General features: G+C 40.6%; 16 protein-coding genes, 1 long non-coding RNA gene and 1 other non-coding gene across 18 annotated transcripts; 7 read left to right on the top strand and 11 right to left on the bottom strand.

Moving 5' to 3' along the window:
* Positions 1–5,506: 5,506 nt before the first annotated feature.
* On the bottom strand, positions 5,507–13,290 carry LOC112167807 (tyrosine-sulfated glycopeptide receptor 1). The gene is made up of 5 exons (XM_040506062.1): positions 13,143–13,290; positions 12,745–12,825; positions 10,645–10,768; positions 6,766–8,371; positions 5,507–5,692 (listed from the first exon to the last, which is right to left on the bottom strand). The coding sequence occupies exons 1-5, from the start codon at positions 13,288–13,290 to the stop codon at positions 5,507–5,509; spliced, it is 2,145 nt and encodes a 714-aa protein (XP_040361996.1).
* Positions 13,291–27,552: 14,262 nt separating this feature from the next.
* Positions 27,553–28,071, top strand: LOC112164427. Its single transcript, XM_024300619.1, has one exon. It carries the CDS (start codon positions 27,553–27,555, stop codon positions 28,069–28,071), a length of 519 nt encoding a protein of 172 aa, XP_024156387.1.
* A 1,805-nt stretch (positions 28,072–29,876) lies between these two features.
* Positions 29,877–32,123, bottom strand: LOC112164428 (receptor-like protein 2). Its single transcript, XM_024300620.1, has one exon. It carries the CDS (start codon positions 32,121–32,123, stop codon positions 29,877–29,879), a length of 2,247 nt encoding a protein of 748 aa, XP_024156388.1.
* Positions 32,124–39,196: 7,073 nt separating this feature from the next.
* LOC112164430 (receptor-like protein EIX2) lies at positions 39,197–39,646 on the bottom strand. The gene has a single exon (XM_024300621.1). The coding sequence runs from the start codon at positions 39,644–39,646 to the stop codon at positions 39,197–39,199; it is 450 nt and encodes a 149-aa protein (XP_024156389.1).
* Positions 39,647–41,899: 2,253 nt separating this feature from the next.
* On the bottom strand, positions 41,900–43,708 carry LOC112164431 (tyrosine-sulfated glycopeptide receptor 1). Its single transcript, XM_024300622.1, has one exon. The coding sequence runs from the start codon at positions 43,706–43,708 to the stop codon at positions 41,900–41,902; it is 1,809 nt and encodes a 602-aa protein (XP_024156390.1).
* Positions 43,709–52,091: 8,383 nt separating this feature from the next.
* On the top strand, positions 52,092–56,296 carry LOC112164432. The gene is made up of 4 exons (XM_024300623.1): positions 52,092–52,515; positions 52,720–54,638; positions 54,759–55,002; positions 56,100–56,296. The coding sequence occupies exons 1-4, from the start codon at positions 52,092–52,094 to the stop codon at positions 56,294–56,296; spliced, it is 2,784 nt and encodes a 927-aa protein (XP_024156391.1).
* Positions 56,297–63,473: 7,177 nt separating this feature from the next.
* LOC112166716 (F-box/kelch-repeat protein At1g55270) lies at positions 63,474–67,494 on the bottom strand. Its single transcript, XM_024303603.2, has 2 exons — positions 67,026–67,494; positions 63,474–65,120 (listed from the first exon to the last, which is right to left on the bottom strand). Exons 1-2 carry the CDS (start codon positions 67,077–67,079, stop codon positions 63,870–63,872), a joined length of 1,305 nt encoding a protein of 434 aa, XP_024159371.1. The 5' UTR covers positions 67,080–67,494; the 3' UTR covers positions 63,474–63,869.
* A 1,885-nt stretch (positions 67,495–69,379) lies between these two features.
* LOC112166715 (DEAD-box ATP-dependent RNA helicase 37) lies at positions 69,380–74,854 on the bottom strand. The gene is made up of 7 exons (XM_024303602.2): positions 74,697–74,854; positions 73,434–74,325; positions 73,266–73,349; positions 71,855–72,097; positions 71,275–71,442; positions 71,050–71,163; positions 69,380–70,412 (listed from the first exon to the last, which is right to left on the bottom strand). Exons 2-7 carry the CDS (start codon positions 74,190–74,192, stop codon positions 69,909–69,911), a joined length of 1,872 nt encoding a protein of 623 aa, XP_024159370.1. The 5' UTR covers positions 74,193–74,325; positions 74,697–74,854; the 3' UTR covers positions 69,380–69,908.
* Positions 74,855–80,737: 5,883 nt separating this feature from the next.
* Positions 80,738–85,662, top strand: LOC112202760 (serine/threonine-protein phosphatase PP2A catalytic subunit). Its single transcript, XM_024343764.2, has 11 exons — positions 80,738–81,045; positions 81,910–81,966; positions 82,236–82,319; positions 82,614–82,685; positions 83,108–83,179; positions 83,277–83,317; positions 83,796–83,862; positions 84,334–84,525; positions 84,664–84,753; positions 84,842–84,949; positions 85,163–85,662. The coding sequence occupies exons 1-11, from the start codon at positions 80,959–80,961 to the stop codon at positions 85,226–85,228; spliced, it is 936 nt and encodes a 311-aa protein (XP_024199532.1). The 5' UTR covers positions 80,738–80,958; the 3' UTR covers positions 85,229–85,662.
* LOC112202759 (phytoene synthase 2, chloroplastic) lies at positions 85,507–88,234 on the bottom strand. The gene is made up of 6 exons (XM_024343763.2): positions 87,871–88,234; positions 87,633–87,683; positions 87,238–87,410; positions 86,889–87,124; positions 86,610–86,802; positions 85,507–86,454 (listed from the first exon to the last, which is right to left on the bottom strand). The coding sequence occupies exons 1-6, from the start codon at positions 88,199–88,201 to the stop codon at positions 86,293–86,295; spliced, it is 1,146 nt and encodes a 381-aa protein (XP_024199531.1). The 5' UTR covers positions 88,202–88,234; the 3' UTR covers positions 85,507–86,292.
* Positions 88,235–89,814: 1,580 nt separating this feature from the next.
* Positions 89,815–92,163, bottom strand: LOC112202758. The gene is made up of 3 exons (XM_024343762.2): positions 91,936–92,163; positions 90,929–91,291; positions 89,815–90,730 (listed from the first exon to the last, which is right to left on the bottom strand). The coding sequence occupies exons 1-3, from the start codon at positions 92,093–92,095 to the stop codon at positions 90,024–90,026; spliced, it is 1,230 nt and encodes a 409-aa protein (XP_024199530.1). The 5' UTR covers positions 92,096–92,163; the 3' UTR covers positions 89,815–90,023.
* Positions 92,164–92,239: 76 nt separating this feature from the next.
* TRNAG-UCC lies at positions 92,240–92,311 on the top strand. Its single transcript has one exon. It is a non-coding gene; the product is annotated as a tRNA-Gly (tRNA).
* A 777-nt stretch (positions 92,312–93,088) lies between these two features.
* LOC112201767 (probable polyamine transporter At3g13620) lies at positions 93,089–95,015 on the top strand. Its single transcript, XM_024342686.2, has one exon. The coding sequence runs from the start codon at positions 93,372–93,374 to the stop codon at positions 94,764–94,766; it is 1,395 nt and encodes a 464-aa protein (XP_024198454.1). The 5' UTR covers positions 93,089–93,371; the 3' UTR covers positions 94,767–95,015.
* A 93-nt stretch (positions 95,016–95,108) lies between these two features.
* On the top strand, positions 95,109–96,676 carry LOC112201768 (B3 domain-containing transcription factor ABI3). The gene has a single exon (XM_024342687.2). It carries the CDS (start codon positions 95,738–95,740, stop codon positions 96,674–96,676), a length of 939 nt encoding a protein of 312 aa, XP_024198455.1. The 5' UTR covers positions 95,109–95,737.
* A 2,224-nt stretch (positions 96,677–98,900) lies between these two features.
* On the top strand, positions 98,901–100,746 carry LOC112201566. The gene is made up of 2 exons (XM_024342474.2): positions 98,901–99,037; positions 99,307–100,746. Exon 2 carries the CDS (start codon positions 99,308–99,310, stop codon positions 100,199–100,201), a length of 894 nt encoding a protein of 297 aa, XP_024198242.1. The 5' UTR covers positions 98,901–99,037; position 99,307; the 3' UTR covers positions 100,202–100,746.
* Positions 100,248–101,900, bottom strand: LOC121049591. Its single transcript, XR_005800835.1, has 3 exons — positions 101,156–101,900; positions 100,524–100,660; positions 100,248–100,423 (listed from the first exon to the last, which is right to left on the bottom strand). It is a non-coding gene; the product is annotated as an uncharacterized LOC121049591 (long non-coding RNA).
* Positions 101,901–109,657: 7,757 nt separating this feature from the next.
* On the bottom strand, positions 109,658–110,065 carry LOC112164433 (E3 ubiquitin-protein ligase RING1-like). Its single transcript, XM_024300625.1, has one exon. The coding sequence runs from the start codon at positions 110,063–110,065 to the stop codon at positions 109,658–109,660; it is 408 nt and encodes a 135-aa protein (XP_024156393.1).
* A 3,072-nt stretch (positions 110,066–113,137) lies between these two features.
* On the bottom strand, positions 113,138–117,944 carry LOC112164435 (receptor-like protein 2). The gene is made up of 2 exons (XM_024300627.1): positions 117,807–117,944; positions 113,138–114,736 (listed from the first exon to the last, which is right to left on the bottom strand). The coding sequence occupies exons 1-2, from the start codon at positions 117,942–117,944 to the stop codon at positions 113,138–113,140; spliced, it is 1,737 nt and encodes a 578-aa protein (XP_024156395.1).
* Positions 117,945–121,896: the final 3,952 nt, after the last annotated feature.

Genomic DNA, 121,896 nt, shown 5'->3' on the forward strand with positions numbered 1-121,896 from the left:
AACAAAGTGATAATCTAACTCGATGTGCTTGGTGCGAGCGTGAAAGACCGGATTAGAAGCCATGTATGTGGCACTGAGGTTATCACAGTAAAGCCGAATGGGGTACGGAATATGGACACCAAGTTCATATAGTAAGAAGCCTAACCAAGTTGTCTCGGCACTGGAATGAGCAAGGGATCGATATTCAGATTCGGCACTGGAGCGAGCAATGGTAGGTTGCTTTTTGGAACACCAAGAGACAAGGGTATTGCCAAGGTAAATGAGATAGCCGGAAGTGGAGCGGCGAGATTCTGGGCAGCCGGCCCAATCCGCATCAGAGTAAGCAGAAAGGTGGGCACGTTGGCGTTGAGGACTAAAATGGAGACCATGGCCTAGTGTGCCTTTGACATAGCGGAGAATACGTTTGGCTGCAATGAGATGTGGAGCACGAGGTTGACTCATGAATTGTGACACAGAATTGACCGCAAAGGCGATGTCAGGGCGTGTAATGGTTAGGTACTGCAAGGAGCCAACCATCTCACGAAAGGCAGTTGGATTTTCAAGAAGATCACCATCATGTGTGGTGAGGACAGCCTTTGCCGACATTGGGGTGCTCACTGGTTGACCGAGTAATAGATCATGCTTCTTTAAAATATCATGAGCATACTTGAGTTGATTGATGTGAAGGCCGTTGGAATGAGGCTGGACCTGTAAACCAAGGAAATAGTGAAGGGGACCAAGATCCTTAATGTCAAATCCACGGCCCAAGGCATCAATAAAAGTTTGAAGAAGCTGATCACTGCTGCCCGTAATGACAATGTCATCAACATAGAGTAAAAAGAAAATTGTATGCAATCCATGTTGATAGATGAATAAAGATGAGTCAGCTTTACTATGTCGAAAGCCAACAGAAAGTAGAAAAGAGCTCATGCGTTGAAACCAAGCACGGGGTGCTTGTTTGAGGCCATAAAGTGCCTTGTGAAGCTTACAGACATAGGAGGGCCGAGAGGAATCGACGAAGCCAGGAGGCTGAGTCATGTAAACGTCTTCCTGAAGATAGCCATGGAGGAATGCATTTTTGACATCCAGCTGACGGAGAGGCCAACCCCTAGACACAGCAACACAGAGAACGGTTCGAATGGTAGCGGGCTTGATAACAGGACTATAGGTTTCACCATAGTCGATCCCGTGCTGTTGATGGAATCCTTTGGCAACAAGGCGGGCCTTGTAACGCTCAACTGAGCCATCCGGGTTCCGCTTAATGCGGAACACCCATTTGCAACCCACAATATGCTGAGATGGAGAGGGAGCAACAAGGGACCAAGTATGGTTTTTCAACAAAGCATTAATCTCCTCGGCCATGGCAGCTCTCCAATTCACATCTTTGGAAGCCTGAGTATAACAAGTGGGTTCCATGGAATTAATAACAGATAAAAGAGCTTTTGGAATGGGATACTTGACAATGCCATCCGTACGAATTCTGGGCTGGATGATTCCATCTCGGAGTCGAGTCCGCATGGGGTGTGTTGGGGGCGGCGCCTCATCCGCCGGGATCGGTGGAGGAGCTGGTGCCGGAATTGGTAGAGGAGGGGGAGGTACAACGACCGGCGATGGAGGGTCAGAGGCGATCGGAGGTTCTGCAACGATAGGAGAATCGGTGATGACCGGAGGAGCATCATCATTTGGTTGCTGATCGATGGTGGACTGAGCAGGCGGCTCGGGTGCAGCCACCGGTCGGTGACGGCGGCGGTAAGTCAAGACTGGAGGAGCACGACCAGTGGGCGGCGATGAGGGCAGCTGGGCTGGCGATGAAGGAAGCGGAAGCACGAGATTGATGGAGTGCATGTCTGATTCTAGAGACGCCAAGGGTGGATTTTCACCAGAGTGTGAACTTGGGTCATTGGACTGCAGCCTTGGACTTAGGTCATTGGGTTGGTCTGCGCGAAAAGGAAGGGCAGATTGCTCAATTTGGTGATCAGGTGGGCTTGGGCCAGATGACACTGAGCTAGGCAGGATGGCCTGCGGAGGTGCAATGTTAGCTCGATTGGAGAGAAGAGTGAACTCGAAGTGATCTGAAGCTGAATTAGTGTGTACCTGCAAATTTTTGTAGGGAAAATTGATTTCGTTAAATAAAACATGACGCGAGATATAGACACGACCGGTGTTTGGATTGAGACAACGATAACCTTTGTGTTGGGGACTATAACCAAGGAAGACACACTCGACACTACGACTAGACAATTTGTTGGGAACATTTGTACCTAGGTAAGGAAAACATGAGCAACCAAAAACACGAAGGGATGAATAAGAAGGAGGATGACCATAGAGACGTGTGTGAGGAGTATCCCAATTGAGAGTAGAAGTGGGAAGAATGTTAATGAGATATACAGAGGTGAGAACAGCCTCAGCCCAAAGAGTTTGAGGAGCACCCGAGGTGAGAAGTAGAGTGCGAGCCATAGTGGCAATATGTCTATGTTTTCTTTCAGCAAGCCCATTTTGTTGTGGAGTGTATGGACAAGAAAATCGTTGTTGGATGCCCAAAGAGTCACAAAACTGGGAGAAGGCATTGTTGACATATTCTGTACCATTATCACTTTGAAGGTATTGTATAGAACTGTGGAATATAGTGCGAATCATAGCAACCAATTTTCGAAAGTGAGTAAGGACCTCATTTTTCTGACGCATAGGATAAAGCCATGTATAACGAGAGTATTCATCTGTGAAAAGAACATAATATTTGAAGCCAGTGACAGACAAGGTAGGAGACATCCATACATCACTATGAATGATAGAAAATAGAGAAGAGGCGGAAATATGGTTGGAAGGAAAAGGAAGTTGATGGGACTTGGTAAGTGCGCAATTATGACAAAAAGAATTAAAAGAAAGGGTGGAGCCAAGAGTAGATCCTAAACGAGCTAAAACAGAAGAGGAGGGATGACCTAAGCGATTGTGCCAAAGAGACGAGTGAACAGAGGAGAGGGCATGGGGGACCGTGGACATGGAAGACAGGCTAAGCGGATAGAGACCATCTTTGCATGGGCCCTGAAATAACAAACGACCAGTACGTAAACAATAGATTTGATAGAAATCTGGAGCAAATAGGAAGAAAACAAGATTATCCTTGGTGAAACGAGCCACAGAGAGAAGATTTTTACGAATTGACGGAATGCGAAAGACATTTTGTAAAGAAAAATTGGAAGAACCTAAAGACAAGGGGAGGTTACCAGTATGGGAAACGGGCATTGAGTCCCCATTACCCATATATACATTATGAGGCCCACCATAAGGTTGTGGATTGCTGACAGACATAGATGTCATGTGATGAGTGGCACCGGTGTCCGGGTACCAATTTGGATCAGCAGCATAGTGGACTCCAGCGAAAGGGGGAGCAGTACTTGGGCTGGAAAAACCTTGTTGGCATGGAGAAGAAGAGGAAGCCCAAGTAGGAGAAGGGAATAACCCAGGTAGGTTGTGGTGGTGCTGCATCACGTACTGAGGATTCCTGCCGCTGGAAAAGTATTGCTGCTGGAATATTGCTGGAAACAGTATTGCTGCTGGAACAGTATTGCTGCTATTGCTGGAAAAGTATTGCTACTAGCAAAATATGGCTGCTGGAAAATAGTGCTGCTGGAATATTGCTGAGACACAAGATAAAGGAGAGACGCAGGAGGACAAGATTAAAGAACACGATGTGAGAAGAAGAGGGGACACAGGTAAGGATCCTAGACCTAGGCTGATACCATGTTGAAATTGATTTTCCTTAATCTGTATGTCTACAATTGTACAATTATATAGCTAAGATCTGCTCTACTGTTACCAACAGAATTCAATGCTATAAATACAAATATTCAAAACTAATCTACAGTTACACAATCAGTTTTGATTGTGGAGAGGTTACACAATCAGTTTTGATTGTGGAGGAAATCAATGTAGGAGAGTGATTTGCTCTAACATAAATTAAACCATATGTGCTGTGTTGCTTATTGTCACTCTAGATTTGTTTATCTCCATGAAGATGGTGTGGTACTGGTGAAATCTTGTGAAGTGTTCAATTTGGCTTCATGGGACATTCAAAAGCAATTTTGACCAGATATATGCAAACTATTTTAATGTCATTGATTCTGTACAATTAACACATTCCTTGGAGGAACATATCTACAGGTAGATAAAAGGCCTTCCAGGTATTGAAATGAAAAACCAACACCAGATTTGCATACTGAAGTCTAACCCTTTTATGTCGTATCTATGTTTTCTGTGTACAAGCTTCTGTATGAACAATGTGCAGATTCCCTAGGTGTATATTTTCTGTTTGAAAGAAAACTCTTTAATCCAAAGTAAAAGTGACAATTGCAGGAGAGGTGTATACCCAGTAAAAGTTAAAATATTCCATTTAATTCCAATTGTAGTCATTTGTAAGGCCACTGCATAGAGGTATTGCTTTAAAGTTGTTCAATTGACCTGAGCTTGACTGTAGTAGTTGCCAATTCAACTGCCGAGAAGGAAAAGTGAGAGCAAAGGACAGCAGCGAGCTGCGTTCGCTTTGGTTGCAAGCATGAATGTTTTCAAATATGATATTGGAAGAGAATATCAAGAGCAGAAAGAAAAGGAATGCATTAGCCATTTGATGATAAAGATGCACTCGCAGGTTTGTTATCAGATTTCACTCATTTGTATTTTTTTTTTTTTATACGGCTGCCCTTAAGCCTTGATCATTAATGAAACCGCAGAATACATGGGGGGGGGGGGGGGGGTGGGAGGGGGGGGGACATTGTGCCTAAACCCCAAACCCCAAAAGACAATGAGCATCGAGCGAACATCCTGATATAATAATAGGAGTCTCAGCTAAACATATGTATTCTAACAAACACCAATTAGCGAATAGTACACTACTGGCTACTATATTCACTTTACATTTGTGGTGACACACTAGAAAGATATTGCTCACCCGGAGCCATAATTTGTTATTACTTTCAGCTTTCCCATTATGTTGCCACCGGAAAAACAATCCGGTAGCACTTAGTTTCATTATGCTACTGGGAGGTTGCGACCATTTGACGAAGCAAGGAACTCGCCGCCTAGTCAGAGCAGAAAAGACATACAAGGTGCGCAGTCCGGGACAAAGTCCATGTCGCCCAACCACAATAGGGTAAGGATTTATTGTCGGCATAAAGCCACATCTTACAAACAAATAACAATAAACTAAAATATGAAAATTAAAAACTGACCCAAGGCCCAATCTCAAAGCCTAGGCCCAATCACTCCTAAGGAATTGGCCAGCCCAACATCCAACCCAAATCTTAGTAAGAAAACACTAGCCCACCACCAAGGCCCAACGTAGCATTAACACTGCCGCCCCCTGCACAATGATGCCGTCGCCGCCTCCGCTGCACCCCCTACACCAGCACGCCACCATCGTGTCAAGGCCTCGATCGCCATCACACCACCCTAGCAACCAAACCATACCAAATCTGGGTTGAAAATCCCAGATTGCAACTCTTAGATATCGGGGTTGAAGCAAAAGGACCGATTAATCCCATCTCTGCCACCCAAGTTGCCCATCCCCAACCAGTCCTGCAACGCAATCTTGACCTGCCTCTGATGCACTAACGCCTTGAGGTGCAACAGCTCCTTGAGGTATCACCACCGATGCGGCGCCGCCCAGGTATGGTATCTCACTAAATATGTCGTCTTCTGCCAATAGCCGGATCCAATCCTGCGACAAACCATCATCACAACAACAGACAACCCGTCCGGCTGCACTCACCACCCTCCGACGAGGCCAGAAGCCTGCCTCGACCCAGTGAGGGGCCGGACGAGCATAGAGGAAAATACGAAAACCCTAGGTTTTTCTAGAAACTCATGGAGCGCGTTCTGTGAAAGAATTAGATTTTCCTCATGTTTGTATTTATATTGAACTAAAATAAGGACCTTCAAATTAATTGATGACCACATCCATAAGTCCCCAGAAGGATCAGCAAGTCCATAACCCAGTATGACCAACATTAAGAAAGATAGTTATCATTGTCATATAGACAAATTATGGAAGATATTTTGTCATTCTCTATATACTAAACGTGAGTTGTACTGTTTTACTGTTCGTAAGAGCTACAGTGCCTTGGTGTTAAAAGACGGTTCTGCCCTCATTTGAGATTTTTTCTTTTTTTCTTTTTTGGTTTTGTTGTGCATCGGTCTTATCTTCTTCTCTCTTCTAGAGCCATCTAATGTAAATTGAGAGAGTGGGTAGCTTTGTCTCTTTTCTACAGTCGTCTAATCTAAATTGCGAGTGTGATCTGGATTTCTATAATCAGTGGATTGCTTCTTTTTTCTATAGTCATATAAGGAGGATTGAGAGGTTTAGGGTCGAAGAGATAGAGAGAGAGAGAGAGACAGACAGACAGACAGATAGAAATCGGGTGTGTTTCTTTGCTTTGCACGAAGAGATAGAGAGAGATCGGAGGCAAGTGGAATCTATAGCCAAGTTTTGCGACATAGACCTTTCTTTTCCTGATTCTGTGTACAATTGCACATGTCAGCTTGTCTTCCTTTGCTCGTATAATTATCTACTGGTCACTGTTAAGTGTTAACTTAGAGAGTACATATATAGCCTCAAAATTGTAAAAAATAAAAAAATAAAGAAAAGAATTAAAAAAAAGGTATAATTATTTTGAGAACCAACTGTTCCTTGATCAGCCAAACAAATCAAAACACCAAAGTAGGTGCAATTATGTAGCTAGCTAGCTTCTAATTTTTGTGTTTCGTCCAGTTCATATGCACTCTTATCATCACAATAATGAACTTATTTTTAGCATTGTCTAGGTATTGAAAATATGCATTTCTCCATGTCTTCTTGAGCATCAAAGGACCACAAACTCCCCAAAATCCTGTAATGAACCCAAGCACAATGGAAATATAAGACCATGGATTTTGATTTTGAGACGCATTCTCGACATCTTGGTTTTTGCCCTTTTCATCACCATCGATGACCCCATCGATGACCTTTCTTGGTTGACACTCTTTTTGAAGCAGGGCGCCACAAAGCTTTGGATTGCCTTCAAATGCATACGCACCGAAGCTTTGAAACTGAATGCTTGTTGTAATTGGTCCTTCCAGATTATTGTATGAGACATTAAAAATTCCCAGCAAGTTAAGGAATGTCAATGAGGCTGGAATCTTCCCAGACAAATGATTGTTGGAGAGATCCAATACCTTTAAATTTTTAAGATTAGATATTTGGTGTGGAATGTCACCAGAAAAGTTGTTGAAGCTAAGATGCAACTCACTGAGAAACTGCATTTGGCTGATCTCGGAAGGTATACTTCCACTCATGTTGTTGTTTGATAGATCAATCATTGGAGAAAAGAGAGACAAAGAACTGTACTGTATAGTGTCTCCATCTTCCGGTTTGTCAAATATAGGCAGCTCAAGATGATTACGATCTACTTGAGCTGCAGCTCGCCCATGTACCAACATCGGCAGCCTACAAAGTTCTTTTGGAAAACCACCTGAAATTTGGTTGGATGCCAAGAGTATAGAATGCAGCCGTGGTAAAGTCCCGAGCCAACTAGGAATTGACCCTGTGATTCTATTAGAATTCAGATTCAGGATCTCCAGCTTCTTCAGCTTAGATAACCATCCAGGTATTTCACCAGTGAGTCCACAAGAACTCAAATCCAAAAGTCGAACACTTTGGAATCCATCAAATTCAACAATCCCGTCATCACCTGGCATTTCACCACCTAGAAAACTAGATGAAATGGTGAGGAATACTAAACTTTTGCAACCCATTAATACCTTCACTGCCCCTGTGACATTGGTCAATTGTCGTTTGTTGAAACTAAAGGATAAAAAGGACAAGGATGACAACGATATAATCTCAGGTTGTATTAGTCCCTCTAGATCATTTTCGCCTAGGCGAATTGCTTTCAAGGATTTGCACGAGTAAAGACTCCTTGGCACAGTACCGGTGAGGAGATTCACCGCTAGATCAAGTTTACTAAGTTGACTCAGTTTGGAGAAATTAAACGTGGAGATATCTCCTTCCAAGCTGTTGGCTCCTATACGTAGTTCTACGAGCTTCGTGCAATTCATTAAAGAAGGGGGCAAGGGACCTTCTAGATTGTTCGAATCAAGGACTAGGAATTTCAACTTCGAGAGCTTCCCAAGACTTGGAGGGAGAACACCACTGAAATGGTTATAAGAGAGATCAAAAGTGTTGAGGGCAGTGAGGTTGACAATTTTATCACTAATGGCTCCATATAGGGAATTACTAGGCAACTCAATCTCTTCGAGTGTGGTAGCATTATAGATATCTTCCGGAAGTAACCCTGTTAGATTATTGTAGCCTGCACGAAAAATTCGTAGTTTGGAGCACTTGCCTAGTCCGGGAGAAATACTGCCATTAAAATTATTGAAGGAAAAATCTAATAGCCATATCAAGGGAGAAGAATGAAGACAAATATAGGACGGGATGGAACCTGAAAATGCGTTATAGCTCAAGTCAAGAACCTCTAGACGATTCAATGACAAGGGTAATTGAATGTGATCTAGTGAACCATAAAGCGAATTGTGGGAGAGATTGAGGTGGGTGAGATGTGTGAGATTTCCGAGTGAAGGGAAGGTATTACCTCCTTCGATTCTGAACCCTTTGGAAGGTAACTCCAGATGGGTGACAAAACCATACTGATCACAAGTGATGCCCTCCCAATAGCAACAATTGGAGGAGTTCCAAGTTATGAGGGAAGAAGAGAGAGTGAGAGCAAAGGAGAGGAGAAAGCTGCGTTCATTTTGGTTGCATGCATGAATATGAGAAGATATGAAAGAAGAGAATAAGAATAGGGTGCCAAGGAAGCCTCGAGCCATTTGGTGATTATGGTTTTCTCTGTTTTAGTATATAACGATGCATAATCTATTTATATACTAAAACAGAGCAGGAGTTACTGTAGCTCATGAACAGTAACTCCCTTAGTAACAATGCGCTACCGTTTTTGCCCCTCTGTTTTCTGGACTTGTGCATTGTTGCCCCTGATAGGTGTCGCAGCCTGCCACTGTTGGGGTGTTTCGTTTACATCTGCGTGTTTGCTCTGGAGAAGGACATCTGCTTCTTTGTTCTACACAGAGAGAATGAGAGAGGGGTGGAGAAAGGGAATGGGTTCTGCTTCTGCCTTCTGCATCTAGGCCAATTGAGGGTTAAAGGACTCATCCAATTCGCAATAGCATCATGTTGACAAAATGAACATGAACTAACGAGTGTGGAAGAGGAGCTAAAGTAAGCGAAACCCTCACTCTCCAAAACTTAATTGGCACCCAAAAGCACTATTTTTCTTTTTCTTTTTTCGTTCTTTTTCTGTTGTTGGATTGATTGGGAATTGGGTTCCTTAATTTCATTGCAAAGTATTCGTCTGTTTGTTGGAGTGATTGATTGGGAATTGGGTATTGCAGAGAGGGAGAGAGTAGAGGAAGAAGGGAGAGAAGAAGAAGAAGAAGAGATTCAGAAGTAAGCAACTAAACTATCGAAAGAGGGAATAACTTCCTGTGGAATGTTCCTATGCCAAACCAAATCCAATTCAAGAACTTCCTGTTCTATTTAATCGGTATTGGATCAATAATTAAAGAAACCTTTGTAATTTCAATTGATTGTTAGATTTTGATAAAGTTTGCATCTTTTGTTTGAGTTGGATTCATAATGTATTAAAATTGAAACCATGAATCATGCTTATACAGAATATGAAGTGTAGTCTAAGAAACAGAATGTCTCAAAAAGGCAGATATTCACACCATGAATATTTGAAACTTTAGATGATTCTGTCATTACTACATGTTTGCCTTGGTGTTTGGGTAGCGCAGTAGCTGGTCATCTCTTACTACGTAGCATCGTGCCAGCTTCATGTCTACTACCAAGTAAAAGTCTGGGAAAGACAACCATAATCCCTTCCACACAATACAATTTTCTCCAACACAACCATAACAGTAAAGACGTCGAATTAGACCAAATGTGAATGGAGATATAAAAATTATTCGATCCAAATATCTAGGTATCTGTGGATTTTGAGTTTTGATTGGATTAAATATGATTATTCGTTTAGACTATGTCTTACCTCATATGGAAGCAAGATTGACAATGTCAATGTGACCCTCACAGTACAATTTTTTCCAACACAATCATACTTCACTGTCGAATTAGACCAAATGTGACAATGTCAATGTGACCCCGTAATCCCTTCCAATTTTCTCCAACACGACCATAACAGTCAAGACGTTGAATTAGACCAAATGTGACAATGTAAATGTGACCCCATAATCCCTTCCACACAAAACAATTTTCTCCAACATAACCATAATTTTCTCCAACACAACCATAAAAGTCATGACGACGAATTAGACCAAATGTGACAAACCATAATTTTCTCCAACACAACCATAAACAATCAAGACGACAAATTAGACCAAATGTGACAATTTCAATATGACCCCATAATCCCTTCCACACAATACAATTTTCTCCAACACAACCATAACAGTCAAGAGACTCAAGGCGTCGAATTAAAGCAAATGTGAAATGGAGATATAAAAATTATTCATTCCAAATTTCTAAGTATTTGTTGATTTCTTGTTGATTTTGAGTTTTGATTGAATTAAATACAATTATTTGTTCAGACTAGGTCTTACCCCATGACAAGGCCCACCCCAAATTTCATCCTGAAACCCGAAGAAGCCCTGCGGGACCCACCTTTAAAGAAGATTTTACCGAAAAATTTCGGCAGAACCTCCCCTAAAAGTAGGCAACCCAAACCTGTAAGAAACCAAAAACACTCCTAATAACCCAACCGTATCCTCCTGGAGCCACCCTACTCCCATATTCCAAATACTACACCAATTTTTCAATCAGACGACAGTTTTTCACTGTCGTCTGATAATAGGCGCTGATGTTGTCTATCTCAATGCTGTCTGATACATGAATCAGACAATACCACAAAACTGTCGTCTGACAAAGTTAACTACAACAGCAACTACTACACCGTCTGTTGTCTGAATACCACGAAGAACAACAACAATTGGTACCGGAACTCTTGTGCAAAGTAATTTCATATGGTAGACCCTGGAAGAATGTTGACATGTAATGAATATTTAGAGAACATTGATTTGTACAAAAACTATTGTCTGAATGAAGCTTATAGATCAGCAATGTAATTGAATACTATTGACTGACTTTGAACAAGACAACATGAAAACTATTAAAGCTATTGTGTGTCATTGCTTCAGACAATAGTTTTTTCTTTATGTTTGTTTGTTAGACAATGGTTTGCGATTGGTATTGAATTGTCTGAGACAGAAAAGAAGATATACAGTCTATACAATTGAACAACATATCCTTGATTCCAAAAACCATTTCATTCCATCAGCAGTATTCATCCTAACATTTACACAGGAATTAAGCTTGCCCAAGTGCCTATATCTATTTCATTACCTTAACAAGCTTTCAAGTTTCATGAGCTTTACATGATAATAAAAAAGAATACAATTTGCTCGATCTCCCAAGATAGTTGTAAGCAAAATCACTGCAAGGAAAGTAAAGTAGATGCAATTAATAAACTGTCAAGACAAGTTACAAATGTAGATCATAATCAATTTCCACCTCTTGCCAACTGTTATCATGTAGAAGAGATGTAATAGTTGCAAATATGCACTAGTTTAATTATAACAGTTCTAAGCGTACAAATGCAGCAGGTCACCAATTCTCTTGTTCTCCAGCTAGAGTTCTCACATCCAAAAATCCTACACATAATAAATTGCAGCTTATAAATGATATATAATCTTAACAGGAAATTGAGACAGCTAAATTATGTGCCTGAACCAATATATAAAAGTCAATGAAACTAGGATAAAAAATAGAATCCACACACACAAATTTGTTTTAGTTTCAGTAGTTTCGTAAAATCCCTCAACAAAAACATAAACACAGAGCCCAAGCAAAGCCTTAAAAAAATCAGAAGCATACCAGTATCAAAACTAGGAAAAAAAGAGGGAGTAGCACAAGTGCGAGTGGGAGCAGCCAAAAGGTGCTTCTGCCTTGATATCTACATTGATAATTACAAGAAAAAAAAAAAAAGGTGCTGATGTCAGAACCCAATAAGACTATTGAAAAATAACAAATATATGAACAGAAAGTCATAACAACAAAAATGCATCTTTGGTTTAATGTATAAATGAATTTACGAATGCAATGAAATTAATCTATGATCTCATCAACAATATCTAGTTTGGTCAGAGAAGGTATCTATATAACAATTATTATGCAATGCATCATGCACTAACAAAGAATGGCTTCCTCATAAACCTCCTAAAACCAAAGTCAAGAGCATACTAGGAGCACACACTCCTGATAAGAATTTATCAAAACAGAAAGGTTCACTAGGAGCAGCCTTTGGTTCTTCAGTCTTGCTACCCGTTTGCTAACAGTCCTACATACTTCAAGTTATAGCTAACAATTCAATTCAATTATAGCTTGTTCAACTACAACCAGTGTTCAATGCGTAAAGAATAACCATAGGGGGGAAAACAAAGTCAAAAGCATGCCATGAGCTAGGGAAAAGCAGGAGTAGAATTAGTGCCCGCCATTGTTTCTGGAGCCTTCACCGTTTCTATTTGCAGTAGACAATTACATTCATATTAGCTTTCGTCATGCAACTAGCCTCATGCTTCAATCATTTGACTCAGACAAAACCCAAGAATAAACAGAAACAATGAAACTTCATAGTCTAAGCTAACAATCAGCCAAGTATCTATTGTCAACTAAGCAATCAACAAAATCAAATCGAGCCATAAACCCTAACCAAAATCCAATAAAATCTACAATTAACAACAAAATAAAATGACAAAATCAAGTAAAACTACCTTGGTGGTTACTCGGTAGGAGAAGTAGGCCTGCACGCCATTGCCCAATTACACAGAAACAGTAACAGAGACTAACAGGAACGGTTGCGATGACAGCGATCCAAGGGCTCCCCAATATACTTGTCTGCTACTCCATTCAACCCAATTGCAATTAAGATCAGCCCAAACTCAAATTTACAAACAAATTCATAAAATCAAGGCCAAATTGGGGAAGGGAGAGTGGTAGATTGTAATTACCGTGACAATCGCGAGCTTCGGGTTCTAGGCCAAACCTTTGAAAGGGTTCGATGATGAACTGCTTCTTGTCGGGCTGAGGGGGCTGGGTCTTTTTGCGGGACAAATTGTTGGGTTGGCACGGCGGCTGTCGTCGTAAATGTCAGAGTGGTTGTGGTAGCGTTGGGAGAGCCAGAGGCTGTCCATATCAGCCAGAGAGATTGGATCTGAGAGAGGTTTACGATGATGGGCCGTTCCCCCTTCCTTGTGCGGCCGCCCTCCCGAACACCTGACGCTCAGATCTAATCTTGTTCAGCATAAGAGAGAGAGATTAGAGGCAGATGACTGGCAATTTGGGCGAGGATAAAGAGAAGAAGAGAAAGAGAGATATAGAGGTATATGAATTCGTGAGAGGGAAATTAGAATTCGTGGTCTGGTCATCTCGATTGACGGAGGGGTGGCTGGGTTTTGTTCTCCATTGCCTAGGCTATCTTTTGGTGGTGGCAGTGTCAAAAGACGACATACGGAAGTCGAGCTTTTCGGCGTGACAGAGAGAAGATGAGAGAGAGAGAGAGAGAGAGAGAGAGAGAGAGAGAGAGAGAGAGAGAGAGAGAGAGAGAGGGGTTTGCCGCCTGAGCGAGGAAGAAGGAGCAAAGGAGGAAAGGCTAGGTTTACATTTCCCTTATATACTACTCAAACATTTCACCAAAATTTGGTCGAACGGAGGGAAGTGAAATTTGAAAATTTAATAAAGTGTTAAAATCCAATTTTTGGGCGCCAACATATATATTGAACCCTAAAACTCACACAACATAAACTCAAGTGCATTGTCTGAAAAAGAGTGGCACAACAGAAAACTAAAAACTGTTGTGTGAATCAAAACAATCACACAACATCTTTCAGCAGGCATTGACTTAAAAGATATCGGACAACAGACACCTAATAACAGTTGTGTGATTCAAAATAATCCGACAACAGCAAAAATTAACCATTGTATAAATGAACCTTGGACAACATCACATAATAACTGTTGTCTGAATTAATTCATTCAGACAACATCAAAAAATTCAAACATTGTCTGAAATGCTATTGCACAAGAGCCAAGAAAAAACTGTTGTTGGATTCGAAAACTTATACGACAGAATATTTCTTGTTGTCGTCTGATTATTTCAGACGACAGTTAAAATGTTTGCTGTCATCTGATATGTGTTGTCTGATTCCGAAATTGGTGTAGTGCCACCTCACAATCAAAAAGAAATAAAATAGTATTTCAAATACTTAAAGTCCAACGAAGCTCCATAATTAAAATACAACAATTCACCAAAGTTAGGTCATAGACCTCAAATATAATTCATTACAAGTCTGGGTCACAATTCCCATAGTAATCAGAGCAGTCTAAAAACAGAAATTGATATAAAGTATAACAGGTTAAACAGGTAACCTACTATATGAGATAATGGAATCAGGTGCGGTCACTATGGCTCACTCCTAATACGCCGAGCAGCAACGCTGTAAACTGGGCATTTGAAACCGAAGGGCCCAGGGGGAAAGCATTTAAAAACGATGTTAGAGTGAGTGGACAAAAAGTTAATAATTATAACAAAAGGAAAAAAGGAAATGGTTTTATACTAATTTCCCACAATTTAACTTTGGAAAATAAATTTCCGATGCATACAAGATTTAGAAAATTTATTTCCTTAACTTCAAAGAGAGCGTAAAGAACATAATCCAACCCCGCTGGCTAAAATAAATAAATAAATAATATGGGGAAGAGATTTCACCATACGGGTAAAGGAGCCCTTAGGCTCTACCCTCGACTGCCACTCACACATAGATTGTGTGAGGAGGAGTACTAATAACCTTGACTACCACTCACGTGAGGAGGAGAATAAATCACCTCGACTGCCACTCACAAACACAAAGTAAGCGAGGAGGAGACACTAACAGAAAGACCCGAGTATGGTGAGGAAAAAACATTCGAAATCAATAAATCCATAAGACTTCCCCAATTCTCGCAAGAAAAAAGATATATTTCGATGACGTGGCCCCGCACGCCAAAATATTCTCAGATTCACAATAATTAGCCCAACGATAATAAATAACTGTAAATCGGCAATAATCATATAAATCAATATTTAAACTCCCGAAATCCAAATCATGTTACCGAAAACGATTCAAAAATCCAAATCCAAGCATAACAATTTCATATTTGAAATCCATACAGAAATAATGCCAAAATTATGATTCAAGGTAAAATATTATGCTCGATAAGAAATATGATAAATAAATACAGCAATCACTCATCATTACGGGAACAATAATTGCATGCATCAATATTTAAAACAAAAGTCCACTCACAGTATTAGGCTAGTCCTGTCGTCGATCGGTATTCTCCTCGTATGGAGACTCCTTCCGTCCTGTGCGAATAGCACTCGTAAAAAATATAATTACATGACGGGAATTTAAATTTACGATAATTAGATATTGAAATTTCTAAACATCTCCTTAAACCCAACTCCATCAATCCCTCTCGGATTCCATCCAAACTACACCAATAAAGCTTATTCGTCAATTTATAATTTCTAGGCAAAATTCAAGAGAAATCAGACAGTCGGATTCTCGAAATTCGATAACCAAAACTTTTAACTTTTCAAAAATTCATAATCTATTCACAACTTCTTCAATCTTCACCAAAATCACAATTACAGCTTCTACAACTCAAATACCATTTAATTAGCTAAAATTAGAACCCAAATCTCCGCCCTACGGACCACCACGCGCCATCTACATTGGCGGCACATGGGCCCCACGCGCCGCCAGCAACCACTTCTGATGGCCACTAAAATTTGGCTACACCACCTACTCAACAAACCTAACATTTTTCTCAAGTACAACAAGTTCCAATTTTACCTTGAAGAGCTCCAATTTGGCCAGTGAACACAAGCCTAGACAAGCCTAGAAATTTCAAAACCCTAGTTTCGAAATTTCTTCGATTCACTCTCCACTCCGCGAATTGAAGCTAGAAGCTTGAGGGGAAATTATCCATGGCTCGAGGCGCTTCTGATATACCTGGTTTTGTGGCCGGAGATGGCAGGAATTGGAAGAAATTGACGATTGACACCAATTGTTAGAGTAAAGTTTGGAAGCTTGATTTGTGAATTTCAAGCCAAATTTCGTGAACCACCACCATAGGCATGTCAAGGAGGAGGAGGAGCGTCTTCCAATGCCCAGAGTTCGTCGGTGGGTGGACGAAAAGAGCCGATTTGGCCGGAAAATGGAAAGAGGCCGGAGGGGAAGAGGAGAGAGAAAGTCAAGGTAGGTTTCCATTTCCGGAAACCTACCACCGTAACTTTCTATATAAAAAGTTGCCGTGAACAGTAACTTTCACATTTTAGCCCATAACTTCCACATACAAACTCTAATTTAAGCATCCCACATGTCCACAGACTCAATTTAACGTCCCCTACAACTTTTGTGAAGGAAATTTTCTCAAATTGTTAACCCATAAAAATTCAACTTCTAGCACCCCCCCTAAATGATAAAAACTGAAACCGAGGACAATAAAGTGTATAGTAATTCACTTATACACAGTAAAATGGTAAATCAGATATGGGGCGTAACAATTCACCCCCCCAAAAAAAAATTCGTCCTCGAAATTTACATACCTGTCAGAAAAGATGGGGGTACTGCTGTCTCATCTGGTCCTCTGGTTCCCACGTAGCTTCTTCTACCAAATGATTACTCCAAAGTACCTTAACCAAAGGTATGGTCTTGTTCCTGAGTACCTGCTCCCTTCTATCAAGTATCTAGATCGGTTTCTCCTCATAAATTAGATCTTCCTTCAACCGAATAGGCTGTTCTTCTAAGACATGAGAAGGATTAGCAATATACTTGCGGAGCATGGACACGTGGAAGACATCATGAATTTTTGATAACCTTGGAGGTAGTATTAACTGATAAGCAACTTGGCCAACTCGCTCTTTTATCTTAAAAGGTCCAATATATTGAGGACTGAGCTTCCCTAGTTTTCCAAATCTTACAACGCCCTTCCAAGGGGATAATTTCAAGAATACCCAATCACCTTTTTGAAATTCCAAGTCTTTTCTGCGATTATCCGCATAACTCTTCTGTCTACTCTGAGCTGCCCTGAGTTTCTCCTTGATCAATGTACATACATAACACAAAATCACATGCATCTCTCTAAGATACATACGAAACACATGCATTCACAACACAAACATAACAAAACCAAAACACAAATCGCAGAGGCAACAAGAACATACTCCAAATTCACCGAAGCAAACCAACCACGAAATGAGTTCGATTACCTTCGCTCCCCTCTAAATTCTTCTCTTCCTTCTTCCCTCCACTCAATCAATGATATTTTCATATCCTTTCTCTCTGGTTCTCTCTCTCACTCGGCGAAGAAGACGAAGAATAGGGCAAAGTGGGGGAAACTCGATTTCCTTTCCCCCTTAAATGCAAATTCCTGTGGAAAATCATAACCGTTGCCATTAAATGATCACCCCTCAAGATCACAACACGTACACCCATTAACCGAGACGACGCCTTGGTTAAACCGACTCGCTCATAAATGCAGCATTTATGATGAAGCGACAACGACTGCGCAGTGACATTTTCGCGCATACCACCCCTATCAACAATCCCCACGTGTCACCCACCGGTCCCACCCTGTTAGAAGATCATGCAAAATCTGGCCAAATAACCCAAAATTTCAAAAAATCACCGCCATAGCTGATTCTCTCTCGTTAAGTAGCCTCATTCTCTGCTAAGTAACTTCATTCTCCGCTACAAATCCCCAACTAACGAGTCAATTATCAGCCAAAAAATCGGTGTTACCACCAACAAAGTAATTTCACCAATAACAACTCTATTTCACCGATAACAACTTTGTTTCACCGATAACAACTATTTTGTCTCCAACAAACACGCAAGATAAGTGCACCGTCAACTAATCAACCGACAAATACTAACCAACATGTCTTCCAACATCATTACTTCCGACACAATGTACACTTAACGGGACACACCTCACTAGGGATATCCCACTTGTATCATCAGTACGCTAGCCTCAACGAGGCGGTGCAGTCAAGTTTCCTCCTCCGGGAAAGAGTAAGGGAACCGTTAACACAACCTACGACAGCCACTGATCAGGTCGTCAACTTCCTGGCACTAAGGCACCGAAAGAGTGGGATCGCTACCCACCGCCTCATGCTGTCAAACAATCGTCCGACCAAACGGAGGTCTTTCTTAACCAGGGAGTGGGGGACTCCCTGGAGGGCCTAGCAGGGGCCCACCCGAAAGGGCAAAAGCTCTCGCTCAGACAAAGTCCATGGTTGACTACCGCACTCGCACTGATTATGCCTGACATGTAACTAAAGGTTCCGCCTTAGTTGTGGTAACTCCCCAACCAAGAAATCCCTCATTGACTGGGGACTTGGGGGACTTGTACATACATAATACCTGCCGACCATAATCAGCACTCATACTTAACCATATTACCTTGTCGGAATGACTTCAATGGTGTGACCCCTGGAAACACAGCAAGACAACCTTCACCAGCAAGCCAACTCAAGCCGAAATATGCCTCGACCCGCCGACACGCGCCACCCAAAGTCGTCTCTGCAGAAAGGGCCGAAACTTAGCAAACTGGAGCATATCAGTCCCACATCGAAAACAAGAGTGAGGTAACTCACTATTTCACCTATAAAAGGTCTACTTCTCTCTCTTCATTCATTACGCATTAATAGTTATCTACCGCTACATTTGTCAATACAAATACATCGTCTAACTTTAGCATCGGAGGAGTGAAGACCGCCAACCGCGGTCTCCCCTCTTGATGCCATTGTATTTCTCTTGACAAATTGGCGGGACTTCACGAACTCTCAACATATCGGAAGATTGGACCCTCATCCACCTTACCTGAAGCCGACATCACATGGCTGTATTCTAAGCATTAACAATCAACTTAACTTTTTCAGTAGTAATCTGTAAGATCTCTGGACCTGTGACCTTTCTTTCTCCTACTTCGTCCCACCACAGCGGAGTACGACACTGTTTCCCATAGAGAGCTTCATAAGGAGCCATGTCAATACTGGAATGGTAACTGTTATTGTAAGCGAACTCTATCAATGCCAAATGGCTATCCCAGCTTCCTTTGAACTGCATAACACAGGATCTCAACATGTCCTCCAAAGTTTGGATAGTTCTCTCTGATTGTCCATCAGTTTTCTCTGATTGTCCATCAGTTTGAGGATGAAATGCAGTGCTAAAACTCAGTCCAGTACCCAAAGCTTCATGTAGACTCTTCCAAAATTTTGAAGTGAAACGGGGATCTCAATCAGAGACAATAGAAACAGGTGGCCCATGAAGTTTTACTATTTCATTCACATAAAATTCCGCCAACTTGTCCATCCCGTAAGTCTTGTTGACTGGTAAGAAATGAGCAGACTTAGTGAGTCGATCCACAATCACTCAAATACTATCATGACCATTACGAGTTCGCAGAAGGCCAAAGACAAAATCCATGGTGACATGCTCCCACTTCCACTCCGGAATTGACAATGGCTGCAGCAATCCTGAAGGCTTCTATCTTTCGGCTTTTACCTGTTGGCACACCAAGGCTTCTGTCTTTCGGCTTTTACCTATTGGCACACCAAGCATGTACTCACATATGCAGCAATTTTCCTCTTCATATTTGGCCACCAATAGTATTCCCTTAATGTTTGGTACATTTTAGTCCCGCTGGGATGCATGGCATAAGCAGAACTATGAGCCTCATCTAAAATTTCTCGCTTAATATCATCACGATCAGGAACACAAATTCTATTCCCAAACATTAAGGCTCCATCCCTTCTGATAGTAAAGTCTGCTCTAGTGCCGATACTCACTGCTTCTTTTAACTGTTTCAGGTATTCATCATCATCTTGCATTGTGTCTCCCACACTCTATCAATGAGAATTGGTCTCACATGGAAGCTAGCTATCAACGCTCCAGATTCTTTCTCAAATGCCAAGTTAACCCCCGTAGCTCGCAATTCATAAAGTAGGGGAACTCGAACTGCCCTCAAATGGGCTAAAGACTAACTGCATTAGCCACCATATTGGCCCTTCCAGGATGATACTCAATAGTACAATCATAATCCTTAATCAACTCCAACCACCTCCTCTGCCTCAAATTTAAATCCCTTTGAATAAGTAAATGTTGGAGACTTTTATGATCTGTGAAAATTTGGCATCGAGCCCCATAAAGATAGTGTCTCCATAACTTAAGTGCAAGTACCACGGCAGCAAGCTCAAGGTCATGTGTCGGATACTTCATTTCATGAGGTTTCAGCTGCCTAGATGCATAGGCAATCACATTTCCATGCTGCATTAACACACAATGCAAGCCTTGTCTTGAGGCGTCACTATAAATTACATACTCCCCGCTATCATCAGGTAACGCCAGAACTAGGGCACTAGTTAAACGTCTTTTGAGCTCTTGAAAACTTTGTTCACATTCCTATGACAAACAAATTTAGCACCCTTTCTGGTTAATTTGGTAAGAGGAGCTGCAAGCCTAGAAAAGTCCTGAACAAACAGTCGATAGTAGCCTGCCAAATGCAAGAAACTACGAATCTCTATCATAGTGGTAGGTCTTCCCCAGTTCAAAACCGCTTCCACCTTTTGAGGGTCCACACTAATACCTTTAGCTGAAACCACATGACCTAAGAATCCTATGCTGTTAAGCCAGAATTCACACTTGCTCAACTTAGCATATAGTTTAGCCCCCCTCAAAGTCCAAAGCACCAGCTTCAAGTGCTTAACATGAAGTTCATCACTCTCAGAGTAGACCAAAATGTCATCAATAAACACGATCACGAAATGGTCTAGGTATAGGCGGAATACCCGATTCATGAGATCCATAAAAGCCGCAGAAGCATTGGTTAATCCGAACGACATTACCTCAAACTCATAGTGACCATAACGTGATCAGAAAGCGGTTTTGGGTATGTCGGACACTCTTATCCGTAACTGGTGATAGCCTGACCTCAAGTCAATTTTAGAAAAGACCTTGGCACCCTGCAACTGATCAAACAAATCATCAATTTGTGGTAAAGGATACATGTTCTTCACTGTGACTTTATTCAATTTTCTGTAATCAATACACAATCTTAAGGTGCCACAAGGAGATACACTTAGCCGAATGAAACCTTTATCCAATAGCTCTTGTAACTGAGTCTTTAACTCCTTTAATTCAGCTAGGGCCATCCGGTAAGGTGCCTGAGATATAGGTGTTGTACCAGAGAGCATATCAATAGTGAAATCTATCTCTCTTACTGGAGGTAAGCCAGGTAGTTCATCAGGAAACACATCCAGAAACTTCCTGACCACAGGAATATCCTCAATACTCAACACCTCCCTCTTTAAATACACAATGTGTGCCAAGTAAGCCTGACAGCCCTTACTCAAAAGCTTTTCAGCTGTTAGGGCAGAAACTAGGCAAGAGGAGAGAATATTCCATTCACCCCAGAAAGTAATTTTCGATTTTCCTGGACTTCAAAATACTACTTCCTTATGGAAACAATCAACCAATGCACAATGTGTCCATAGAAAATCCATCCCCAGAATTACATCAAACTCAACAAGATCTAAAAGGATTAGGTTGGCCTCCAAGCAAAAACCATCAACCATTACACCACAATTATTGAAAACCCTTCTATCTTAAGGGCTTCTCCCGCAGGTAAAGAAACATACCACTCGCCTATAAGAGGTGATGATGGCACATTTGCAAAACATGCGAATCTACTTGACATAAATGAGTGCGTAGCACCGGGATCAATTAAGGTTAAAGCAGGCTGATTAAAAATAAACAACGTACCAACGATAACCTTCGTGAATCACGGCCCTCCTGCTGGGTCATGGCGTGCAGTCTAGCATGCGTCACAGGATGACCCCACTGACCCCTGCCCTGCTGAGAACGAGCTCAGCCTACCGAGCTAGTGCGGGCACCACTAGTAGAACCGCCAGTAGAGGACTAACCAACAGTCTGAGTGGGGGTAGATCTGGCTCCTTGAGTCAAAAGAGGGCAGTCCTTCCTGAAATGATCCCGCTGACCACACATGAAACACCCTGTTGTCTGATACTGCCCAAACTGAGCTGACTGGCTAGTAAAAGCCCCACTCGAACCACCATGATAACTCTTGAACCTCTCAAGCTGTCCAAACTTTCGTCTACTAAACTGACCTCGAGAGAATCTCCTGTAACATGCCCTGAATCTAGTACGAGACCTTGAACTGGAACCACTGCTCTTTCCACTACCAACTGAAGATCCAGAATCAGATGTGGAAGTAGCCCTCTTAGATGGACCCTGGCTAGGGCCACCAGGATCCCTAGGATGAAAACCGACAGGTGAGTCCGACTCAATGACCATGGCATAAGATACTGCCGTACCAAAACTCTGGTACAGTGTGCCTAACATCTTATCCTTAAACTTTCCTTCAAGTCCCTGGACAAATCTACGAATCTTACTTTGCTCAGTACGGAACCAAATCCGGCACATGGTGAGCCAAGGAGACAAACTCCTGCTCAAACTCCAACACTGACTGATCATCTCTCTTCTGCAAACTCAAGAACTGGTCCTGCATCCGATTAAGGTGGGCATCACTAAAGTACCGTCCATAAAAATGAGCCTCGAACATATCCCATGTCATCAGGCCAGCATTTGCAGGGTCATTGACAACACCAGTCTACCAATGCCAGGCAGTATCCTCAAGGAACTGTACCGCCAAATTCACTTTCCTATCCTCTGGAAGCTCCATCTGGGAGAAAATTCTCTCCATCCTATCAAGCCACCGCTGAGCCTTTATAGGTGTACGTGGTGGTGGAAGCAAAAGTCTGAGTCCCGTGCCTCCTAGCACGCTCCACAGTATAGTCGGTACGTGAACAGGGGAAAGCTGCGGCAAACTGCCGAAAGAACTGCCCAAAAGTATCTGCAAACCTCCTAGTTTTCTGTTCATCATCCTCAACAGGAGGAGTTCCCCCACGTGCTCGACGATTACGAGCCATAGAACCTGAAGAAAGAGTATTAAGAAGTTCAAGGATCAGTACAACAACATATCTACTTTACATGCATAAAAACACATTAGCACCGAAAAGCACACGATGGGGATCTGCCGCGGTAGAGCCATCACTCTGGAGGTACTAGGCGTCATTAGGCATATAAACTAGCAAGGAAACAAGGAAGTCTACAAAACCTAGTAACCTAATGCTCTGATACCAACTGACAGGGCGCGCCCCAAATTTCACCCTGAAACCCGAAAATGCCCTGCGACACCCACCTTTATAGAAGATTTTACCGAAAAATTTCGGCAGAACCTCCCCTAAAAGTAGGCAACCCAAACCTGTAAGAAACCAAAAACACTCCTAATAACCCAACCGTATCCTCCTGGAGCCACCCTGCTCCCATATTCCAAACCACCTCACAATCAGAAAGAAATAAAATAGTATTTCAAATACTTAAAGTCCAACTAAGCTCCATAATTAAAATACAACAATTCACCAAAGTTAGGTCATAGACCTCAAATATAATTCATTACAAGTCTGGGTCACAATTCCCATAGTAATCAGAGCAGTCTAAAAACAGAAATTGATATAAAGTATAATAGGTTAAACAGGTAACCTACTATATGAGATAATGGAATCAGGTGCGGTCACTATGGCTCACTCCTAATACGCCGAGCAGCAACGCTGTAAACTGGGCATTTGAAACCGAAGGGCCCAGGGGGAAAGCATTTAAAAACGATGTTAGAGTGAGTGGACAAAAAGTTAATAATTATAACAAAAGGAAAAAAGGAAATGGTTTTATACTTTCCCACAATTTAACTTTGGAGAATAAATTTCCGATGCATGCAAGATTAGAAAATTTATTTCCTTAACTTCAAAGAGAGCGTAAAGAACATAATCCAACCCCGCTGGCTAAAATAAATAAATAAATAATATGGGGAAGAGATTTCACCATATGGGTAAAGGAGCCCTTAGGCTCTACCCTCGACTGCCACTCACACATAGATTGTGTGAGGAGGAGAACTAATAACCTCGACTACCACTCACGTGAGGAGGAGAATAAATCACCTCGACTGCCACTTACAAACACAAAGTAAGTGAGGAGGAGACACTAACAGAAAGACCCGAGTATGGTGAGGAAAAACATTCGAAATCAATAAATCCATAAGGCTTCCCCAATTCTCGCGAGAAAAAAGATATATTTCGATGACGTGGCCCCGCACGCCAATATATTCTCAGATTCACAATAATTAGCCCAGCGATAATAAATAACTGTAAATTGGCGATAATCATATAAATCAATGTTTAAACTCCCGAAATCCAAATCATGTTACCAAAAACAATTCAAAAATCCAAATCCAAGCATAACAATTTCATATTTGAAATCCATACGGAAATAATGCCAAAATTATGATCTAAGGTAAAATATTATGCTCGATAAGAAATATAATAAATAAATAAAGCAATCACTCATCATTACGGGAACAATAATTGCATGCATCAATATTTAAAACAAAAGTCCACTCACAGTATTAGGCTAGTCCTGTCGTCGATCGGTATTCTCCTCGTATGGAGACTCCTTCCGTCCTGTGCGAATAGCACTCGTAAAAAATATAATTACATGACGGGAATTTAAATTTACGATAATTAGATATTGAAATTTCTAAACATCTCCTTAAACCCAACTCCTTCAATCCCCTCGGATTCGATCCAAACTACACCAATAAAGCTTATTCGTCAATTTATAATTTCTAGGCAAAATTCAAGAGAAATCAGACAGTCGGATTCTCGAAATTCGATAACCAAAACTTTTAACTTTTCGAAAATTCATAATCTATTCACAACTTCTCCAATCTTCACCAAAATCACAATTACAGCTTCTACAACTCAAATACCATTTAATTAGCTAAAATTAGAACCCAAATCTCCGCCTTACGCAGTACCACACGCCATCTACAGTGGCGGCACATGGGCCCCACGCGCCGCCGGCAACCACCTCCGATGGCCACCAAAATTTGACTGCACCACCCACTCAACAAACCCAACATTTTTCTCAACTACAACAAGTTCCAATTTTACCTTAAAGAACTCCAATTTGGCCAGTGAACACATGCCTAGACAAGCCTAGAAATTTCAAAACCCTAGTTTCGAAATTTCTTTGATTTACTCTCCACACCGCGAATTGAAGCTAGAAGCTTGAGGGGAAATGATCCATGGCTTGAGGCACTTCTAATATACTTGGTTTTGTGGCCGGAAATGGCTGGAATTGGAAGAAATCGACGAATGAGACTGATTGCTACAGTAAAGTTTGGAAGCTTGATTTGTGAATTTCCGGTCAAATTGTCGTGAACCACCACTGTAGGCGTGTCAAGGAGGAGGAGGAGCATCTTCCAATGCTCGGAGTTCATCGTTGGGTGGCCGGAAAGAGCCAATTTGGCCGGAAAACGAAAAGAGGCCGGAGGGGAAGAGAGAGCTCGGGGAAGAGGAGAGAGAAAGTCGAGGTAGGTTTCCGAAAATGGAAACCTACCACAGTAACTTTCTATATATATAGAAAGTTACCATGAACAGTAACTTTCACATTTTAGGTCATAACTTCCACATACGAACTCCGATTCCAGCATACCACATGTCCACAGACTCGGTTTAATGTCTCCTACAACTTTCGTGAAGGAAATTTTCTCAAATTGTTAACCCATAAAAAATCAACTTCTATCACCCCCCTAAATGATAAAAACTAAAACTGAGGATGATAAAATGTGTAGTAATTCACTTATACACAGTAAAAGGGTAAATTAGATATAGGGCGTAACACCCCATATGGAAGCAAGATTTACAATGTCAATGTGACCCTCACAAAAAGTGATACATACATGTTGTAGTAGGGCTGGCCATTTAGGCCGAATGGGCAGAGCCAACCAATTTTCAGAACGAGCCAAACTGATTTGGGCCGAATTATTGACCTATCGAAATTTCGACTTGGCTATGGTATGAGAATTTTCACACCTTCGACATACGGTATATCAACCGAGTTGTACATATACGTATGTGTTTACATAATTGTGTGCAAAATAGAATAATTTTGTAAGAGGCAAGATTCAACGTCTTTCCTCTTACAAAGCAACTCAAGTCCTTACCACCAGACCACGAATTGCTCTTATTATAATATACACAAAGTTTATATTTATACATTCATATACAGTTTAAATAAAACAAAACAAACACAGAGGATTCATTAATCATCAGATTCATCCTCGTCTCTCCTCGAGTCCTCCTCTCTTTCGTCCTTATCTCTTTCTTCCAGCTTTCATCTTCTTCTTTCTTCTATTCCCTCTATTATTTTTCTCCTTCACCATCACCATCATCATCATATCACCGTCACCATCATCAAATCCTTATCCAGCGGCGTCAACAAATCCTCCTTAGATATCCATACCCTCAATCTCTGCCTCCATTATCAGAAGGAACAATCTCAGTTTCCACTTCACTCCCATCAACCCACCTCGAATCACTCCCACTTCTCGACGCCACTTTATCACTCCCACAACAATTGGGTGTCTGCAAACCGATTGATCATCCTTGTTTTTTCATCAGATTTCTTCTCTAGGTTTCGATGCGGTTTCCGACTGATAGTAGACCGTGATCTCAGTTATCGACTAGTCGGTATACCGATTATATTTGAACGGTAACGATTTGAAAAATTAGCTACCGACGAAGGTCGGTTCGGTAGGCGGTTGACGAGAAATAGCCTCGGTTTAGTACCAAATCCAGCCCTAGTTAATCTTGTAGACATGTAAAAGAGACCCATATCTCAAAAATAAAATTCTTTAGATTTTTTACTTGAGGTTAATTTTTTCATTTGAGGATTGTATGTATTTGAGATCTTTTATGTAATTTTATTTTTATTATCTTATATATATATATATATATATATATATCAACTGAATCGGTACTCTATCTCTTCAAAAAATGAAGTAATGAAATCAAAAAAAAAAAAATGAAGTAATGAGAGTTTAGCTAGACTTGAATCCAAAAGAGGAATTGAATTTGGATGGTGTATTATTTAGCTAGACTTCAAACTTTCAAATTAAATCCTCCAATACAAATGATTTGAATCTTTCTATGTATCATTTGAATTTTGGATGGCCAAGAAAGAACCAAATTTTAATTCGGTGCAATATAATTGACTAAAACAATCAAAAAACAAAACAAAAGTTTTATATCATAATATGCTCTCTACTGGAAATTTCCCTCCAAGAAGTACCACCGTCCCTCCCTACCAATAACGAAACAATTTTCTTCCCATCTTTACCCTTCCCTACTCATCTAAATTACTTCGCTTCTGTTCCTCTGTTCTTCCCAAAGTCAATTCCGACCTCTCTTCTTCTCCTATAGCTCATCATCAATGGCCTCATCCATCGCCCAAATCTCTCTCTACCTTGTACTCCTAACCCTCTTCTCAGAAACCCAATTATCTCTATCCCTCAGAGACCTCAAACCCAACCCCAACCGTCCATCCACCTCGCTCCAATCAATCACAGACGTCCATGACCTCCTCCCCAAGTACGGCCTCCCAAGGGGTCTGTTACCCGACAACGTAAGGTCCTACACTCTCTCCGACGATGAAACCTTCGAGATCTATCTCGAGAACCCATGTTATGTTCACTTTGATCAGTTGGTGTACTACAACAAGAACATTAAAGGGAAGCTGAGTTTCGGCTCTGTTTCCGATGTGTCGGGGATTCAAGCCAAGAAGCTATTTATTTGGGTTACCGTGACGGGGATGCATATGGAACAAGGGTCTGATTCGGTTGAGTTTTACGTTGGGGCTCTGTCCGAGAAATTGCCTGCTAAACAGTTCGAGGATATTCCTGTATGTAAGAGCAAGGCTTGCAGGGGAGGAACTAGTGTTGAGTCAATGTGAGGTAAATTTGGATTTTTTTACTTCGACAGAAAAATAATGCCTTTGCTGTTTTAGTGTGAATTATATGGGAAAGACAGGATTTTGTGTTTCTGAGATTTCTAATTTTACTTTGAATAGTGGGGCAAAATAAGCAAAGAAACCACAGCCAACATTTACTTCTACTTCAAGTTAAAGACCTAGTTTCTTTTTGTAGAAAATTTGTTATTGTACATTAAGAATGAGCTTGGGTTTTAATTATGTCCATATTCTGTTAGTTAAGAACTTTGAAAGTTTGAAAAATTCTGGTTTTCTGAGTGATTGAACTTGAATGTGGGAAATGTTTATGCCATTTGTGTTGATAACCAAATCAAGGTATCAAACATAGGAAAAGGAAGATAATGTTTTTGAAATTTTTTTTTAGGTTATTTAGAGCAACAATTGCAGGATCAAGAGATTCTTGTAGTCATTTAAAAATTTTAATAGGAGAATTCTGATGAACTATTTGCTAATATCATCTTGTTGAACCTATGTTATGTCTTTCCTTTCCATATTTCTGAGGTTATGATGAAAAGAAGTTTTTCCATTTTCCTTTCCAATCAAAAACTTGCTTGCTTTGAAAAAGACAATGTCTGTGAGAAGTTTGTAGTGTCTTACTCCAACCCTGCATTTCTGAAGGTTTGGAATCTCAAGTTTGGTACTTGCATCATGTATGTCTGTGTGCAATTTTTTATGAAGGCTATAGAAAGGCACTTCACCTATGTATTGCAATGGTTGCTCAAATAGTCGAATCCTATTTCACTTGGTATCACCTATCACTCCCATCTATGATCTAATTCTTAAGGCCAATGCTCATATGGTGGGTTCAGGGTTAGGAGGATAGTTATCAGCCCCATTTTTACCCTCCAAAAGGTAAGAAAGTTATCGGCCCCATCTCTCCCCCTGTCTAGGAAGTTTAGGTGATTAGTGAAATCATATCTGGTGTGTCATTATGCTCTTTGTACTGTTGGTCATTGTTTCCCTGAATTAATTGTTCATTTAGTAAAGAATGAAATTGCAACGTCCTTTGTCCTTTTTAAGAAAGATATAGTATAGTTTTTTGAAGTTGTTATTTTTGTCATTGATCCTTTAATAAACACTGAGCAGTCAATTCTGAGTTAATAAACTTTGGCGGCATGCATAATCAGCAAATTCTTCAAGGGTTCATATTCATATGTAGATAGGAATGCCTGTGCAGTGAAATCAAGACCAAATTTGCAATTTTTAAGCTCTAAACCTTCTATATCGTGTTGCTATTTGCTGTGAGTAGAAGGCTCTTGCATGAACACCCTGCTTCTTAGCCTAGTGTTTTCTGTTTGAAGAAAATTGTTTAACCCTAATTTACACCGGAGAATGTGTTCCCATTTAAAAGTGCTTTTTTTTTTTTTTGCTCCTATCATCTTCCTTTGTGTGATTAGGCTTGAATGAATTATGCTAATCTTTGGTGGACTAATGTAGTTTCCTTAATGGTGTTGCAGGTAGAAATAAAGTGTGCATATGTTTCTATCTGTTGCAGGAATTTTATGCTTGTTGCTCTCAAGTTCTCTCCACACAAGTGGCCAACAGAAGCAAATATATGTGAATATGAATTTCTTGTTAGTTGCCACAAAAAGAAATAATGTGTTGTTATTTCTTGTGTGTGCCAACTACAGGCACTGATCTACACCGTATGAATTATATGTAAATATATGTGAAAATTTCATGCTTGTCAGTGAAAATTTGTGGGAATGTTTTATTATGATTATTACAGTAAGAGTAGTAGAGTACTATATATGTCTACTATCTAACTTCTAAACAAACTTTCTCCTCATGCTTGCCATACACTTTGCTATCGTCACATGGAACCTGTCTTGTACATTGTCTAAGAAATGGAAATATGCATACCTCCACTTTCTCATAAGCACCAAGGGACCACAGACTCCCCAAAATCCTGTAATGAATCCAAGTGCAACAGAAACAAAAAACCATGGAATTTGATGCTCCTTGGTGTCTGCATCTTGGGTGCTCATATCCGGTGCATTAGCTCCCTCTGTTGTCTGACACTTATTTGGAAGTGGGGCACCACAAAGTTGATTCCCCTCAAATGCAGAAGCATTGAAACTTTGTAGTTGAGTGCCTGATGGTATTGGTCCTCCAAGATTATTGTACGAGACATTGAAACTTGATAAGAAATTAAGACCTGTGAATGATGCCGGGATTTTTCCAGACAAATGGTTCATGGAGAGATCCAGTCTCTCCATGTACTTTAGGTTAGATATCTGGTCTGGAATGTTGCCGGAGAAGTTGTTAGCACTAAGATCCAGCTCTTGGAGAAGCTGCAATTGGCCAATCTCAATAGGCATATTCCCATTAAGGCAATTGTGACTTAGGTATATAACTGGGACAAAAAATAAATAATTGTACTGTTTTGTTATGGCATCAGCACTAGGTTGGTAGTAGATAGGCAGTTCAAGATAAAAACGACCCAATTGACCTGCAGCTTGTCCAGATACTAACATAGGTAGTGTGCACAATTCCCTTGGAAATTCTCCAGAAAGTTGGTTGAAGTCCATTAGTAAAGTTTGCAGCATTGGAAGAGTCCCCAGCCAACTTGGAATTGAGCCTGTGATTCTGTTGCGACTCAGATCCAAGACCTGTAACATTTTCAGCTTCGATAGCCATGAGGGAATTATACCACTAAGGTTACATGAACTCAAATCTAAATGTCGAAGATTTTGAAATCCATTAAAATCCTCCATTTCAACACCGTTCGGCATTTCCTCACCTGAAAAACCAGATCCCAAGGAAAGGAGTACGAGGCGTTTGCAACCCATCAGTATCTTCATTGCCCCTGTCACATTGGTCAAACCTTTGTTCCAACCAAGTGAGAGTTGGGACAGGGATTTCAATGAAAGAATTTCAGGTTGTATTTGAACCTCTAGATTATTGTAGCTCACTTGAATTGCTTTCAAGAACTTGCACGAGTAGATGCTTCTCGGCCAGATACCAAAGAAGTTATTTTTCCGCAAGTCAAGTTTACTAAGTTGGCTAAGTTTGGAAAAATTGAGCATGGAGATATCACCTCCCAAGTTGTTGGTTCCCATACGTAGTTCAACGAGATTTGTGCAATTCATCAGAGATAGGGGCAATGAACCTTCGAGATAGTTGAAATCAAGGAGTATGTGTTTCAACTTTGAGAGCTTCCCAAGATGGAGTGGGAGCACTCCGCTCAATTGGTTATGGGAGAGGTCAAGGGTTGTGAGGTTGGCGAGGTTGGCAATTCCATCAGTCATTGCTCCATTCAATGAATTCAGAGGTAGTGAAATCTCTTCAAGAGTGGTAGAATTAAACATATCTTCTGGAAGCGATCCTGACAGGTAATTGTGACCAGCACGGAAGACCTGCAGTTTGGAACACTTCCCCAATCCAGAAGATATACTACCATTGAAATTATTTAAGGAAAAATCAAGGTGTCGTAACGAGGAAGAAGAAGGACGACAAATAGAGGATGGGATAGGACCTGAAAAGGTGTTGTTACTGACATTGAAACTAGTCAAATTCCAAGCTTGTTGGAAAAAAGAAGATGAAACTGCACCATGCAAACGATTACTGGAAAGATCCACCGTCCGAATATGACTGGATGGTAGAGAAGATGGTAACACTCCAAAAAGAAGGTTATAGCTCAAATCTAGGATTTCGAGATCATTCAAGGACAAGAAGAATTCAGTTTGATCTAGAGAACCAGAGAGTGAGTTGTGGGAGAGATTCAAGTGAGTGAGATGTGTGAGATTTGCAAGTGATGATGAGGGGAAAATACCTCCTTTTAGTTTGAGCCCTTTGGAGGGTAACTGCAAATGGGTGACCCAACCATCTCGATTACAAGTAATGCCTTGCCAATTGCAACAATCAGCGGAAGTCCAATTCAATAGAGGAGAAGACAGAGTGAGAGCCAAGAACAGCAGAGAGCTGCGTTCGCTTTGGTTGCAAGCATGAATGTTTTCAAATATGATATTGGAAGAGAATATCAAGAGTAAGAAGAAAAGGAATGCATTAGCCATTTGGTGATAAAGCTGAACTGGCAAGTCTGTTCGTTGGTTAGATCATATTTCACTCACGTTTGTATTTATATTGAACTAAAATGAGGTCGATCAGAATTGCCAAATTAATTGATGATTACTTTAGTTACTAGAAAAATAGTAACCCAGTCTGACCGGCACTAAGAAAGATAAGTATCATTGTGATATAGCTAGACAAATTATTGAATATATTTTGTCATGGAATCCATCTCTAAGAAGATATTTTGTCAATATTATACAATATACTAAAGCTGGGTTGGCATTGTATACCGTTCATGAAGAAATTGTACATCAATGTTCATCTTGCCCCGAAATGGAGCGACGGTTTTGCCCTTACTACTTGCCACAACTACGATTTTGCCATTGTTTTACGATAAGACGCTGGAGGCTTTGAGAGAGAGAGAGAGAGAGAGAGAGAGAGAGAGAGAGAGAGAGAGAGAGAGAGAGAGAGACGGTGATCGAGATAGACACACAGCAACTTTGAGAGCGAAGAAACAATCGAGGGTTGGGTTTGTTTTGGAAGATGTTCCGTTTCACCTGTACAGGTTAGTTTGCACCGTAAGTAAATATATATGAAAATTTCATGCTTGTCAATGAAAATTTGTGGGATGTTGAAGGAATATCGATTTAGTGTGCCTTATCAAACTAGGAGTAGCAATAGGAGAGAAGGTTCTAGATTTCCCAATCCTACACGGATTGGTATTCCTTGTAACATTAGAACTAGCACTTTGTAATCCCTATATATAGGGCTCCTATTCTCAATAATAAGAACACATCTCTCTCATCAATCTCTCTCAAATACATTATACTTAAACACGTTATCAGCACGACTCTAACCACAAAACAGAAAACCAAAACTCATTCACAAATCAGCCCCTAGCCTGAGCTAGCCGAGCCTTCGCTGCAGCCCGAGCGCCCGTGCGCTTGCAACCTTGCACAGCAGCCCCTGCTGCCCCCTCCCTGCAGCCCTGCGTTCCAGCCTGCTGCCACCGAAGCATCCCTGCTGCGCAAACAAGCCAACGCACACCCACTGCATCTTTTTCCCGTTCCTGTGCACATCCGTCTTCTTGCAAGCCTCGAAACGTCTAGTTCGGAAGCTCAGATCGAAAAACTTTCTTCATCAAAGTTGTTCGTCTCTGTCTCTTCCATCTAACCTCCGAATTTCAACCTTATCGGAGTCATATTGAGATCTGTACACCAATCGAGGTACAAGCTGTTCAGAACAGAATCTACTCGGATTGCTTCGCTCCATCACGCCTGCATCGACACGCGCGTGATCCAAATACAAGTAAGTATTCAAAAGAGTAAGTTTTGAAGTTCCTATAATTTCAGAATTTATATTTCTTCTTCTTTTCTCGGGGACTTGAAAACCTCCCTTCTTCTACATCCCACCTTTCTTATAACGTGGGTTCGATTTTTGAGAAAAGCGGAATCGTGGGGATTCACGCAATTAACGAACTAAGAGCGTTCGTAAGACTTTGGACTAAGAGCGTCCGTAAGCATCGATTTAACGAACTAAGAGCGTTCGTAAGCTACGGACTAAGAGCGTTCGTGAGCATAGATTTTGACCATTTAAACATCATTGTTTCGGTCTAATCCAATTATTCTTGGAAATCGATTTCTTGGTAGCATAGCTCGGAAATCTTATTTAGTTTTCGTGGAAGCATTGACTCCGAAACTAACTTGTTTTTGTTTCATCTTTCAGGATGTCAAACACAAACAAACTCGATTTTGTTCCATTGGATTATGCAGGCAAAAGGTACTTAATTTGGGTCACTGATGTCGAGATCCACCTCATTGCCCGTGATTTATTGCATACAATCCAAGAGCTTTGTCCTATAGAAACAGCTCCAGACCCTCAAACTGAGAAAGATAATTCCAAGGCACTTGCCTTCATGAAACGTCACATGGATAGTGACCTACAGTTTGAGTTCATAAATGAGGATAGCGCCATAAAGCTTTGGCATGCGCTTCGCGAACGATATGGCAATGTTCGTGACTCCATACTTCCGAATACAGAAGCAGAATGGAAACATCTTCGCTTTTCTGAATTTGACACTGTCATGCAATTTTATTCGGAAGCTCTCAGCATCAGAGCAATGATGCGTCTCTGTGGAAAAACAATCACAGAAGACCAATTGATTGAGAAAACCCTCAAATACCTTCCCCATCTATGCTATGAGGTCCTCTGACTTATTCCGGACTCATGTAAATGCAAGGCGGATCACAAGTTTTCAACAGCTTATTGAAGCTATGGTCACTACTGAAAGACATGGCAATGAACTTGTGAAAAGAGAAATTGATAGGCTTCAAGATAGCTATCAAGAGCATCGTCCTATGGCTAGAGAAAGTCGCCATCGACGTCATGATCCATACGATCGAAATGCTCAAGAAGGTAATCGCTCAAGGCGACAATCCCACGACCGTAGGAGGCGTGATTTTGAGGGAAATAGGGTTGGAAACCATGGAGCCAACGTTGGCCATGGGCACCACTTTCCAACGCCACCAGTCCTAGGGACTATGCATATTGCGCCAATGCGCCTCAATCAAGGGAGAATCCTCTTTATGGTGTCTATTTCTGATATGGAACGTCTGATCAATGGACCTGAATTTGCAATGTACCTACGAAGGTAGTCGCATCATGGTGATCAAGACTTCGAGTTCACAAAGACTTTAAATCTGGCGATGAAGACAAAATACCGCAGATTTTTATTTATAGTCTTTTATTTTTCCAAGAATTATGTCATGGCAATTATGCCTTAAATCAATTTGATTTTTATATTGGATTAGATTATGGTCACGAAACTTTGGTGTCATCATTGGATATTATTAATAAAGTATCGATTTATTTTATCTCATGTCGTAGACATGTTTTTCGAACTTTATTATTTCAAAGATATAAGAGCCAATGGTTTTCATGTGGAAACACATTGTGAGAATGGACAAGAGTTCCTTTGCATCACCTCTAATGACTACGGACATAAACGAGTATTAGAGAAACTTATGTGTCGCTCTAGTGGGTTGTATGCAACCACTATTCGAGTCATTGAATCCAACCATGTCATGAGAGATGATTTATGGGATTCCGACACGTATAGGCTTTGGCACGACCGTTTGGGACACCCAGGTCGTGACATGATGATCCGTATATTAAAGACTTCACACGGACATCCCTTTTTCAGAACGAAAGGAAGTAAAACTTGAAATTTGGATCAAGGAGGAGCACCTGCGCCTCACGGCGCCTTTCCCCCTCAAGTCCGGCCATCCCCGGTCGGCGCCGCCATCCCCCTGCGGCCCAAGGGTGGCTTTGACGCCACCCCTGCTCCCTTGACTCCCATTTTTACTTCTAAGGTCCATTGTGACTTCATGGCTCAGCCAAAATCCTCATTGGTTGTTTCCAAAGCCCATCATTCGTTCTGCAAAGCCTGCTCTTTAGCAAAGTTAGGATCGAGACCATCCTATGCAAAGGACACCAAAGAAAATATACCATTCTTGCAAAGAATCCAAGGTGATATTTGTGGACCTATTCAACCACCATGCGGACCATTTAGATATTTTATGGTGTTGGTTGATGCATCGACACGCTGGTCACATGTCATGCTATTGTCCACAAGGAACGCTGCATTTGCTAAACTCCTAGCACAAATAATTAAGTTACGGGCTCACCACCCTGATCATCCCATTAAGTCTATAAGATTAGACAATGCTGGGGAGTTTACATCAAAGACTTTTGATGATTATTGCATGTCCATTGGGATTGATGTTGAACATCCTGTTCCTCATGTTCATACCCAAAATAGTCTCGCAGAAGCCACCATTAAACGACTACAAATGGTTGCTCGAGCATTGGTGATGCGCACCAATCTCCCTATTTCTGCTTGGGGCTATGCAATATTGCATGCAGCTGTGCTTATTCGTCTGAGGCCCACTGCCACTCAACCCTTCTCTGCGTCCCAGATGGTTACTGGGTATGAGCCTGATGTCTCACACTTACGCATATTTGGGTGTGCAGTCTATGTGCCTATTGCGCCGCCACAGCGCACCAAAATGGGTCCTCAAAGACGATTAGGCCTTTATGTTGGATATGATTCTCCAACGATTATCCGCTACATAGAACCCTTGACAGGCGATCTCTTTACCGCTAGATTTGCGGATTGTCACTTCGATGAGACAGTCTTCCGGTCGTTAGGGGGAGATAAGAACATCAATGTTCAACAGGAACGACAGGAATTGTCGTGGTCTGTCCCCACTCTGTCTCATCTTGATCCCCGAACCGCACAGTCAGAAATTGAAGTGCGGAGAATTCTCGATCTTCATAACGTAGCAGATTCGATGCCTGATGCGTTTTCTGATATCGCTAAAGTGACGAGATCACACATACCTGCTGCAAACGTGCCTGCAAGGATTGATGTCCCTAAAAGTAGAGGACATGACGCCAACTCAAGAATGCATGAGCATGGCGCCAACGTCCCATCTCTCAATGATGGTGACGTTGTGGCTAGGCCCACGGCTCCCGCCAAGAAGCGCGGGAGGCCCATAGGTTCGATGGATTCTCGCCCAAGAAAGAAAGCGAGTTCGGCACAAAATAATCCATTAATCATCGATGTAAATAATCCATCTCATGAGAATATTCCGGATTATGGTTATGTCCAAGAGACATCATTGGGGGACGCTCCAATGTCAGAACCAACTCCAGAGAATAGAGAGATCTCCATAAATTACACTAGTGTACATGAGATGATGGATAGAAATTCTATGGCGATTGATGATGCATTTGCATATCATATTGCAAAAGGAATTATAGAATATGATGATATCGAACCTCGCTCTGTTGAAGAATGTCAACAAAGAGCGGATTGGCCTAAATGGAAAGATGCAATCCAGGTTGAATTGGATTCACTAACAAAGAGACAGGTATTTGGGCCTGTAACGCAGACACCCCCAAGTGTAAAGCCTGTTGGCCATAAATGGGTCTTTGTTAGAAAGCGTAATGAGAAAAACGAGGTTGTTAGATACAAAGCCCGCCTTGTGGCGCAAGGTTTCTCACAACGCCCTGGAATTGACTACGAGGAGACATATTCTCCCGTAATGGACGTCATAACGTTCCGCTACCTTGTCAGTTTGGTAGTTTCCGAAAAACTTGACATGCAGCTTATGGATGTGGTTACAGCATATCTCTATGGGGATCTAGATTCAGAGATATATATGAAGGTTCCAGATGGACTTCAATTACCCAAATCAAGTGGCTCTAAACCACGGAGCGCGTTTTCAATAAGATTAAAACGCTCACTATATGGATTAAAACAATCCGGACGGATGTGGTATAACCGTCTAAGTGACTACTTGATTGGGAAGGGATATATTAACAATGAAATATGCCCATGCGTGTTCATTAAAAGAACAAGTTCCGGATTTGCAATCGTAGCAGTTTATGTCGATGACATGAACCTAATTGGAACTCTAGATGAGTTGAAGGTAACTGCTAAATACTTGAAATCCGAATTTGAGATGAAAGATCTTGGGAAAACACGGTTTTGTCTCGGTTGAGAACTCGAGCACCGTAGTGATGGAATCTTGATCCATCAGTCTGCATATACTCAGAAAATCCTAAAGCGCTTTAATGAAGATAAAGCAAAGCCTACGAGTACTCCCATGATCGGCCGTAATCTTGAGCCCGGAAAAGATCCGTTTCGTCCAAGGGATGAGGACGAAGAACCATTAGAGGCCGAGGTGCCCTATTTGAGTGCAATAGGCGCATTATTGTACTTAGCTCAATGCACAAGACCGGATATCTCATTCGCAGTGAACTTGTTAGCTCGACATAGCTCTGCGCCAACACGCCGCCATTGGATTGGTATAAAGACAATCTTTCGATACCTAAGAGGTACGATTGATATGGGCCTATTCTATCCCTACAGAGAGAAAAGGAATGACGGAAAATTGGGATTGGACCCCAAGAGGCAAAACGCCCCCGTCCATGGAATGGCCGCCGGCCATGTTGCCGCCGCCGGCGCCGCCACCGCTCATGGTGGCCGGCATTCTCCTATCTCCCTCCATCAAAACGACAATGATGTCTTGATGGGTTTTGCTGATGCAGGGTACCTCTCTGACCCTCACAAAGGTCGCTCCCAAACTGGTTATGTCTTTACCATGGGAAGCACTGCGATATCTTGGAGGTCTATAAAACAGACCCTTGTTGCTACTTCCTCAAATCATGCAGAGATTATTGCTCTACATGAAGCTGTACGTGAATGTATATGGCTAAGGTCCGTAATTCGACACATTCAAGGAAGTTGTGGTTTGAAGTCTACCACAAATGAACCTACATGCATTTATGAGGATAATGCAGCTTGTATTGAACAAATGAAGTTAGGTTTCATCAAGGGCGACAACACCAAGCATATATCGCCTAAGTTCTTTTATAATCAGCAACAACAATCACTCCTAAAGATTGAAGTGAATCAAATCCGATCAGAGGATAATGTAGCGGACTTATTCACTAAGTCGTTACCTAAATCCACCTTCGAGAAACGTGTGAAGAGCATCGGATTGAGAAAGTTATCCGAACTCCCACGATTATAGCAATCAGGGGGAGATATCGACATCAGGGGGAGTTATGATGTCTACATGTTCGATCTCGAAGAGTGAAGGACGTGTTGTGCTCTTTTTGTCCTTCGACCAGGGTTATTTTTATCCCACAGGGTTTTTGTTACCTGGCAAGGTTTTTAACGAGGCAACAGATGAAGCGTCACCACCAAGTTTGAAGCGGCACAAGGGGGAGTGTTGAAGGAATATCGATTTAGTGTGCCTTATCAAACTAGGAGTAGCAATAGGAGAGAAGGTTCTAGATTTCCCAATCCTACACGGATTGGTATTCCTTGTAACATTAGAACTAGCACTTTGTAATCCCTATATATAGGGCTCCTATTCTCAATAATAAGAACACATCTCTCTCATCAATCTCTCTCAAATACATTATACTTAAACATGGGAATGTTTTTTATGATTATTACAATAAGAGTAGTAGAGTACTATATATGTCTACTATCTAACTTCTAAACAAACTTTCTCCTCATGCTTGCCATACACTCTGCTATCATCACATGGAAGCTGTCTTGTACTTTGTCTAGGAAATGGTAATATGCACACCTCCACTTTCTCATAAGCACCAAGGGACCACAGACTCCCCAAAATCCTGTAATGTACCCAAGTGCAACAGAAACATAAAACCATGGAATTTGATGCTCCTTGTTGTCTGCATCTGGGGTGCTCATATCAGGTGCATCAGCACCCTCTGTTGTCTGACACTTATTTGGAAGTGGGGCACCACAAAGTTGATTCCCCTCAAATGCAGAAGCATTGAAACTTTGGAGTTGAGTGCCTGATGGTATTCGTCCTCCAAGATTATTGTACGAGACATTGAAACTTGATAAGAAATTAAGACCTGTAAATGATGCCGGGATTTTTCCAGACAAATGGTTCATGGAGAGATCCAGTCTCTCCATGTACTTTAAGTAAGATATCTGGTCTGGAATGTTGCCGGAGAAGTTGTTAGCACTAAAATCCAGCCCTTGGAGAAGCTGCAATTGGCCAATCTCCGACGATGGAACCTACACTCTCTCCGACGATGGAACCTTCGAGATCTATCTCGAAAACCCATGTTATGTTCACTTTGATCAGTTGGTGTACTACAGCAAGAACATCAAAGGGAAGCTGAGTTTCGGCTCTGTTTCCGATGTGTCGGGGATTCAAGCCAAGAAGCTATTTATTTGGGTTACCGTGACGGGGATGCATATGGAACTAGGGTCTGATTCAGTTGAGTTTTACGTTGGGGCTCTGTCCGAGAAATTGCCTGCTAAACAGTTCGAGGATATTCCTGTATGTAAGAGCAAGGCTTGCCGAGGAGGAGCTAGTGTTGAGTCAATGTGAGGTAAATTATATGGGAAAGACTGGATTTTGTGTTTCTGAGATTTCTAATTTTACTTTGAAGAGTTGGGCAAAATAAGCAAAGAAACCACAGCCAACATTTACTTCTACTTCAAGTTAAAGACTGGGTTCCTTTTTGTAAAAAATTTGTTATTGTACATGAAGAATTAGATTAGGTTTTAATTATGTCCATATTCTGTTAGTTAAGAAGTTTAAAAGTTTGAAAAATTCTGGTCTTCTGAGTGATTGAACTTGAATGTGTGAAATGTTTATCCCATTTGTGTTGATAACCAAATCAAAGTATCAAATGAAGGAAAAGGAAGATATGTTTTCGATTGGTTTTTTTGGTTATTTAGAGCAACAATTGCAGGATCAAGAGATTCTTGTTGTCATTTTAAATTTTAAAAAGGAGAATTCTGATGAATTACTTGCTAAAATCATCTTGTTGAACCTATGTTATGTCTTTCCTTTCCATATTTCTGAGGTTATGATGAAAATAAGTTTCTCCATTTTCCTTTCCAATCAAAAACTTGCTTGCTTTGATAAAGATAATGTCTGTGAGAAGTTTGTACTCCAACCCTGCACTTCTGAAGGTTTGGAATCTCAAGTTTTGTACTTGCATCATGTATGTCTGTGCGCATTTTTTTATGAAGGCCATAGAAAAGGCACTTGACCTTTGTATTGTAACGGTTGCTTGGATAGTCGAATCCTATTTCACTTGGTATCACACTATCACTCCATCTATGATCTAATTCTTGAGGCCAATGCTCATATGGGTGGGTTCAGGGTTAGGAGGATAGTTATCAGCCCCATTTTTACCCTCCAAAAGGTAAAAAAATTATCGTCCCCATCTCGTGCCCTGTCTAGGAAGTTTAGGTGATTAGTGAAATCATATCTGGTGTGTCGTTATGCTCTTTGTACTATTGGTCATTGTTTCCCTGAATTAATTGTTCATTTAGTAAAGAATGAAATTGCAACGGCCTTTGTCCTTTTTAAGCAAGATGTAGTGGAGCAGATATTCTTATTAAAAAAAAAAAAAATGAAGCCAATAGTTCTTGAAATTGTTATTTTGTCATTGATCCTTTAATAAACACTGAGCAGACAATTCTGAGTTAATAAACTTTAGCAGCATGCATAATCAGCAAATTCTTCAAGGGAACATATTCATATGTAGATACGATTGCCTTTGAAGTGAAACCAAGACCAAATTTGCAATTCTTAAGCTCTAAACCTTCGATATCGTGTTGCTGTTTGCTGTGAGTAGAAGGCTCTTGCATGAATACCAGCTTCTTACCCGAGTATTTCCTGTTTGAAGAAAATTCTTTAACCCAAATTTACACTGGAGAATATTTTCCCATTTAAAAGTTAAAAGTGCTTTCTTTTGGCTCCTATCATCTTCCGTTGTCTGATTAGGCTTGAATGAATTACTCCATTGGAGACTCTATCAGTCTGTTGTATGCTAGACCTTATTTAAGTGCCAGTCGATATTATGCTAGTCTTTGGTGGACTAATGTAGTTTCCTTAATGGTATTGCAGGTGTGCATATGTTTCTCTCTGTTGCAAGAATTTTATGCTGGTTGCTCTCAAGATGTCTCCACACAAGTGGCCTACAGAAGCAAGCATATGTGCATATGAATTTCTTGTTAGTTGCCACAAAAAGAAGTAATGTATGGTTATTTCCTCTGTTTGCCAACTACAGGCACATCTACACCGTATGAAGTATAAGTAAATATATGTGAAAATTTCATGCTTGTCGATGGAAATTTGTGGGAATGGTTTATTATGATTATTACAATAAGAGTTTTTGGAGTACCATGACTACTATCTAACTTCTAAACAAACCTTCTCTTCATGCTTGCCATACGCTTTGCTATCATCACATGGAACCTGTCTTGTACATTGTCTAGGAAATGGTAATATGCATACCTCCACTTCGTCATAAGCACTAAAGGACCACAGGCTCCCCAAAATCCTGTAATGTACCCAAGTGCAACAGAAACATAAAACCATGGAATTTGATGCTCCTTGGTGTCTGCATCTTGGGTGCTCATATCAGGTGCATCAGCACCCTCTGTTGTCTGACACTTATTTGGAAGTGGGGCACCACAAAGTTGATTCCCCTCAAATGCAGAAGCATTGAAACTTTGGAGTTGAGTGCTTGATGGTATTGGTCCTCCTAGATTATTGTACGAGACATTGAAACTTGATAAGAAATTAAGACCTGTGAATGATGCCGGGATTTTTCCAGACAAATGGTTCATGGAGAGATCCAGTCTCTCCATATGCTTTAGGTTAGATATCTGGTCCGGAATGTTGCCGGAGAAGTTGTTAGCACTAAGATCCAGCAGTTGGAGAAGCTGCAATTGGCCAATCTCAATAGGTATATTCCCACTAAGGCAATTGTCACGTAGGTATATTGATGGAGCGTAAAATAAATAATTGTACTGTAAAGGTTTTGCATGAACACTGGGTATGTATATAGGCAATTCAATATCAGTACGATGTAGTTGAGCTGCAGCTTGTTCAGACACCAACATCGGTAGCCTGCAGAATTGCTTTGGAAGTTGTCCTGAAAGTAGGTTGGATTCCATGGATAGAGTATACAGCCTAGGAAGATTCCCCATCCAACTTGGAATTGAGCCTGTGATTCTATTCTGATTCAGGTCCAAGATCTCCAGCATTTTGAGTTTTGATATCCACAAAGGGATTTGACCAGTAAGGTTACAGGAACTCAAATCCAGAAGTCGAAGATTTTGGAATCCATCAAAATCAACTGTCCCAAGATCAGCCGGAAGTTCCTCGCCTACAAAACTAGATGCTAATGATAGGACTACAAGGCGTTTGCAACCCATCAGTATCTTCAATGCCTCTTTGACATTAGTCAAACGTTTGTTCCCTCCGAGTGAGAGGAAGGACAGGGATTTCAATGAAACAATATCAGACTGTATTTGAACCTCTAGATTATTATAGTTCACTCGAATTGCTTTCAAAAACTTGCACGAGTAGAGGCTTCTTGGCAAGATACCAAAGAAGTTATTTTTCCGCAAGTCGAGTTTACTAAGTTGGCTAAATTTTGAAAAATTGAGCATGGAGATATCACCTCCCAAGTTGTTGGCTCCCATACGTAGTTCAACGAGGTTTGTGCAATTCATCAGAGATAGGGGAAATGAACCTTCCAGATAGTTGAAATCAAGGATTATGTGTTTCAACTTGGAGAGCTTCCCAAGATGGAGAGGGATCACACCACTCAATTGGTTATAGGAGAGGTCAAGAGTGGTAAGGTTGGTGAGGTTGGAAATTCTATCACTCACTGCTCCATACAATGAATTTAGAGGTAGTGAAATCTCTTCAAGTGTGGTAGAATTAAAGATATCTTCTGGAAGCGATCCTGACAGGTAATTGTAACCACCACGGAAGACCTGCAGTTTGGAACACTTCCCCAGTCCAGAAGATATACTACCATTGAAATTATTGAAGGAAAAATCAAGGTGTCGTAATGAGGAAGAAGGATGACAAATAGAGGATGGGATAGGACCTGAAAAGGTGTTGTTACTGACATTGAAACTAGTTAAATTCCAAGCTTGTTGGAAAAACGAAGATGGAATGGCACCATGTAAGCGATTGCTGGAAAAATCCACCATCCGAATATGACTGGATGGTAGAGAAGATGGTAACACTCCAAAGAGAAGGTTATAGCTCAAATCTAGGATTTCGAGATAATTCAAGGACAAGAAGAATTCAGTTTGGTCTAGAGAACCAGAAAGGGAGTTGTGTGAGAGATTCAAGTGAGTGAGATGTGTGAGATTTGCAAGTGATGATGATGAAAAAATACCTCCTTTTAGTTTGAGCCCTTTGGAGGGTAACTGCAAATGGGTGACCCAACCATCTCGATTACAAGTAATGCCTTCCCAATAGCAACAACTACTAGAAGTCCAGTTTAAGGAAGGAGAAGACAGAGTGAAGGCAAAGGACAAGAGAGAAATACGTTGAGTTTGGATGCATGCATGAATATTATGCGTAAACAATAACAGGAAAATGAGAAGGAAGCAGCTTAAGGATGAAACCATTGCGTGGTTTGCAGGCTGAACTAGCATTTCTTTCTTAGAGGTAGATTTAGATCGATTGCTCACAGGTTTGTGTATTTATATAGCGGGAGCAAAGTAATGCAAGAATAAAAGTAAAAGCAAAACCAAAGAAAATTATTTCACTAGGTGAAACCTTCGTCCCTTGGTTCCTAGTCTTTGCGTGGACTAGGGATCGATGGTGATCCCTTTGTTGTTTGTTGTTGTCAGCTAGTGAAGATAAAGCCTTATTTTCAAGTCTACAATTATGCCAAAGAACTAGATCAGCCCTGCGCACTAACAAGTAGTGGAGAACCAGCAAGTCCAAACCCTGTCTGACCGGCATTCCAATGATCGATTGCATATATACTGTTAAAAATTTCATGGCAGCCGGAAAATTAGTACGTCGCTCACTCATTTTTGTTTTTACTTCAATGAAAATACAAAATTTTATTCCTAGATTCTAGAAAGGAAATGACGACTAACTTTTTTAGTAAAATAATGGTCAAAATGATGTAGGACGAGATTTCAGCCAATTTCAACAAAGAATCTCGAAAAGAAAGAAGCGTCTCTACATTAAGAAGAATGATTTGAATATTGGAAATTAGTATTCAAATAGGCTTCTTAATGATGAAATTAATCATAAATTGCTCTTTTGGATATATCGGGATTTTCGAGCAAAATCTTAGTTGGGATTCCAAATACTTATTTGCGTAATATTATTTAGTATCTAGGATTCTATTTCCGATTTTAATTTAATGAGGTGTAATTAGGTTTCCTAGTTTTAGTCTATAATAAATTGTTCTTTTTGTTTTCTAGTTGCATTAGGTTTATGCTATGTGTCCTATAAAAGGCACTTCTTAGATTGTAATTTTCATTCACGTTATCAATAAAAAAAACCAAATATTAGATAAGTTTATCTATGTTTCTTACGGCTGTGTCCATAATTGCTAGTGGATTATAGCTCATCTCATATGGCTTTCGACGCTTAACAGAGCCTCTTACTATCGTGTTCACGCTTCCCGCATCATTTGGTATCAGAGCGGGTATCTCCCGCTCCTTAGCAGACGACAATCCAAGGGAGAAGTTCACTACCACCAACCTCAATGACGCTGGTCGTAGAGTATCTATCAAAGAAACTTTTGTTGAAGAGGAACATGCCAAGGGATTCGCCCTAGGACAACCTCATCAATCCAAAAAAAAGAGAGAAAAAAAGAAGAAACATGGAACGTTGGATATTCACAACACCGGATTACGACGACTTCCGAACTATATGTATCACCAAAGACAAGGTATGCTCTGTAATAATTGACAGTGGTCTACGAGAGAACTTTGTAGCAAACAAAGTTGTGGATTATTTTCAATTACTGACAGTGAAGCTGAGTGATCCATACTGGATTCCATTTGGAGAGGATGAATATGCACAAGTAACAGAGGTTTGTAAAGTTCCTGTCTCTATGGGAAAATTTTATAAAGAAGAGGTTACTTGTCATGTGATTGACATGGATGACACTAATGTGCTTTTTGGAAGACCATGGCATGAAAGCATCAAAGGTGGTTATTGCAAAGACAACACATATTTATTTAGGTAGGAGTCGCACAAAATTAAAATCAAGCCTGGAAGGAAGAACATCAAGAATGACCATCCTGAGGTATGTGAAAATGAACATGAAGAAGTTACTTTGAAGATTGAAGAGAAACTCATTAAAGACAAGGAAGCTGATTCATTCATCACATCGATACCCATGTCTTGCATGCCTAATTGTGTTCAAGATCAACCCAAGGAGAAGTCAATGGCCATTCCTTTTCAAGTGGAGGAGTTTAAGTTTCAAGATACTTATTCTAAACTTATCTACGGTATTGGATTCATGGTGATACCTTTTAATTTCAAGAATATTGAAGTTGATGGCTTATCATGTTTTATTCCTACTAATGATCGAGCTGTATTCAAGAAGAACTCGAGGTCGAGTTCTTTTCAAGTCGAGGAGACTGATGTAGGACGAAATTTCAGCCAATTTCAACAAAGAATCTAGAAAAGAAAGAAGCGTCTCTACATTAAGAATAATGATTTGAATATTGGAAATTGGTATTCAAATAGGCTTCTTAATAATGAAATTAATCATAAATTACTCTTTTGGATATATCGGGATTTTCGAGAAAAATCTTGGTTGGGATTCCAAATACTTATTTGTGTAATATTATTTAGTATTTAGGATTCTATTTCTGATTTTAATTTAATGAGGTGTAATTAGGTTTCCTAGTTTTAGTCTATAATAAATTGTTCTTTTTGTTTTCTAGTTGCATTAAGTTTATGCTATGTTTGTTACGGCTGTGCCCATAATTGCTAGTGGATTCTAGCTCATCTCATATGGTTTTCGACGCTTGACGGAGCCTCTTGCTATCGTGTTCACGCTTCCCGCATCACAAAATCTCGTATTCTGATAAGAATACGTACAATTGACAGCATGAGGATATGTTTATGTACCGTGTCAAAGTTGAAGTTGGTTTTGATGGCTCCAATGATTTTCATTTGTATGGAATATGGTGGCCTAATAAGGCAATGAAATTACTCCAATGAATGCCTTGATGCATACTGTAAATGCTTCCTTAGGCCTTAGCACAGTGTTCCAGAAACTTTCGTTATTGGGTTAGCCATACAGTTCACATGTTTCTAGCGGTTCACAACTTCACATGACATAACCTAAATTAATTGCTACGTGGAAATGGACGCTGGTCTTTTGAGGACTTGTTTGAGCCCAAAAGTAATTCTGGCAGAATCCTTTAGTGGGTCTGGACCAGCGGGCTGATACCTGCGGCCCAAAAATAAGGCTACATGGGTTTGGTTTATGGTTTCGCTCATCCCGTGTTTCGTAAGGAGATGAAGTCTTATTGAAATCGAGTAGTAGAGACTAAACAGGAAACTTCAATTGAGAATCCTTCTAGGGCAAGGAGCAATCGAAAGCCCTAAGGTATAAATACAGGGTTAAGCGGCGAAATCAAAAGACCGCTCTCGAATCAATCAATCCCAGCGATTACAAAGCCTCCTCGGAGCAAACCTTCAACCTCGTTGAAACCCGGTGACCGCGCGCCAGTCCTAGTCTCTTCACGAGCCGGCTGTCAGCATCACCAGATCAACCCGGCGACCGTACTTCCAGTCCCAGTCTCCTCGCGAGCTGACTGCTAGAACAACCGCCACTGTTACTTCCAGCGAAGCAAGGGTAACGCCCTCGCACCCAGCGAAGCTAAAGTCACGCTTTAGCAAACCCGTGCTTCTCTCAAACTTCCCAGTGATTGCTCTGCTTAGCCTTCCAACGTTGAGTATCGATACGGTGAACGTAAAGAGACCACAACCAAAGCCCTTACCCGCGTAAGGCAAGAAGTCCTTTTCCGAAAGGCAAGAAAAGAACCCTGTGACGAGGTTGGTGCTCTCCTCGTCCACAGCGCTTGAAGAAGAAGTCAGGTCACGGGACTACCCCAACGACTGCACCCCGCGGTGCTGGCACGCCTGCGCAATCACTCGCTCAAAAGAGACTGTTTGCACACCAGCTGGTTTTGGAGCCAAACATTTTGGCACGCCCAGTGGGACAACAAACTAGTGTTTCTTTTTTAACGCAACCATTGGGAAGTCTAGCGATAACCCCTACCAAAAGGGCTACGCTAACTGCTCAAAGCATAAGACCTCCAGATACATATCGCATTCTCGTGCGGACTGTCGTGGTCTCTCTGAAGAACAAGTGACGCGACGATTCTCTCTTCCGACCCAATCAACCGGTATGTCAACTTCACAAGGTGAGAATCGCTCGACCGCGACTGAAGGTCAGAGCGTCAATGTTAATCAGGCCAACGAGCCTGTTAACACCGCCACTGTCGACACTGTAGTGGAAGGTGGTGAAGAGGAGGCTTTTGTTTCGAAGCCTATCCCGGAAGGAGCAACCTTTGAGGAGACACTCGCGATCCTTATGGAGAATGTCGACAACCATCGCAAGAAGATGGACGCTGATTTGGCCAGAGAAACTACAAAATCAGAAAGGCTCCTTCGCGAAATTGAGCAGCGTATGACTCTATACGCGGAGAATACCAGGCAGCAGGTTACACAAACAGAGAGTGCCTTGAAGGCGCAAGCTATAACCATCGCTGCCGAATAGAATGAGCGTCATAAGACAATTTTGAACGCCATAGCGGACCATTCCAAGCAAACCGCGTCGAACATAGCAGATCTTCGCAAGGATAGGGCCAACTTGGCAACTGAAGTGGCTATGCAGAGGGCCGAATTGAACCATGCGAAAGATGTGATGAACAAGGCCTTAGGGGATCCTAATGCTATCCTTGGCTCTCTTGGCCAGCCATCCGGTTCAGGCAAGTACGTGCCACCAAATCAGCGCGAGAAGGCTAACCAAAATGCTGTTTCTTCCTCAGCTACTGTTGCTGCTACTCCATCGAAGAACAAGGAGCAAGCCTTGGTTATCAATGGCAGCAAAGAAAAGACTGCGTCGTCAAGCTGACAGGCCACTAAGAAGCACCAAGTCTCAAAGGGTGCAGGAACTGCATCAGAGTCTGTGACTTTCGTCCAGTACGACAGCGACGGAGCAGAAGTGATATACCAAGAATTGCCGGGAAGTTATTATGCGCTCGACCAGACTGGCGCCCCGATCAAAATAACCGCTTTGTCGAAGGAAGAGGTTACCCCTGCAGTAACTCTCCAGCAACAAGCTACTACCCGCACTGTGCGTGTTGGGGAAGGATCAACGATGGTGAACCAGGCAACCCCTGGACAAACTGCTCACCGAGCTGCGGTGATTCATCCTCCGCCTCCAGCCCCAGAGTATGTGAGACGTGATGAGGTGGACGAGATGATCAGATTGGCAAACCCTAGAGCCCAGCCGGATGGGGTTTATGAGGGGCCTTTTCCCCTACACATCATGCTCGCGCCTTTCCCTCGAGGTTATAAGAATATCATCTTTACTACTTTTTCAGGGGAGGACACGGAAGATGCGGCAACACACTTGGCCCGATTTAAGGTGCAATGTGGCAAATACCAGAATGATGATGTCCTCAAGTGCAGGATCTTTGGCACTTCGCTGTCTGGCGCTGCCTTCAGATGGTTTTCTAAACTCAGACCGGGGACAGTGGAGGATTGGCCGGCAATGGAGCTACTTTTCTGTGCGACATTTGGAAATATTGAGCCGGAAGTAGGCCTGGCCTCTCTCACTCAGATGGCCCAACAGCCTACAGAATCGGCAGTCACTTATCTTCAGCGCTTTCAAATCCAGAAAGCCAAACTAAATGTCATCCTGCCCGAGAAGGAGCTAGTCAAGTTGGCGGTCAAAGGATTGGAGCCTCGACAAAGAAAGAAGCAGCATGGCAGCATGATTCAGTCGATGGGAGAACTCATCACGGAGGTGGGCAGTTTTGAGCATCTCCTCAGAGAAACAGATGCAAGGAAGAATGCTTCCAGAGGAACGTATGTGCCTGGTAAACACCGTACTGTAGCGGCCCTGAGCTACCAGCCGACCACTTACGACCCTTATTACCATCATAACACTGGAGAGGTGGTCCAAGATGACGAAGAGGATGAGGATAATGATATAGCAGCCTATGAACTGACCGGGAAGAAAAACTCGTCCTTGAAGCAGTTGAAGATTTCCAAGGAACCTATTAAGCTCAAGTCAATGGCCTTCACCAAACCGGAGTTCGCGGCATATACCTATGATGCCAACAAAGCTCATGAGATCCTCGACGAGATGATTGCTGCGAAGATGGTGAAAACCGATTTTGGGCCTTTTCCACGGCCAGAACAGTTGAAGGGAAAGAAATACTGCAAGTTCCATAATCTGTGGAACCACAACACCGCGGACTGTGTGAAGCTCAAAGACCAGATTCAAGTTTGGCTTAATAACGGCAGCTTGCAGGTAGAAGCTCCGGTCACCGCAGCAGCACTAGTTGATGTGGACCCCTTCCCCGACACCGGAATCAATATGGTCAATGTGGACTGGAACAAAAAGCAGCAACGGAAACCAACGCTGGATTTGGCCACGAGCAAAGAGGGTCATAGGTCCACCGCAGATGAAGTGTCAGTTAAGGGTAGAATTGCGGCGACCAACCAGGCTTCACCTGTGATTCTGTGCTCGCAATGTAAAGAGGAGTGTGGTATCCAAATACCGTACGAAGAAGTCGAGCAGACGTTTCACTTTGGTTCCCTACCTCCAGTCAAGTGGGCCTCATCGTCGCGGAACTATCAGCCTACCAGCCCAAGAGAACGGGAGAGCATATCATCGCCATCATCCCCCAGAGACTCCAATCTATTCCTGAAATTAAAAGCAGCCGCCAGCGAGCCGAAGCAGGAAAAGACCAGAGGCGGTTGCAATGATATTCTGACCAAGCCCTATATACCGCCCGCTTCAGCTAATCCTATCAAAGAGGGTCGATGGTACACCAGGGAAAAGGGCAAGGCAGTGGAGATTAGCCCGTCCCGGAAGAGGAAGCTGCAGCGCAGGTTCGGTGAAGCCAAGCGCGCTCTAGAGGCCTTAGACCAGGGCCTGATCAAACCTTCCCAATTGGTCAAGTCACCCGAGCAATACCAGAAAGAAATGGAAGCGTTGGCTGCCAAACCGTTGAGACCTCCCCGTGGTCTTAACAAACAAACAGATTCGCTAACGGGGGCTTCAAAGCCCAGTGTGTTTTGCAGGATTACTAAAGAGCGTTCACCACCTCTTACCCGGATGGAAAACTCGCCAACTCGACTTTCGTATGTTCGGCGCAAGCTCTCCCAAGAAGCATCAGTGGTCAAGGCTTCGGTCTTTGACAGGCTGGGGGGCAAGGACAGAGCTAGTAACACTTTGCAATGGCGACCCAAGAAAATCCAAAGTGTGGTCATCTCTGCCTCAGAGGAGCACGGGGAACCAGAGAACCCTAAGCCGGTTGTAGTGGCGCAAGAGCTCGAGCCACAAGGGCTTGAACATTGCCAGGTAAAAGGCCTCACGGAAGGGTCGTTAGTAGATTGCTTGGCTCAGCAGCTCCAAACTGATATCCCGCTGGAAGAACCCAAGATAGATTTGGATGACGACATGGAAGGGACTGAGACTGCTGACGTTTCTTGCAACATGGTTTATGTACTCCCCGCAAAATATGCATTGCCAGTCGCTGCTCAGGATTGCGTGGGGACAGAAGGAGAGGGTGTGCAACCATTGCAGGTCACTTCAGCAACCGCGACACCTGTAGAAGATAGCGCCTCGTCAGACCCCGAAGAGGTTTCAAACAATGGGTCATTGATGAACTTCTCCAAGCCAACGCCAGCCATGGTCCAGCACATGCGACCGCTATATATTACGGCAGACATCGGCGGTATTAAAGTCAGCAAAATCATGATTGACACCGGAGTAGCTGTCAATGTCGTCACCACCAGGACCATGCACTTACTGGGAATCAAGCGGGAGAAAATCCAGTCCACGTCTCTTACACTAAAAAATTTCGCGGGCACAGTAACAAAAACCTTAGGGTTATTATTCCTGCGTATTAAGGTCGGACCAGCAGAGGGGGTTTACGCCTTCTTTGTGACGGATTGTTATGCGGCTTACAGTGCCATTTTGGGCAGAGACTGGATCCACCGGAGTTACTGCGTGCCCTCGACACTTCATCAAGAGCTGGTTATGTGGAATAGGGAAACGGACACAGCAGAGGTGGTCCAAGCAGATCCCCGTCCTTTCCCGGTCTCCGCAAATTATGTAGATGCCAGATACTATTTGGAGCCTATCATCCCATTACAGGTTAGTGGCATCGATAATAAGGGCCGCCCCACAGGGGTGACGGCCTCTGAACTAGCGCAGTGGGGGCTCACGCTCGCCAAAGAAGGCTTGGAAAGGCCTAGCCACGCTGTGCCCAAACCTTTAACAGATTAATGGATTACGACCTCTCGGAAGAAGGAATAGAGGCCTTCCACTCGATACATGAACGATTGTCATCATACATGGTGGAAAAAGAAGCTTATGATCGCATCGCAACCTTAGAGGTTGTTAATGAAGAACTTTCTGACCCGGAGGATGAAGGTGAAGTTAATATTCAACTCGCCCCAGCGGTGTTGGACGACACACCTCCCAAAGTTAAAGACCCTACTGAGAAGGTTAACCTGGGCACAGTGGACGAGCCTATGGAGGTATCTATCAGCGCTTACCTAGAGCTTAGCGAGAAGCAGAGGCTCATAGACTTACTGCAAGAATTCAAGGATTGCTTCGCGGAGAAGTATGAGGACATGCCCGGCCTGTCGCCAGATTTGGTTTGTCATCAACTACCAACTCTTCCTGACAAGAGGCCCGTTAAGCAGGAACCTCGACGAATGAATTCGGAGACCCAGATTCTTGTAAAGGAAGAGGTAGAGAAAATGCACAAATCAGGTATTATCAGGGTTGCCAAGTATAATCAGTGGCTATCTAATATAGTGCCTGTCCGAAAAAAGAATGGCAAGATGAGAGTTTGCGTTGATTATAGAGACTTGAATCTCGCTACACCTAAAGACGTTTACCCCATGCCGGTCGCGGATATGTTGGTAGATGCGGTGGCAGGCCATGAGCTGTTGTCCTTCATGGACGGTACTGCAGGATATCATCAGATTCCGGTCGCTGAAGAAGACAGACACAAGACTGCTTTCCGCTGCCCTGGCTTCACAGGAGTTTTCGAATATGTGGTCATGCCGTTTGGCCTGAAGAACGCAGGTGCGACGTATCAGAGAGCCATGAATTTGATCTTCCACGACATACTGGGAAAGGTTCTAGAGGTATACATTGATGATGTAGTCGTCAAGTCTCAGAAGAGAGGGGATCACATCGTGGATCTCAGAAAAGTATTTGAGCGCATGCGCAGACATAGACTTAAGATGAACCCGGCCAAGTGTGTGTTTGGGGTTCAGGCAGGAGACTTTCTGGGGTTTATAGTCCATCAGCGAGGAATTGAAGTCCCCGAGGACAAGGCAAGCGCAGTCATTAATGCATCTCCCCCGCGGACGAAGAAGGAATTACAACGTCTGTTGGGTAAGATTAATTTTCTAAGGCGTTTCATCTCTAACTCTGCAGGAAAAATCCAACCGTTCTCACCTTTGCTGAGATTACAAGGGCAGAACGAGTTTGTGTGGGAACCCAAACACCAAGAGGCTTTCGACAGCATCAAGGCCTATTTGGCAAACCCACCAGTCTTGGTTCCACCTAGAACCGGGATCCCATTAAAGTTGTACATTTCAGCAGCCGAGGCTTCCATTGGCAGCCTGCTCGCTCAGGACGATGAGGGAGGTGTCGAGCATGCTATATTTTATCTCAGCCGCACACTGACAGACTGCGAGACAAGGTACACCCCTATGGAGAAGCTGTGCCTAACCCTGTACTTTTCAGCGTGCAAGTTGCGACACTACATGCTATCCTTTACCACTTGCATCATCGCTCAGACCGATTTGGTCAAATACATGTTGTCCAGGCCTATCTTGAGGGGCCGCATTGGCAAATGGGTATTGGCGCTTTCAGAGTTTTCACTCCAGTATGTACCCCAGAAAGCTGTCAAAGGGCAGGCCATCGCAGACTTTCTCGCACATCATCCTACGTTAGAAGTACCTACACTGAAGGAGTTAGAGATTGCCTGCACCACTACGACTCGACCAGATAAAGCGTGCATCCCTGAGTACGCGGTTTGGTATCAAGCCACAATCTCTCTACAGCCCTGGGTATTATTCTTTGATGGTTCACGAACGGATACGCTGGCTGGCGCGGGGATTGTTTTGGAAAACCCGGCTGGTGACCGCTTCTCTTATTCATTCCAGCTAACATTCCAATGTACCAATAATCAGGCTGAGTATGAAGCTCTTATCATTGGACTCAAAGTCTTACTGGAAATGGGCATAAGAGACGTTCAGATCCGCGGCGATTCTCAGCTCGTTATTAACCAGCTCCAGGAAAAATATCGCTGTGCGAGTTGGTTGCCCATACCTTATCTGAACCGCGCCATCGAGCTTCTGGATCAATTTACCGATGTTGATATGGAATATATACCACGCGAGCGCAACTTTGCAGCTAATGAGCTCGCTCAGTTGGCTACTGGCATCACATTGAAGTATGGAGTGCGTGAGCGCATTTTGAAAGTTGAACGTCGCACACTGCCTTCGTGGTTTGCTCGCCCTGATCCACCAGACGAGCCCGTCATCGCGGTACTGGAACCTATTGATGTTGATTGGCGGATTCCATTGGTTGAATACCTCAAACACCCAGGCCCCAGCGCTGACAGGAGGATGCATTTCCTCGCATTGAATTACTTCCTTCGAGGCGATGAGTTGCGCCGACGGGGGGAGGATGGCGTCGATTTTCGGTGTGTCTATGGTCGCGAGGCTAAGAGATTAATGCGCGAGGTGCACACGGGGATATGTGGATCCCATCAAGCTGGACCTAAGATGCGCTGGCTCCTGCGACGTCATGGCTATTATTGGCCCAGCATTTTGAAGGATTGTATCGCATTTGCCAAAGGATGTGAGGACTGTCAGGCACACGGTCCAGTCCAGCATGTTCCTAACATTCCTATGCAACCTGTTATTAAGCCTTGGCCTGCGCGAGGCTGGGCACTGGACTTGATTGGGATGATCCATCCTCATTCTTCCATGCAGCACAAGTTTATCATCGTCGCCACTGACTACTTCACTAAATGGGTTGAAGCAGAGCCTTTGAAGGAGGCCTCAGGCGCTACCATTCGCCAGTTTATTTTCCGTAACATTCTTTGCAGGTTTGGTATCCCTGAGGTGCTGGTTTCGAACAGGGGGGCAGCGTTCATGGGAGGCCCCGTTGAGGAGTTGGTCAATGATTTTGGCATTCAATTCATACATAGTACTCCGTATTATGCTCAATCTAATGGTCAGGCGGAGGCTAGCAACAAAACAATCATCACCTTACTAAAGAAGATGTTGGTAGAGAACCCTCGACAATGGCATGACACTTTGTATGAGACACTTTGGGCCTATCGCACTTCTAAACGCAACCCCACCGCCACGACGCCGTATGCGCTTATGTTCGGCCACGACGCTGTCTTACCATTAGAAATTAATGTTCATTCTCTGCGTGTGCAAGAACAGCATCATTTGATTGGCGAGGATTATGTTCAAGCAATGTGGCAGGAGCACGAAGATTTAAGCGAGCAGCGCTTGGCCGCTTTGGACAATTTGGTGATGGAAAAACAACGTATCGCCCGCGCCTACGATAAGAGGACGCGTGGTCGTAGTTACAAAGAAGGCGACCTCGTCTGGAAGGCCATTTTACCCTTGGGTGAAAAGTTCACCGGTCGCGGTAAATGGACGCCGCGATGGGAGGGACCCTTTGTTATCCACCGGATATTGGAACGAGGCGCTTTTCACCTCAAAGACGTTGATGGCGACATCCATCGCAACCCTATTAACGGCCGCTACTTGAAGAAATATTATCCAAGTGTTTAGGAGTTCGAAGATCCTCCTGATCCTGTTCCTGCCCAGACTGGGGGGCAACCTTAATCTTCATTGGCTCGCTTCATTTCTCTATGTTGGTTCGGCCTTTAATCTGTGGCCTATTGTTTTTGTATCTGCTACCCGCTGAACATTGGGGGGCAACTCCATATCTAGTGGGGCCTTTTCGAGGCTTTATTTTGTAGCACCTAATCTATTTTGTAACAGCCTATACAAGAGGCTTTGTTTATACTCATAATCCAGTTACCTTAGTCACTTCTTTGTTTTATTCACTATCTTGACAAAGTGTGTGAAGGATAGATATGAGAGCCTATACAAGAGGCTTTGTTTTAGACTAACAAATTTTTGCAGAGTTTTGCAGATTTCTGGTTAAAGCGAGAATCTTATTCATAAAGTAGCTTTGCGGCCAGAAGCATACAACAGAATAGAGCAATACAGTTTCACATGCAATTACAAAAGTGGCTCTGACAGAAGCATAAAAGTTTAAAAGTGACTTATTGTGGTTGCGGGGGTAAGGATCTGGGCGCTACCACCTCAGAGCATTCTTCCTCTCTACACTTAGATCCTCCTCCTCAGTCGCCTCCTCTGTCATCATTACCGGAGGAAGAGGGAAAGAAGAGATCCTTCATACCCTTTCCTTGAGCCGTTCCTCCGGGCAGGAGTTGGGGTCCGGAGCAGGCGTGACTCACAACCACATCTACCTCCTGGGGTAAATCAGAAAGTGCGTACCCAGGCCCCAGAGGTAGACAGCGGAGGCAGGACGGTAGACCTCAAAGTGGCCTTCCTTCCTACCTCCACTCGCTCCTCGCAGGCAGTCTGAAAAGTTGGACTCCTCAGAATGTCGTTCTGCCGCGTTAGGAGCGCGGCATGTTCTTCAGTTTAACTGAGACTGGCAAGTTCATCCAGATTTTCAGAAACCGAAGACATGCCACTGGACCTGAGATTAGGCCATGAGGCCTACCCAGGTCTTGAGATTAAGCCATGAAGCCTAAGGGTTTGTGGCTAAAGTTGGAATCATAGGGGGAAGATTTCAGAAATTGAAGAAAAAGCAACAAGTCTTGCGAGGTTATCCTTGGAAGAGACATGGTGGTTTGGGTATCGCTCTTCTTTGGATACCGGTATTTATAGGGCCAATCCCACACCGTGCGATAAGCTGTTGAGGCCTTTTCAACGCCATCAATAAGGGAATCAATGCGGTTAAATGCTATGATCTCGGAAATGGAAGATATTAGAAACGCGTGGGAAGCAGGACGGTCTCCAAGGAAGTAACCGCCCAAAATAGGGCTATCTTATCAGCGGTTTTGCTTTTCATTAATTGACAGACTCGCTCTTAAATGATATTTGGGCCGAGCAAAGCGGGCTAAATGTTAAATATATTAAATTAAAAAATAAAATGGGCCTGAGGTAAGAGGCCTAAAGTTTACGACCCGCATGGGTCAAACGAAGCAAGTGTTCATCTAGACGAAAGCTAGCGTCAGCTGCAGCTCGCTCCGCTTGTCGAACCGCTTCGCATGCTTGAGCCAAGTCCTGGGACATCGCTTCGAGGGCGGCTAAGGGTTGCTCTATCTGAGGTTCCTCTTGCTCAAGTTGGGCCGTCACCACCACCAACTGGGCCTAGGCTTCGATTAGTTGGGTTTGGAGGTCCTGAATATGGGTTCGAAGGTGGGTCTGCGAGATCCGTAGGTCCCTAACACGGATCGCTCGATCACCTAAGGAGTCGCGAGATGCCTCTGCTTGTTGTGCAAGGTCGCGATAATGAGCCTGGACCTGCCTGGCTTGCGCAATCGCGGCCGTTCTCTCATTAATCTGCGCCGGGAGGTTTTGTATAAGCTCATATATCTCAACGAATTCAGCTTCAGTGATAGTGCGTTCGCGGCGAAGCACCATCAGATACTCTTGAGCTCTGGCAGGTGCGCCTGGCAACAAAATGTCTGGACCCAGAAGTCGCTGCAAGCTGTCCCTCGCTTCATCTGTGACTCCTGGGGGAGCCACTTCGAGTGCAAGAACAAGCCTTTCCAGCCTATTAGGAGGCTCGGGAGGAGGGACGTTGGCAATAGCATCAGCATCATCAGCAGCAACAGGGACTTCCTGAGGCTCGACGACGAGGGCCGCGACCGGTTCCGGTGCTGCATTCATATCAGCTCCTACTTCTAGAACCTGGGGGGCAGGTTCTTGAGCCGCCATGCCCTCATCAGCGGGCCTAGCAGGGTCAGCAACAGCGGTTTCCTCAGCAGGAGCGTTACTCTGTAATGGAGAAGGATTGTCAGATATACAAAGATGAACAAGAACTCAGGCATTAATTTTAGACTTAGAGTACCTCTGCGATAGGAGCTTCGTCTGAGATGCCTATCGGCGCGGGCTCTTGAACTGCCTCACCAGGAGTGGGACTGGGCGATACAGGCGCTGACGGTTGTGCGGCGATCGGTTCCTTAGATGTTGCATCCGGAAGGAGTGCATTTTCTTCCGGTTCAAGTGAACTATCCTCTATAATTTGCACAGGAATAGAGGCTGAGTCACCAGCGGCGCTGGCAGGAGGTGGAAGATTTTCAGGGACTGCGGGTGCCGGCACTTGTGAGGCGATTGTTCTTTGACTAGCAGCTGAAGAGCCTTCTCCAGCATGTTCAGATAGTCTGCGACGAACCTGTGAAGGAAAAGGTTATGAAGTATAGACAGAAATATAGATAATTTCTAACATGAGCTCCTTGCTTCTTACCAATCGGTCAGCCAGTGGTTCATCTCCTTCCCAGGGGTCAGCATGAGTGTCCGAGCGACTGCGCTTGCGAGCTATAGCGACCGCGACCTGTTAAAAACAGGAGGTTAGAATTTAACTCACAGAGTATGATCCGGAAGATAGAGGGTTCTTACAGTTTGAGGGTCGTCGTCATCAGAAGAAGAAGAAGAGTGTTCGGCTGCAAATTCAGCGAGTACTGCCTTTTGTTTTCCAGATTGTTCGGTAGCCGGGGAAGCACTGGTTGTGCGGCGGCCAGGGCGTGGCGTACTCCCCTAGTGCAAATAAGTATAAGTAAAAGGGGAAGCAACGAAGGAATTTGCAGAGGTTAAGGTTATAGTACTTACTTCTGAAGGGGGTTCACGAATTACAATGCCAGCCTGGGCCGGACGAGGGGCCCGCGCAGGACGGACCACTTGAAGGTGCCGGGTCCTGTTAGTGTCTTCAGAGAAACGAGCGAGCGTTTCAATATCGGCAGGATATGGATTCCTGAGCTCGCCAAAGAGGGTAGCGAAGAGTTCGTCATCTGGTTGGGTCCAGCAATTGACGGAAACTTCTTTCCACCAAATCTCATATCCTTCTTCAGTTCTGTCTACAGCGTTGAGGGTCTGGGCCCAGTCAGGGAGATCAACTAGCACGAGCATGCTCTGTGCCGGCGGGGATCCGGAGGGGGGCCCGAATCTTCGCCAGGAAGTGTTGTAGTTCCAGGCATCGTACAGAGGGACTGGTACCAACTGGACAAGGCCGAATTGGCGGGCAAAATGATTGGGAGCATAGAGCTCATAGCTGAGTTCCTCAGCGGCAATCCGGATGTCTGAACAGGAGACTGCGCGGCGAAACGCCAGGCGAGCGCAGTTGGAATAGCGAGGATCGCCAGGAAGGAAGCCATATTGGAGCACAGAGGGGAATCTTCTTCCCAGAATTAAATCACAGTATGGCATGTCGTCTAGCAAATACAGATAAGAAAAGCATTCGGAATAAGGGGGAGATGAGTACTTGTCCTCGCGGCAAAACCATCGACCTAACAGTTGATCGGCCGGTGGAAGTAGCGGGATATCTTCACGGCGGAAGAATTGAAAGTATGTCTGGATCCAGAAATCCAAAATCCAGAAAGGACCAGAAATGCTGGTCTCAAAGGGATGCATCGTCGCTTGGTACAGCATGCGATAGAGGGCCCCTAACACCGGTTGTCCGAGCCCGACGTTGCTGCCGTTGTAGAGGGCTGTTGCTAAATAGGTCCAAGTGCCAGTGGGCTTACAGGAGGAGGTACAGAATATGAATTTACAGAGCCAATACTCAAGGAAAGCGATTCCTCCGGTCGCATTGTGTTCTCGGCTGTAATATGCCAACCATCTCGGGTAGGAACCACTATGAGCGCTGCGACCTTGCTGGGCCATGGTCAAAGTAAAGTCGACAGAGTCAAATTGTCCATGCACATAGGGCTCGCCATCGATGGATAGGCCAGTGATGGCAAGGATATCCAACAGAGTGATGCTCATTTGACCAAATCTAAAGTCAAATGTGTTGGTGGCGGTATTCCAGAAACAGAGGAAAGCAGCGATTGGCGAGCGATTACCACCGCGAGGAAGATGCAAACATAAATCAATAGCGTGGGTGATACCTGCAGCATTCCAGCGACCTAGATCCCGCGCCCGCGTCTCACGGTACCAAGAAAGCTCTTGTGCACTAATGGAGGATGGCCAATTCCCTATCTTGGCTCGGTGGTTTTGGGCCCCCCAACCGCTAAAGTCTCCAGGAGTCCTTCGGAGGACTGGAATGGGTCTGCGAACAGGAAGACCGTAAAAGGCAAGGGCATCGTCCGGGATAACGCCTTGTGGTGCTGGGCCCAACCCGGTGTGGTGGTCGGAGAGACGAAGGAGTAGGGGTCGGTGAATAGTGGTTTCTAGATGAATGCGAGCACCAATGCTGGTGCCCCAAGTCCGAGCAGCCGTTTCGTTTAATTCTTCTTCCTGATCGATGATGATTTTCTTAGGGGGAGCCATTTCTGGATCGTTTACACGGAAGATGCGAGCAGAAATGGGTTTTTCTGGGTTTAAGAGACTGAAGGGGTTTCTGATGTGACAGGGTTGCGGCTGTGAGTTTAAATAGAGGATTTTGTGAGGGAAACGATGCGACAGAAAGCGTTTCACAAACGAAAGGACACGACCTTCATTAATGGCATCGTTTCCAGCGACCGACACGTCTTTCTAAAAGTCCCCTTCAATCAGTTACATTCTAACGGGCCTGATTTCGGGGCCTGGGGGGCAATGTTTGAGCCCAAAAGTAATTCTGGCAGAATCCTTTAGTGGGTCTGGACCAGCGGGCTGATACCTGCGGCCCAAAAATAAGGCTACATGGGTTTGGTTTATGGTTTCGCTCATCCCGTGTTTCGTAAGGAGATGAAGTCTTATTGAAATCGAGTAGTAGAGACTAAACAGGAAACTTCAATTGAGAATCCTTCTAGGGCAAGGAGCAATCGAAAGCCCTAAGGTATAAATACAGGGTTAAGCGGCGAAATCAAAAGACCGCTCTCGAATCAATCAATCCCAGCGATTACAAAGCCTCCCCGGAGCAAACCTTCAACCTCGTTGAAACCCGGTGACCGCGCGCCAGTCCTAGTCTCTTCACGAGCCGGCTGTCAGCATCACCAGATCAACCCGGCGACCGTACTTCCAGTCCCAGTCTCCTCGCGAGCTGACTGCTAGAACAACCGCCACTGTTACTTCCAGCGAAGCAAGGGTAACGCCCTCGCACCCAGCGCAGCTAAAGTCACGCTTTAGCAAACCCGTGCTTCTCTCAAACTTCCCAGTGATTGCTCTGTCCAGCCTTTCAACGTTGAGTATCGATACGGTGAACGTAAAGAGACCACAACCAAAGCCCTTACCCGGGTAAGGCAAGAAGTCCTTTTCCGAAAGGCAAGAAAAGAACCCTGTGACGAGGTTGGTGCTCTCCTCGTCCACAGCGCTTGAAGAAGAAGTCAGGTCACGGGACTACCCCAACGACTGCACCCCGCGGTGCTGGCACGCCTGCGCAATCACTCGCTCAAAAGAGACTGTTTGCACACCAGCTGGTTTTGGAGCCAAACAGGACTAATTAAGTTGCCTAGCTGATTTGATGTTGTTGCCTAGCAATGATGGTTTGACAGCCTCTGTATTGACTATTATTATTTATTATGTAAACATATGAGATTACGAGATGAGGAAACTAATTAAGATCTAGTTTTTTTTTATAAGAAAAGAAAAAATAATTTAAAGAAGGAAGCCTCTTGGGCAACCAAAGTTTACAACGTCAAAAATTAAGGCTCTAGAAGCCTCACTTGGGACCCTATCACTCCAAGATATAGGAGAAGCAGCATTATGTCCTAAATTTGCAATAGCATCAGCTACAAAGTTTGCTTCCCTATAGATATGCTTAAAGGTAATTTGAGAAAAGGAAGTTGCAATGGTTCTAATGTCTTCAATCAATTTGAGTAGCCTCCACGGTGGAATCACCCTTCCGATAACTACATCAATAACCAGCTTTGAGTCTCCTTCAACTTCAACTCTTGTAAAACCTTTGTCTTTGGCCGCAATTAGACTATCCCTGAGTGCAGTAGCTTCTGCAACAGGAGTAGAAGAATTGCCAACACACTTGGTTGTAGCAATAACTGGTCTTCCATTATGGTCTCTGATAACGAAACCACTAGCAGCTGAATCTCTTCTAACTGAGCCATCAAAATTGATTTTAACAAAAGAACTAGGAGGTGCAGACCACTTAATTGTGGTTGAAAGGTTTGAAGTTTTTGCTCCACTTGTACTAGTGTTAAGATCAGCAAAGCTTTTCATTATTGCTTCAACTGACATAACAATTGACATAGGATTGACAGAAGCTGTTCTGAAAATAACATCATTTCTAGTCTTCCAAACCTGATAATCTTTGCAAACAGGTCTTCCATTAGTAATAATCCTAATTAAGATCTAGTTGATTGAATACTATATACTTAATGATGGACTCGGACACATCAATGTTCTAAAAGACTCGTTCATTTTTTGGATGGTTGAACCTTGCGGTCAATAATGGCTGGTCGAAAGTTGAAACTGATAAAACTATCATCATAAACCCGAACGTTCACATTAGCATGCACTAATTAACAATAGTTTTTTCGATGCTGTCCAATTTAACAATAGTTAACACTAAGACCAGGGTCCGATTTGCACAAGTAGACCAACTAGTTAATCATAAAGTCTCCATCATCCATCTTCATCCACGGGGAGAATCAACATATATTAAATATTGATACATAATAACATAAAGCAATTGTTAATGGCATTTGACCAAAGAGATGCCTTGAAAATTAAAGAGCTAATTTCTTTCACCCAGTAGGCAATAGAATAGCAAATCTAATTAGCCTTGATTGGCCTCAGAAAGCATAAAACGCTCATCACTATTTGACAAAGCATAGCTTGTTTCTCTTTTGTAACTTCTTTGCACTTTCTTTCCTTTGCTTCAACCCATAATAAACTCATGCTTCTAAGTTAAGAGGTACTGGTGCTATAAATAAATCATTGAGAACGTTGTAGACAACTCAGGGATTTCGAGGCACATTTCTCTCCAACCCCCTCATTCAATCCAACATCAAGAAATCTTTGAGCTATCTTACCAAAGTGGCTGTCATGGATGCTCGTCGAGAGGTTGCTGCGAGTGGAAGCCAACGAGTGCAGAAGGAAAAGGATATCGATAATACAAAGAAACAGGCAATGAGCAGAAGGATGATGGCAGCGGATGAGCAAGGCGACATTAATGATATGGCTGATGCCTTCATCAAGAAGTTCAGGAACCAGCTAAAGATTCAAAGGGAAGAATCATTCAAAAGGTTTCAGGAAATGATTGCTCGTGGGGTTTAAAATCTGAGTCTTGTATGAACAAAATAACTAGGAATGTTTCAGATATTGAGATTTTTGTTTAAGGGTTATAGCCTTAAAGGTCAATAAGATGGGGCAATGGAGATCGATTGATTTGTTCTTTGCTGGTGTACATTGATATTTCATACTTGAGCAAAATAAAGACGAATTGATAAGTTGAACCCCTGATCTTACATGACTTTTCCAGTAATTCACCGTTTCAATTTTTGGCTGGTCTATCAAGAACACTGATTTATACAAGAGTAAATAGAAGACTACAGCTATTGGAAAGCTAATAATTTCCAGAGATGAACACGTATATATTGAATGATCTCTAATCACCCATGTATATTCACAAAGCATCTCTAAGATACATACCACTAATACATAAATCCCCATAGCACAAGACAAAAAGGCCTAGACCAATATAACAAGATTTACAGATGTGAATGCTCCCTATCTCTCTCTTCATGAATGTAAAGAAATGACCACATAATTCTATTGCCGAGACCAACAACAACCTGGTAATTCTACTACTGAAACCAGCATCACCAGTCCCATACCAGATAGCTCGCAGGAGATGAATGCCTTGGGTTTACAGATACAATAACAGTGCTCCACATCTCAAGTCTTGCCTCCCACATTGCCACACAGCAGAAGCAACATGAATGCCAGTTGTCATGCTTGGAGCACTTGACAGTGTACAATGTGACTCTTCAAACCAGTTCGGCCTGCTATACTTGACCATAAATTCGAGACTAGAGTTCTGAAATGGCCTTTACCAGCAATATTCTCCCAAAGGCTAGGGTTGCTTTCAACCTGTTTATCCGGACTTGAAACATCAACTAAACTGATGCTCATGTTATTACGAATAATGCAAAGCTTCCCATTGAGGGGAACAAGTGCAGCAGCCTCCAAAGCACGAGAACTGCCCAGATGAAGCTTGCTATCAATAAATTTGTTCCATGAATCTGTCACTCTATCATAAACCCTAACCTTGCACCCATCACGGCAATCCAGAGCATAGAGTTGCCCATTTAAAGAAATACTTGGGTTGCGCCAACCAGCAACCATCCCATCACTAATGGGGTTCCAAGTGTTAGCTTCAGGAGAATAGGCTTCACTCATTACTTCACGGTGCGATCCAAGTCCTTTTAGGAACCACATTCCATCGTGAACAACCCCAATAAAGGGAACCATAGCTGTGCTCATATCTGAAATAAAGCTCCACCGGTTCTTGTTAGGGTCATAAATTTCAGCAGAACGGAGAGTCCTTTGAATTCCTTCACACTCTCCACCAGCTACATAAAGGCAGTTATTAATAACACAAGCACCAAAGAAATGCCGCTTTCGAAGCATATCTGGTGCCCTGTGCCATTTATTTGTCCGAGCACTGTAAAAAATAACCCGTCTCATAGATCCCTTCAATGGATCTTTTCCTCCAAATAAGTACAGGTGGCAACCACTAAGGACAGCACAGCCAAAACCAAGTGCTGCAGAATATTCACCAGGAACGGGCGGAAGTGGCTGCCAGAGCTGGTACGTGGGATCAAAAGCATGCCAAGAGATTCTTCCATCACGGTCTCTTTTGATGACATAAACCCACTCTTCTGCCATTCCAAGACTTTTCCTAAGAGAATAAAAGAAGTTTCCAGCCAGAAGGCGATACCATCTTTTGCAAACTAGACGGAGTTTTCTATGCTCCACCCGAGGAACTCTGATTAAACAAGCAATTGCAAGATCATCAGGTAGGCCAGGCAGAAGGGGTGGCTGGATTCTGGTCCTTTCCCTACGTGAACTTTTTCCCCTGTGTGCGTTTGGATTGATATCAGGCTGGATACAAAGTTTTGATCCTGGGACAAACTTTCTTGCCCCTGCAACTGTTTTTAAGCCTGCATCTACTTTGCAATAACATGATACGGAGTCAACCTGCAAAACTAGCCATGTCAGGATGCTTGACATAACAAGATTTACCAAATTACAAGTATAGATGTAAGCAAGAACCACCAATGGCCATTATACATGCTCTTTAGATGTGATAATAACGATACAAAAGTTTTGGCAAGGATTCAGATCTGTTCTATGGATAAGCTTAGTTAAAACTCCATGATTTACACCACTAGAAATCAAATCTAATCAGGCATTGTAACCTTCTTAAGCTCTAGATACCTTCATGATGGCAGATTTCATATTACAATCTATGTAGAAGGGGAGTAGATTTCATGTGATTTGTATGTGTATTATTTATTAGAAAGAGAAGTGATAGTTAAGACGATTTACAAATTCCAGGAATTGTTAAATTCAACACACCTCTTTCTGAAGCCCAAGAATGATGATGACCTCGTTAACAACACAATTAAATCTTCATACAGACTATGCAGACATGAATTGAACAATAACATTTAAACCAGAAATGTATGAAACCCAATATGAATAACTTAAACTTGCATTAGGTCAGATAATGTTTTCATAAAAGTGATCCTACATGGACTTCAAAGAGGCTCCTAAACCTCAAAGAGGCTCCTAAACCACTTTCTCTTGATCTCACGAAAGTCTCAAATGCTCTGAAAATGCACATGTCTTTTACCTTTTACTATTGATCATTTAAATAACCAGCATTGTTGTTCTACTCCTTCTTATATTACATGTGCTAATCTATATCCTCAGCTTCAGAAACCTTTTTTTACAGTCCCGGTCTCTCGGCCCTCAAGATTTGCTCCATCATCTAGATTGATAACAAATATGATAAAAAAAACATAGCTATTTGGCCTTTTGCAGCACTTTTAAACTTGAGATATTTCGATAGTCCTAACAGGGAAGTGAAACCAATGATATTCTACAAGTTCATCCAAAGACTTTGAGCCAATTTTTTAATCTAATCTTCTATTAATACAAGAAGATGCCAGTAGCATTTGAATCAACTTTTACAGCACCAAAGAGGGACTTTTACAGCACCAAAGAGGGTTGATGGGGCTAAGGCAGCCCATAATTATTCAATCTAATTTTTATGAGGCATAGAGAACAATAAAGAAAACAAGATAAAAAGCTCATGAACAACTTTCAGGGTTTTGAAATTTTTGGAGAATAAACCATATCCAAAGCGGTAATTGGACCCAAAGTGCATACGAGAACATAAATGAACTCAAACGCAGCTAGCCATCCAAACCTCACTGCTAACCTCCTATATTCACCAAAGTAAAAGGAACACTAATTGCTTAACAACAAAATTTTATGATGAGAAAACAAACAAAAGCCTCATAGGATCTTTATCTTAAAGAACAACCACATTAGGAGGAAAATACCTTTTTATTAAATCAATTTATGTGGAATATGGATGCAAAGCAGCTAAAACGGATGCCATATGCTCAAATTCCCAACACACGCACACGAAATCAAGCCAAAAAAGAATGGCTTGGGGGAGTTCCTACATCACCAAAAACTTCTCTTCCCTACTAAACAACTAGGATTTGATCCTGAGATCACATTAACCCCATGAATTACACTACTAAAGAATCGAGTCAAACTTAAACATTTTCCCAACCCCCAAGCTATTAGCTTATCCCAAAGTTTTCCCGATAAGAATCGCACATTTAACCAAACACAAGCCAAGCACCCTAAAAATTTCATGAAAACAAGAAAGCAAAAGCACAATGCATAACACTAAACATCAAACACACAGCAAAATCAACCAAATTCCTCGAAAATCTTACACCATTCCACTAAATTCTCAACTGGGTATCTCCAAAACGTCGTGAATTCATAGAAAACACAAGCAAAACTATCAGAAAAACCCAAAATGCAAAAGGGTGCTCAGAGATCAGTAACAAGACTAACCAGTGGAGCTTGAACTCTGTATCCCCTCGAAGACTGCACAGCGTTTGGGTCCATCAGAGAAGCACAATCTCATAGAAAAGATGGCACCTTTGAGTCCCCAAATTCAAAAAGCTCAAAGCAAATCCTGGAGACCCAGATCGAGACCCACTTCAAGCTTCAACTTCAATTCCTTGAATCTGATCCAAAATTGACCAAAGCTTGTGTCTTTGGCTTGTGGGTTTGGTTTCCCTCTTCACTTCTGCAAATGCAAACAAAGAAGAGCAAGAAAGAGAGAGTCTTGATGTACCGAAGTAGACCCAGAACAACAACAAGAGCAAAACTTGAGGGTACACATCTTACACTCTCTCTCTTTCTCACTCTAAAAGACTTATTTACACTCTCTCTCTCTCTCTAACCCGAGTGTACAGCTGGACCCGTTCGGCTTCACCAACTTCCGATTTTGTATTGTAATTTCTAAGTGGGTATAGGCTGAAAAAAAATTAAAAAGCAGGTAGGCTTCATTAGTTTAATGCACTTTTTAGATGGAATCCGGATCCCCACCTTTCCACAACTCTTTTATGGGAGTTTAATTTCCACTCAGATTTAAGGCGAGTGGAGAGATGGTTTTATTTTGTGGCAATTCAATTTCTAGCCAAGTTAGTAATGAGCTTCACCTTGATCTTTAGGAAAATTTTGTCCTTTGATCTTTTATTCACCTACTCCATTAGTTATTTGTTCAGTTGTAATTATAGGATAATGAAAAAAAATTTGAATTAAAATGCAATTTTATTTTTTTTACTTTTCACGCTTGAAGCCTAGACATCTTGTTCATGTTGTATTTCATTGTTTCAATAAATTTAGTCGTATATTTAGGAATTAAAAGTAACAATAGAAAATTAAGCACATTAGAAATTAAGGTATAGTTAGAGTAACAATAATTTATTGCTTAAAAACCTACAATAGAAACTATTTTTTGATTGGAATTAATCTCCCATAATATAAATGTTAACTAATTATTTTATATCAGTTCAGTTCGGTTCGGTTTATCATACACTAATTGAAAATCGCACCACAAGTATCGGTTCAATTTGATTTTAGTTAGTTTTTGTCAGTTCAATTTAATTCGGTGCTATTTTGTCTGTTTCTGATTCCAAAAAGGCCACCCCTAACATCATCGACGGCAGCCATAAACATGGTTTGGATATAAAGGAGAAGATGGAGAAGGAAAGATGAGAACTAAGAGAAGATGAAGATGGGTAGAAGAGCTGTCGGGGACTCGGGGGCTAGGGAAAAACTCGAAAGAGGGATGAAAACCCCGAATTAATGTAACTAAACACGTCAGAATAATGGTGGATGATAGATTCAAGACAAAAATGATATTATGATCTCTTAGATCTAAATAGTAGACATTTTCCTAAACGAATTTGTGGAATCATGGCGTGCAGCAAAGGCAAATAATCAATCTTCTTTGCATTTTATCTAAAGCATGTCTTCAACGTAAAAGAAATGAGGAATAGGAGTAGATTCAACATTTTGGATCTCTCATGTTACCAAGATTAGTGTGTACCAACCCTTTTGGAGTCGCATATGCTCATGTCAAAGGAGACTACCTATTGAAAACTACCATTGTACATGCATATCATTTGTCAACATTCTACTTGATTAGTTCCACCAACTGAGGGGCTGCCCATTTCTTCTCGTTTCAACTAACAAATCCATCTAGAAACTTTGCATTTCAGGTTTTTGGGTGCAAGGAGTTTTCTTTAACTTTAGTGTGACTTTGCGAGACCTAGAGAGGCAGACTTGATTCTGCTATCAGACCGACCAAGAAAATAAGAATTCCTATTTCTCTAGGTTCTTTCAAGTCAAGGTCTTAGGCCATGTTTGTTTCCCGGAAAATTGGCATTGGGAAAGGAAACACTTTCCTTTCCTGTGTTTGGGACAGCCATTGGAAGGGAAAGTGTTTCCCAAATGAAGGGAAAAAGTGGAGGAAATTCATTCCCTCCCCTCCCCTCCGGATTCACTTTCCCATGGGAAAGGAAATTGATTCCTTTCCTTTCCACCAACCAAACATAGCCTAATGTCGAGTATGGAGAAAAATAATTAAAGATTACAAAGTTCTGAGCGTCACCAACAAATGCCGATCAGAATTTGGCTCTCTTAGAAATTAAGCACTCATTACACAACCTGCTCTACATGAGAATCATCCACACAACCATCTGTGCATCCCATCCACGTTTGGGTTTCTTGCACCAACAATTAGTATTCAAAAGAGAAGCATAACCATATAAGAATGCTTCAACCTTTCAACCTTTCAAACTAAGGTAGTCTTAGGGTAGTCTTCATAAAAATAACAATTTTATCACACCAGACAATGAATGGCAGTTCTACTTATTTCATCATTCCAACTTCCAAAAAGAGCTCACAGTCACCACCAAAATATTACAAAAGCCCTATAACTGATAACTCAAACAAAGGATGAAGGAAATGGCAGGACTAGAACCTCACCAATATAACCCCACAAGCTGGGTTGAAAAGAACATGCCTATGAGATAACAAAGATGCAGCCGAAAAGAAACCCTCCCTCTCTCACTACATACTCTACAACCCATCCAAAATAACAAGCCAGAGTATCGTACAGAAAAATAAGAAGCCAAAGGAATCCCTACTCCGTTAGTACTTTTAATCAACACCTACCAACATTACAGACCTATTCCTGTGGCACCAATACCAAACATATGCCCCCCCTCCCTCAAAACATTGTCAGAGTATTCTAACAGTATAAAACATTCATGGTTTAAACCACTATGAAATGACATTACAAAAACAAAAATATGACATTGTAGAGAAGGAATGTCTGCAATCATTACCTAGACACTGTAACTGCTCTCAAGAGTTAAGTGGTTAGTCCCATGCACTGGTCACCCCAGCACCATAACCTCCTCCTCCACTAAACCCACCAGAACCCCCATATCCTCCTCCACCATACCCACCAGAACCGCCATATCCGCCGCCGCCGCTGCCACCACCACTATAGGAATCCCTTCGAAAGTCACGGCCACCAAATCGACCTCCCCCAGAACGGCGGTTCCTCCCACCACCGTAAGAGGATCGAGCTGCATACCGTGACAACCAAGCAGGTACTTCTTGATTTGATTCTTGCATCAAATCTGCTAGAGACTTGGCCAGTGATGAATTGTTCTCATTAAAGAAGGCAGTAGCCAAACCAGATTTCCCAGCTCGTCCAGTACGACCAATGCGGTGAACATAATCATCAATGTCATTTGGAAGATCAAAGTTGACAACATGTGCAACGTGAGGAATATCAAGCCCACGTGCAGCAACATCAGTAGCCACCAAAATTGGAGTATTGCCGCTCTTAAATGACCTCAATGCTTGTTCTCTTTCCTGTAGACAAGTACAAACAAATAAGTACATTGCCAAAAGGTAGATGTATACAGTAACACAGCACAACACTCATCTAAAAACACTCCAGCACTTCTTAATTACTACATGGCCTTGTGCACATGGTGTAGATTTCATAAAAATGCACAGTACACACAACTAGTCCAGTTAATAGTCTATCCATAATTAGCCTCTCGACACCACCAATTGCCAATTAAGTATTCATGTGACAAGGCTCACCAGATAAAAGGAATGGCATACAAGCAGAGAGTGCTGATATCAGGACCTAATAAAAGGCACAATTATTTTCTTCTCTACTTGTTTTTTACCTAGCCTACTTTTAGCTTGAAGGAGTTCTGGCAACATGCTACTTCAAAAAGGGATACTTTTCCTAGATTACCATGCATGACCAACCTGCTAACTCAGCAAGTCTGAGTAAGCACTTCCATTTTTTTTTTTTCTACTAACAAAAAATGGCCAAGTTTGTTAACTTAAACATTCTCATAGCATACTATTAGGGTGAGCATTTATGGCACCAATGACCCAACCACACCAATGTAACTTCCTTAAAACAGGAAGAAAAAATGCTGTCTTGAAAAAGCCTGGCATCATTGAACACCAGATAGAAAAACCAAGTTACCTGCTGTGTTCTGTCGCCATGAATAGTAGTTGCAGGAAAACCATTCATACACAACCAGTGTTCCAGGGAATCAGCTCCCTTCTTTGTCTCCACAAAAACTAACGTCAGAGCTTGCTACAAACAAAAATTAAGAAAGTGAGTAGGAAAAAAACAGCTAACATGACAACTCCTAATCCTACCCAGACCATTCAAAAAGATTAACAAAATTGAGTTTCCTAAGTATACCTTCCCCTGTGTACCATTGGCCCTTTGTGCATGTAGAAGGTCCATAAGGTGACTTCTTTTATCAGATTCATGAACAAATTCCACTCGTTGGACAATCAAATCAGTACTAGAACCCACCCTTCCAACAGCCAGAAAGATGTACTTGGAAAGAAAATCAGAGGCCAGTCTCTGCGTGCAAACCACAGATATCAAATTAAACACCACTTGAAGATTCTTCAGAATATTGGAACAGAGATAAGAAACAAGAATAGACAAATTTCTTCATTTATGACATGTGTTCATTTGGAAATCCCTTGGGAGATATTCCCACTTTCAAGAATCCTCAGATCTAAAATCTTTTATGTAGACAATGATAAAAACAGAGCTAAATGTCCTTTTTTTATTTACCTTTTCTAAAAATTTGTCGGCAGTGTAATATACTTGCATATCAAACTAATGTCCAAGTGAGAGAATGCAATTAACATTTGGAGCCAATAAAGAAATTTTCAATTTATGAGTCATGATTAAATATAAAACCTAAACAATTACCAAAGCTATGTATGAAGGACATACTTCAATTTGAAGTTGGTGAGAAAAATACCTGTATTTCTTTTGGAAAAGTGGCACTGAACAACATAGTCTGTCGCACACCTGGTGGAGGCATGTCCATTTGTTCCACAATTTTTCTTATTTGCGGTTCAAAACCCATGTCCAGCATTCGATCAGCCTCATCAAGGGCTAAATACCTAATATTCTGCAATGACACTCTAGCTCTCTCCAGCAAATCCACCAATCTTCCAGGAGTTGCCACAAGAATATCAACGCCTCTTTCCAGTTCCCGCAGCTGTCCAAAAATACTTCATCAAAATCTGCTATATAGCTCAAAAATGACAAGCTTGCACAATAATAAAGAATGGATTTTGTCCAGATCATAAGGAACAAGTCAACTGCCAAGCACATATGCAAAGGAATCACCATTACTGTAATTAAAACAAAAGGAGTATAACAAATTCCTAACCCCATTGTAAATCTATTTACATATAGACAATAAAAACCAGTATATTCATGAAACAGGATTTAGCAAAATTCTAATTGAGACGACTGGGAAAACCAAAAGTTCTGCTTATTCTTTTTTAAGAAACCAAGTATAAGGAACAAGACGAAAAGAACAAAAAATATCAAATGTTATGTTCAAATAAGCTGAGAAAAACAACATGCCCGTTCAATTTAAAAGGCAAGTTCATAAAAGAGGAGGAAAAGGTAAAAAAGAGCTTCTTGTGATCCACAGTTTGTGCAAAATGGAATGGTTAGGGATCCCAACCAGGGTGTCTGCAAGCTTAAATGCATTTACAGTTTCTTCTTTCATATACAAAACAAAACCATTCAATAACAGTGTCAGGATTCCCTGTTAACTCTAAAACCAAATCATGCTCATAGTAGTCCTAACTGAGCCAGGCAAAACCCACCTAGATGGTCAATTAATTCGATGAGGTTTATCCACATGCAAAATGTGTTGACCAAAGTTATCTACTTCCTCCTCAAGTTGTCAACAGTATGAAAAACTACGTAGAAATAGTGATTCTCAGCAGAGAACCTACATTTCTATAGAAATTGCAGATTTCAAATATCCCTTGCACCCAGTAATCATCCAAGGGCCTCTCAAGTAGAAGGAAAAAAGACCAATATAAAAAATCAAAAAAGTTGTGCAACTTAACAATTGAGAAAAAAAAATGCAGGCTAAGAACCTTCATGCTAAGTCACAGTACAGGTGATTTTTCATGATGGATAAAACCGAGAGAGAGAGAGAGAGAGTATAATCAAAATTGAAATGAAATTGCAAGCACATAAAACCACAGATAAACCTGTAAACTTTGTGACTTTGAAAGTCTATCTATAAATAAACTAGTGCACTATGTCAATAACAAAATAATACATGAAGACAAAAGCCAATTCAACTCAAATAGGGGGGGGAGAGAGAGAGAGACCGAAATATACAGAAGTAATAAGAAAACCTGTTGATGAATTGGAGCTCCTCCATAAGCAACAACAGCTCTGACACCAGTTTGATATGAAAATTTCTTAGCTTCCTCGTGTATCTGAAAACACAAAAGAGATTTCAGTTCTCCTGACAACACACACTGCTGGAAAAAGTTAGGAAAGATAAGAGTACTAAAACCTACTTGCGAAGAAAGCTCCCTAGTAGGAGATAAAATGAGAGCAAGTGGGCAGGCTGTATGTGAACGGGGCGGTCTCTGTGGAGGTTGGCCCTTCATGATTCCACTAATGATAGGGAAACAGAAAGCAGCTGTCTTGCCAGAACCAGTTTGAGCACATGCCATCAAGTCCCGACCTCCAAGGGAAATTGGAATGGCATGCCGCTGCACAGGTGTTGGTTTCACATATTTGCACCTCTGAATATTTTTATTAAGTGCATCACCCAAGTCAATCTCTGCAAATGTATTCACAGGGGGTGGAACATTGTCACCACTTGTCTCCACAGGAATGTCTTCATAGGCATCAAAGTTAATGCCACTGTTCTCCTGCTCGCTAAACGGCTGCTCTGTTTCGTCATCATCTTCAAAGGGGTTCACTTCCCTGTCCCTCCCACGGTCCCAACCGCCACCTCTGCCGCCACCCCATCCCCCACCGCGGCCGCCGCCGCCGCCACTCCCTCCATACCCAGACCGACTGTTGTCATTCCTGCCACCACCCCAACGAGATCCACCATACCCACCTCGATCATTCCCAGCAGGCGCACTATACGCTGGAGCAGGTGGGTCCGATGAAGGCGGACGGTTACGCAGATGCGGGGGGACGTAGGTGGACCGCGACGGAGCACCGGCAGTGGGAGCACCACCGGCAGCGCTGTTAGCAGAAGACCCAGAACCTACATTCTCAGCTGCAGAATTTGCAGCCAAATCTGCCCATGAAGCTCGCATAGTCGATACAACTACAACCAAATTGTCACTCCAAAACACCCTCCCAACTCCTTAACTTCAAACACCTCCAAATTCAATCTCAAGTCCAACGAAATCCAAATATCCAAATCAAACGCCGAAAATAAAATAAAACCTGAACAACACAAACAACAAACACCCGATGCATAATCATCAAAACCAGCTCAGAATCGCACAAGGCATAAGCACAAAAAGCCAACAAACTAACAAGAACAGCAATGCACCCTAAATTACAAAATTTAGGTTAATCAAAACTCATTCTCTCGGTTTTCGCATTCTTTCAACACAAAATTCAATCCAAAGCACCAAACCAAACCTAATCAAAAGCAATTGAAGAAGAACAATCCCCGATCTACATGTACACAAAAGCAGAACCAAGGAATCGATGAAGCTAATGCAATACAGGTAGAGAGAGATGAACAAGCAGAGTAGAAGAGAGAGGGAGAGAGAGGGAGAGGATATAGAGAGAGAGAGAGAGGAGGCGACCTGCACGGATGGAAAAAACCCTGAAGCGGACGCGACGGAGAATGAAAATAAGATCTTTGAGAAAGAGAAAACCCTAATATTTTTGAGACAAGAGGCAGCGCTTTAAGGCCTAACAAGCAACAAAAATATCTTCCTCCTCTTTTTTTTTTGTTCTTTTTTTTTTTTTTTCTCTCTCTTTCTTCCTCGATACCCCAACGTCGTTCCTTCTCTCACTCTAAAATTAATTCTTTTTCTTTTTCTTTTTTTTTCTTGAAGAGAAATTTGAATTTGAATTCTCTTGGAAAAGAAAAAGGTGTGAGAAAATATATTGCGGCTGGTTGGCGTGGGAATGTGTTAAGAATGAGAGGTCCTAATATTCTCCCTTTCTATCCACCTTTAACCTATCCCAATCACCCAATGGTAACTTTATATTTGTTATTACACTGTAAATTACATTCGTGCATTGATCATTGAAAGATAAAACTTCATTATATAATAGAAAACAAGAGAAGGTTGGCGACACTGTCGTCTCAACCGAACCGATATTGCGATCGATCTAAAGCCAGGAAACTTATAATCGCAACAGACATCAGACCGGCAAACTTTAATACTTGGGGTCTTGATTTATTAATTATGTTTTTATTAGTTGAGAGTTTGGTGATTGTTTGGTTATGATTATTTCAAATATAGGGTTACACTAATTCACTGTTATTTAGTTCAAATGTCAAGTTGTTCTCTACTTTGTTGGACGAGAAGAAAGAGTGTAAAAGAAAAATAATTTTAAAGGATGATCATAAACTCGATCAGTTTGCTAATTGCACTAAATCATGGTCAAATAACACAAATCTCAACATGTTGCATACAATGTGTGGATATATGAATTTTCTTTTCTTTTTTTAATATCTCAAGATGTCGTAGTATCTCCTAACCAAATTCCAGATAATCATCGCAAAGTATGTGCACTCACTGACATAAAGAAAAATAATAAATACAAACAATGAAAAACCAATGAATTTGCTAGTTACACCAAATTATAACTATCTGACACTAATTTATAACTAAAACGCAGTATGTCAAACTATGTCTTACTCAAACAATAGATAATCATCTCAAAACTTGTGCACATGATTATCAATAGGAAAAAAGTTCAAGGGCGTTCACTTCATACAACAACTACTAATCTACTATGGTTAAAAACACCAATTTTCAAACAATTACCATAGGTATTGATACAATGAGAAGCTATCGTTTAAATGTTAGAGAGAGAGAGAGAGAAGCTATTGTTTAATCATGTTTATATCTCAAAGAAATTGAAAATGTATGTCAAAGTTTTAGAACGAGATACGCACAACCTAAATATGTATAACTAATTGTTTAATCATGTTTATATCTCAAAGAAACTGAAAATGTATGTCAAAGTCTTAGAACGAGATACGCACAACCTAAATATGTATAACTACATATCAAGGAATTATGGTTCATATGAATCATTTTCTAAACAAAATTGAGTTAAAAAGACATAAAAACTACACTGAGCATATGGTATAAGTGATAGAGTGAGACTGAGAGAGGGAGAGGAGAGCGATGAAGACGGGGGTCAATGGTAGGTTGTTAGGGGTCGATATGTGGGGACTAGGGGTTGATATGTGGGGGCTAGGGCTGGGTCGGTGGATGCGAGGGCGTCAATGGCCGGTCGTGGGGATGACCACCGAGGTCATTCTCTCGGTTGCGGACGCGGAAGTTGGGGTTCACATAGCCGATCCAGATACGAATCACTTGAAGGCTGGGTGATTGGTGCACCGAGGATTACAACCGAGAGAGTAGCACCTGCTCAGGGGATGAAGCATTATTAGATGAGGAATCAGAGAATTAACAAGGAAAAGAAGGGAAGCAAGTACTTTGAAATTGTTGAGAAGGAATGCGATGAAGAAGAGAAGAAGGGGATGTTTATGAAACTTGCTAAGGAGAAGAAGCACAATCAAAGCAGCTGGATATGGTCTGTTCCAGCTGCTGTCATTGGCTGTTTTGCAGAGAACATCGATGATGTAAAGAAGAATGCTACTGCAAAGAACACCGATGTTGCTGCAAAGAACACCGATGCTGCCGCAAAGAACACCGATGCTGCCGCAAAGAAGAATGATGATGTTGCAAAGAAGAACACTTATGTTGCTAGCAAGATGAAGAAAATACATGTTTGAAAATTTTACAAATCAATGGTTGAATCAAAAGAAAAATAAGAGAAGAAGAGAATTTTTGGGGCAACCCTAGGTCTACATTCATGGGATGTAAAAATCATTCATATATCTTCCTCCGGTTTTAAATAAAATGCCAAAATAGTTGGGAGGACCGCCAAAAACTCAAGCGTTTTTACTTGTTTCCGGCTCTGTTACCTGGTTGGATACCGTGCTGCTTTGACTGCCACCAAGTGGAGTACAGATCCAACATCATTCTAGGTGTGGTTGAGGGAGCGAGAACCAGCTTTCAATACTAGATTCAAGTTTACTTTTGGTATGTACGGCGTTTTCAAGTTCCGCATCACTTTTAAAGGTTTCCATAAATTTTCTGACAAACTTATACGGGGCTTTGAACTATCGGGCCAAAGATGATGTTGTGGGAGAAAAGAAGCAAGGCAAAATTCATGGATGATGCTCCAAGCAATAAGTATGTCAAGGATGAACTAATTATGAGTGTTGGGTGCTTGTTATCTGAAGAATCACAAATTCTAGTTTTTAAACAAAACTAAGTTTTTGTTTTTGTTTTTTGAGGGCAACGGAAGACTAATCCATTGATGAAAATCATAACGACCTCACTCGGTCAAGCATGAAGGGTACAAACACCCTTCATATTACAACGCAAGTTCATCAAGAACTCAAAAACCAAAAGGAAATTCAAAAAATTAAAGGTCAAACCAAAGAAACTACCAACAAAAGCAAAAGAAACCTAAAAGCAATAACCCTACAGCTGCCAAAGTGTGACACCTCCTTGAATCAGTTGACGCCTAAGACTCTTCTGGTGTACGCCGCCCAAAACAAACAAGCACCATCACACCCTAGTAGGCATAAGGGATCCTCTCCAAATCAGCCTGGGAATCCGGCGGAGCTATCGCTCCCCCAAGCCGTCCATGCACACTGCTAGGACCATCCTCAGTAGAGACCATGGACTCGGAACCACCACACACAGACACCGTCGCCTTAACCTTGTTTCTATGTCCTCGAGGCCTGCCCTTCTTCTTGTACACCTTGGGAGGCGACGTCACCTTCACCTCCACCAAACCATAAGAGGAGAATTCCAGCCATAGGTCTCCCGGTTGCAGAGTGCCCGGAACCAGAGCTAAACTATGTTTAGCTCGTTTACCATCATCCACATCCTCCTCTTCCCTAGGAAGACGCATCCCAACCACAGGAACAAGAGTAGAGGTACCTTCAGTCCCAGGCGAAGATTCCACATCCGGGAGAGGACGAATCTGCACTTGTTTCTTCTTCAATAAATTAGGAACCTTGAAAGTCGAAAGCAAGGAAGGAGAAGGCTGAGAATTAGCCCTAAACACGAGCCCTGGGAGAGCTGGCCCTGGAGCCTGCTGCGAACCATCTTCCACCACAGTGTTGGTCTCCGCCACATCCTCCCTTGGACACCTCTGTCCTCCATGATTCAAGAAAGCACACAATCTGCACCTCCCCAAAAGTCGCTCATACTGAAACCTCAAAGTGAGAACGTTGGTAGGCGAAACCCTAACACGACGATCCAAACTCACCGAGTCATTGATGGCCAAAGTAATCCAAACCCGAGCATCACCACGCCGGATAGCCGATTGATCCACCTCCAATACCTCACCGATCGTTCCTCCCACTAGCCGGACAATGGGTTCTGTCAAGATACCTGGTGGAAGACCATGAATCCCAACCCAGATCCAAACAATGTCAAGCTTCACCTCATCAATTGCTGAAAAGCCATCGTAATCGTTCAACAAAACCATAGCACGCTAAAAACTCCATGGCCCCCCTTCTTCACCCGTACAACATCACGTTCAAGATTGAACGTAAACAGAAAACGATCCCCGCATGGTTGGACCCCCACGGTCCCCGTCAGTCGCCACATTGACCGCACCACACTCTGGAAAGAATCCAAAACCACCGCCCTACAAGTGTTGAGTTTCCCCACCAAGTAGAAGCGACGAGCAAGAAACTCCTTCCCCGGAACCCTAAGGTTTCCCAGGTCAACTGGTTCCTCACCCTCCCTGAGCGACAATTTGGTCGCTAGCTTGGCCGTCATGGAAGCAATAGTCGCTGCCATGAAGCGGGGCGCCGCACAACTCAAAAACTCCAAACCCTAACCCTAGCAGAGCGAGAGAGATAGGGGAGAGAAAGTCGCGATATTACGGGAAAAAAATCCTGGATCAATCTAACTTATTATTGCAATAACTTAAACAAAACTAAGTTTGAAACTATGTTCGTCATTTATAATAGTAGCATTTTGTGAAGGAGATTTTGTTATTCAAAAAACATAAAGAGATTTTGCATTTCTAAAAAAAAATGTTGATGAAAATGATTATTTGAACAGAACTGTCCGTGACAACAAATAAATCAACAGAAATTAGGTTGATGAAATTGGTATAAAAACTACTTTGGAATATTGGAATTAAAGTTTGAATTTGAAGGGAGTTGTCTTTGAACTGAATGGAAGGAAGAAGAGATAGTGGCATAACTCGTGTATAATAATACTGCAGCAGATTCTTGTATTGATGAACAAGTAACATAGGTACTAGGAATGAGTAGTCTGGTCCTTGAAGCTTTGGAGAGCCTTCATGGTCTCTCAGGATTTTATTGTTCAAAAGCACTCTTATAGTGGGAGGAGAGCCTTCATGCTATCATCGATTGCATATCAAAAATTGACTAAAAAAGTCGAAGCCTGGGAGGATTAAGATGCATTGGTATTTTATTGAAAGGAAATGAAGCTGTAAACAATATTAAATGAGTACTTCTACTACGATAGGAGAAACAAATAGAGACAATAGAGAAAGAGAGAGAGAAATGGAAAAAGAAGTGACGGAAAAAAGATGGAAGACGACGGGTGGCCCAGTCATGTTTTTCTGCTGTTTACTTTTTTTGTTTGTTTAGCTTTAGAGGGACAAATCGGAAAATAAGAATTTACAAAAATCAAGAAAAGTATACATAGCAAATGTAGAGGTCTCAATACCCATAATTATTTTACTTATGATAAAAAATATTTGAGTTAAAATAAATTTCAATAGATGAAAGGCCGGAAGTGCACATACATACGTTACATACACAGAGATTACTAGTACCATTCACTAATACAACTGATGCTCAATTATTTCAAATAGCCTACAAACTATTCTAGTTATGCTTGCACAAAATAAGCCAAGTTAAATTACCTTTTGCCTTGTGGTGCACAAGAAAATTCATTACTTGATGTAAAAACAATAACATTATAGCATGCAAGCTCGCAATAAAACCTACAATCAAAGAACAACTTTCTCGTTGCCCTTACCCTAGTGGTTGACGGAAAAGTGAGTCTCAAGAGGGTATCTGCTTCCTTTGCAATTTTTATTCTTGTAGGGTTCTTGTTTCTTGCTCCCAGAGGACGCCCCTTTTCTATTTTGTCGCAACATTCGCAGCAGTCTCTGTCTGCACCATGGTGCCATCATTTGCTTCTTGAAGTCCCATTGATCTAGCACCAAACTTGGTACTGACTTGGGAAATCTTGAAAACTCATGAGGTCCCCTAAAGGGTCCATTCTCCAAAAAAGTCCCCTATAGGGCTGGAGCAGAAGGAGCCTTCAGCTTCTTTTATGTTTTTTATTTAGTCGAAAATTTCATCTAAATGAGGAAATTCACAGTTTAAAAAAAAGAAGCGCATAATACCTAGTCCCTCACGCGCTCTTGAAGCCCAGTGTCCCGCCCCCCCCAATCAGAACTCGCCAAGCCCACAGATTACTCCAAACCGTCTCCAAAGCGCGTAGCCACCCCTCTCCTTCCTTCCATTTTATCGTTTCAAACTCCCAAAACCCGAAAATCAAAATAAAAATCCCAAAAGTGAAAAAAAAAGAAAAGAAATAAAATTCAAAACAACTAAAAGAGCCTCGGTCTCTCCACCACCGCTCCTCCCTTCTCTCTCTCTCTGTCTCTCTCTCAGAATTTCCAAGAAGCAAAGAAAAGAAAGAAGAAGGAAAAAAAGAGAGGAGAGCAGAAATCTAGGGTTTTCTGGATCTCCAGAATTAGGGTTTTCTCGATCCGCGAGACGGTGTCGTTTTGGGGTGGAAGACGATGGATTCGGTCCCGTCGAACTCGCTTGGGAACCTCGACGAGCAGATTGCTCAGCTCATGCAGTGCAAGCCTTTGTCCGAACAAGAGGTACCGTCGCCTCGCTCACTTCCGTTCATCATTTTCTATGTGTTCTGCGCCTTCTGTTTCTTTTTCTGGAATTTTTTTTGGGTTATTTTTGGGAATGGGATGGATCGGATTGTGATTTGTTAGGTTTCTTGTGCATTTCTTTGGTTTTTTGGGGTGTGATCTGTGAATTTAGCTCAATTAGGGATTTATGGGGACCGATCTAGGTCTGGGATTGTTGATATCTTGGAATTTTAGGTTTGTGAATCAGATCTATGGAAGTTTTGCTTGTTTTCACATTGGGGGTTTCTCGAAATGCGTGAAATTCTTGATCGGATGGAACCATTCTTGTGTTCTTTAAGGGAAATGTGGGGTCAGATCTCCTTCGGAGATGGGATTTGTGGAGAAAAATAAAAGTTTGAGTAAAAAGAGGCTTCTTAGACTGCAAATTTTGAGTGTGGTTTTGGCTCATTGATTGCGACTTTATTGCGTGGATCAAATTGTTCAGGATCGAAGATGAAATATTCCTCATTTGGATAATCATCTGTCCTAGAACTTTAAAGTTTCTAGAGCGGTGTCGCAAAATAGGAGGAAATGCATATTTTTTTACACATTTTCATTACTCAAGCTGTTGGGTTGTTTAATGATAATAATACCAGATTAATGAGACGGGTATATCTTTAAGTTTTCATATTTGATGTTTCTGCTTGAGTGTTTGTGATACTAGTGGACAACCATTGTTTTTGTATCTTGCTCATTGTCAAGTTTTATATTTGTTTACTTACATCTTTTGTTTAATTTCCTGGTAATTTCTGTAGTCATATGTGTTTTCATCCTTCATCCTTCATTCATCTAAATCTTTGGTCAACATATTTGTTTGCTCAATAGGTAAGGGGGCTCTGTGAAAAGGCTAAGGAGATATTGATGGAAGAAAGCAACGTTCAGGTTAGCCTTTTTAGTTAATTCATTTTTTTTTCTTTATATAATTATGTGTAACTTCCCCAAGATCTTCATTCATATTGTATACTTATGCAATGATATTGTTAACTAGAGCTTTAAGTTGCTTAAATCACAAACTCAAGGATTACTGGAAAGTGTGCATATGGTTTTCTTCCGTTTCCCCGAGTGTTTTGGTGTTCACTTCTGGCTTTAAAGTTATCATATATTTTGCTAGATATATAGGTAATTAATCTTTTTGGTTTCACGCATTGCAGCCTGTGAAAAGCCCAGTAACTATTTGCGGTGATATTCACGGACAATTTCATGATCTTGCCGAGCTTTTCCGTATTGGAGGAAAGGTATTTGTTCTGATTTGAGCTATTTAGTTATACTTATGTTTGGTCCAAGGGAGGGTGTTTACAGGCCAGAGCTGTTTACAAAGATATGTTATTGTAATGTAATTTTATGGCATGTGTAAAGAAAGTGTTTTAATTTAAGGATGATTAGTGTAATCATTTACTTTAGTGTATTTAATCAACTCTAAAAGTGTATCTGATTGATCTTCTTGTGATTTTGATGTTAATTTGTACTTGGTATTGGGTATTTCACATTAATGAAAATAATAGTTTTTCTTCTTGCAATTTTGCTTGTAGTGTCCAGATACCAATTATTTGTTTATGGGAGATTATGTGGATCGTGGCTATTATTCCGTTGAAACCGTAACTGTAAGTATGAGTTTTTTGCTTTTATTTCCTTTTCTCTCAATAAGGTTCAGTTATTAGTTTGGGTTCCCCTTTTCTTGTCATTGAAATAAAAGGTTTTTTGGAATCTGGGACAAGAGTTATTTGGTTAAAGCAGTTGGGGATTTTTTTCACTGTATTAAATTACGGTTTTTAGTTGAGCACGGTTAATTTTACTATAGCGAGTTGGATACATGTTGAGCCTCAGCTATGTGGTCCCCCAGTTGACCTAATAGGAGGCTAGAAATTTGGGGATAATATGAAGATAATGAGACTGGTCTAAGTTGTGTTGCCCTTAAGAAACTTAATGTTGTTATGATGGAAATTTCTCATTTTCAAGGCTGCTTCATCTTGCCTTTTTGACTCATGTATATTATTGCTCCTGAATCCTTTATCTGTTAAATCAGCTTTTGGTGGCCTTGAAGGTTCGTTACTCTCAACGTATAACTATCCTAAGAGGGAATCATGAAAGTCGTCAGGTATGTTCCCTCTCTCTCTCTCTCTCTCTCATTATACGGTGTTATTGTTGTATCAGGTTGTTTATGATAATAATGTCTTAATATTTTTCCATTGCAGATTACTCAAGTTTATGGTTTTTATGACGAGTGCTTACGGAAGTGAGTTTCTTAGCATCTCTTGCGTTGTTGATTATATTTTATAACTATGATGTTGTGTGGAATTTTATTTATTTATTGATTTTTCAATAGGCAAGTTTTGTGTGGCATGTCACATAACCGAGAACTCTATTTTTCATTTGCGTAGGTTCTGTTTAAACATTATATATACGTAATGTGTCCTTTTGTTTAGAAATGAAGGCATTGAGCATCGAATATTAAAAAATTAAATATTTACAACTTTGTTAAGAATCAGTTCTTGGAGTCTATTAAATTAATCAAGTTTGAGATGTACATTACATTACAGAATTGTAGTGATTGTTGCTCGTTATAAATGTTGATGTCTTCGGATGGGATGGTGTTTGGTTGCTCCAGTCACCTAAGTATTTTATATTGACTCACACTTTCCTGTCCCATCAATTGGTTTTATTATATTTTTCAAGCCTGCAAACATAATTCATTTTTTTGTTTCTATTTGCAGGTATGGTAATGCCAATGTTTGGAAGACCTTTACTGATTTATTTGACTATTTTCCGCTGACAGCTTTGGTTAGTATAATTTTTCAGTTATTTATGATGCTTAAATATTTAATGTAGTTTAGTGGGCCAACTCTGTTTTGTTTGTTCAAGTTAGTACTCCATACAGCTGTGAAATTGTAATTGTTTCGGTTGAAGATGCACAAGTCTGGAATTTCTGGTTGCATGCTAATACCATCGATTATGTTGCTACCATCTCAATTGCATTAGGCCCTACTATTATATTGCCATGTTGAAAGTTGTTTTTCTATTTGTTTGTTCTAGCAGAATAGGTGGACCGCAATATGCCTGTTGATGCTAAATTTGAAATCATACATCTTAGTAGGATTGCTTTACAGCTAGAGTTTCACCTGTCATTTTGGCAACTCTGTTGGGTCGTAGGTGACATTTGCCATGTAAATCATTGTTGATTGCCTAAGGTGCTGGTGAAGCACTCTGATTCTTTTCCCATATGCTAAATTTTTCTCTTATTAATTTTTGAAGGTTGAATCTGAAATCTTCTGCTTGCACGGTGGACTTTCTCCCTCAATTGAAACCCTTGATAACATACGTAATTTTGACCGTGTTCAAGAGGTTCCTCATGAAGGTCCCATGTGTGATCTTCTTTGGTCTGACCCGGATGATCGCTGTGGCTGGGGTATCTCTCCCAGAGGTGCTGGATATACTTTTGGCCAGGTACTTTATTTATGTATTGAATATCTTTTTTTTTTGCTCTTTTTTTTCTTTGTTGGGGGTATTGGGTTGAAATTAAATTGGCTGGGTCTTTATAGTTCCAACAAAATTTTGATCTGCTTACTCGTATTATTTTAACAGGACATATCCGAGCAGTTCAATCATACCAATAACTTGAAGTTGATTGCTAGAGCACACCAGCTGGTCATGGAAGGTTATAACTGGGGTCATGTGAGTATCGACCTTGTTTGGCTGCGTTGGCAAAAGGTTTATATTTGGGAAGGAAGACTTGTATACTAATTTGTTTTCCTTGTGGCAGGAACAAAAAGTTGTCACCATATTCAGTGCACCCAACTACTGTTACCGCTGTGGAAATATGGCATCAATCCTAGAAGTCGATGACTGCAAAGGTCACACATTCATTCAGGTTGGTCCCTCTTCTTTCTCTTAATCTCTCTCATTTCTCTGCCCCCACCCCACCCTACTCCATGACACACACACATGCTGACCATAAAGGCATAAAGTGTAGGTAATGTGTGACAAACTATTCAACGATCCTACATGTTCATTTGTTGTATTAATTGCCTGTATGCACAAATTGTATGGAAAGAGTTTGAAACTTTGTTTTCTTGTTTTACAGTTTGAGCCAGCTCCAAGGAGGGGAGAGCCAGATGTTACCCGAAGAACACCTGATTATTTCCTATAATTGAACTGTCAAATCAGTTGCTGAATTACCTACTGCTGCCTGCCTGCTAGAAGGTTTATGTGTTGAGGGTTCTACTAATTTAAGATATAACTTCACGATAGTGGTGGTCGATTGGAGAAAATCATGTAAGATTGGTAAGTGAGGCTTCCGTGAGTTGTGTTCAAGTTTCACCTAAGGAAGCAGCAGAGGTGGCGACACTGTTGCAGCATATGTATCATTTCCAGCAAACAATGTGGCATCTACTGTTTCGGATTTTTCATTCCTTTCCTTCTTTCTACTTTTTTTTTTTTTTTTTTTTTTCTGTATTAGGATGGTTTTTTGGGGGTCTGTAGAGGGACGATGAGCTCACTTCATATAATGGGTGCTTTTATAATTTTCCCCTTGGTACGAATGAATGCTACATGTTATCCAATAGGTTCATTTTATTTTGATTATTTCGTAGTTCAGTTCAGTTCATATAATGGGTGCTTTTATAATTCCCCCCCTTGGTACGAATGAATGCTACTTGTTATCCAATAGGTTCATTTTATTTTGATTATTTCATAGTTCAGTTAAGTAAGATCTTTACCCCTTGTTTCCTCGCAGACCATATTTTATTTCAGTGTTTCTGATTCTGAGGGTTCTTGGACCTAAGAGATAGAAGTTAAAAATGAGCGGATGTGCCAAGACAAGATGGTAGGCTGTTATTTTCTTATGCCCTTTATGGTTCAAAGACTTTGACCATAACCTGGTAAAAGTTTCAGTCAACTTCATCATTTTAAAAATTTTGATAGTGCGTTTATCATATCATCATATGAAGAATCGGATTTGTAAAACAGCCAGGTACATATTTGGATATTATTAATTATCTGTCTGATTTGATAGGGTCAGGTTGCATTTTTTTTGTTACTAAAGAGATCCGAATTAAGATCAATTCTTTTTAAAAAGTTTTTCTCAGATTCAAAGCCAGGAGCACATGCACAGAACTTTAACACTGGTTGAATGACTTGATTTAACATGAGTTATCATACATGAATACACAATATAGAGATATACAGAGGTGATACTACTGAGAGATCAAAGTATCAAAGTATCAAACTATGTGTATTAAGGGATTTTGTGTAAGCCAAAGGCAACATGAGAAGTTTCTTAGCTCTGCCTACATATGCTCTCTTTGTCAAGTTATCGTAATCATTTTCCTCAATTGCATCCAAGATGTTTCGATATATCAGCAGCGATGACCATACCTGCAAAAGATGCTGATTGTTAGATAATATGACAAGTGCAGAGAAGAAAATACAAAACCAACTTCTATAGGGATTGTCTTTATATGCCTAGTCGCCTAGTGGGCGTTGATTATGAAAAATGATTTTGAATGACGTGAATGTTAAAGGCTACATACCGGCCAACGGCTATCCTTTTCAAGTTGAGAAGCACCCTCCTCTGCCAGGTTGAAATAGAATCTCGCTCTAGTAATCTGTTCTTTCATGAACTCTCTCCATTGATCAGTGACCTTTCTTGAAAAAACATCGTCGTCGGATAACCCAAACTGTGCCAGCTCATCTTGGGGAAGATAAACTCTACCTCTCGCAGTACTAGAATAGAATAACAGGGAAAAAGATCAGGAACAAGGTCATGTGAGGAATTAAAAATTGACCATGAACATACTCAAGAAACTTACTCCTCCCCGACGTCTCTAAGTATGTTTGTGAGTTGATTCCCTATACCCAAGTAGAGTGCAGCATCATATGTACTTTGAGCAGAAATCAGAGAATCTGGTGCAATTCCCATTACAGGAACACTCATTAGGCCAACAGTTCCAGCCACATAGTAGCAATAGAGATAAAGCTCTTGAAAATTCTGATATCGGCATTTTCTTGTGTCCATTCGCATACCCTCGATCATGTCCCTAAAAGGCTTTAGTAGAAAAAAGAAAGAAGAAGATATTTTATGAGATCAAAATGACTACTACAAAATTTATAAGCAATCATTTTCATGAAATTAAAAATAAGCCAGCAAATTATAAGGACCTTAATGTCTAAGGGGAAGTTGAGAACAGTATGAGTCAATGCAGCATCAAGCATGTCATAAGGCCGTCCTTCGAAAATGTCTTCTAGTCTCTCTTCCCATCTATCAAGAACTTCAGAGTCCATGTGCCCAGAATTGGGGCCATCAACCAGTTCATCTGTTCTTCTGCACCAAACTGCATTTCGTTTTCAAATGAACATTTCAGAAATGATCAAAAACTGAACTTCGAAAGATTGACTTCTAGTGGCTACAAGACTAAACTAATCTTGAAGACAATGTTTTCTTGCCCAACTGTCAATACCACACATTAAAACTAGAACCCACCTGATCAATAATCTAGATTAACAGTTAGCCAGAAAGAATATCTCATTATATGAACTCAGAGGCAAGTTCTTACCATAGATTGCCCATATTGCCTTTTGACGCTCCTCTGTCATTAGCAAAGTGCCTGCATCAATAGAATCAACCTGACATAAATCATTGAATCTCTAAGAAAGCAAAAGTGACCAACTAAGAAAGCAAAATTTTGGCAAGCAAAGATCATGTAATATGCATATTCAAGTAATGAAATTAGCAAGTTTGATGGAAAAAAGAAAAAAGAAAAAGGAAAAAGAGGAAAGGGAATGAAATTGGACCTAGATAGAATGTCTTGGCATATTCTGCACAGATGGTCCTGCACCTTTCATACGCTTCTTCAAGAAAGCTTGGAACGAACTGTGGCTTTCGGCTAGTACCTCCATTGGCTGTGTTGTCAGTCTTGGATTGCCTTTGAACAATTTCTTGTACATGCAAATCAGCAACAGGAATGCCTTGTATTGACAGTTCAGGAAAAATCCGCGTGCTTCTTTGCTTGGGAGCTGTAATCACTTCAGCTCTAATTGTTGTGAGCATAGATTTTGGGGGCAGGAGTTTTCTATTGCTCTCTCTAATGTAAGGTTTTGGTGCAAGTGAAAATGTAGAACTCATTTGGCAATTCCTTTAGCACTTCTTTTCTAAAGGTCTTGAGAATATGATAGAAACATGAAATGACTCTCTTATATATATGTGTGTGTGTGTGTGTGTGTGTGTGAACAATACTCTCTCTCTCTCTCTCTCTCTCTCTCTCTCATGTGATTATCTTGCTGTAGCGAAGATTTGGATATACAATGCTGAATGCAATACAGATATGGGCGAAACAACCTAAATCTTGGATTTAAGTTCAAGAGTTCTTTTACCTCATCAGTTTCTTCCAACACTTATGAAGTGATTTTTACCTCTATAATTGGATTAAAATTTAATGTTAATATGGTAGATTGATTATGCAGTCTGTTACCTAAGAACTTGAATACAATAAACTTAGTTGGGTATGAGGCAATGACGTGTTTTACAAAGTGGGTGGGTGTTGTCTTTAGCTTATCTACTAGAAAGAATCATAACAACATTGTTTACAAAAGCTGTCCTGTAATGTGATATGGTACTAGAATCTTTCTTAGCCATTATGCCCCCTCTTGGTTCCATTTTGATGTTTTGTCCTTCAGTTGAGGTTGGATCCAATTGGAATTAACTATGTAAGAAAAGAAAGATTCCAGGCCAAGATGCATATAAAACATAAGTGAAAAACAAGGGTGAGCAGATTATACTAGTGTCATGTTGTAAGAAAGGGATGCTAAAGCTGGCCTGGGAAGTACTAAATAATTTAATTCACTTTTGAAGCTATATAATATAGTGATGCAGAACAGAGCAACAGTTCAAGCGAGTATATGATTATGGTGGGGTTGTGGCTGCTGCATTATATAGTAAATATACTTTACTGGTGACAGAATTGACCGAGTCGTAAATTTCATTCTGTTTTGGCCAATTATTAATGATAAGTGGTAAAATTGCTGCTTGTAGTGATGTAATTGATAACACCATTTTAACTTTTCATTTGGCAAGATCACATCTGATATTCTGAGGCTCACCTGAGTTTTATTTTATTGAGAATCAAACAGATGATTAACTTTTCTGCTACCTATAGAGATGAGGACAACCATGGCCATTCCAACAAGTTTCACATTTTGTTTTTGTAAAGAAACAGATAAAAAAGAGATGACTTGTTGTAAAATTACGCACAGATAAAGTTATAATAAGATAACTTATCCAACGGTCGGTGGCATTAACAATATTGGGCAGAAAGTACCATTACTTGACAACTAATGACATGTTTATAATGAGAGAATGATGTTTCGCACCAGAACATCAACAAACTAAACTGGTTTTTTGGGAGTCAAATGTGTCCAATAATCAAAGCATTAGCACATGAAAATATCATGAGTTGATCTAGAAATGTCTGCGAAACTGGGAATCCTAGACAGAATCCAGATCAAATTAAAGTAGGGAAGTTGATACACAGAGCCAGCCACCATTGTATACTGAAAGACTAACATGTCAACAATATAATACTCATGCAATCGTTGACTGACGAAACACATCTCCAGGCATGTGCATCTGTATTATCTTATGTTATCGTGGAAATCATGCTTTACACTACATTGTTTGACTTTGTTTTTAGCAAGAAACATTACAATTTTTTATTATTATTTTTGATGTTCTCAATCATCTAAATATGTATGTTTATATTAATATATGGCAAAGTATAAACTGTACAAAGTCATGTGTACCTCGCTAGCAACTTTACATTGTAAATTTTTGGTTCTCTGATCTTTGATAATGGTGTAACTTGTAGGTAACAATGAGACTGTCGCTGCAATCTTTCTTACCTAATATATACAGCTGATTCGTCTCCATTGCAGATTACAAAGATGATACATCAGTCTTTTATCTTTAGGTCTATTGTCATGGGCTTAATTGCTGCCAAAACCACAGCAACTTTACATGCAAGAAATCCCACCATCCCAGCCAAGACTTCTTTTGCTGTGAAAACCATTGGGACATCCCCAGAGCTATACTTCACTGTAAATAAAGCAAAACCAAGAGCCAATGCAAGGCCAAAGATTGGCCTCTTCATTCCTCCAAACATTTGATTGGTGCTTTTGCTGTCCACGGAAATTGATTCTGGAATAGGTAATCCATCAACTGACCTCTGCAGTAGAAGAAGATACAAGAAGCCACCAATCCCACCTGTTAAAAATGCAGAACCGGCATTTTCCCCAACTGAAAAGGATGCAACTGATGTACCAACCAAGACCAGTATGGCATCGTAAAGTAGCAAAGAGAACTTCAAATCCGCGTATTCTCTCATGGTTTCCTCGTTTGATATCCCACGGCTTTCGGATAGAGTTGATTCAGGGAGGCTTTTAGTCAACATGGTGAAGGGGTCAACCCCAGATAGCTTGGTGACAAGGCAAGGTCGAAGTTCCACCATGGAGCTGTCACTTCCCTCTCCGAGCAAGATGTCCTCAGCTTGGAAGTGGTAATCGAAACCAATATACTGAGGTTCCTCTCCATCTGTTTCCTCCAAAGACATATGATTCGCATATATAACAGTCAAGTTCACACTTCCTAACCTCCATTGGCCTGACCTTAGAGTGTTTAAAAAACAACTGTTAGTGATTTGGTCGACATCGGCAAAAATCAAATTTCTAAGCTCACAAGAGTAGTCTCATTGTAACCTCCATAGATCATCAGTAAGTTCTCCATATGCAACTTAGAGAGAAAAAAAAGACCATGCAGGCATATTCAGCGGCCTATACTTGGCTACTGGTACAGACTAACCTGATTCAAGACTGATCCAAAGAGCTTCAACTTTTCCAAGTTTAGGTCCCTTAAAGGTGAACTCATCAACAGAACCTCTTTGAAACTGAATTATCTCATCCTCTACTTCTTTAGATTCATCCGGTCTCAAATTCGAGGGTATCCTCTGTAGTATGGAGTTACCATTTTCGTCTATCATGCACAGGAGGATTCCAGCAGTAAGGTCGGAGAGACTTGAACCATAAGCATTACTAGTACCTAGCTTGACCTTATATAAAGCCTGACATTCATAATCCCTTAATGACAAGAAGCTTTTTTCCACTGACGTATCTGTGCAGACATTCACTTCTGTGGCTTGCAATAGGCGTGAAGGCTTTGCATAGTCTGAAAAACAAAATCTTTCACTATTAACGTATGCGGTGAACCAGACACAATGGTGAATTAGTTACAACAATAACGGCCATATACACATTCATGTATTGAAATATAGGTCATATTTACAAAAAAAATAATAACTTTAAGGATTTAACAGGCTGCTTAGGCTCTCAAAACGTCAAACTTGTACTGTTTACACACAAAACACCATGTTTAACAGAAGATGATAACTTTCAAGATTCAACTGGCACCTTAGGCTCTCAAGTCTCAAAAGATCAAACCTTTACTGCCCCACACATATATAGAGACACACTCAAATGATATAAAAGGAAAATGATAGTTCTTCAATGAGTTCATGACCACATACATGAAGAACCAAACTCAAATCCAATTGAATGAATTCTGTTAGGCCACTGTCACATGGGCCTTTTTTTTTTTTTTTGAGAACTGGGATCGTATGTGCATGTATAGTACTGTATACATATACATACAAGCCTGTTGAATACATGTACCATTTGGCAAAATACCAGCTGCCAAATGATGACCATGGCATATATAAACCTTTCAACTATTTAACATCAAAGAAGTAAGCAAACCAAATAAAAGAAGCTTTCTTTGTTCTAAAGGAATGAAACCCAAGGGAATAGGTGTACCTTGGAAATCGGAGAGTTTGGAATGGATTTGAAAACGGCCAGTTGGGTTGTGAAGGTGAAACCTTTTTGTCTGAAATGGCTTTTCTGGGTTTACTCTTGTTCTCCTGAGATAGGTGTGATGTGTTGCAGAGATTGCATGCCTTAAGGAAATGGACTCCATAGTTGCAGTTCGGAGAAAAGCTGAGACACGGAACGAATGAAAGAGAGTTGTAACAGATTCTCCATCATCAAAATGGAAATCAAAGTCGACATAAGAGTGAACAGGCCTGTCATATGTAAATTCGCTAGCCGACTGAACATCGAAGCGTCTGTAGTCCAACGGTTAGGATAATTGCCTTCCAAGCAATAGACCCGGGTTCGACTCCCGGCAGACGCACTTGTTTTTTCATTTACTGTATGTTTATTTGGGCCGGACACTGGGTTTCAAGCGTGGGCTTTCTTGAGGGGTTTTACTTAACTGGAGCTAGGGTTAGGACTATTGGGCCTCTTGGTCTCAGAGAAAAGGGGTCATCTAGTGATTTTGAGCCTTAAAGGAGGATGCCTTGTCACCTTTATTCATTATTTAATGTTTATGGTTGTTTGCTTATATTCTACGCAGTATTGTTACTTAGTTAAAGAGGATTCCGGGTACCACAATTGAGTGTATCAATAGAGAGATTCTCGTTTAAATTAAATTTTGTGCAAGTAATTTTTCCTAACTGCTTGAATAATTATTACAAATTATAAATGTCATTCTAACTGTTGAATGATTGATAATATTCTTTACTCAAAAAATGTACTACTACAGCATGACTGACTCATGTGACTCACATTAAAAACACTTGTGTGATTTGGGTGGTCAGGATCGGTCTTTAGTTGCAACATTTCATGTGCATTCATTAAAGGAGGAAAAGTACAGAGAACAAATCATATAGATTGGCTCAACTATCCACTTGGAAATCGTTTTCTAGTGACAACTTTTAATTTTAAGCTATGAGACACTTGAAAAGATATGTCACTCTACCCATGTCTTCAATAATTTAAGTTTTTTTGTTTGGTAAATTGAATAATTTAAGTTTGATTGCTAAATTGCTTCGCCCATACTGCACCCACATATATAGTATGAGAAGGGTGTATTATAAAACTTAATTTGATCGCCCCAATGGAAAATGGCCAACTATCTTGCTGTAAAAGGCAGCTGTCTCATTTTGAATTGGACGCTTCCTGCAAACTAGGCAATTGGACGATCACACACTTATATTAAACGCAAAAAATCTGCTGCAGATTATCTGGCTTCTGTTTTCAGTGACAAAATGGGTGCCACTAGTTTGTGACAAACACACTCCTTACAATTCTCTACCTCCCTCCTTGTTCCCAACCCAATCTCAAACTCGAAACAGTTTCATATGAGTTGAAACTCTAGACTCAAACTCAAGCACAAACACCAAAAACCCAATATGGAATCTCCTCCAAAACCACTTCCAGACCTCCCGATCACCACCACCACAACCACCACTCCAAACCCAAAGAAGCTCACTCTCATCCCTCTCATTTTCCTCATCTACTTCGAAGTCGCCGGCGGCCCGTATGGCGAAGAGCCAGCAGTTCAAGCCGCCGGCCCCCTTCTCGCCATTCTCGGCTTCCTCATCTTCCCTTTCATCTGGAGTGTCCCCGAGGCTCTCATCACCGCCGAGCTCTCCACCACCTTCCCCGGCAACGGCGGCTTTGTCATCTGGGCCGACCGGGCTTTCGGGCCTTTCTGGGGATCACTAATGGGCACCTGGAAGTTCCTCAGCGGCGTCATCAACATTGCTGCATTCCCAGTTCTATGTATAGATTACATGGAGAAGGTAATCCCTGCTCTTGAATCAGGGTGGCCTAGGTACCTTGCTGTGGGTGTTTCAACTCTGTTTCTTTCGTTTCTCAACTTTACTGGCTTAGCTATTGTGGGATATGTTGCTGTTGTTCTTGGTCTTGTTTCGCTTTCGCCTTTTATAGTCATGTCTTTGATCGCCATACCGAAGATTAAACCCCATAGGTGGTTGAGTTTGGGGCAGAAGGGTGTGAAGAAAGATTGGAACTTGTTCTTCAACACCCTGTTTTGGAACTTAAACTTTTGGGATAATGTTAGTACTTTGGCAGGAGAAGTAGAAAAGCCTCGGAAAACTTTTCCCAAGGCTCTTTTTGTGGCTGTCATATTCACTTGCATGGCTTATTTGGTCCCTCTTTTCGCTGTCATTGGATCGGTCAATGTGGATCAGAGGAAATGGGAATCCGGGTTTCATGCTGAGGCTGCTGAAATCATTGCTGGCAAGTGGTTGAAGTACTGGATTGAAGTTGGTGCTGTGTTGTCTGGTATTGGTCTTTTTGAAGCTCAACTAAGCAGCAGTGCTTACCAAGTTCTTGGTATGGCAGACATAGGATTCTTGCCTAGGTTTTTCGCGGTTCGATCCAAGAGGTTTGATACCCCATGGGTTGGAATTTTGATTTCCACACTGATCACTCTTGGAGTTTCCTACATGAATTTTACAGATATAATTTCATCTGCAAATTTCTTGTATAGTTTGGGAATGTTATTGGAGTTTGCGTCTTTCATTTGGTTGAGGAGGAAGATGCCAACATTGAAGAGGCCTTATCGAGTTCCGATGAAGCTGCCAGGTTTGGTGATCATGTGTTTGATTCCATCTGGGTTTTTGATTTTTGTGATGGCTATTGCTACCAAGACGGTGTATTTGGTTAGTGCTATAATGAGCGTGGCTGGAATTGGATGGTTCTTTTTGATGAAATATTGCAAGGCAAAGAAGTTGTTCAAGTTCAGTGCTATTGAAATTGAAGATATTGAAGAAGAATGACCAAGAAACTGTGTGGTTAATGTTGGAGTTGTAGAAGGATGGTTGGATAGTTCTCCTGGCATAACATTTAACACAGCTGCAAGAAACAGTTTTAGGTGCCTTATTTCTGGCTGTGCCTCTTAAATCTTAGTTGCTACATATAGGCTCATCCTTTGTAATTAAGAAAAAGTTATTTTGCCTACACCTTGGCCATTTTACTATTCCTAATGTTGTTCCATAGATCACTATACAAGTGAACTTTGTTCAGAACTAGATGTGGTATGTTTGAATCTAACAGCTTCCACAATCAAAATAAATCTTGAAAATACAAAACAAGATGTTCTAACCATACCAGCTGGAATTGCAGAGGAAATTACCCCCTGTGAAGTTCAATTTAAAAATCTGCTTAATTCAAAATCAAAGACCACTTCTTAATATTACTACACCAATAATATGCAGTACTTAAAAACTATTTATCGGCCGGTCAGTGCTTAACACCTAGGAACAATTTGAACATTTAGATGAAATCGTAAAAAATTTGAAAACTACAGCTTCTACACACTTCCAATTGAAACTACTTACCATCTGAAACTAGGAAGACAGAGAATGAACTTACCTAAACACACTACCATTTGAAACTACATACCATCTGAAACTAGGAAAACAGAGAATAATAAACTTACCTAAACACACTACCAATTGAAAGTTTGAAACTACATACCATCTGAAACTAGGAAAACAGAGTATGAACTTACCTAAACTGAAAATCAATTTTACCAACTGATACTAGGGAACGGAGAGGCTCTTTCCTAAGTTCAAAAGTAAAGAAAATTATTCCTAATCACAACCTGAAATGCTGAAGATTCTTAATTATAAGTAGCCAGGTTCTGCTCTTCAGTTTCATTCACTTTCATTCCAATCATCATTCACAAAGCCATCCATTGATATCTCTCTCCTTCTAGCCGTAAGTATCTCTGTCTGTTTAATCTAGAATGATGGAGGAACCCTTGAAAACCCTCAATCTCATTGACAAGTTAACTGGAGGTGAATTGCGCTGCCCATCAATTGCTAATTGTAGCAGTAATAGTAGTACCGATCCATTGGAACACCACCGACTACTTTGCCTTGCAGCTTCTTCTTTCACTCTGGATCATTCTTGGTGGCAGTTCCTGCCCTCCACCACAAAGAAGAGAAAAGGAAAAGAACTAGTACCGGTGGAGGAAGAGTCAGCAGCACCTATGAATCATCCCAAACGTCGAAAACTAGTACTGAATGATCACCAGAATAATAGAGAGCTGAATAAAAGAAGTGCCTTGGAAAATAAAGATAATGACAACGAGAGCTGTCTTGGTCTTACTTTGGGGGTTTCTCCGGTGTCAACCACCCAGCCGGTTCATGATAATCAGTTGAAGGAGATGAGAGAAAACCGAGTAGCCGAACGTGATGACGACGAAAGCATTCTTAGGCTTACTGCTGGTCCTAGTGATCATCATCATCATCAAAGGCCGGTGGTGCGCCGTAGTGACCCGGCCATGTTCAACATCAAGAAGAAGTTAACGCCAAGCGACCTCGGACACCTGAGCAGGCTCTTGCTGCCAAAAGATATGGTCAAAAGCCATATTTTGCCTAATTTTGATGAAGACTTGGTAGGAAGGATGGAGAGTGAAGTGGGTTTGGAAGTTACTGTGTTCGACGAGGATCGGCAAAAGGAGTATGAGTTGATATTCAAATACTTGAAATCGTCGAGAAGTTTCGTTTTCAACGGAAAGTGGACACATGACTTTGTGAAGTTGTTAAATCTCAACAAGGATGATGAGATCGGACTTTACTTGGATACTATTCCATCTCCAAAACCCAAGTTCCACTTTTCACTCTTGAAACTCGCAGGCCAAGCTGACGGGTGCTCCTGCTCTTCAACAAGAATAGAATGATCGACATATAGTAGATGATCCCATTAGGAAAACTAGGGTCTTATTTTAGATTCTATATGTTGCATGGGGATAAATGATTCCTTTAGATGAATTTGATCGAAAACTGTACATTTGATTTATGAGAATGACTGCCTCGCTAATTTTGTTAGGAATAAAAAAGAAAAAAATCGATTTCTGCCCATTGAATATTTGATGGAACTCCTTCCCGTATATGCAAGATGAAATTCATGCCGACTTCATCGTCTATATGTTCCAACTTCCATGTGGATGCTCTGTCACAAACTAAATCATCATTATAAAGCAGACTAGAGCTTCAATTCAGTCTGTCATTATTACTTTGTATGTATTAACTACTAGAATTTTTAAGAAAAATGATTTGTGGCCTCAATGAGGCCTAAGATTTATGGCCTCAATATTAGGTGTTATGTCATGTCACCTACACACATCACTTATTTGTCAAATCATGCCATGTAATTATTGAGAAAAATATCATTAGCCTTCCAAAATCTAATGACTCTAAGTTATTTTGATTTTTTTTCTAAAAGAAAAAATTATTTTGTCTTTTTTCTTTCTTTTCATTACACTCATGCTTAGATTTAAATAACAATGTCAAGAATAGAAAAAATTTCATGTAATTCAATCAATAGATTTGCACATACATTTGATCAATAGATTTGCATAACACATGTATATGAGTTCAACCTTTGTTGCGTTTATGTAAATTTTGAAAATATAATGTGAAAAATACATAGTTATATCATTATATATATTCTTATGTTCATTCTTTTCTCTTTATGTAGCTAGGGTTTAAACGTTATATTTTAGTTTATTATTTTCTATTTGTTTATTTTCCTTATATTTAGATTGTAGATGATAATTAATGAATGCTACTAACATGAAATTTTTTTTCTTACCTCTTAATTTAGACATATGTATTTTCCAAATTCAATTTATTAATGCTATTTTTTTGGATGAAATTAATCAATAAAGTTATTGCCTATTTCTTGACACCTAATTCAATATATTTATGCTATTTGGAAAGAAAAATTATAGGAAAGAATTTAAATAAATGAAGAAAAATATTAGTTAAAGAATTTGTAGACATATCTCTTAAATTAATACATAATTAATAGCAGATTTTTTTTCGTCACCTAATTAAATTCATTAATGTAATTGATTCACCCCTAACATTTAAAAGGAAATATAAAAGGGTAAAGTTGGTGTTGCAATAGTATGATGTGGCAAGATATATTATGTGAAATTGAAAATAAAATTAGTATTTGCTTACATGGCATGACACCTAGGATTTGAGGCCATAAATCTTAGGCCTTATTGATTAATGAGGCCCTATATCATTGCCCAATTTATAACTACTTGGGTCTTATTTTAGAATCTGTATGTTGCATGGTACTATGGTAGATGAAATTCATGCCGAATCACAAACTAAATCATCATTATAAAGCAAACTAGAGCTTCAATTCAGTCTGTCATTACTTTGTATGTATTAACTAATTTATAACTACTAGGGTCTTATTTTAGAATCTGTATGTTGCATGGTAGATGAAATTCATGCCGAATTCATCGTTTATGTTCCATGTACATGCTCTGACAAGGTTCCAGCAAAGTCCAACGCGATATTTGGTAAGATTTAGGCAAAGTCCGGTGAGGTTTCGGCAAACACTCCGGTGACCTCACTCTCTCTCTTCCGCTCTATCTTTGTGTAACAAAGGGAAATAGGGCACAATAGTCCCAAAAGAAAACAAAAAACACAAAAAAGGAGCTTGATTAGGTATTACGATACAAAATCAATTATTTTAGGCATAATTGTCAAAATACATTCTAAATTTGGTAATAATTGTTAATTTACACAAACAATTTGCAATTGTGAAAATTAACTCTTTGAATTTGGCAAGAATTGCCGAAAATAAGTAAATGAGTAGATGAAATTGTACTAAATAAATAAATAAATAGATGGGACGGGTGCAAATCGACAATTTTTATCAAAATGATTAATTTTCCCAATTGCAAGTTGGAGGTGTAAAACTGTAAATTAACAATTATTGTCAAATTTAAAGTGTATTTTGATAATTATGTCATTATTTTACGTATGATGAGAAAATCCATAAATTTAATAGAGTAAGAGAGATTAATTTTCCTAAAATTAACGTATTTTAGAACTTTCGGAAAATAAAAGCTTTTATATTGTTCCATGAAGTATTATTCGTAAAAGCCAAAAACCCATTCTTCTTCTTTCTCCTCGCCCCCTTCCCCTTCTTCGAAACCCTAAATTTTCCCCCAAATCCAACAGAGAAATTCGACAAGTCCTCTCTTCTGTGGACGAAGATAACAGCAATTGGACAAGTAAGTATATCTCTCACCATCAAATTACGTCGAATCATTACTCGCTTTGTTTCTTTCGGTGATCGATTTCTATTTTGCGTTGCTAGTCATATATAAACCTCATTAGTCTTTGCGGGAACATATGTATATGCTAGCGTCTTCTCAAAGAATTAACCTTTTCTTCCGATTAATCCATAAATAAGCTTGTGTTTGATTTCTACTGTTAAACTCTCGGGTAAACACTTTGCTACAAGTTACTGACACTCTCCATTCTCGATTATGCAATGTAGCATGGACATTTCCACCCTGGAACCATTATATTATTGCAATGCAGTACAATTTTCTGGGGTTGCTCAAGAAGGTAAGAGACTTTGGATCAGAGCAAGAACCGCACCGATACATTATAGGCTCCTCAAACTAATTCATAGCTGTCGTCGTTGGATTGACCCGTCCGGCGTGGACATGGTTCCGATCAGAGTAAAACTCTACCAGCAAACAGCAACTGTCCGCTGGGATGAGTTTTGTAGAGGCCTTTGTTATGATGAACCAAAATGGGTAACTGAAAGACGATTTATTGTCCCTGTCTCCGATTTCAAGGCATTATCGAAAATGGTTGGTTATAGAAAGATTGTGGCCGGGTATCTTTCCAGCATGCGCGTCCCAGAAGATGAACATGAAGCTATTATTCAAGAAATATTTTGGGCAATTTATCATGCCGTCCCTGAATTTCCCATTATAGTGAGGATACAGCAGTTGACTCTGCAAGCAGCGAACAATGCAATTACATCATATATTGAGGGTTTGGGGAGAGTGAGAGTTGATAGTTTGGAGGAAGCTAATAGACATACAACTTGCGCTATTTGTAGGGAGGACCTTGATCACTTTGAAGGGATTGATAATGATGAGCAGATGATTATTCGCTTGCCCTGCTTGCACCTTTATCATGGAGATTGCATTGTCCCTTGGCTGGAGAGGTGTCTGGACTGCCCCTTGTGTCGACAGTTTATGCCTATTATGCAAGAGGCTAATTCATCATCAAAACCCTCAGGCCTACTGCGTTGGCCTACGCTGCTCATGCACATCTTGCATAGCCGCCTCTGCTGTTTATATAACTTACCATTGACCTTGTATTTGGCTGTTCAATTATTTTCCTTCAGTGTTTCAATTGTTTCTTTTCTTTTTTAAACAAACCAGCATTTGAATTTTACAAAAGTAGATGAAGATAGTCGTATATTATTTATCACAACTCTTTATCCTTTCATACAATAGTAGAAACTACAGGTGTAACTGGTTAATATGGTCATCTGTACTTTATTTATTAAAACCATATGTTTTAACTTTTGCTTTTGATACATCCATTATTCATGTTCGTGTCTAGAATTCCTGATCTTCACTACATTTCTACAGCTGAAATGGAGAGAGGGAGAGTGAGTGAGTGATAATCTCAGATTTATGGTCAAGTATATATAGCACGGGGAACTGGTGTGGAGAGTTGGATTGTACGTACACTGTCAAGTGCTCCAAGCCTGATAACTGAAGTTCATGTTGCTTTTGCTTTGTTTCAATATGCGAGGTCAGTCATTTCTTGAAAGAGATCTGGTATGGGACTTGATGTTGTACCTGTGAACCCAAGACAGTCATCTCCTGCAAGATATTCAGTATGGGACTGGTGATGCTGGTTTCGACTGTAGAATTAGAAGGTTGTTTATGCAACTCTCGTTATACTGGTCTAGGCCTTTTTGTGCTTTGCTATGGTATTTATGCAATGGTCTATAGTATGTATATCTTAGAGATGCTTTGTGAAATACTACCATGGGTGGTTTCTTTGGCAACAAAGATGTCATTCGAGTTACTCTCAGTTCTCATGCATAGACTAAAAGAGGCATAATTTTGTGTTGAATATATTGTTCTTATTGTGTGGTCAATCAAAAAACAATATTAAGATATCATTGCAGTTCTGATAAAATCCCGAACTTTCATATTGTCTTGTAAGATGCCAGAGCCGACAGAGAGGTTCTCGGCAATGATTGTCACATAAAAAAAATTGAATTCAAGGGAGGATATTTGCTGAAGAAGAAGTCGTTGCAAATGATAGACAAATTCAAAAAATTAAACATTAATTTAGGAGATGAACCTTACCTGAATGATCTTTGTCAGCTATGAATCTCGAATCCGAATTATATTAGAGCATAGATTACCGTCATAACAATGGTGATAAAATGATCAAAGCACTAAGCATGTACAAATGCACAAAATGTTGAAAGCTCCGAGATTTCTAAAGAATTTTATAACAAATTAAACAACTTCTATACAGGTAAAGATGGAAGGAACTCATACAACTCATTCTTGGACCCCTACTTTTTTCAATGAAAAATATGCTCACTCATTTTCCTCTCCTCATCCTGTCCCAATTCCTCAATCCTCATCAAATTTCAAACCACCTCAACGGTCCCCACTTCTTACCAAACTCCTAATCCAGCTCAGAAAACTCCACTTACCAAAGGAATTGACTCATTGACCGAACTTGAAAACTCCACTTCATCAAATTTCCATCATCAAGCTTGATAGTAATTAAGTTGAGTAAACCTTTCAGCTGAGCTTGAGTAGTAGCCAATACCGCACATACAAGAACAATTTCAACTGCCGCTGACAACTCTGCACTTGTAGCTTAGTAAGAATACAAGACTCGATGGTATGAACAACTGGCTGATATCAGACAGTCCTTCAAGAATTGAAGGTAATCTTCCAACAAATTTAGTACGTTTGATAACATGGTAGCCGTAGATGCAAAAGCTTAAAGAGCACAGAGAAGGAAGAAGAAGCTTACCAAAAATGAGAGAGAAAAAGCAGAAAATATCTGGAAGTCTCTCCAATTATGAAAACGTAACCAGAATTATTACAATCCAACCTATATATAGTAACCAGCTGAACCAAGACTTAACTAACTTTCCTAACTAACAAAAGAAATTATTACAGGCTAATAATGAGCTGGAAACTACAGCAATACAGCTGGCAGATCACATCAGCATGAGTAAACCTCTAATGTATCGTTGACCAGGAAATTAGCATGCTTGTTTATGCTCAACACTTCTTTCTTCAAGAAATAACAAGAGACAGGGGAATAATTCAATATTTCGTTTTTTTATGATAATATCAAAGCAGTTCAAAAATGACTCCTCAATTGAAACCCAGTTGACAATATCCTATTCCTTCTTTCTATTGTTTTCTTAGACATGCATGTTCAATTTTCAAGAAAATGTAGATATCTCTTGACAACTTTTACTGCGACATAACTATTACTCCAATGAAGAACCACTTGACAATCCCGTAATTCCGTACTCACACCGGAGAACAGATCTTCCAAGAAAGTACAACTATAAAATCCAATACAGCAATTATTCCAAATGAAAACCAATCTTCAAGCTTGTGCCTGTTTGATATACTTATCCAGTTCTATAAGCTTCAATACATGAACTGTCTAAACCACTTGCTATGATTCACAACCACGTATCACAATTCAGAGGTCTACGATGATCAAAGGGGGAAGCATGATGGAATAGCGTGAGCTCTAGAGCTCTGATACCATCATAACAATGGTGATCAGACTATGAAAGCTTGAATTAAAGCACAAATTGTAGAAGAAACCTCCAAGATTTCCATAGAGAATTTCATTAACTTTTCAGGAAAAAAATGACTTCATTAATACAGGTCAGAGAAGAGGAACTAATACAACTTGTTCTCTAACCCTCTAACAACTGGCAAAACAGCCTGTAAGACCTCTAAACAGGCCCAGTCCTGAGATTTGTGTGGCCTGAGGCAAATATGATCTCGTATAAATTGATTTTAAGTGTTGTAAGTAAATTTTTCTAGGTGTCTAGTAATACTTTATTCATTGGACGAAACAATGAAGAAAAGAAAAAGTTCAATGTGTGTTTCTTTATTCTATCGTGCAAATAAAAAAAATATTCTAACCCAGCAACTGAAGCTAGGTTTCAAACCTTGGTTGGGTGGAAAAAATACAACAAAAAAGCTGCCCACTGGGCTGTTGTTTCCCTTCATGGTTGTGGTTTCAATAAAAATAGATATAGTATGCATTGAGTAAGTAGACAAACCGGAGGACCCCAGGAACCAGTGACCTGAGATGGCCTCAGGGTCGGTCCTGCCTCTAACCTAGCTGGCTTACTAAGCATTCTTCTAACAATATTCTAACATTACTTAGGAAGTGGAAATATTTGAAGCCATTAAGAGCAACTGCAACAGCTTCCCTATAAGTATAAAGAAGCAAAAGTCAAAGCTTGAAGCAATTTTTTTTCTCCAACTCCAACAGATTCCCTATTTTACAGCTATCTCTAAAATCTCCATAATTCTTCATTAAATTTTTAGAGATTCTATAAATTTAGGAAATTTTGCTTTCTCTTTCCTCACTATCCCTAAAATAGGGATAGTTATAGAGAATCTGTTGGAGCAAACGAGACACGTTTTTTCCTAAAATAGAGAAAAATCAATATGGGAAAGCTGTTGGAGTTGCTCTAAGAAAAGAGGGAAGTGCACTTTTTGATTGCTTAAAATAACGTTCTTCAAGACAACCAAAACTACCTCATCAAATTTAGTCATAACTAGCATCTAACAATAGCCATTAATGACGGATCAAAATTCAACACATCCTTGTTCCAAATTACTCCAAAAAGACACACAAAACAAAAGCCACTGATCAAAACAAAACGTAAGCCCTTCCTGTTTCAGTAAACAGATACCAAATCATATGACCTAGCCTAAAGTACATGAAATTCACACATAGTTTCTCAGACCTGATTATACCATACCAACTTCCTTCGTCATATTCATACAAAGCTTCAATGATTTCTAGGTCTCTAGCATACAAAGGAGAATGTCTGGGAACACAGGCACAGGTGATGGTTCCAAGAAGAATGGGTTTGATGATTCCAAGAAGGACAACTCTGATGGTTCTCAAAGGAATCTTCTCTCAATGATAAAGCGTAGCTTTTGTGACTTTGTTCTTCCCTCTTATTTCCCTACAGTCTTTGGAGTGCCACCACACGTTCGCTTTCGTGACTTTGGACTTCCTTCTTATATCCCTATCTTTGGAGTGCCACCACATGTTTGCTTTCATGGCTTTGGACTTCCCTCTTATTTCTCTATCTTTGGAGTGCCACTACATCTTCATACTCTTAGGCAAGAAGGGAATGCAATTAAAAATCAAGAACGATAGCCATTAAATAATTCTGAAATGTAAGATTTCATTGCATTTTACACTTATTCTCTAGCACGCGATTACTTCATATTGATATATCTCTTTCTTTGCATTTTTTAGTCAAGACAGAGCCACATGTTCATACTCTTAGGCAAGAAGGGAATGCAATTGAGAATCAAGAACGACAACCATTAAATGTTTCTGAAATCGTAAGATTTATTGCATTTTACAGTACTTATTCTCTAGTGCGCGATTACTTCATATTGATATATCTCTTTCTCTGCAATTTGTAGTTGAGACAGAGCCACATGTTCATACTCTTAGGCAAAAAGGGAATGCAATTGAAAATCAAGAACGACAACCATTAAATGTTTCTGAAACGTAAGATTTCATTGCATTTTACACTTATTCTCTAGCACGCGATTACTTCATATTGATATATCTCTTTCTCTACATTTTGTAGTCGAGACAGAGCCACATGTTCATACTCATAGGCAAGAAGGGAATGCAATTGAAAATCAAGAACGACATCCATTAAATGTTTCTGAAACGTAAGATTTCATTGCATTTTACACTTATTCTCTAGCGCGCGATTACTTCATATTGATATATCTCTTTCTGTGCATTTTTAGTCGAGATAGAGCGATACTTCAAAGACATATCTTGAGGAGGCTGTGGTTGCTTACCCCTGTACTCATACTACTTTCAGTTGGAGGAACTATGTACTTTTCTGGGATCAGCTGGTCCGATTACGAAGCCCCTTCTATGTCTAAACTTCAACTGTTTGCACACGGCCCCCTCTTAAAGTATTCTCACTAATCACGGGAGATACATCTTCCATGGTTTCGATTGTCTCAAATCGGGTAACTTCTATCCTAGCTTCTGTATTTGTTGTACCTCTTCACTCTTTGGGCTTCTACAGGGTAGTGATGTCTTGGTTGAGGTTCTTGTGGTTTAATTCTTACACTGTCACCTAGAATGCAGATTGTTGCTGTCTATATTGTCCATCTATTATGTGTCGTCACGATGCATTAGCTTCTTTCTCTTGGGTGGGGTGCTATTTCATATACCCTTTGTTCTCTGGTTTTCAACCATACACAGCTACAATCATCCAGGAAAATTCTATTAAATGAAAGGAATTTCTTTTAGTTCCTCTTTCGACAAGGTGATGATGCGTTTTGGGCGTGATCTCGATAATTAGAGATGGATAGTTCGTGTTCCTTCTTCAACTGCAAAGTTGGGTAATTGCTGATATTTACCCAATTTCGTTTTAATGGCTATGAAGATATGCACTATTTCTCTTGTTCTTTGCAATTATAAAGTTTAATGTCTTGATTTGTTAACAAATGAATTTTTTGAACTGGATTGAAGTTGGATGACATGTGTGCTGTAGAATTAATATTTCAACTAAAATTGAATACACTCATCCAACAGTTGATTTAAAAGTCTTCATTAGAGCATCTCCCATAATAATATCGCATAAAAATGCTCTCATCATTTTGTGAATGGATTTTATAATCAGTTGATTACCCGTCTCAATGGATTTCCTAGCTTAGTTTTAGGACTTTGATTAGATACTATTTATCATAAAAATATCTCCTATTAATTTGATTAGATTGGTTCAATTTCTTGTCTATTTCTCCTAGAATACAACTGCTTGTAGTCTCTATTATGCACGGATGATATGTTATCCTAATGTATAAATGCCTTTGTTTTGGTGCGGGTTATAGATGATTTGTTCGATTCATTTTAAAATAGTTGGGGGTACAAATGATATGTTCGATTCTTTTTAGAATTTGTTTGATTCTTTTTTAGAGAATATCACAAAGGTCACTCAACTTTTATCTGTTCAATACTTTGGTCACTCATATTTTTAGTATATCATTTTAGTCACTCAAGTTTGAAAAACAGTTTAGTTACTCCATTAATTTTTTTGTTAAAAAAGAAAAACTTTTTTTGCCACAATATGAAGAATATTTTCATCCAACCAATCGTGAAAAATTGAGAAGTTTGAATTGTAATGATAGGGAGAACTGACTAAAGTGAGAATTTGGTAAAATTACCCTCTAAAAATGCATATTTACAAAAATATCGTGTATTTAACTGAAATTTTAGCAGAGGATTTAGCAAAGTGACTAAAATGATTAATAGAGTAATAATTAAATAAGTAAAGTGATATATTCGAAAATTGAGTGATCATTTGTGAAACTTTCCCATTATTTCTAGAAATAGTTGGGTGGTTAAGGATGATTTGTTCGGTTCTTTGAAATCGTTTGGAGTTTACGCTTGAGCTTGTGATATTTCACATCTCTATGGGGCTTCACCGTTCCAAAAGGCATCGATTCAGACAATCTCATCTTTTTCCCTTAATGCTTGAGTACAAGGAGATTCAAACTTATGTCAAAGGAATTCAAAAAGTATCATTGGGTGTCACCATTCTAAAAAGTATCAATTCAGACAATCTCATCTTTTTTCCTTAATGCTTGTGTACAAGGAGACTGCTACGAGGAAAATCAAACTCATTTAATCAGAATTCAAAAAGTATAATTGGGCTTCATAGTCCCAAAAAGTATAATTTCCTACAATTTCATCTCTTTCCCTTATATGCATACAAGGAGACTCAAACTCATGTCATTAGATTATAGACAAGAGTACCAAGTGGACTAACCAACCAATCTTGACTTTTGGTCACTTTCATTTTATTTAAACAATAGGAAAAAATAATACAAACAGTACCCATAAGACCCATTCCAAATTTTTGTACCAAATTTTTTGAAATTATCACATTTGTACTAGGAGTTTCCAATCCTACCCAATTTTCGTACACGTCATCTATGACGGTGTTAACTCTTATGACAAGTTAAGGGATATTTTCATCACTTCATGTATTAACGCATTTTTTTAATATTATTAAACTTGGCAGCTTTTATTCTTAAAAAAAATAAAATAAAATAAAATCAGCTTCTTCTCTATCTCTTCTTCTTCCCCGAATCCCCGATATGGCAAGAGTCAAATCTGGTACGGGCTTCTGATGATCTCATTCACCATGTTTGGCGCAGTTAGCGAGAAATTCAAAACCCAAAAATCTGGTACTGCCTTCTTTCGCCGAGAACATGTTCTTGAATCTAGGTTTTGGGTCGGTCTCTGTTTGCTTTACATTCCTGCCCCTAAACCTATCTAAGAAGATGTACCAGTTTAGATTCAAGCTCAAGGTTTAGATCGGAAACAGATTTTGAGGTTTTTGTGTATCTATGTAAAATTTGGGTTTAGATTCTAGGATTTGGGTGATGGGTTTGGATTCATTAAATCTAGTTGATATTTTTTTTTGTCATAGAAATCTGGTAGAATGGTAGATCGGAGTCTTGCTCTTATTCTCTTTAGACTTGTGGACATGCAAATCCAAGCGGGTTCAATGTAATGTATGGATTCGATTGAGAGGCTAATGGGATTTTCCTCTAGTAACCTAGATTCTGACACCAAAATAAGCCACATGATTCTAAGATGCAAGTTGATATAGCCACAGATTCATATATTCATAATTCTCTCTGAGCCAGTTGCTTCACGATACCAGTTTCAATGACTATCCATTGGCCTATTATGTGCCTTCAGACATCCAAAGAAACATCATTTTGCACATATATATCTGATATGCAGTAGATTTGCAAGGGAAAGCTATCTGGTTGGAAATCCAAAGTAAAATACTCTGGGTTTTTCCATGTCTATACATCATTTCTTTGTTCTCTAATTTGGACTCCCGATCTAAAGTAACAATAAAAACTAGGACTCCAAACTAGAGAAGAAAAGAAGGGAGAAATAACCAGGGTTAAGATCATCACATTGTTTTCCCTTGCAAATTATAAAGTTATACTATTACCTAGCCAAACCAACAAGCAAGGACTGAATAAAGAAGGTACCTCTCGGTAGCAAAAGTAAGGACCCTTTGGTTAAGACGCCATCACCCGCCAAGCTGACAAGTAAACAGGAAAATATAAAGAAGATAGCAACCAGTGGAAACAAAAAGAGGTACCATAGGCCAGATTGACCATTGTAATCAATAATATTTATCAAAATCTCATTTGTACAAAACAAGGGGAAGACTTCCCCTTAGAGCAAGTCCATCGGTGTAGTTTTGACCGGGCACCAGCAAGGATTGATGATGTGTTGACCGGGCAAGGGGAAAATCATCCCTCCACCGGTGTAGTTTTACCCAGCCAAGGTTTGGCTTTCCTTGACCGAGGCCAAGAAAAAAGGCAACGCCCTGACTAAAATTATGACCAGTTGAAGAAGACGCCAGCTCGGCCCAAAGCCGGATGGCTGACATCAGCGATAGACAACCCATAAATCTACCTTTGAGAATCGACTGCAACCCATTCTGCTTCCCAGAATTCCTTGTTTAGACCAGGATGATGATGAACTGGTGATTCTCACACCAGAAGCTCAACAAGCTTCTCAATTGTTGGCCTATGTGTGCAGCCGAGCAAGAAATGAAGCCTAGAAAGGCCAGAGAAGTCGCCGGCGTTGAAGAACACGGCGGAGTAGAAACCAACCCAGAAACGGAAATCATTAAAACCTGATCGAATTTGAAAACTAATCATACAGACATGTAGAGGATGACGAGAAGATCAATTTTCTTACCACATGCAGCCCAAATGGTGGCCGAAGTTGCCGGAATTCTCTGAACCCGCCGACAAAGTATCAATGTTCTCACCGTCGATTCTCCCTCCACAGCTGACGATTGAGCGAACAGTGACCGGAAACGTGACGGCGACGACCATAGGAAAAGATCAGTGGCCGTGCACCAGTCGGAGGTGGCCTGACGGTGGAGCACTGGCCGGATCGCGGCGTCGGGTCGCAGTTTCCCCATTCACGGGTCGAGGCTTCAGGTTGCTTCTGGAGTGATCTAGAGCCTTGATCAGATCAAGGGCTATTTATACACAAAGCTTAATTTGCTTCAAGGGCTGGGATTTAGCAGTGGAGGATTGGATGGCTCAGATCGCTCCACGTAAGTTTCTATTTTCCATTAATAATTTCTTTAGTCCAAAACTTCTGAAAATCATAACATATAGCTCGAGTGTCCGAAAAATTTCTACAAACTCATCGTGTCGTGTACTTTATTATCCAATCCTTAAGTTGAGGATTACACCTTGTGAAAATTTCCAGTGAAATTGGATGAACAGTGAACAGTTTTGACTGGTCAAGAAAGAAAACGGGTGGAAACTCATGTCCAGTGGCAGTGAACAGCAACTTGACTAGTCGAAGCCTCGACTTTTCGACCTCGACTTTTCTTGACTACGGGTGAACTTGCTCTTAGGAAACAAGGCAATTCGGCATGAATGAGAAACCTTAATCATGAGTCCATCATTTTTGTTCTTAGGGTCGCTTTAATAGTCTGCAAAGAAGCTTAACAGTTATTATACCACATGCCAACATCACGAGCAACACACGCCAATCCAGTTGCCCGAGGGTTTGGATGGTTCACCAAGTTCCACAGTAGGCAGTGGGTAATTGCAGAGGGGGCACACATGCACATGATCATTTAAACACTGGATAAGGCAATCTGCATGAAAAAGGTGCAAGCAGGGCAAGCGAATAATCCCTTCTTCTGCGTCATAAACGTGATCAAGGCTCTCACAACAGATAGCACATGGCTTCTGTCTGATAGTAGCTTCCAAACTATCAAGTCCAACTTGTTCCACAATGTGAAACACTGATATAGTCGGTGGAACAACTTCAGACTTGCCCAATACATCAACAGTCACGTCATATATTGTCACATCAATAGGAAACCCGGGGTTGGCCACTTGAATCACGTGTTGGAACTTGTGGGACTCCCACATGGAAGAAGTTTTAAAGGCAAATGGCCTTTATAGCGAGTTTCCCATGTAAAGAAGTAAATTGATGACATGGATAGAGGTGGGCTTTGTGGAATTTTCTAGTGGGTTTCCCATTGGTTGGATTATGCAAATATATAAATGTCAAAAGATGGGCCTTTGGGGCTCTTGGGCTCGGTTTGACTAAATCTGATTTTATTTTTTGCTTCACTGTTCAATTTTCAGATAAAATCTAACAGTTACAACGGATAGAATCAAACAATGTCAAACAACTGTTGACGCAATTGTTCGTCTTGGCTTCTATATAAGGACGACCTTAAGTCATCATTCATAATCGAAAAATCCTGTTCTTCATCCTCTCAAAGTTATTCTGAGAAACATAAAGTAGAATTCGTTAGGGTCAAGTTCTTGCACAAGAACTTGTACCAAATAGTTGTATCCTCTAGATAGATGTCTGAAACTACAGCACAAGTGGGGGCGAATTTCTGTCTTAGGACACTGCATTACAGGTCTCTATCTAATCAAGTTAGTAAATTTCAATTTCGGATTAATGCTATTTGAATTCAATTTGATCACCTACTGCTATATATTCTGTTTATATTCCATATCTGTATTCATATATATACTGCTCATGTATGTATAGACTGATTGGTTCTAACATTCTAAGACAGAAATTCTCAAGATGGATCAATCAGGATCTGCTGTGAAAAATCATGTGAAGAAACCTGAGAAATTCAAGGGTTCGGATTTCAAACGTTGGCAACAGAAGATGTTGTTCTATTTGACAACTCTTCATGTGGCAATTTTCTCACAACCGAGGCTCCAAAGGCTCTTCCCAAAGGAGATGGAGAGAATGCTCCAATTGATGCTCAAAAGGCCGAAAAGACCATTGTTTCCTGGGCAAGCAATGAGTTTTTGTGCAGGAATTACACTCTCAATGCCTTAGACGATTCCATGTATGACATCTACTCATCATTCAAAATAGCAAGGGAATTGTCGGAGTCGCTAGACAACAAGTACAAAACTGAAGTTGCTTGTTCAAAGAAGTTTGTCATTGGCAAGTTTCTAAATTACAAGATGGTCGATGCCAAGTTTGTTGTCAAGCAAGTAGAGGAACTCCAAGTCATTATTCATGAGTTAGATTAAGGTATGGGACTGAACTCGAACTTTCTTGTTGGTTATGTTATTGAAAAGTTACCTTTCTTCATGGAAAGATTTCAAAGTTTATCTGAAACATCTAACTGAGGACATGAATTTTGAGCAATTGGTTTTGAAACTTCGTGTTGAAGAGGATCACCGGAAGAATCAAAGGGCTGATGCTACTTCTGTGGAGCCAAATGCTAACATGATTGGAGGGAGTCCATCAAAGGCCAAGTTTCAGAAAACCAAGGGCAAGAATGCTGCTGCCAAATCAACTCTTACTGCTGCTGCTAAGAAGCTACTCGCCCCACAAAAGAACAAGGCTTTCAAAAAGCCACAAACTGGAGGTTGCTGGGTGTGCGGCAAACCTGGACATAGAGCAAAAGAGTGTCACTTCAAGAAAGATCAAGGAGGTGGAGGTTTTGGAAACTCCAACAACCAAGCAAACCTTGCCGAAGATCAATTCATTGCTGTGGTTTCTGAGACAAATCTGGTGACTAATTCAACCGATTGGTGGATTGATACCGGTGCTACAAGGCACGTATGTTCTGCAAAGGAGATGTTCACTTAATACCAGCCAATCAAGGAAGAAGAAACTCTGTTCATGGGGAATGCCACAACTGCCAAAGTTGAAGGAAAAAGGAAGGTGATTCTGAAATTCACTTCCTGAAAAGAATTTGTACTCACTAATGTACTTCATGTGCCAGAAATCTATAAGAATCTAGTGTCTGGTCCTGTTCTAAGCAATAAGTGATTCAAACTAGTGTTCGAATCTGACAAATTTGTACTCACCAAAGGTGGGGGTGTATGTAGGAAAGGGTTACCTTAGTGACGGGCTCTTTAAACTAAGCATTGTACCTACTATGGTTGCTGATTTGTTGCTACATTCTGATGTGGTACAATTTCTTCTGTTCCTCGACCATCACCACCTTGACTAGACATAAATCAAGTAACATCGCTCAGTTCCGAGGTTAGGAGCTCGGTTGAAGATAAGTTAATTGAATTATGTGTCCAAAACATTTGCAAAGTAAGAACTCAGTGTTGATCGATACCATAAGAAGCTGGAGTTCATATGCTGCTGGGGTTTATGCTGTTGTTGCTGAAGACCTGATTCCATTGCTTCTTTCTTCCTAAATTGTTATACAAATACCAGAAATTTTCTAAAAAATTTCCCAACTTTCTTTAGCTAAATACTTTATGTGGGTTGTAATCTAACAACAAATATCAATCAATTGATTGAATGTAATCTAAACAGCAAAACAACTACAGCAAGCATTTCGGCTAATATTATGACCAAACCTAAACCATATCTCTATACACCAAATCTCTTTCTCTGTAACTTACAATCTAATAGTGCGAAGCAAAACTACTTCAGCAGATCATCCAATTAATGCCTGCATTCTTTTCGCAAGCATTTTAGCTAATGTTATAATTTATAACCCAAAACTAACCCAAAACTAAACCCTATACACTAAAGATTGACACTTTTCAGCCAAGTTTATAACCTGAAATCTAATAGAGAAACGCCAAACTACTTCACCAATCATGCTAGCAATGCCTGCATTCGTTTTGCAAGCATATCAGCTAATGCTAAGAACTAACACTAAATCCACATACATTATTAATGAAAACTTCCAACAAAGACTAGCAAATTCAATAATCACAGTTCAACAGTCCATTAGCCTAGAACTAATTCTATATTTAATATTTCATTATTTCTATATAAAGCACGTACAGTCTCATTGATTAACAATCAATTCAAAACAAAACCTTATATCAGATTGGTGTGAAAACCTTATACCTGATCTACACCGTACGAAATATAATTAAATATTATATGTGAACATTTCATGCTTGTCAATAATGGAAATTCGTGGGAATGGTTTATTATGATTATTACAATAAGAGTAGTAGAGTACAGTGACTACTATCTAACTTCTAAACAAACCTTCTCTTCATGCTTGCCATACGCTTTGCTATCATCACATGGAACTTGTCCTGTACATTGTCTAGGAAATGGTAATATGCATACCTCCACTTCGTCATAAGCACTAAAGGACCACAGACTCCACAAAATCCTGTAATGAACCCAAGTGCCACAGAAACATAAGACCATGGAATTTGATGCTCCTTGGTGTCTACATCTTGGGTGCTCATATCAGGTGCATCAGCCCTCGTTGTTGTCCTACACTTATTTGGAAGTGGGGCACCACAAAGTTTCAGATTCCCCTCAAATGCAGAAGCATTGAAACTTTGGAGTTGAGTGCTTGATGGTATTGGTCCACCAAGATTATTGTAAGAGACATTCAAACTTGATAAGAAATTAAGACTTGTGAATGATGCCGGGATTTCTCCAGACAAATAGTTCATGGAGAGATCCAGTATCTCAATGTACTTCAGGTTAGATATTTGGTCTGGAATGTTGCCGGAGAAGTTGTTAGCACTAAGATCCAGCCGTTGGAGAAGCTGCAATTGGCCAATCTCAATAGGTATATTCCCACTAAGGCAATTGTGACCTAGGTATATAAATTGGTTATAAAATATATAATTGTACTGTAAAGGTTTTGCATTAGCATTAGGACTGAAGAAGGTAGGCAGTCCATAAGAATTAAGACCTACTTGATCATGAGCTGCAGTTCGTCCAGATACTAACATAGGTAGTGTGCACAATTCCTTTGGAAATTCTCCAGAAAGTTGGTTGAAGTGCATTATCAACATTTGCAGCCTTGGAAGAGTCCCCAGCCAACTTGGAATTGAGCCAGTGATTCTGTTGTGATTCAGATCCAAGACCTGTAACTTTTTCAGCTTCGATAGCCATGAAGGAATTATACCACTAAGGTTACATGAACTCAAATCTAAAAGTCGAAGATTTTGAAATCCATTAAAATCCGCCATTTCAACATCGTTCGGCATTTCCTCACCTAAAAAACCAGATGCCAAGGAAAGGAGTAGGAGACGTTTGCAACCCATCAATATCTTCATCGCCCCTTTCACATTGGTCAAACCCTTGTTCCAACCAAGTGAGAGGAAGGACAGGGATTTCAATGAAAGAATTTCAGGCTGTATTTGAACCTCTAGATTATTGTAGCTCACTCGAATTGCTTTCAAGAACTTGCACGAGTAGATGCTTCTCGGCAAGATACCAAAGAAGTTATTTTTCCGCAAGTCAAGTTTACTAAGTTGGCTAAGTTTGGAAAAATTGAGCATGGAGATATCACCTCCCAAGTTGTTGCTTCCCATACGTAGTTCAACGAGGTTTGTGCAATTCATCAGAGATAGGGGCAATGAACCTTCCAGATAGTTGAAATCAAGGAGTATGTATTTCAACTTGGAGAGCTTCCCAAGATGGAGAGGGAGGACACTACTCAATTGGTTATAGGAGAGGTCAAGGGTTGTAAGGTTGGCGAGGTTAGCAATTCCATCACTCATTGATCCATAAAATGAATTTAGAGGTAGTGAAATCTCTTCAAGAGTGGTAGAATTAAACATATCTTCTGGAAGCGATCCTGACAGGTAATTGTGACCAGCACGGAAGACCTGCAGTTTGGAACACTTCCCCAATCCAGAAGATATACTACCATTGAAATTATTGAAGGAAAAATCAAGGTGTCGTAACGAGGAAGAAGGACGACAAATAGAGGATGGGATAGGACCTGAAAAGGTGTTGTTACTGACATTGAAACTAGTCAAATTCCAAGCTTGTTGGAAAAAAGAAGATGGAACTGCACCATGTAAACGATTGCTGGAAAGATCCACAATCCGAATATGAATGGATGATAGAGAAGATGGTAACACTCCTAAAAGAAGGTTATAGCTCAAATCTAGGATTTCGAGATAATTCAAGGACAAGAAGAATTCAGTTTGATCTAGAGAACCAGAGAGTGAATTGTGGGAGAGATTCAAGTGAGTGAGATGTGTGAGATTTGCAAGCGATGATGTGTGGAAAATACCTCCTTTTAGTTTGAGCCCTTTGGAGGGTAACTGTAAATGGGTGACCCAACCATCTCGATTACAAGTAATGCCTTCCCAATTGCAACAATCAGCGGAAGTCCAATTCAACTGAGGAGAAGACAGAGTGAGAGATAAGAACAGCAGAGAGCTGTGTTCGCTTTGGTTGCAAGCATGAATGTTTTCAAATATGATATTGGAAGAGAATATCAAGAGTAAGAAGAAAAGGAATGCGTTAGCCATTTGGTGATAAAGCTGCACTAGCAAGTCTGTTCGTTGTTTGGATCTGATTTTACTCACGTTTGTATTTATATTGAATTAAAATGAGATCGATCAGCATTGCCAAATTAATTGATGAACACAGAAGTTCCCAGAAAAATAGTAAGTCCATAACCCAGTCTGACCGGCACTAAGAAAGATAAGTATCATTTTCATATAGCTAGACAAATTATTGAAGATATTTTTGATGGGTCAGTCCTTCCTTAAGTGGAGGAGGAAATCCATGTGGTGGTTTACTACATGAGGAAAGCATTATTTTCTACAGCCTTGGTGACCCATTGAATGCAAAGAAGGCTAGTTGCTATATGAATAGCAAAGTTGGTGCAGTAGAGTTTGAAAGGTAAGAAACAAACCTATAAGCATATATATAGGTTGGAGGTGGCAGCAATCTTTGAAGATAGAGGAGACATGCATTAATAAGCATGCAAGCATTGAATCATGAAATAAGGAAGAAAGCTTGACTTTGCTTCCAATTGCATGTTACGTGCATGAATTGCATGGTATGCGCATGAAGCCAATTGCCTATATATTGGCATGAAAGATTGCAGCAAAACAACCAAGGCAGAACATCCAAACTACGGAGAGTTTGTGATCATAGTAGTGAGATCCTCACTTGAGAGATTAGTGAGAAGAAAATTCCTCTTGAGAGATAGAGTGTGTGTTACCACTTTAGTGAAGTTTAGTTACTAAAGTGAGATTGTTTCTTGCAATCCTATTATTTTATACGGTCCGTGACCACTTACTCAAAAAGGCCCAACATGAACCCAAACACCCCACTTAGAGTTTTTTACTCTCATTTATCCAAACCAACAGCGGAATGATGATTTTGCCACTACCCACGACTCGAGTCAGTTTCCTCTCAACACAATTCAAAACGCTTTGACTCTCTCCATAGTCGATTCTCTCTCTCTCTCTCTCTCTCTCTCTCTCTCTCTCTCTCTCTCTCTCTCTCTCTCTCTCTCTCTCTCTCTAAGTCTGGGTAAAGGACAATGATAATCTCCGAAACCGGCTATTACAATTCAAGGTCTGGCAGCGGTTGTGTTTTCTCTGTCATCGGAAGTATCGAAACAAGTAAAAATTGAATTTTCGATTTTGTTTTCTAGATTTTCAAGTTTTCTGCGAAATAGATTACATATAACTTCGATTTGAACTTGTTGATAGCTTCGATTTGGTTCATATATGTGAAATCTATGATATTGACTTTGTATGTGCGAAAATCTGTGAAAACTAGGGTTTCTGGTTCATAGGTGTGAAATACTGTTCTGAAACTTGTTTACTCGATACAGGATGAGTCCTCGATTGCAGTCCCACATTACCACTAAAAACCACACTGGATTTCTCCAAATTGATCTTCTAACCTGAAGCCCGAGCATAAATTGTAAGGATATTCTTAAGGGTAAAACTATGGTATGTTAATATTTCTCATACATCAACTATTTTGACCACTTTAAGGACTCATGTTACCACTTTGAGGACTAATTAATATTACTATTTTGAGGACTCATGTGGTAACTAAGAAAATTTACCACTTTAAGGACTCATGTTACCACTTTGAGGACTAATATTACTATTTTGATGACTCATTTTACCACTTTTAAGGCAATTGTATGCATTTCATATGTTAACACATTGTAGAATTTTCCTATTCGTAAAGGCCTGACATTCGCTAGTAGAAGCCTCCTCAAACAGAAAACTATCATCAGCAAACAACAAGTGATGTATGTTTTTTGAAAAGTGAATTTATTGAAACTTTTAACGATTACAATCGTTTAGAATGGCATCCCGAAAAATCTTGGGAGCAGACACAAGCCACAAACGGCTTGAAGCTAGAGCTAAGCGAGAACAAACCAGAAGGTGTACTACACCAACGAGTAGTTCATGTACAATAAGATACTGCTCTAAATCACTTATAGATAATCTAACAGAAAACTGAAGATAAATTCCCAGCCTCCTCAAGATAATTACCAACAATGAGACCATTGCCATGACCTTAAGGTTTGGAGACCAAATCATCAGAAGCTGTAACTCGGACATGCAAGAGATCGGTAGATGCCTCAAGACCATGTTCGTCCCAGCACAATTAACACTGCTCGCCAGGCACGCAATTGTGGTACTCACAACGTGATTATACTGAGATCTTTTATAGAATATAGCAATAAGCAGTCTGCCTGCACTTAAGCACAACACCCCGAAATAATAACAACACATTTTAGCAAATAAGTACCCAAAGCACCTCCTGGATCCCAAATCCAAATATGAGAAGAAAGCAATCCCATCCACTGGGCTCTGTCACCGGTCCAAAGCCAGCCCCTGCTCCCAAGCCCACAGCCTTATACTGGGCACCCAGAAATCTGATATGGGCACCCAATCAAGGCAGTACCAGGCGCCAAAGCAGAGGACTGGTACCGTCGCTGCCCTTTGTTGCACCTCTGATCGCCGCACGCCTGGAACCAGCCCGCCCTGCAGCGCCTCCATCCCAGATCGCGCCTTCATCGTCAAAGGATCTAGATGATGACATCCTCGGCCACACAATCTGACCGTCCCCGTCACCATCCCAGATTGCGCCTTCACCGTCAAAGAATCCAGATGATTACATCCTCGGCCAAACAATCTGACCGTCCCCGTCACCGTGCCGACGTCTGGTGGTCTACCCCATCGCCATAGTAGCCGGTCAGCCAAAAAAACCATCAATTCCCGTCTGTTGGACCAGAGGCAACACCGATCTGAGGTCGGAGATGAACATCGACTCAGGTCATCGCCACACCAGCCAACGCTGAAGAGAAACACAAGCAAAGAAACCGCCAGTGCCCTCATCATCACCATCCTACGACGAATAGCCTCGCCACTGCTAAGCGATCGGAGGATCCTCGGAAGGATCACCGCCACTCGCTGCTCCACTCAAACCCTAGGGTTTGCTGGAGAAATGTCACAGCATACAAACTTCATTGTGTTCTTAGAAAGAGATTGCTTCTACAAGACTTGGTCCATGGCTTACTTTTTCTTCCTAGTTGTATGAATTGATGTATTGTTACATGTAGAGCTGGCTATATTGGCTTCGGTGAAGTGATATTTTGAGTATTAATCAATGATAATCTAGAATGAAGAGATTCTAAGGAGAGGGTCCAGATTCGATGATGGTGAAAATATGCAAAATAAAGAAGAAGAAAAAAGAAAAGAGAGGTACAATTGCTTAAATATAGCTTTGGAGATCTGGAAATTTAAAATAGAATTATATACATGTTTATGTTTTCTAAAACCCTCTCTCGGCCGGGCAGCCACCTAGCTGCAGTAGGTCAAGTTTAAAAAATGTTCATAATATTTATTTTTTTGTGGTCAAATACATAAAAATGACTATTTATTTGTAAATACTCGGTATATACTTACTTTCTTTCTCATATTTTAATCAATCATAGCATTATACTACTAAGTATAATTTTCGGTTTTAGTTGCACTAATTTATATATTGTATAATAACATTCAACTAAAATAAACATCCGTCTTCCTACCGTCCGCTTACTGCCTAATGATTTTTAGAACATTAACCGACGAAATTTCATCGAAATTTTTTTGTAAGTTTGGGCAGCTAAATATTCATTGGAAAACGGCTAGCACTTATAAATCTATAAAAATTAAGTGACCTTTACCGACGAATTCGTTAAGAAAAGTGTAGCTCCTATAATTTCTATTGGGTAATCTTTACCCACAATACATACGTTCATCTATATCTATATTATTACTGATGAAATATCATCAGCACATGTGTCGCCTATATATACTATTGAATCATCTTTACCGGTGAAAGTTTTGTCGAGAAAAGTTTAATAAAGTTATAAACCAATGAAATTTCTTTACCAAATGTTCGGAAAAGTTATGAATATCAAAAAAAAAAAAAAAAGTCTAGCTAAATAAGACCCCATCCAAATTCAATTTGAAGTCTAGCTAAACCCTTGTTACTTTATTTTTAGGGCTAAATACAAATTACTACCCTGTGGTTTAGGTCCAAAATCAATTCAGTCCCTGAACTTCTAATTTCATCAAAAACACCCCTGCACTTTCAATTTTGATCTATTAGGTCCAATTTGTTAGTTTTCTAACAATTGAGTTATTTAACTTGTTAATGTGGCTCATATATGGCCTATGTTTTATGCTGTGGTGTCGAGGTGGTCTGCATAGTCAATTTTGGAGTGAGTCCTACTATTAAAAATAAATAGTTTTTCAACAAATAATCCAACTATAACTTGAACCCATAACAGAATATTAACAAATTGGACCTATTTGATCAAAATTGAAAGTTCAGGGGTGTTTTTGATGAAATTAGAAGTCCAGAGACTGAATTGATTTTGGACCTAAACCACAGGGTACTAACTAGTATTTAATTAGTTAGCTACTGATTTAGCTGATTTCTTTTATATTTATAATTTATTAGGTTAGTACAGATGATAAGATGAAATTAAATAAAGTATCTCAAATATGTACAATCCCTTAAATAAAAAAATAAATCTCGAGTAAAAGAATGTAAAAGAGATATATTTATAGAGTATGGTTATCTTTTACATGTCTACAACATGTACGTATCACTTTTTGTGAGGGTCACATTGACATTATCAATCTTGCTTCCACATGGACACAAAACTTGGCTATAGATTCCATGACAAAATATGGGCCAAATATCTTCCATAATTTGTCTATATGAAAATGATACCGATATGTCTTAATGCCGTTCGGACTGGGTTATAAACTTGCTGATCCTTCTGGGAACTTATGCATGTGGTCAGTAGAACTAGGCTGATCATGGCACAGTTCGTTTTATAATAATTATACCTTTTATTTATTTTTTATTTTTCAATTTTAAGGCTATGTGCTCTATAAGTTAACAGTGACCAGTAGATAGTTATATGAGCAAAGGAAGACAAGCTGCCATATGAAATTAAAACAAAATCAGAAAAAGAAAGGTCTCTGTCACAATACTTAGATATAGATTCCATGACAAAATATCTTCAATAGGAGTACTTGTGTAGGTGGAAATGACCTGTAGGTCCAATAGTGCATAAACTTCTTGCGAAGATGGGGAAGTTTAGCCAGGGACGTAGCTACAGCCAAGGCTACTTGGGCTATAGCCCAAGGGAGATTTGGGCTAAAAAATGGCCAAGTATAGGTATCAACCTAAATTATAAAAAAAAAAAAAAAAAAAAAATTATACCAAGTCTATCAGTGATCAGTCCCACAGTTCCGACGCTGCAACAGTCCAGTTGTTGGGTTGTTGCCATTGCCAGCAACTAGAATCTCAGCTTGTTTCAATTCTACTACTCCAGCCGAATCCACAACTAGAATCTCAAGTACAATGAACTTCAGAAGTTCAGATTATGTAGATGTTCTTGTTTTCTTTTTCTTGTGTATATCGAATCACAAGTGCTCTGTTTAGTTTTCATAACTCATAAGGAATCAAGGATAAGATCATGATCTCTTTACATTAGTCAAGGAAGAAACCACTGAGCTGTGCCATCAAGGTCTTCTTAATTCGATTGTTTTCTGTTTCCGTTTCGAGTTATAGGTTCATATTTTGTTTCGAGTTTGTGGGTTTACCATTTGGTCAACCTTCGTATGATCTTCTCGTTTCGCTCTTCGATCCTCTTTTCAGCTTCCCATTTAATTTAGGGTTTGTGGGTTTGCCATGTACCTTAGGCTTAGAGGAATCAAATACATTAGTTGAACTATTGAATATCTTCATCAATTCCTCCCGTTTCTACGACCTCATTCCTCTAAGCCTGATTAGCCCTTGAAAGCTGTACTGGCTTTTTACATGAAAATAAGAAAAGAAACTACTTCAATCTGTTGATGATTTTTTTTGTTGACTCTTGCCCACAATGTTATCAATCTGTTTTAATAGTTCTAAAACATGCTGAAAACTTTTGTTAATGAGGTCGTAAGGTTGGCTAATCGAATACCTTGCTTTTGTTGTGCAGATAGTGGTAGTGTTGGAAACTGGCAAGTTTTTATATAGCTTAAACTAGCCCAATCCATTTTCGATTCCTGGCTACGTCCCTGAGTTTAGCATGTGTATAATGCCAAGAGAGATTTAATGCCAAAGAGTCTTCTCATTATGTGTTTGAAGTTACTGGGAAAAATGCATTCGATCGAGTTTAGTGGGCAAATGTACATCTCGAAGCACTCCACGAACCTGGCCAAAAAAAAAAATTATATACATGCACTTGTAGAAGATGGCAGCTATTTGGTTGCCATATATGCCCACATATGCTGTAGATGCTGTCGATCTTTTCCAAGAAAAAAGATCCAGCATTATATGTGGTTGGTTGGTCCTGTCATGATAAGTACATGAATGAATAGTTATCTGCCAGCCATTAATATCCTGTTCCTGGTCAAGATCTTTGGAAGAAGATAGACTCTGTTATTCTTCCTCCATTGTATAAGAAGCGGAGAAATTCTTAGGTGGGGCTTTCTCCATCACGTGG

Source organism: Rosa chinensis, chromosome 5 (genome assembly GCF_002994745.2).
Source record: "Rosa chinensis cultivar Old Blush chromosome 5, RchiOBHm-V2, whole genome shotgun sequence".
In the NCBI taxonomy this organism is placed as follows: Eukaryota; Viridiplantae; Streptophyta; class Magnoliopsida; order Rosales; family Rosaceae; genus Rosa; species Rosa chinensis.

What these genes read in the sequence shown, in the direction of transcription:
- LOC112164427 (XM_024300619.1), top strand. Translation starts at nt 27,553, where the DNA reads ATGGCCTCATCCATCGCCCAAATCTCTCTCTACCTTGTACTCCTAACC.
- LOC112164431 (XM_024300622.1), bottom strand. Translation starts at nt 43,708, where the DNA reads ATGGTGGATTTTTCCAGCAATCGCTTACATGGTGCCATTCCATCTTCG.
- LOC112202758 (XM_024343762.2), bottom strand. Translation starts at nt 92,095, where the DNA reads ATGGAGTCCATTTCCTTAAGGCATGCAATCTCTGCAACACATCACACC. An exon ending in CAAACTCTCCGATTTCCAAG is followed by an intron (nt 91,292 to 91,935) that starts GTACACCTATTC and finishes TTTGTTTTTCAG; the next exon opens with ACTATGCAAAGCCTTCACGC. An exon ending in TTGGATCAGTCTTGAATCAG is followed by an intron (nt 90,731 to 90,928) that starts GTTAGTCTGTAC and finishes CTCTAAGGTCAG; the next exon opens with GCCAATGGAGGTTAGGAAGT.
- LOC112164430 (XM_024300621.1), bottom strand. Translation starts at nt 39,646, where the DNA reads ATGGAGAGACTGGATCTCTCCATGAACCATTTGTCTGGAAAAATCCCG.
- LOC112166715 (XM_024303602.2), bottom strand. Translation starts at nt 74,192, where the DNA reads ATGCGAGCTTCATGGGCAGATTTGGCTGCAAATTCTGCAGCTGAGAAT. An exon ending in CTAGGGAGCTTTCTTCGCAA is followed by an intron (nt 73,350 to 73,433) that starts GTAGGTTTTAGT and finishes TTGTGTTTTCAG; the next exon opens with ATACACGAGGAAGCTAAGAA. An exon ending in GAGCTCCAATTCATCAACAG is followed by an intron (nt 72,098 to 73,265) that starts GTTTTCTTATTA and finishes ATTTTTGGACAG; the next exon opens with CTGCGGGAACTGGAAAGAGG.
- LOC112164433 (XM_024300625.1), bottom strand. Translation starts at nt 110,065, where the DNA reads ATGTGGGAGTCCCACAAGTTCCAACACGTGATTCAAGTGGCCAACCCC.
- LOC112164435 (XM_024300627.1), bottom strand. Translation starts at nt 117,944, where the DNA reads ATGTCATCATCTAGATCCTTTGACGATGAAGGCGCGATCTGGGATGGA. An exon ending in GTCCTCTGCTTTGGCGCCTG is followed by an intron (nt 114,737 to 117,806) that starts GTACTGCCTTGA and finishes TCCAAACTGCAG; the next exon opens with GTCTTCCGTGCTGGTCACAA.
- LOC112167807 (XM_040506062.1), bottom strand. Translation starts at nt 13,290, where the DNA reads ATGGACAGCCTCTGGCTCTCCCAACGCTACCACAACCACTCTGACATT. An exon ending in CAATAGATACTTGGCTGATT is followed by an intron (nt 10,769 to 12,744) that starts GTTAGCTTAGAC and finishes GGTTTCTTACAG; the next exon opens with GTTTGGGTTGCCTACTTTTA. An exon ending in CTAAAAATAAGTTCATTATT is followed by an intron (nt 5,693 to 6,765) that starts GTGATGATAAGA and finishes GGTTTGTCGCAG; the next exon opens with GATTGGATCCGGCTATTGGC.
- LOC112202760 (XM_024343764.2), top strand. Translation starts at nt 80,959, where the DNA reads ATGGATTCGGTCCCGTCGAACTCGCTTGGGAACCTCGACGAGCAGATT. An exon ending in AGCCTTTGTCCGAACAAGAG is followed by an intron (nt 81,046 to 81,909) that starts GTACCGTCGCCT and finishes TTTGCTCAATAG; the next exon opens with GTAAGGGGGCTCTGTGAAAA. An exon ending in TTTTCCGTATTGGAGGAAAG is followed by an intron (nt 82,320 to 82,613) that starts GTATTTGTTCTG and finishes TTTTGCTTGTAG; the next exon opens with TGTCCAGATACCAATTATTT.
- LOC112164428 (XM_024300620.1), bottom strand. Translation starts at nt 32,123, where the DNA reads ATGGCTAATGCATTCCTTTTCTTCTTACTCTTGATATTCTCTTCCAAT.
- LOC112164432 (XM_024300623.1), top strand. Translation starts at nt 52,092, where the DNA reads ATGGTGGAAAAAGAAGCTTATGATCGCATCGCAACCTTAGAGGTTGTT. An exon ending in AGAGAAAATGCACAAATCAG is followed by an intron (nt 52,516 to 52,719) that starts GTATTATCAGGG and finishes ACGGTACTGCAG; the next exon opens with GATATCATCAGATTCCGGTC. An exon ending in GTATTATGCTCAATCTAATG is followed by an intron (nt 55,003 to 56,099) that starts GTCAGGCGGAGG and finishes TGCGGGGGTAAG; the next exon opens with GATCTGGGCGCTACCACCTC.
- LOC112201768 (XM_024342687.2), top strand. Translation starts at nt 95,738, where the DNA reads ATGATGGAGGAACCCTTGAAAACCCTCAATCTCATTGACAAGTTAACT.
- LOC112166716 (XM_024303603.2), bottom strand. Translation starts at nt 67,079, where the DNA reads ATGGACCCAAACGCTGTGCAGTCTTCGAGGGGATACAGAGTTCAAGCT. An exon ending in ACAGAGTTCAAGCTCCACTG is followed by an intron (nt 65,121 to 67,025) that starts GTTAGTCTTGTT and finishes CTAGTTTTGCAG; the next exon opens with GTTGACTCCGTATCATGTTA.
- LOC112202759 (XM_024343763.2), bottom strand. Translation starts at nt 88,201, where the DNA reads ATGAGTTCTACATTTTCACTTGCACCAAAACCTTACATTAGAGAGAGC. An exon ending in ACTTCCCCTTAGACATTAAG is followed by an intron (nt 87,125 to 87,237) that starts GTCCTTATAATT and finishes TTTCTACTAAAG; the next exon opens with CCTTTTAGGGACATGATCGA. An exon ending in AAAAGGATAGCCGTTGGCCG is followed by an intron (nt 86,455 to 86,609) that starts GTATGTAGCCTT and finishes CATCTTTTGCAG; the next exon opens with GTATGGTCATCGCTGCTGAT.
- LOC112201767 (XM_024342686.2), top strand. Translation starts at nt 93,372, where the DNA reads ATGGAATCTCCTCCAAAACCACTTCCAGACCTCCCGATCACCACCACC.
- LOC112201566 (XM_024342474.2), top strand. Translation starts at nt 99,308, where the DNA reads ATGGACATTTCCACCCTGGAACCATTATATTATTGCAATGCAGTACAA.